Raw genomic sequence first — 144,179 nt, 5'->3', positions numbered from 1 at the left:
TTCCTCTTATAGTTGATGTGTTTCCATCGGTTTTAGTTTATAACCCGGATTTGTTTTCTCTTAATAGATGTATGACTTTTGAACAGCGGTATACTACTGTTGCCCTTAAGTATGATAGTAGTACATTAAATTCAGATTAAACTTTGATGGTAGTCATGCTGTTCTGAGTGAGTTTATCTATCATTATAACAAGTGGGTGATTGTTCATGCTTCACTATGTGACGTTTGTCGACCTTGGACTGTTTTTGTGTCAACACGATCTTTATCACACAAAAAAATAATTAAAGAAAATAAAATAAAATGCCTTTTTGTTAGAAAGACTGTTTACGGTATACGCCCAATATTAATAATAGTAATAATAATAATAATAATAAAAACATAACGAGAAAAATGAATTCAGGTGAGCTATTTCGAAAAAGTACTTTACTAAGAAAGATTAAAATGTAATCAAATGAAATTGAGATATATTAATCGTATAATATCTTTTTCAGCAGGGTACTTTATGACTATAATTATCATTAATTGTATTTTTTCAAATGAGATAACTTCATGTGACTGCGACGGTTAATGTGTTTCCTCTAAATAGCTTCTACCGAAGGTTATTTACCTGAATTAACGCACTAACTTTTACGAATTAAATACATATGTACTTATATTTATTATGTAAATACGGGTGGCACTAACGGTCACAAAAATCGGTAGAAAAAAAAACATTCCAGAATACGAATTAAATAAGTTCAAAACAAATTATAATGTAACAATGTTACAATATGTTACTTTTAAGTTCCTGTTCGTCAGGCAGTATTCTAATGTTTTGTTGCCCTCTGCCTGTTTGGATACTAGGTATGCAAATATTCAAATCAAGCAGTTCAATGAGAGGTTTATAGTTACGCTGAATTGTGTTCTTAGATTGTTAACCCAATGTTTACAGAGGGAACTTGATGGCTGAGTGGTCTAAGTAGTCGAACTTCATATATTACATGTGCCACATGTCTTGTTGTCTATGTAGTCGGGCTTCCTATTATACATGTGCCACATGTCTTGTTGTCTATGTAGTCGGGCTTCCTATTATACATGTGCCACATGTCTTGTTGTCTATGTAGTCGGGCTTTCTATCATACATGTGTCACATGTCTTGTTGTCTATGTAGTCGGGCTTTCTATCATACATGTGCCACATGTCTTGTTGTCTATGTAGTCGGGCTTCCTATATTACATATGCCACATTTATCTCTCATCAACTTTTTTTTTATCGAATACCTAAAGCATGGGTATAATTAGTCAACAGTAGTTCACAGTTCAACTAGTTAAATATAAAGTCTAAACTCCCTGATATCTTTTGTTATAACTATTGGGTCCTTTGTAAATTTCTTTGTTTTTCAATGGTTTCATTGACCCTTATTTAACTATGATTCTATTTGAGTCAAACAAACGTTTAACTCCGTTTAAAGCATAAGATATTAAAATAGGGATACATGGTATTCTAACATGACGTCCTTCAAACGCTTCGAGTACACACCCGCGGTAAAATATGAATATATTGTCAGACTGTTATAATAGTATTCCCACGTCATATGCTTTTTTTATGAATGAGATACCAGACGTCATAGAACGATGACGTAAGAATATGAGCATTTTACGGGAAAATACACGCTTGCCGAAACAAAAAATCATCACAACAAGGAAACGTAAACAAACGATGCTAAATGTGGTATAAGCCGATTCTTTTTAAACATATAAGACATTATAAGTAAATTATAATTTAAATTCACCCGAAACTATCTAAATACGTTATTGTAAAAACTTTAAGCATGTCACTATAATTCAGTTTGCTCCCTTCGTTTACGCCAATTTAATAGTGCGTTTATTTATTGGAACGGCAAATATTTGCCTCCACCTAGAGCGCTTCGATCCAAAACAATAGCCGTATTTGTCCTATTAGAATCGAAATAATCCATGGGGGCTTGAATATATCGTGATTTTACCACGGGTTGTCCCTTTATGCTGATATTTTACCCCTCGCTATCGCTCAGGGTAAAATATTTGTTATAAAGGGCCAACCCGTGGTAAAAGCACGATATATTCCATCCCCCATGAACTATTTCTTAATGAACGTTAAATATACATCCATGTATCCGTAAAGACTAAAGTTTAAAGATGTGAAACATAACAGCCTACCATACGCCCTTTAAGAATGAGCAGAACTACGCGGTTACGTAAGCTTAATAAGGGCCAGGAATTACAAGTTAATACAAAAAATATACAAAATCTACCACTCTGATGTAAACCACAGCAATGAACGACAAACAAGTTCTTGCACAGACACAAATCATTGACAACGTCTGGATTACAAGACATAATGATAGGCAACTGAATTATGAACCCGGGTGAAAGAGGTGTTTTATTATTCCACAGACATAACTACAACTATGCATTGGCTTGAGAGAAAAGGTGTGAGCAACAACAAATACTACTTTAACTAATATAACGTGTATGAGAATATTAACACATTAAACAGGTTAACTGCAGATAAAATTCTGATTTAGGAAGATGATGGATGTCATGGTGTCCTGAGTTTATTTATTATTAATATTAGTGCGTGTTTATTCATGGTTCAGTAGCTGACGTTTTATCGACCTTTGTAGGATCATTTTGTTTAAAAAAATAAAGAAAAGAATGTATCAAACCTGAATGACGAAGGCGGTTTCCTTATAAAGAGCTTCTGTTGAGGGTTGTTAACTTGATTTTACGCACAAAATTCTAAAAATTAGATACATATGTACTTATATTCCTTATGTAAATAAGGGTGGGACTGACGTTCACACTGACCGGTAGAAAAACAGTCCAGAATATGAATGAGATAAGTTCAAAACAAATTATAATATTACAATGTTACAATGTTCCTGTTCAGCAGGCAGTATTCAAATGGTTTGTTGTCATGGACGTATTTGAATAATAAGTATGCAAGTATTCAAGTCAAACAATTGAATAAGAGGTATACGCTGAGTTGTTTTCTTAGATTGTTAACCCAATGTTTACAGAGTGGCCTTGATGGCTGAGTGGTCTAAGTAGTCGAACTTCATATATTACATGTGCCACATGTCTTGTTGTCTATGTAGTCGAGCTTCCTATTATACATGTGCCACATTTTTACATTTATCTCTCATCAAATTGGCTTACCGAATACTTAAAGCTTGGATTGGATATCACTAGTGAACATTAGTACAAAGTTCAGAATGTTAAATATAAAGTTCAAACCCGCTAGTATTACTATTGGGTTCTTTGAAAATTGCTTTGCTTTAGTTAACAATCCCTGGTATCTTTCGTTATTACTATTGTGTCTTTTGCATTTTTTTTTGCTTTACGGCCTTCAAAAATGAGCAGATCTACGCGGTAACGTGAACTTAATAATGGCCCGGAATTTCAAAGTAATACAAAACAATCAAAAAATCTACCACCCTGATGTAAACTACAACGATTAACGAAAACAAATCATTGCACACTCAGCAATCATTGAATACGTCTGGACTACAAGCTCTTGTCTTTGGATAGACAACTGAATTATAAACCCGGGTGAAAGAGATGATTTTATATTTCCACAGACTAATTTTTCTTATATAACATTATACTAATAGTCACACATTAAAAACAGATAAAATTTTGATTCAGGAAGAGGATGGATGTCATTGTGTCCTGAGTATATTTATTATTAATATTAGTGCGTGTTTATTCATGGTTCAGTAGCTGACATGTTATCGACATTGGACATTTTTTGTCATTATTATTTTTTTCAGAAAAAAAAAATAAAATAAAATAATAAACCATAATGACGAAGGCAGTTTCCTTATAAAGAGCTCCTGTTGAGGGTCAATAACTTGATTTTACGCGCAAACTTATAATAATTAGATACATGTGTACTTATATTCCTTATGTAAATAAGGGTGAGACTGATGTTCACAGAGACCGGTAGAAAAACAGTCCAGAATATGAATGAGATAAGTTCAAATCAAATTATAATATTACAATGTTACTGTTCAGCAGGCAGTATTCAAATGGTTTGTTGTCATCGACGTATTTGAATAATAAGTAAGCAAATATTCAAGTCACTCAATTGAATAAGAGGTATATATATGTTCCTTACGTCGTAACTACAATCACCTTCACTCTCATAAATGCCTTACCGAATAAGACTATTTCCCGGATTTGTTATCACATAAGCAACACGACGGGTGCCACATGTGGAGCAGGACCTGCTTACCCTTCCGGAGCACCTGAGATCACCCCTAGTTTTTGGTGGGGTTCGTGTTGATTCATCTTTAGCTTTCTATGTAGTGTCATATGTACTATTGTTTGTCTGTTTGTCTTTTTCATTTTTAGCCATGACGTTGTTAGTTTATTTTCGATTTATGAGTTTGACTGTCCAACTGGTATCTTTCGTCCCTCTTTTACACAAAATGGCCATGTAGGATTATTTTTTGTCGTTTTCCCCATAGCTTCGTCAGATTTACCAACAAGTTTCTTGTCTTTATATAACGTGTGCTTCTTGTCAGTATATTATGTGTACTTCTTGCCAGTATATTACGTGTGCTTCTTTTCAGTATATGATTTGTGCTTGTTGTCGGTATATGAATTGTGCTTCTTGTCGGTATATGATTTGCGCTTCTTGTCAGTATATTATGTGTACTTCTTGCCAGTATACATCGTGTGCTTCTTGTCAGTTTATTACGTGTGCTTCTTTTCAGTATATTACGTGTGCTTCTTGTCGGTATATTATGGGTGCTTCTTGTCAGTATATTACGTGTGCTTCTTGTCAATATATTATGGGTGCTTCTTGTCAGTATATTACGTGTGCTTCTTTTCTGTATATGATTTGTACTTCTTGTTGGTATATAATGTGTGCTTCTTATCAGTATATTATGTGTGTCACCATAGGCCTTTCAAGAATGAGCAGAACTCATGTAAGTGATAACGAAAGCTTAATAAGGCCCCTAGGTTACAGGCTCCTGGTTTCAGACCGGCACTTAAAGAATAAGGCAGGATTAATCCGGTTTTTCGAGCGCTAAATAATGGCAACAGTAGTATACCCTGTTCAAAATTCATGAATCGATAGAGAAAAAACAAATCCGTGTTACAAACTAAAACTGAGGGAAACGTATCAAATATAAGAGAACTAAAACTCAACCTGTCTGAACCGGGTACACGGTACAACTCAACATCAATATAAACTGTAATTAGATACCTGTACATAACTTTACCCATCTGGGTTAACTCTTTAGTTTTATAATGTACATGAAAGCTTTTTAATTCTATTGTGTAATAAAGTTCAAAGTTAAAATTTTAATTGTCCTTACATTATATTAAAAAATGTTACAAGTTGTATACACGAAACAATTCAAACGTAAGCAAACTGTAATTCAAGATCATGCAGGACCCTTATTCTTGTTGACTTAGTACGGATAGAATAACTTGATAAGAGTTTACTGAAGAGCAAAACTCAAAGTTTGCATATATTAGTGATTACAATGTACTTATGATTATTGTTATAAATCGAACTGGCAAGTCTATCGAATTCCTTTTGATTATTTACTACAGTTAGTTATACCTTTTTAAAATAATCTTCCATCGATTTGTATTTTTAAGTTTTTAAATTCCTATATTAAAATATTAGATTTAATATCTATTTTTTAATCAAACTCCTTACATTTTATTTCTTTATGTATTGTGTATTTTCACCTTAAAGTTCCTCTTCTCGCATGCTTTATAATACTTATTAGATTAATATGATGTTATGGATCATGACTGACGAGGGCCAATAAGTAGTAAATAATAAGCAAAAACTATCAGGTGTTGCATACCTTTGAAGATACGAAGATCAATTATTAATACTTTTAAATTATTTTCGAACATTGAAAAAAGAGATCTAACTTGTTCAGAAATATGTGCGGAATTTGCAAATTTTTAAACCATGACGAAACATACTTAGTATTGTAAAACTAAAATAAAAAGAAGGGTGAAGAAAACAAAAATCGAAGACCGAAGTGTAATTTTATTAATTGACTCCTACATTTGTCATTAATTACTAACGGTGACTAATATGTGTTATGGGGATCTCATTTTTTGTAATACATGTATATCCCAATTCATGTATATCCCAAGTAATGTATATCCCAAGTCATGTATATCCCAAGTCCCGGTAGACTAAAACTACACCAATGTTTCCACATATCTAACAGACGTATAATTGATACAAGGGTAGAAATATGATGACAAATTAAGATAAACCAGTTTTCAGAGCGAAAAATATAAAGACAACGATTAAATGAATAGTAAGATACCGTTGGGGGTACTCTTTATAGTGCCTATGCTGAACAAGGTACTAGATGGAATGTCTTCCACGTAATAAACAAGACAATGGCGCTGAATTTCACTTCTTATTATCATGTAAATAATTTGAAGAAAACAGGAAACATTGCATGTTACATTATTATTCTAAAAATGAAAATATTTTTAAATACAAGCAGATTATGCCTTAAAAATCAAATAAGAAATGATTAAACTTTGAAAATTCATAAAGATTATCAACACATTCAGGTATATGTGCTCTTGCATTAAATTTACTTCCTATATTGTCCAGCGATTGTTTTGTTTTTCTGTCTTATTGCAAGTATGTTCATAAATGTCTTCTCTATACATACGGTATTGAGAATATAGAAAAATATACTGGTGCCCTTACTGTATGTATACATCTTAAGCTTTTCATTTACTCTGTTGTTAAAGATTTAAATTTAAAAAAAACCACTTCAAATGCATCAAATAAACGTTACTATTATTATTTTTCTTACCTAAATTTGTTTGCTGATTTTGTCCATGGTCCATTCTAAGAAAACTATTAACAGGAATAATAAAAATCCATACGAAAAATATAACACGGCATTTGCTCATCGTTACTAAGTCCATCACGAAATACGAATAAAAAAAAAATGAAAAAAAAATGAAAATTGACTGATAAGTGTCAAATTAGAATTTGGTCAAACGCTTGGCTAGTCGATTCGCTTGACCGATTTACTATTAAATTCTGTGTAGTGGAATCAAGGGATTAATTAAATTTATATTTACTAGAAAGAAATACTTATAATGACCATTGGATCATAAGGACTTTAAATATATACCCGGTATTTATAACCTGCGTGGGACTTTATAGAGTTATTTCTTTTGAACGCAGCTGGACTAAAAAATAAAATAAAATTTTGGATAAACACGTTCTTATTTGCATAAGAAAAGGATAATGAAATTACGGGTACAAACAGGACGTAAAGTGACCTATTGATGCTGCCAATCATTTACATGTAAATAATACCTCCATCTTTTTAAATGGGATATAAACAATATTCGATGGACTATAACATGAATGTTGAGCAACCATGCAATAAAGATATTATCTAGAACATGTATACTTTATTTATTGCAATGAGGTTGCATTTTGCCTTTTTAACATAATTGTCGTTCATGTTTGCCTCTTTGGTTGTTAGTTTGGAACATATGCAAATTTAAATGTAACTAATTTAATTCTTTTTTTTTAAGAGGACTGCCACAGACAGTGGCTATGTGTTGGTCTCTTCAAATATACTATGCTTTGTTCATTGTTGTAGGCCGAACGATGACCTACAGTTGTTAATTTCTGTGTCATTTGGTCTCTTGTGGAGATTTGTTTTATTGGTAATCATACTTTTTATATTTCAAATATAAAACTAAGACTAAAGAATATGCAAAGAAAGAAAAACATTGGTGGCCTTTCGCTGCTTTTGCTCTTTTGTCGGATTCCTGACTCTTTGACACATTCCCCATCTCCATACCAATTTTTTTAGTATCCTCTTTTTTCTATCTCGATCAACGTGGACAATGATTTGTTGGCCGGAGCAGCAATTAATCTCAATACAGGGAAGTTGTTATATAAACGTCTATGAATTTCGAGGATTTTCATTTGATGCTTATATATATGGGTCAGAATTTACTGTCATGGAATTTGTGTTACATCTGACAATTTCTTAAAATGTATGGCAAATTAAGATTCTAAATGAATAAAACATAGAATGGGAGAAAACTTGCATGATGATGATATAAATAACCCCAATAGAATTCCACTTTTTCTGATGCAAGTGTTTCTTATACTAAATTTCAATGTGACTTTTGGTGGACATTTTGTTGAATTTATCGTGTCCTTAAAAATCTTGTTGTTAAAAACATGTCTCAGTTGAATGTATCTTTCAAATACTCTTTGCTATGTGAATATTAATATCAACAAGAGATGTTAGATAACTATTTCATGGTGCTTAAAAGGGTATATATGTTATATTAAAACGAGAAAATAGGTTATATTTGCAGAAGTTGAAGATGTAACATTTGGTGTCATAAATGTTACATCCGAAAAATGTTACTTAAAACAGCTTTGAGATGTTCCCTGTCCAAAACATGCAGATTTACACGGAGATAAACTGTTCCAATATTTGGGTATAATGTTGTGCATGGACGGTTTTTCGTAGAAGAACTTCAAATACACAAGTGATTGACATTCATGAAAATGGTGTCAATTTGTTACATCTTATATACAACACTAATAAATTAAATAAAAGAGAACCAATTAACATAATAGCAAAGTTCAATTGAAGTTTTGAAATATTTATTACATTATGTCATACTATTGTACAACCATATTCAACACATGCAGTCTTTTCAAATTTCAATGAAGAAAACAAGGTTGCAAAATTGAAGGAAGTGCAAACCAGAGATTTGTTACATCATGTACATAAAATATTTCAGTTATATTTACCACATAAATATACATGTAATGAAGGATTACTGTGATTAGTTTAGTTATTTCTAAATCTGATATCATCTAGATTGTTAACCTGACAAATTTGGTACAGCTAAGTTTGATGTAAACAGACTTCTGATAGATAAAGAATGGCACAACCATTTCAATGCAATAATATTGTTACACCCTTGACTTTTTTGTCTAAATTTAGGCTAATGAAAAATTCATCAATAAAAGTAACCCAATTTACACATGAAAATTAGTTCACATTGCACCACAATATTAATACAGGAGAGGTTCATGAAGGGCTAAGCTAAAAGAGATACTGCAGAACATGATGTAACACTGAAACTAAATCAATTTTTGATGTAACAAAGACAACAAATTTGAAAAATAGTTTATAATAAAAAAAGTATGAGGACCCAATTGGATTTAGTCAACTTTTTTTTTTATTTGCACCATGCATTTCTTATATTCTGTAACCTTTCACCAAAAATTGATTGTGATATAATCAGGAACATGAAAAGAAAACCGAAATTGTGTCCTGTTACATCCATGAGTTTAAAAGTGAAATTTCTTGAATATGGGTCAAAATTAGACAGAATATTGCTAGTATTTAATCTGTAAAGAGATAATGAACAGACTTTACCCTACACAGATGTCTAATTGATCATAGAATTTCTGAAAACCTGTATGAAAAAGAAGTTTTGGAGTCTGTGTTACATCATTCAATGAAATGAAAAAATGCCAATAATATCATGTTTCATGAACAAGTTATCTTTTTGCATACAGAAATGGAAAGGCCTTGATCCCTAGGTTTAATTTTCAGTGGTCTTTTCATTTTCTGAGCAGTTTCAAATTTTCTGAAAAGACAGTTTTGGATGTAACAAAAATTTCATGACAGTAAATTCTCACCCATATGTGTTTACAAAAGCGTTTTGAAAACGTTTTTCAAGAGTCAGAGCGTATGCAGATATAACAATTTCATAATGTGTGACTGTAACTTTTTATCACACATTTTATTTTTAAATTCGGATTGACGTATTAGAGATCAACCATTTAACTTCAAGGGGGAGGACGGTGTTACGTTTTTTTTTCAAAAAAAAATTTTGATCCCTAATTTGATGAAGAAAAATAATATTCTGGTCATGCAGAGGACCAAAATATATATCATGATATGCTTAATGCAAATTCCCACTATACCTGACTATACCTGATAGTGTAAAAATAAAAATAAATATATGCTGATAGATCGTGTCGAAAAACTAAAGCAGTGTCTCATTGGCAATCATACATCATCTTCTTTCATATATATACATATATATATATATATATATATATATATATATATATATATATATACACATATTTACAGTGCTGAAATATAAAGAATAGAAAATTATAAGTAGCTGAAATATAAAGTCAAAGAATATACATGTTTATTGCTTGTTATGAACAAAAAAAAAAAAAAAAAAAAACAGTAAAAGGGCATGACAAATTTAAGAAAGAGCTTCCCCCTCTTTTTCCGAATCTACACCCTCTGGTTTAGTACACCCGGTTCACACTATGCTATTCTAATCCCTGTTCGAGACACTGTGACTCTCCACAAGAGACTAAATGACACAGAAATTAACAACTACAGATCCCCGTAAGGTCATTAACAATGAGCAAAGCCTATACCGCATAGTCAGCTTTAAAAGGTCCCAACATGTCAAATGTAAAACAATTCAAACGAGAAAACTAACGGCCTGATGTATTTAAAAAAAATATGTAACACATTATAACAAACGACAACCACTGAATTTCAGGCCCCTGACTTGGGACAGGCACATACATAAATAATGTGGCAGGGTTAAACCATGCTAGCGGGATCCCAACCCTCCCCCTAACATAGGACAGTGGTGTAACAGTACAACAAAAGAGTGAACTATAAAATTCAGTTGAAAATGGCTTAATCATCAGATGGATACAAATAGAAATACATATAACAGAAAACACAAAGTGGACATGGCCGGGTACAACAAAAAGACCCCAAGTACAGATCTGACAGCTAGTTCAAAGCCAATAACAACTAATAAAAAAAAAAAACTATGCATCTGAGAATAAATTATCAATCAGTACAGATACAACATTCATTGGATTTAGCGTAAAAGAAAAACATGACCTTGTGCAACCCAATCCAGACCTTCATTAACCGTTACACGTGTCTGATAAGAGTAGCATCGCACTCTTTTTAAAATTTGTAAACTGTTGACTGTCATGACAGGGGCGGATCGAACCATTTTCAAACGGGAAATGGTGGGGGGGGGGGGGGGTCAAACATATGTCCCCATTCAAAGGCATTGATCGTCCACCCCCCCCCCCATTTCCAGGCTCACGAAGGTATAACCTCATTGTTATATATAAATACATCAAAAACTATAAACGTGACGTCAATTTGTTTACAACAAACCATTTAATTTCTTTTCTGATTCTTGATACTTTTACGCATCAAATGTGAATTATAATTTCAATCTTTTAACTATAAGTACACAGAACTAATCTTAAACACAATCTGAAGGTCCGTTTACATTATACTTTTAAAATATTTAATAATTTCAGTGAAGTACATTTTTCTTCTGTATATTTTTTAATTGGTAACATTTTTAACAACATATATCAAAAAAATGTTGAGATTTTGTTAGGGTAGAAGTTATTTTAATTGCACCATAAAAATAAATGCGCCGTATCAAATGCATGGGTATTTTTAATGCATATTAAGAATGTAATTTTGTAAACTTCTGAAACTGTTACACTTCGCATACTCTGTTTTTTAGGGACACGATCATTGCATTGTCATCCTCTTAAAGAAAAAAAATACAGAAGAAATTTGTCTACGAGTTATTATTGAGACAAATTTTAAGATTAATGACATTGCAAAGTTTAAAGTACGTACATGTACATACAAAACAACCTATTTCTGTCAATATATATAGAACAGAATAGAAGAGTTTTATTTCCCAAATTACAGGGCCCATAAAGGGCATAAAGTCAGATACAATTGTTTTACATAATTGGTAACAACAACAATAGTAGCGGCATATACATATATATTTGGAATATAAGCATTGGTCAGAATCCGAGCCAAAAACCACATATATATTGTGAATAAAAGAATAATAAAATTACATTATATGGGGCATATATTCTCAAATTCTTTACTCGACTTAGTGTCAGTGTTCATAGATCTTTATACCTGATTTCCTTAATCCAAAACAGTCACAAATATAACAGCACAGTTTTTCCATAAGAGTTACATTTTCTTGGGTCAAGAGCCATACAAATTTAGAAGAACTATTTAAATTTATAAAATTATAACAATTGTTAGAAATGTCTAGAAAAAATCTTCCCTTTGAATATCATAAAGAGGGCATTCTAATAAAAAACGAAGCTCATCTTCAACTTTACCAAGTGAACAATTAGAACAAAGACGCTCAGATCTTTTTATATGTTTTTTTGAATATCTGTCTGTCTCAATTTTTAAAGAGTGAGCGCTTATTCATAATTTACAAATTGACTGTCTTTTTTGGAAGTCATGTAGTTCTAAATATTTTTCTTTTTTATTGATTTTCCTCTGAGTTCAGTATTTTTGTGATTTTACTTTTTACTACAACCAAGTCGATGTCAAGTTTCTTCACAGAAGAAACTTTACTGCTGGTGGATTATTCCCCGAGGGCATCATAAACTTGGTAGCTTTATGCATGATGAATACAAATAATACGAAGAACAAACCGGCTGGGACGTCGCCCGGGTTACCAAGGTCCTCTTTTGCTGCACTGAACACTGTAGCATTTGATTTGTGTGTTCCACGAAATATCCTCCGGGATACCCCTGATTTGACATATGTTCAGCCAGAAGGTAATTACTATTTCAAAAATTCAGATACCTTTCTTAAATTAAAGCCATGTTGTGTCAATATTTTTGACTGTTTAAAGACACCTGCTACAAGTGAATCAACACCTATTATTTCTTCTTGTAAACATAAAAAAGGAAAAAGGAGCACATGTAAGACATGTGATATGTTAATCACGGCTCCTGATTTCACTAGTAATTTAACACCTAAAACATATTATACTAAATCTTCCGAGCCTCTGGACTGTTCCACGGACAATGTCGTGTACGGAATCGAATGTACTTTGTGTGGACTACTTTATATTGGTGAAACTCGTCAAACTTTGCGTAAAAGAATGAATCAACACCGGTCTGATAATAAAGATCCTCAATTTAGAGTTCTTTATAACTATTTTAATCAACCGGACCATGATCCTTCTTTATCTATGAAAGTACGCATCATTGAGAAAATTTATCACCACACAAATAGCCCTGTACTAAGTACTCCGTTCCGCAAAGATAGAGAAAATTTCTGGATAAGGGAGTTAGGGACTGTAATGCCATATGGTTGCAATGACAATATTAAAGGAGTAGGAAATTTGTCAAGTCCTGCCTGCAGTGATATTAATGTAATGAGTTTATTTAATACTGCCTTACGACAACAACGTAGTCATGGGCAAAAACATTACCATCGGCCTAATGTAAAAAAGTCTTTCAAATCTAGATCACTCTCTGGGAGCTTTGATGACCTTCTTTCACATCTTCATCATCCACTAGGGTTACATTACATAAGAACTATTCTCTTTTCACTGCCAGTTAATTTTCTAAAACGTTTGAGAGATTATGCACTTGACAAAGGAGGCACCAATACATATTCTGCAATATACAGACTAGTCAGTATTATTTGTGATGTAGTTCTTTTCCGTCTTTTCAAACCAGTAAGATCGGAACCTTTACATGAGGAAAAGGGGAAATTCCTTCCTGTTGATTTTGCCAATAGAGGAATTGATGCAATCAATATCGGCAACGTTCTACAACACAAGGAGGTAACATCTAAAATTCCTATTTATTTTCAAAATCAATCTGTTCCTATTGTATCCTACAGTTACACCAAAACCATTGCACCTAAAATATTTTTACTATAAACAAGCATTGCAGGACCTTGACTTAGAACAATACTTAAAAAGCCCTCCGATGTGTGACTGTTCCCACTCGCCTTATAATTACAGCCCCTCTGGTCATGTTATAACTGGAGATCTAAACATAATTCAACATGAAAATCTCCGAAAGGTGATTTCTCATGGTCCTAAGTTTAGAGAACCCCAACACATCAATTGGAACCATAACTTCAAAATAATTATGGATTCCATTGAGGACTACGCCAGAGCATGGGCTAAGCTAGAAGAAGTTGAACTGGACACTTTGTCAGAATGGGTTAAAACTATCAGGTCTCTGATAAAACGTCGCATTCACAAGTTGAAAAACTGTGTGAACGATCGACCAAAGTCCATTTTCAGAGACAAAGAGGCCATGAAATGTCTATCATCTCTTTATGTTAAGTATGTTGTTTTTCCTGCGGACAAAGCTTCAAATAATATTGTCTTTGTATGTAAATCGTATTACTACGAATGTCTTGTAAAAGAATTGGGTATAAAGGAGCACTCAGGTAATCCCACATACAAAGACATATCATTTGACAAGGATGAGATTTTAGCAAATCATAAGTCCTAAATGGCTTCAATAAACATTACATTGAACACCAAATCGGAGGACTTACCTTGTTTGTATTGGATACCAAAGCTTCATAAAATTCCGTACAAACAACGGTATATTGCTGGCTCATCTTCATGTTCCACTAAACATGCTAAAGAATTGTCCATTTGATTGACTAAAATTTTATCAGCAGTGAAAGAGGGTCTTCAGAAATACTGTGAAACTGTTTACTCGCGTAGTGGTATTAACCATATGTGGATTCTTAAAAATTCTAAAGAACTTCTAGAAAATTTTAAATCTCGGTCTATTTCTGAAATTAGTTTTATCAAAACTTTTGATTTTTCAACCCTGTATACCACCATTCCCCATGTGAAATTGAAAAATCGCCTAAAAGAAATAATCCACAATGCCTTTCAACATAAAAATGGTAGCATACGCTATAAATTTATTACTTTGAGATTTCATAAGGCATATTTCGTTAATAGTGACAAACAAAAAGGTAAAACATGCTACACAAAAGAACAAGTGGTCAGTATGCTGGAGTTTCTTATCGACAACACATTTTCAACAAATTGTCGGCATTCCTATGGGAACGAACTGCGCGCCTCTTCTTGCTGACCTCTTCTTGTTTTCATATGAATCGGAGTTCCTTCAGACACTTGTCAAAAACAAGAAGATCAAAGAAGCCAGGTTATTTAATTTCACTTTCAGATATATTGATGATGTTCTTTCCATTAACAATTCGAACTTTTCTGATTGGGTTCCATTAATATATCCACCAGAACTAGAAATTAAATAGACAACAGACACGGCTTCATCTGCCTCATTTTTAGACTTATACCTCGAATTTGACATACATAGTCATCTTAGTACCAAAATCTATGACAAACGAGACGATTTTGATTTTGAAATTATCAATTTCCCCCACCTTAGTAGCAATATACCAACTTCACCTGCATATGGAATATACATTTCCCAACTTATTCGGTATTCAAGAGCTTGCAGCTCCTACTCAGACTTTGTAAAACGTCACCAGTGTCTGAGCAGAAAGTTGATGAACCAGGGGTATGTCAAAGAACGTCTCGTCCTTTTTCTTAAAAAGTTCATCGGAAGGTACCCAGAACTTGTTGATAAATATTCCGTATCAACTTCACAAATAATACACGATGGTTTTGAAGTATAGATTTTGCGTACTGACGTTGTTTATCATCTTAATAACGTGTTATATTATTCTTTTATTTGTCCTTATTTATATTACTTTTACTGTTAAGTCTGTTTTTTTAGATATCCTTTTGACGTAACTCTGTGATTATGTATCCCATCATACTTTGAACGACAAAATTATTTTATGATGTGACTCTGTACCAATGTATCTTGTCATACTTTGAATGACAAAATTATTTAATTTATTAATATTACTTTTACTGTTTTTAACTAATTTTTAGTTTTATCCTATTCTAACTCTGTTACTATTATTTTAAATTTTAACCAGTAGATAGAATTTTAAATAACGCAATTTTAAAAATAAACAAAATTTTTAAATGCGGTGACCCTGTAGATAGGGTGGACTTCCTGAAGAAGAAGAAGAAGAAGAAGAAGTTAACCCACCTTTTTTTTTGTGATATACATTTGACGTGCCTCTGTACGTATGTATCCCGTCATACTTTGAACCACACTATTATTTTATTTATTATTATTACTTTAACTGTTAAGTCAGTTTTTGTTATATCTATTTTGCGTGACTGTATTTATGCATCCCGTCATACTTTGAACGACAAAATTATTTCATGTCTACCTGTGCGAATTTCAAACGCGCAATTTTACACCAGTACTCAAAACCCTCCTTCCTTGATGGGTGCATTTGACATAGACAAGTAAAATCGTATAATATAATCAAAATGAGGATGTTAATTTGATGTATGCCTTTTTGTGCTTCTTCGTTACATTTGTTGTTTTTATAATGATTAAGATGATAACACAATGTTAACTGCTGTACCCCTATTTTTGACATTTTTACCTATTGTGTCTGTTTGTTTTGTTCACCCATCGGTGACAATATAATGGAATTTGATGCGACTGTCATACAAGTGAGAGGTTTAGCTAGCTATAAAACCAGGTTCAATCCACCATTTTCTACATTTGAAAATGCCTGTACCAAGTCAGGAATATGACAGTTCTTGTCCATTCGTTTTTGATGCGTTTTGTTATTTGATTTTGCCATGTGATTATGGACTTTCCGAATTGATTTTCTTCTGAGTTCAGTATTTTTGAGATTTTACTTTATAAGTACCAAGCTTCCCTTTTTCGGAGTTAATTGTTTGATACTTCAGTTTATTCCAAAATGTTAAATAACTTTTATAAAGTTTATTTTTAACATACTGACATAAAGAACCAATTGATTGGTCAACATTTGGTAATTCAATCTCTGAGACTGTCTGAATATAATCTATACCAGAATACCCTGAATGTATTTACAATAGAACTATGTAACTGTTTACAACATATAAATTCATCAAATAATAATCCTTCTTTCAAACGTTCCAGTCTATGACAATATTTTAACATAAAAGTGGCAATACTAGGGTTAGATGATGACAAGCATCTCTGTAGTTTAAAACATGCTTTTAAAGATTTGTTGTATAATTCATCTTTACACTGCTTGAATACTAGTATACCCGCACTAGTTGTAAATTCGATTCCAAGATATCTATATTATTTTGCACATTCAATCTCTTTACCTCCAAAATGTAAACAGCATTTAAAAAAGTTTCCTGGCTTGTTAAAAATTATACTTTTTGTCCTTTTGTCTTATATATATACTAGATTATTATGCAGTTAATCCTTTTTTGTCAGTATTTACTGAATATTTATGCAATTAATTCATTGCTGTCCGTATATTCTGAACAACTATGCAATTAACCCATTTTTGTCGGTATAATTGGTTAATTATTTAGTTAATCTATATTTTTACCAGACTCAAGCTGGCAGCCACTTTTATCGGCCAATCAAGATAACAGCCACTTTTTTTCCAGCAGCCAATTTTGATGATATGTCTAAAAACCAAAAAAACTGCATGAGACCCAAACGTTCCGAAATTCGTTCAATCTTAGTTAAATGCAATTTAATCGACAATTTCACGGCTTGTACTGGTTTTAAAAGCATTCCATTCCGTCTTAAATATGTATGTGAAGCTAGAAGTCTGTTCGTTATTTGATATTCGATAATTGATATTCAATATCCAACAGGCTGTTAGCAGTCGATTCAATATTCAAATTTAGTTGAAATCATTAAAAAGCATGAGGGAAAAGATACGTCGGAAATCGTTTTCTAACCCTTTCAAGCTGTCGTAAATTTTCGTTGTCCTCGAATATAAACCCTTATATAACGTGCATATTTGTCTTTATGTAATAAAGATGTTTATCAATAAAACGGCACGAAAGATTACCTGCTGCATTTATCTTTGCTTGAGTAGCAAAAGCACTAATTCATGGTCGCGCATGATAATATTTTGACTGCACTGACGTCTGAATCAAATATTGTGACAAATGGCTAAAAAAGAACATTTTTTCAATAATTTCATTACATTTGTTTTGATGAAGAACAATTACAATGTCGACATTTTTTTTTAGATAACTATGTTCCAAGTGAAAGTGAAGAAAGCGACGTTGAAGAAAATAACGGACGCAGAACACAGATTAAAAAAGGTATTACTTTTTACTAGCCTTGTGTCCATACAAACTATTGTTTACATGTGCTTCAGTGCTGATATGATTATTAACAGACCAAAGCTTCAACTTTCTAACTAAAGTCGTTCTCAAATCAGATGAATGTGATATATAAATCTTTGGTAATAAGACTCGTTGTCGTTTAATTTCTTTTCTTTTAAATGTTTTGGTATGGGTCTGTCTGATAAAAGTAAATCAAGCACTTTGAGTTAATGAAAGAAGTTAAATGTTTTGTTTACTTCTGTATATTTCTACATATGTCTTTTTCATATTTTACTTTACATGCTTGTTCTGTGTGCAATATTTCTATTGAAAACTCCAGCAAAAACAATCATGATTTACAAAAATCAACAAGCGAATTTAGCGCGTACCAAATATTCCAGAAATAAAACCTTGACTAATTAAATAGAGTTGCAAATATTAAATTGAAATATGCAACAAGAACGTGGGACCTTTTCCGATTTCCTTTGGAATGCTCTAATTGAATATTTGATACAAAACTATGCGTATTCTTAGGGTTCACCGACTGAGCTGGTAAATACCTCTGCTAAAAAAAGAAGTCTGCCAGTCGGTAATTTCAGGAAATAAAATACCATACATATAATCTTAAAAGCAGTTCGCAAATAAATAGTGAAAAAAACTGTTATAGTTTACTTATTTTATAAAATCATTAAAAAAAACTTAAATGCATTTTACCTATATAAAACGTTCATTGATATCTTCCGAGTATCTTAGTGGAGGATGTTATTACACCCTAATTATTTCTTTAAAACACGCGAATCATTATCAAAGATAACTGAAGCGCTGTTTAACGTGTTTAAATTGAATGCATGTAAATAAACTAAAATTAGTGTCGTTCATCAGTAAGGTTGAGTATAATTCAGGAAGTAAGTATATTTGATTTAAGAGTATGTCTAACATAATCCTGTGGGATAAGAAATCATTGTATGACATGTATATTTTTGTACATTTTCTGTGTATTTGGTGTTTGATTTTGTTGGAGTTCAGTTTTGTCTGTTGTTTCTTCTTTTTCGTCTTGTGGTTGATTTGATTCTGATGTATTTTGTTGGCAAGATGGATTAATTTTCTGTTAAACGAATCGTAACGATTGAATATGCCAATCAAACGTATAAGACCTTTTCTACATCCTACGCACATTTCACTTATATAAAACCCATCAATGAAGCTCGGATCAAATGAGTTGTATGACCAAATGAAATAGAAAGTGAAAGAGTATGTAAAACATAAAGGATAATTCGTAGTATTTCAACTAAATCAAAGTTCTTCACAATTGATTTAAATAAGACAATATCATTGATATCTTATGTTAACACATCAATTAAATCTATGGGTTCTCAACTGTTGTCTTTTTCATGCATTCATGAAATATCTTTTGTACTCTAGAGAAACAAAAACAGATCTCCTGCAATAGTTTCTATGATTATCATGTTATCTTTTTTGACATTGCAGGTGTTTTGAAAAGAGCTAAGAGAATGGAAACTAATGATGCAGGTAAAAGACGTAAAATATGTTACGAAAGAAAGGATATTTGTTCAATATATTAATAACGACAATAACAATAAAAACCAAGGAGTAAACAAGGACTCATCAAACTTACTGACATTACCTTCAACAATTAAATTGAATAAGTAACAATTCAAACTCTTTTAAAAACCGGGAGAGAAAACGTGTGCTCCAGACGGTAAAAATTTCATGCAACGTTTACGACATCTGTCTTGTTATTTCTGATGTGCAATCATACAGGAGGAAGATAATAAATATCAGATATGATTTCTGACACATTTTGTCGTAATTGTCCATGTAACTTTTGAGAAAGCAGTATTTCACTTTGAACAAAATCACCATACGTTGGTCTTGCTGTACAATAGATAGGTGAGAAATTTAAGTCTTGATTATTGATGAAAAGTGTCAAGCGATTATGCACATATATATTTTCGTAAATACGAAAGTACTTAACACAAAAAAAAAAAAAAAAACAGTAAAATTAACCATAACAAAATATTACATGCTACGAAAAGCAATTGTCTATTGTTTCCAAACTAGCAAGTATGATTTCATCCATTGAATGACTTCTAAAAAGTTGTTGTCTTTGAGTTATGCTTTTCCCGAATAGTATATGGTTGCTAGTATTCTTGTATACTATGATACTAAGCTTAAACATAAAATCATCAGCAAAACCACAAATTGCAAAACGTTGCCATACAAATGAATGACCTGTTTGTGTGTTTTTGCCTTATACAACATGCGGTAATTCATATTGTACAATTTCATTAACAATTATGAATTAATGTTTATTGTGCAATTCAAAATTTGCACGTATTTATCTTAAAACATGTCACAAGGATACTCAATCTTATGAGTCAAAAACTATATATTGTACATTCATATGTGAACAGGTTTCTAACTATCGTACAACATTATGCTCAAATAAATGCAAAAAATAGTTTGTACTGATTGATTATGGTTGGTGTCAAATTGGTATCTGTACTATTTTCACCACTTTTACCTTTAACTTTGCTGATGTAACAAAAGTAATAATTCATGGTCGTGCATAATAGAATGTTGACAGCACTAAAACAAATATTGTGACAAATGGCTTTTATTATAAAGGAACATATTTTTTCATTGATTCCATTACATTTTTTTGGTAAAGAACAATTACATTAAAGACATTTTTTTTAGAAAACTATGTTCCAAGTGAAAATGAAGAAAGCGACGTGGAAGAAGATAAGGCACGCAGAAAAAGGATTAAAAAAGGTATTACTATTTACTAGCTGTGTGTCCATACGAAATATTGTTAACATGTGTTTCTGTGCTGATATGAATATTAAGAAACATTTCAATTCTACAGTTGTCCTCAGAATAATTTGATTTTTGAAACTTAGTCATAAAACTCTTCTCATTAATTGTCATTTATTTTTTTTCTTTAAAATGTTAGAGTATGGGTGCATCTGATAAACGTAAATCAAGCACTGTGAAATCACGATAGAGGTTGAGTGTTGTTGTATTTTTTTTAAAACTTTTTTAGATCTATACATCTGTCTTTTTCATATCTTACTTTAGTGCTTGTTCTGTATAAAATATTTCTTCTGAAAATTTTACCAAGTCCTTGGTTTTTGTTATATCCATACCAAATTCATTTCAATATATTTCTAGAAATATTAATTTTGGCTCTTTTAGTCAAGATTTTAAAAATTGAGTATAATAAAAAAAAAGTGATTTTAAAATCATCTGCTATAGTGATCTAAGACGCTGACTCAACCAGTCAACTCTTTATTATAAAGGAGCTATATTGAATGTCATAGTTCAATTGTGTATTGTGCTACCGTTTTGAAAGAGAATCTAAAATGAAATGGCTAATACTCATAAAAACTATCTTCTAATGAGATATTTTTTTAAAAATCGAAGCAAATAAGTAACGAAATTATTTTAAGATTGAGAATTTTATTTGAATCACATCATGTTTTCCAACGCAAAAAATTATTGATGATATATCGCAGAATTTTCTAGGTTGAATACATTTTTTGTTTGTTTCTATGTTTAAACAACTATGCAATTTGTTTTCCAATCTCAATTTGCTAAGTATCCTTGGATCACATGCATGTCTATAGCGCATGGACATATCACAGTAAAAGTAGTTTCGGTATTTTGGTTGATTGAAGTGAACACCAAGTTAAAAACTTCCAATGAACCAAACCAATTCAAGTATTTGTAGATATACACATGATATAAGAATTATACAAGAATGAAGAATGCACATGCAATGCACTTTTGGTTATTTAAATAAAAACTCCTTACAAATAAGTTTTAAAAAAAATATAAAAACAAAGAACTGAGGTGAGGGCACTGTATAAGAACCGTGTCTCACAATAAAAAATCTAAAGCCACTATTATTGTGTTTTATTAACAACAAATAGCTCCACAAAAGATGTTAAAAGTTAAATAAGTAAATTATCCACATATCGATTTAGAAATCAAATATTGATATAGACATTATTACAGACAAAAAAACCCACATGGAATGGAATGGAAATTTTGAATGTGTCAAAGAGACAACAACCCGACCATAGAGAAGACAACAGCAGAAGGTCACCAACAGGTCTTCAATGCAGCGAGACATTCCCGCACCCGGAGGCGTCCTTCAGTTGACCCCTAAAAAATATATATACTAGTTCAGTGATAATGAACGCCATACTAAACTCCAAACTGTACACAAGAAACTAAAATTAAAAATAATACAAGACTAACAAAGGCCAGAGGCTCCTGACTTGGGACAGACGCAAAAATGCGGTGGGGTTAAACATATTTATGGGATCTCAACCCTCCCCCTATACCTCTAGCCAACGCAGAAAAGTAAACGCATAACAATACGCACATTAAAATTCAGTTAAAGAGAAGTCCGAGTGTGAAGCCAGAAGATGTACCCAAAGAAAATAAACAAAATGACGATAATACATAAATAACATCAGACTACTAGTAGTTAACTGACATGCCAGCTCCAGACTTCAATGTAACTAATTGAAAGATTATGTCTTCATCATTTGAATATCAGGCACAATCCTTCCCGTTAGGGGTTTAGTATCATACCATCATAACATATGTGAGAAGAACATAATCCGTGTCATGTCAACAACTGGTTTTTCAATAAATGTGTTTAATTCCGATGTAAAGACACTATAAGTGAAACAATATTAACGCCAAATTATGCAATCTTTAATGACCTGACAACAGTATCGTAACTATATCCCTTCTTAATAAGTCTATTCAAAGGTTTTGTTAGCTGCTGCTTGGTAAACTTTTTTCATTGTGGATGTTGTTTAAAACTATGTGGTTGTTTTGAGTTTGATGAAACACCAGTTTCCTTTTTATTATATACATGTACATTAATCAAACTTATCATGAAAATCTTTGATATTTATTATGAAAAGTTTGAAATTATAACACAGTTTAAGTTCAGATATCCTGTTTAAGTTTAATATTTTTTTACTTTTGTCATCAAATTTAAGGTAACTTTTGCCTTAATTTATACACAAAACTTTACAAATAATGCTAAAATCTTCAATTTCAGAACGACATTGGAGAAAATGGACGGAAGACGAGGAGAATGCGGTTGCAAGGCATTTAGGTGCAAACCTAAAGATGGGAAAAGTTCCTCAAAAACATGAGGTCATGACCGTTCTTCAGAAAGAACCTATCCTCCATTCAAGAAGCTGGACAGACATTAAAAACTATGTTTACAACAAAACAAAAAAGTTGAGAAAGTCCCTGAAATGAAAAGCAGTACAAAAATGTAAAAATTTGTCATATATTTTGTAAGAGTTTTGCAAGTAATTAAGAACTAAATATAAAACATATGTTATTTTAAGAAATAGTAAAAGTTAGAAATGTTTAAGTATATATCAAATTATTTACTCTGTTCAAAAGACGCAATCATCTATAACAAACCTTGGAATGTTTAGATCATTATTTAAAGTTTTGGGCTTTTCAAATGAAAATATAACAAATATACAAATACAGCAATTCAGTTTGCAAGAATGATATATTAATTTTGAGTAACATTATTTTTAAAAAGTTAAGGATAGGTTAAGGGTTGTTTGATTGTTAAGAGATCAAATGTTAATAGAGAATGTTGTTCGATACTTTATGGTTAGAGTGTAAATATGAAAAATCGTTTTTTAGTGTAATTAAATAATCATTCGGTTGTTTTTTTCAAATGCCAAATAAAACGTACTCCTTATTTTTGGTTGATATATTTAAGTGTACTCTAAGAACCTTAGATGATGTTAAGCCTTTTTCTGCATGTTAGTTCAAAAGCATATGTTTTATGTCATGTAGTTATATCTGTTTTTGTTTATACTTTTGAATAAACAACAGTAAATTAATCAAGTATGAATACTTGTCGGTGAGCTTTATTGTTATTTCGGATACACGATTTAAATAAACTTTTGTTGTTTATCTTCTTAATATCAATTTGAGATTTCTTTCACAGATTTTACTTCAATATATTATATTGTTCGGTTAGATTCAAGGTCGTAATGCCTCATTATTCCAACAATGAGGTTAAATTTAAAGGTAGTACGATTATAAAGTTTTGGGCTTTTCAAATGAAAATATAACAAATATACAAATACAACAATTCAGTTTGCAAGAATGATAATAATAACAAATATCATACTAATCAAATGATATATAAGATGTGTTGTATTTGAACATGTAATTATTTATCATATATAATTTTTTATACATCTAAATTTAATTGTAAAGGTATTAGTTAGAATAAGGATGCCTCAGAAGATGTCTGTTTGAATGAAGGTATATTTAATGGTTAAAAGTTAAGATTGTAACACAAAGGCTGTCATGGTTTCAGCTTTGGTATAGAATTGTATATTGTTCTGATATAAATGGCTTTATTGTAAATACAAAGGACATATAAAACAGTTAACATGTTATTAGACATAAAGAGACGCTAAACAAGAATGAACACAACGTATGCAATGCACTGTTGGTAATATGAAAAAAAAAAAACTCCTTTCAAAGAGACTAAAAAAAGGGTCCCAGAGGAGGGCACTGTATAAGAATCATGTCTCAACGTGAAAAAAATAAAGATACTATAATTATGTTTTATTAACAGGAAATATATCTATTATGACTGGTGTATTTAAAACCCAACAATAAAACTGTTTTTATTATATATTTATGTTCTTGTAATATTTGTGTTTGTTGTTCAATTTTTGTACATTTATTAGGCCGTTAGTTTTCTGGTTTCGATTGTTTATCATGTGTGACTTCGGAGCCTTTAATATTTGACTATAAGGTATGGGTTTTACTCATAGTTGAAGGACGTACGGTGACATTGATTTAAAAAAAAAGAGAAAACTTGATTTTTTGTAGAAACAAGATAAATATCTGATCGTGTCATAAAAAATGGAGAGTTCTAAACTGTTCTAATGTTTCGAGTTCAAGTATGAATCAGATAAAGCTCCAAATGATTTTAAGCGATATGAATGTCACATTGCCTTGCTGATTTCATAGACATTTCAGAGTAATTAATTTTGTTCTTCTGTGATTAGATTACGTGAAAAAAATCTGAGTATCTGATAATTTTAGAGTGAAAAAAAGAGTTGTTTGTTGTTCTGAAGATAATGGTATAAATGGTGGACTAGGATGGATCTTGGTATTGTTCTGATGTCAACGAGTATAGTGCACAGTGTAACTCGTTAGGTTATAACATTCTGATTTATTGTTCTTCGATTTCGTGATTGATTCAATTGAATATTGATGGCGGCAGTGTGATCATTCAGTCTTTAATTGTTCAAATTCAGATACTTTCTTTGTGAATAAAAAGATCATAAGTGTTAATACAGAGAATATTATAGGACTGATAATTGTAATCTCAGTATAAACAAACAGTGGCTTTTAAATTTTAGACAAACAAGATCCAATATTTTTGTAGATGGTTAAAATTACAAAACAAAGGGAGAAGTTAATTATGCAGGATTGATGTAATGTTGCTTCTTATTCATTTGTTAATGAGCGATTGTGAATATAGAGTAGCTGAAGTGTTTTATATTAATTTTGAGTAACATTATTCTAAAAAAAGTTAAGGATAGGTTAAGTGTTGTTTGATTGCTAAGAGATCAAATGTCAATAGAGAATGTTGTTCGATACTTTATGGTTAGAGTGTAAATATGAAAAATCGTTTTTTAGTGTAATTAAATAGTCATTCGGTTGGTTTTCTCAAATGCCAAAAAAAAAAAAAACGTACTCCTTAATTTTTGGTTGATATATTTAAGTGTACTCTAAGAACCTTAGATGATGTTAAGCCTTTTTTCTGCATGTTAGTTCAAAAGCATATGTTTTATGTCATGTAGTTATATCTGTTTTTGTTTATACTTTTGAATGAACAACAGTAAATTAATCAAGTATGAATACTTGTCAGTGAGCTTTTCTGTTATTTCGGATACACGATTTAAATAAACTTTTGTTGTTTATCTTCTTAATATCAATTTGAGATTTCTTTCACAGATTTTACTTCAATATATTATATTGTTCGGTTAGATTCAAGGTCGTAATGCCTCATTATTCCAACAATGAGGTTAAATTTAAAGGTAGTACGATTATAAAGTTTTGGTCTTTTCAAATGAAAATATAACAAATAAACAAATACAACAATTCAGTTTGCAAGAATGATAATAATAACAAATATCATACTAATCAAATGATATATAAGATGTGTTGTATTTGAACATGTTATTATTTATTATATATAATTTTTTATACATCTAAATTTAATTGTAAAGGTATTAGTTAGAATAAGGATACCTCAGAAGATGTCTGTTTGAATGAAGGTATATTTAATGGTTAAGAGTTAAGATTGTAAATAAAAACAGCAGATACAAAATAAATTGTACATGACACATCGCTTCAGGTTTTACAATTATGTAACAAATTTCAAATGTCGAAGTAAACGGATAAACAGTATGTTTTTGGACAAACAGCACAGACACACCAAGTTTTTATTAAAATAAGAACATTGGTTAACCCACAGATCATCGAGGAAACTCTTCGTCATATATCGTATATCATAAGACAGTAAAATAAAAGTGCGAACGAAATAAAAGAAAAACAAGTACCAGGTAGCAGATTATATAATACTTTACTTAATGTCTTTCGTTTAATAACGACAAATCAAGATCATATCAAAAGCCAATAAGACTTAAGTCAACCACAAACCAATAATGTTTGATGTAAGGTCGTTGTTCGTATGCCAAAGCGGAGCTAAAAGGGAGACGAAAGGTACAAAAGTGACAATTAAACTCGAATGGGGAAATACAAACAGACAAATCCATGATGAAAATTAACGCCGACTAAAATCCTTGTAATATGACCTCAAAATCAGCTGTCAGCTATTCAAGCCCGGTTCAAAGTATTAAAACCGTAATCGATTAACAAGCAACCTGAAAAGTCAAACTAGGAGAAAATCAACGGCCTTAATGATGACGTTTTAATGATAAAAAAAGCAGCAATAGACGACAATAACTGACGAAAGAGGGACCTAGCTTATGTCATCGCCATTTTTTTTTTCGGAAGGTGCGGGTCGATATTTGATTCCACTGATATGAGACAGTGGGTCAAATATAGGATGTGTCTTTGATCATTAGAATTAAAATCCATTATATGTCTGAGATCCTCATTACAGTACATGTAATACATGGCTAAATTCCTCATTAAAACATAAGTCATTCACATTGTCAGAAGTCCCCAATACAACATAATTAATGCATTCACATTGGCCGAAGTCCCCACTTCAAAAACTGGTGTTTCTTTTTTTATCAGTCCCGCAGTTGCAGACTTCCGGGTCCCCATTTAAAAAACACACACGTCCCAATATCAAACTTCCGGGTCCCCATTTGCTTATTTGAAGTCCCCAGTTGTACTTTAAATTCAATTCTTTAAAATTATACTTCTAAAGGAGTTTTTTAACAATATTTTTGCTGAGAAAGTTAAAATCATGCCAAATAAGTAAAAATCAATTAATTGTAAAATACTTATCATGATACTTTCTTGAAGTCCCCAGTTTCAATGTCAGATATCCGAGTACCCACTTGCAACAAACATACGAGTATGTGTGTGTTTGTGTGTATGTGTGTGTAGGTGGGAGAGTACACATGTTTGAACTAATTACTTGTATCACGTTAAATATTTCTTTATATTAACCAGTTGTCGACCAATTGTATCATCAACATCGGGATAGATGAATTTGTCGTATACAAGGATCGCCACTAGTACAAATGTATAATATTTTAAAGTATATTCCAGTGAAACTAAAGATTGTTGATCTATACATAGAAATAGATTGGTAGTGGATAGTCATTAGCAATCCCATCACATCTCATAACTTTTATATTGTAATATTTGTCTGCAGACACTGCAACTCAAATCTATACCTGTCAAAAGCAGTATTTTTGCTTGCAATTGTCATCGACTTCCTCTTTGGTTTGGCATTCTTACATTTGTATTCAATTGGCCCTAATAAGTCTTATCTGACGAATTACAAGACAAAAATATTATAGCGATGGTCGGAGGGTATAAATGCAGTTAGTATACAATGTCGACAAGGAGTTGTAAAAACTAACTTGTAACCATTTTTATGAAGGTTTCGGGGATTTCAAAAATACATATCAGTTTCTTGATGCACTATATAAAAACCATATAAAACACTACTTGATAGGTGTAATTTATAATATCGTGAAAAATATAAAGGACATACTTCTTTAACAATATACCGTACTTGAGCCAAACATTTATTTGGTATAATTAGAAAAATATTGTTATAGTATACAGTATAATAGGTCATACTGAAAAAGCTGAATGACAACCAGTTCAATCATTCGTCTCAACTCGGCCGATTCCGTACCCAAGGAGAGTAGCGGATTCTACCGAGGATTGCCGAATGCCAGTTCAATAAGTAGGAACTATTTCAACCCTTACCATATTTGGTCCAAAAAATTAGAACCTATATAAACAAAACAGACCTTGTTTTAACAGTCGAATTAATCTAAGGTCAAATTTGTCTGAGTAAGATAGAATCTTATTTTCTGAATAGTTTTTTTTTAATTACGAACGGGGAAATAAAGTAAAATAACCAAAAACCTGAACTCCAAGGAAAAAAGGAACGGAAAGTCCCTTACCAAATGGTAAAATCATAAGCTGAAACACATGAAACCAATGGAAAACAACTGTCATATTCCAGACTTGAGCAGACATTTCTTTGTGTCGAGAATTGGGGATTGACGCTCGTTTTATAGCTAGTTTAATCTTTAACTTGTACGACAGTCGCTACAATTTTCTTACATTGACAATAATATATGAACAAAACAAAGATAAAAGGTAAAAACGTCAAAAACTAGAGGTACATCAGTCAACATTGGGTTACTATCGTATTAACTAAAACAAAACCTTGAGAAGTGTGTTAAAATCAAGACAGTATCAAAGTACACACAACACCATTTTAATGAATAAATAAATTTGAAATAATAAATCCTTTTCACTGATTCAATTTTTTATAATATTAATATAATATAATATAATATAATTTAAAATAATATAAATTAGATTGCTGTCATATAAAATAAATTGTCTGTAAATCTTCAAAAACGACACAATTGAGGAAATCTTCATCAGCACCACTATTGAGCAAATCTTCATAAACGCCACTATTGAGTAAATCGTCAGCAATGCCAAAATTGAGCAAATCTTCAAATGTGAGATAAGCGACCATTGTAATTCTGTAAAAGAAGAAATTGTTGGTTTAATGGGGGAAAATTATGTAACAAAGCGATAATTGAATAATAATTCCTTAAGCATATTTGTATCATAGTTGTAATACTTCACGAAATTGAGTGGCTGTACTTTTACGCAAATGTTATGCAGTATAATGCAAATTACCACAAAACTTTAAAATATCATTTAACTTTATAAAAGAGATGTCAAGCAGGGGAAAAAAGTTGAGAAATAGTAAATTTATATGATTACATCAAATACTTGCTTTGTATATATATTGTTTTGAATACTATTACATTGTTCCGCCATGGAAAAAGCCAATTTATAAAAAAATACCCAATTGTATCATTGCGATTGTTTCAATTATGTTGAAGTGAATGCTAAGCATACCACTGTAGACACTAACTATCAATGGAAATAACACTAACACAACATTTGAAAAAAAACACTGTTTGATATGTACATTATTGAGCAGATCATGTTATCTATTGTTCCGTTGTATTCCTCCTTTAGCTGATGTATTTTCTTCGGTTTTAGTTTGTAATCCGAATTCGTTTTTGCTTAATCAATGTATTGGTGTTGAAAAGCGATATACTTTTATTGCCTTTATCAAATCTGTAGACCCGATAGGTAACGGGTATGTACAACTATGATCAGACGGCGTTCTGTCGTTAGTTTAAACATATTTATTTATAGTGGATTGGGAAACACGTTATATTAATCCCTTTCCACTTTGCGTTCTGTTGTTAGGCAGTATACCCAATGCTAATGAAGCTTCATTTCGACTTTTCAGATAAAAAATATTATTGCATTATACATGGTCAGATACGCTAAATACTATGCCTTATGTAGAGAGAATACATCTCTGTCTGCGACGAAGAACCCTAGAAACAATTATTTAAAGTATTTATATGTGTGTTTTACAAGGCAAAATATGTCCCTTTTAACATACTCTTTACATGTGTAATGGTTACTTTTATAAATTGTGACTTGGATGGAGAGTTGTCTCATTGGCACTCACACCACATCTTCATACATACATCTTTCCTTGGGACAGACCACATTTCCCGCCCCTAATTGCAATCGACTATATAACCTTACCTGTCCGTTTGAAGTATATGCATTTCTCAATCCTTTTTGTTTGTGACCATTTTTAGAATTTTTACTTTGACCAGAAACTACAAGTATAATAAAATAATTGAACATGTTGTGATATATCATTTTTCTTCTAAAAGCACACATTTACCATCATATTACTAAGAAATTGATAATGATATACACCAATTCAAACTACTAATGACACCTAAATGTTGTGAGGATGTCAATCATATGCTTTAATGGGTTAAACTGTGTAATTAAAATGAGTTATCGGACAAACATTGCCATATTCTTAAATTTTTGTTTAACCCGAAAGACCCGTTATCATGGTTGAGTCAGATTACGTTGACCCCGACTTCGCACCTTGTTTTAATACCTTTTCACATTGAGCATTTTTCGATAATTTGACCTTATCGGTTGTCTGTCTTTTTTTTAGAACTTGTGCACTTTGAGGTCGCGTTGATATTCTAGCGGCATAGTTAAGGTCAACACATATGATATAACGTCCTTCTTATGTTCATTCAACTTTTACTATGGTTTCTATTATGTATTGGTCAACATTTAATTATGACGTGGTTTTTCAAGCTTTCTTCTGAATAATATATTGTAACGTCACGAAATAACGTGATCGTGTCTAATAATGTAACAGAATTCAACACATCTTCTTATAGATCATTGAAGAAGTTTTACACATATTGTTTATTATATCTTAGCATAATAGCAGTAATATATTCTTTCAATCTTGTCGAATAAAAGATTTCTCATCTATCGATAGTTATTGATTTTAGAATTTAGATGCCCGGAAAATCTCAGGTTTTCATATATTTAAAATTTTTCGACATGGGACATATCGTATCAGAATCAATGCAGTGGTAGAATACATATGTATAGTTCAGACGAGAGATATTTTGAAGGTTGGCCACAATCATATGCATATCACGGATTGTAAGAAAGTCCCAATTTTTACGATGAAATTTCATTCCGTAATTTCTTATCAATGTTGCGCAATTAAGTTGGATAGATGGATTGAAGGCGTGATATCAAATGGTAATTATAACATTAATTGTGAGATGATATCATAGAGGTGTGATATGAATTTTTTATAATGTCATAACAGATAGATTACCAAATCCGCTTTTGGGAATTTTCGTTTTTGAATGATCTTTAAATAAGTATTTTATTTGGTTTTACAATAGATTTGATTCAAGTGCTACAAATGAAACTGATGCAGATGAAACGCACAACTGGCGTACTAAATTATAAGCCTTATATCTTTGGCGAGTTTTCATAATCCTCTACAAGGAAATATTATTCTGCCTCCGACCTGATAAGACAATGATCGTAACTCTCAATGTTCATAGTTCTATGCCAGGAAATATTTTTCTATCTCCGACCCAAACAGGCGATGATCTTACTTCTAAATTTTTAAGTCTTTGGTTTGACGCAGTAGACGATCACAACAATGACTACAACTACATATCCCTAGAGAGACCACAACGTCAGTGACATTTCGGTTTGTATAAAATCTTCTAAAACGTGATTAACTTACAATTTGACTTTTTGCCAAGATATGATGTTCTATCATTATCTTCGTGGGACTCAAAAGATCCATTATCCCAATATCCTCCGAAGGTTTGCAAATATTTTCTCCCAAAACTGTCGAAACGTGTAGCCACATTATTAGCGAAAAATCTTTCATCTATAGCAGTAGGTCTGAAAAATAAAACAATAGTACATTAACATGATACAAAAAAAACCATGGAAAATAAAATAACGAATTTATCAAATGGCAAAATCAAAAGCTCAAAAACATCAAACATGTCCAACAAATCGAAATAATTGTCATATTCCTGGTCTATGTACAGGCATTTTCCTTCTGTAGACAATGGTGGATTAAACCTTGTTTTATTGCTAGCTATTAAATACCTTACTGAATCACCGTATTGCACTTATTGTATTCAAAATGTTGTATACTTTGCAGCAATAATATCAAATGGTATAATATAAAAAAAGAAGATGTGTAATGATTGGCAATGAGACAACTGTCCACAAGAGAACAAAATGACACAGACATTAACAACTATAGGTCACCGTACGGCCGTCAACAATGAGCAAAGCTAATACCGCATAGTCAGCTATAAAAGGCCCCGATATGACAATGTAAAACAATTCAGACGAAAAAACTAACGGCCTTATTTATATAAAAAAAATGAAAGAAAAACAAAGATGTAACTTATAAACAAACGACAACCACTGAATCACAGGATTCTGACTTGGGACAGGCACTTACATAAATAATGTTGCGGGGTTAAACATGTTAGTGGGATCCAAACCCTCCACCTAACCTGGGAAGTGATGTAACAGTACAACATAAGAACTAACTATAACTAGAGGCTCTAAAGAGCCTGTGTCGCTCACCTTGGTCTATATGAATATTAAACAAAGGAAGCAGATGGATTCATGACAAAATTGTGTTTTGGTGATGGTGATGTGTTAGTACTTTACTGAACATTCTTGCTGCTTACAATTATCTCTATCTATAATGAACTTGACCCAGTAGTTTCAGTGGAAAATGTTAGTTCAAATTTACAAATTTTATGAAAATTGTTAAAAATTGACTATAAAGGACAATAACTCCTTAGGGGTCAATTGACCATTTCCGCCATGTTGACTTATTTGTAAATCTTACTTTGCTTAACATTATTGATATTTACTGTTTATCTCTATCTATAATAATATTCAAGATAATAACCAAAAACAGCAAAATTTCCTTAAAATAACCAATTCAGGGCAGCAACCCAACAACGGGTTGTCAGATTCATCTTAAACTAGATAGATCTTGACCTGATAAACAATTTTACTAAGTGAGATTTGCTCTAAAGGCTGCGGTTTCAGAGTTATAGACCAAAATCTACATTTAACCCCTATGTTCTATTTTTAGCCATGGCGGCCATCTTGGTTGGTTGGCCGGGTCACCGGACACAATTTTTAAACCAGATACCCCAATGATGATTGTAGCCAAGTTTGGTTTAATTTTGCCAAGTAGTTTCAGAGGAGAAGATTTTTGTAAAAGATGACTAAGATTTACGAAAAATGGTTAAAAATTGACTATAAAGGGCAATTACTCCTAAAGGGGTCAACAGACCATTTTGGTCCTGTTGACTTATTTGTAGATCTTACTTTACTGAACATTTTTGCTGTTTACAGTTCATCTCTATCTATGATAATATTCAAGATAATAACCAAAAACCGCAAAATTTCCTTAAAATTACCAATTCAGGGGCAGCAACCTATCAACGGGTTGTCTGATTCATCGCAAAATTTTAGAGCAGATAGATCTTGACCTGATAAACAATTTTACCCCCATGTCAGATTTGCTCTAAATACTTTGGTCTTTGAGTTATAAGCCAAAAACTGCATTTTACCCCTATGTTCTATTTTTAGCCATGGCGGCCATCTTAGTTGGTTGGCCGGGTCATCGGACACAATTTTTAAACTAGATACCCTAATAATGATTTTGGCCATGTTTGGTTAAATTTGGCCCAGCAGTTTCAGGGGAAAGGATTTTTGTAAAAGTTAACGATGACGGACGACGACGGACGACGGACGACGCCGGACGCCGGACGCCAAGTGATGAGAAAAGCTCTCTTGCCGGGCCAAGTGAGCTAAAAATCAGTTGAAAAAGGGTTAACTCATCAGATGGACAAAAATACAAGTGGACGTGACCGGGTTCTTGTACATCTCGACAACAAAAAGACACTATATATGTATTCATGAAAAACAAAAGTCTAATAAAAAAAACCCATTAATACAAGATGTAGTCTGATTGCCAAAGCTGAACTAAATGGTTGTGAGCAGTTAAAGGCAATCGTACGGCCTTCAATAATAACAAAAACCCGTATTGTATTTTCGACTATAAGGCCATGTCAATTATATAATTTAGAGAAAGCTTTGTTTGTGATACAATTTATCAAAAATCCAAATAACAAAATAACAAAAAAAATCAAACCGGAAGTCCCTTATCAAATGTCAAATTCAGAACGAATGTAAAACTACAGTAACTACAAATGACAGTTCGTTTAAAAGATATACCAATTGGGCAGAGTATGAAAGGCATCGCTTTGTGTACGCCAATACTTGGTCATGTTTATGAATATTAAGAGTCCGATGCATAAAATCACATTGTTAAAACAAATCATTACCGGTGTGATTTAAACAGTTTTCAAGGTCACATCCGAAGAGAAGACAGAAAATATTACTCTAAATGATACTGTAAGAGAATATAACTGTGGCGCCTGCTATCACTACCTTTTTTGTGGGGTTCTCGTTGCTCAGTCTGTAGTAGGTTTTATTGTGTATTTCTTTTGTCTGTTAATCCATTTCTTTTTTAGTCATGGCGTTGTCAGTTTATTTTCGACTTATGAGTTTAAATGTCCATTTGGTATACAAAGGCAACAGTAGTAAACCGCTGTTCGAAACTCACAAATCGATTGAAAAAAAGCAAATCCGGGTTACAAACTAAAACTGAAGAAAACACATGAAATATAAGCGGAGAACACTGACACAACAGAAACACAACATTAAAATGTAACACACAGAAACAAACTATAATATAACAATGGCCATTTGCCTGACTTGGTACAGGACATTTTAAGAAAAAATGAAGGGTTGATCCTGGTTTTGTGGCATGCCAAATCTCCCGCTTTTATGGCAATATAATTTGCCTTTCTTGAAAATTCACAAAATTTAAATTTTTCCATTTAAATGTACCCACCTGTCTATATCCTCTTCTGTATATTTTGTTTTTTGTTTTTGTTGTTTGTGTCTATTACAACAAATGCATAGAAGTATAGTAAACATGAGAAGTAAGAAAGCCATTGGTATGCCAACTGCTAATCCTAGTATCAAACTGTAGTTATCTACAAAATAAAAAAAAATGAATGATGTTATTATTATTTGAATATTGGATAAACTCCAGTTTTTAAAAGGGTTCGTGTCGCTCAGTCTTAAGGTTTTTTTTATATTATATTTTGTTTATTGTTTATTGTTGTTTGTGTGTTTGTCTTTTTCCATGGTGTTGTCATTTCATTTTTGAATCATGAGTATAGTCTTCAACATTGAGGAAAACCATAACCACATAGTAAGATTTTGCTCAACTTTCTTACTGCAGATTCATGGTTCTCTCTTTAAAAAAACGTACCTGTTTCTGTTATCAGTAGTCTAAAAAATAAAAGTAAAGTCTTGTTAAAAGGACTGGCGAAAAACTTTGTGATGTGATGTTTCTAAAAATTTCAAAAAGTTCTATTACAGGTCTTCCTGATAAAGGTTATTGTATAAACACGAACAGACCGCCATGAACGTATGTTTAAAATACTATTCCATGGTTGGTACCGCTTCTCACGGATTGATACTCGGGTTCAAAACCATTCTGATAGCCAATTTTTAAGTACCGTTAAGATTTAAATTGCAAATTTGATGTGTTTTCTCCTAGTTTAATAATTAAAGCGATTTTACCTCTACAAAGGTAACACATCTCCGTATAAAATTCACTTCAAAAATATTTTTTATGTAGATTATTTAGTTCAAGCATATCTAAAAATTACGGAAAATAAAGAACTACTATAAATAATGAAATATACATTGCAGATATCAGCCATAATACTTACGCACAGTATGGGGCATCAGTACTAGCATTAATACTACAACCATAGTCATCAGGACAGCTGTTAATTTGGTTGAATGCATCACACAAGTTATCGCCTGACGTTACAGTTGCTGAAATTGAAATTCAGAAATTAAATGATAATATGAAACCATATAAGAAAATAAATCTTCTACAACTTTGTCCATATATTGCTCTGTACGAAATAAATAAATTTTCAATTTCCAATATGCAATATGCAAGGCAAATGGTCGCTATTATATCACAACAATTTTGTCTAGAATTTGTTTTTATTGATTTTAAATATAACTTTATTTAAACTTCAGTAACGATGCTTACTTATACAACAGAGAATATGTACCGGATACAATAGTAAAGTCCAAGAAGTTACCATTAACTTATATGATATGATCATTTGACCTAACAAAAAGCAAAACTTAAATAACATGTAAAAGGGGTCCAATAAGGAATATGCAGTTGACATCAGATATTTGATATTATTTGTTAAATTCATGTCAATAAGAGATAGAGACGGTGTATATATGTATTGAGATTAATGAGTAAAATTTCCGATCTTTTCTTATTGCATTTAACGTATTATGAGTTTAAAAACAGTTTGTGAATAATTTCTTTAATTTCTTTATGTTTACTTTTCAGAAAACAACGTATCTTAACTGCATGTATGGGATATAATTCTTATCAAATGACAATTTTACCTGTTTGATTATCTAATGTAACAGACGATGTCTCTGCCTCAACTGTTTCATTTCCTATTGTTAAGTTTCCATTTCCAGTGGTTAAGTCATAACCAGCCGCAATGACATCACCAGGAGAAGGTTCATCTAGATAAACCTCGTACTCTGGTATCAAGCTACCAGCTCTAACGAAATAATGAACAAATAGATAATTTAGAATGTATCATAAAAAGTGAAAACAATAATAGTAATATCATAAGAACAAACACGATGATGCATGCGTTGTCGTTTTAATCATAACATTAATCCCTATTCAAAGTAACAGGAACAGTTTAACGAATCTGAATTGCGTCCATTTGTTACAACTCATCACTACCAATCATCGGGCACAATGTGAATTTATTTGTCGAATTTCATTTTTCAAAATGTTGAACAAAACAAAAATGTTTTGTTTGTATTTCATCAGAAACCATCAAATACATTCACATTAGTTTTTTTTCTGACGAAATGTAAACAAAGCATTTGTTTTATTCAAAATTTTGAAAAATTTATAGTATCGGCATACATGAAGTGAATAACTGACAAATCCGGAAGTTGTTCACACGTTACAATTCATCACTGTCATGATGCTTGAAGCTCAACATCCTTACAATTTATATTCGTGATATCTCTCCATTTGACTGTTTTGAAATTTTAAATAACCGCTAGAACCCCTTACTGATCTGTCTGAATACGCAGTCATGCCCGACTCCTAGAGTTTCCTTGGAAGTGTAAGTACGTATAAGTATTGAAATATTTTACTTGAAAACGTTGCTAAACTAGATTGATATGCATACGTCAATCTAATGTAATATATTCTTACCTTATTGAAATAAGAACTATTCTCCTAAAGGAACGCCTACATGATCTAGATCGTCTATAATAGTTCGTTAACTATAAAAATATAAAGAATAAATGTTAAGATAATGAAAAAGGTTATCTTTATGACTACATATTAGAATATTTTAGAATAGTTCTCTACCAACACATTAAATACAATAGTTGAAAAAAAGGAAGACAGGTTTACGTTCAATGCCGGATTCGTATAATCGTATAATACGTAAAAATCAACATTTTGTGAATCAAATGGTTGAAACGAAACAAATTTTACCCAGGAAATTGGTAGCAAGTTATATATAAGAAAAGAAGATATAGTGATTTGCCATGGCTTTGGCAGTTTAATTTCGACTTGTGAGTATGTTTAGAATTTATATCTTAAATTTCTTACCGCTATGAGAACCTGGTTGAAAAGACGTCGATATCCTTGAGTAGTTGTATCGGTAAGACTGATTGTAACTGTAATCCTAATCCGAAGTCTGCATCTGTATCTATACTCGATGGTGACAGCTAAAAGAGAGACCATACATGATGATACATCTTGCCGATTATCAGTTAATAAATAAAACAGGACTGTAATGCAATTGAATACTGTTAGCTAAGAAATTTTTACGATGTTTTTATTTACTTTTGTTTTATTTTTTTTAAATTCCTTTATTTCCATCAGTTGCTTGTTACATTGTCTTCAACAAGTCCAAGCTCCTTGTGAAGAATACATATAAGTTTCAATTCTATTATATTAATAAATAAAACATCAATCTAATACATGTTTCTTAACATTAACTAAAAATTTATCTTCTTCTAACTTCTTTGAATAATACATTCGTTTTGTAAATTCTCTAATGAATAGACAAAATGTCTTTATTTATTAACATTTATAATGGTATAGGTTTCGCAAACATTAAAACTCGCATTTAAATTTTCATAGCATTATTTGATTTCAGCATTTCTTAAAATTGCAATAAGCAATATCGCATTTTTGTTTTGTCTTACAATTGTAATAAGAAATGCAACAAAATATTTTTGAACTTTCAGTCATACTTTGGAGGTTTGACGTAAAAACAAGTTCCAGTCAATCTATCAATCAATATATCGATCAATCAGTGGATATATAAATCTAATTATCCACACTTTAATCGATAAGAAGTCAGAAATAATGTTTCTTTACAGGAAATTTTGACATTCTTTTAAAAAATATACTTAAGTGAAATTGTCCATGAAACTAATTATTTTCTTCGACATCTATCTTTAACACTCATCTTTACATTTTTATACTTACAAGGTTGAGATGTTGTAGTTGTGGGCTTAGTTGTTGTTGTGAGCGTTGTTGTCGTTGTTGTAGGCTGAACAGTTGTGGTATATTCTCCAGTGGTTGTTGGTTGAACTGTTGTTGTTTGTTCAGTTGTAATTTGCTGAAGTGTATTGGTAGTTTCGTCAGTTGTAGTAGGCTGAACTGTAGTGGTAGTTTCTTCAGTTGTTGTAGGTTGGTCTGTGGTGGTAGTTTGTTCTGTTGTCGAAAGCGGAACTGTTGTTGCCGTTTTTTCTGTTGTTGCTGGCTGAACTGATGTAGTTTGTTTAGATGTTGTAGACTGAACTGCAGTTGTCGTTTGTTCAGTTGTTGTTGGCTGAACCGTTGTCGTTTGTTCAGTTGTTGTAGGCTGAACTGAAGTTGTCGTTTGTTCAGTTGTTGTTGGCTGCACTGTTGTCGTTTGTTCAGTAGTTGACGCCTGAACTGTTGTAGTTTTGTCAGTTGTAGTAGGCTGAACTGTTGTTGTCATTTGTTCTGTTGATGTAGGAATGACTGTAGTTGTAGTTTCTTCAGTTATTATTGTCTGAACGGTGGTAGTCGTTTCTTTAGTTGTTGTTGGTTGAACTGTTATAGTCGTTTGTTCAGTTGTTGTTGGCTGAACGGTTTTCGTCGTTTGTTTAATTGTTGTAGGTTGAACTGTCGTTGAAGCTTCTTCAGATGTTGATGGCTGAACTGTTGTAGTTGTTTCTTCAGTTGTTGTAGGCTGAACTGTAATTGTATCTTCTGTTGTTGTGGGATTAACTGTAGTTGTTGTTGACTGAACTGTAGTGGTAGTTTCTTCAGTTGTTGTTGGCTGAACAGTTGTAGTTGTTTCTTCGGTTGTTGAAGGTTGAACTGTAGTTGTCGTTTGTTCCGTTGTTGTAGGCTGAACAGTTGTAGTTGTATCTTCAGTTGTTGTAGGCTGAACGGTAGTAGTCGTTTCTTCAGTTGTTGTAGGTTGAAAAGTAGTTGTTATTTCTTTAGTTGTTGTTAGCTGAACTGTTGTAGTCGTTTTATCAGTTGTTGTTGGCTGAACGGTTGTAATTGTTTCTTCAGTTGTTGAAGGTTGAACTGTGGTTGTCGTTTGTTCAGTTGTTGCAGACAGAACGGTTGTAGTCGTTTCATCAGTTGTTGTTGGCTGAACGGTTGTTGTCGTTTGTTGTGTTGATGTAGGATTTACTGTAGTTGCAGTTTTTTCAGTTGTTGGCTGAACGGTTGTAGTCGTTTGTTGTGTTGATGTAGGATTTACTGTAGTTGTAGTTGCTTCAGTTGTTGTTGGCTGAACGGTTGTAGTCGTTTGTTGTGTTGATGTAGGATTTACTGTAGTTGTAGTTTCTTCAGTTGTTGTTGGATGAACGGTTGTAGTCGTTTCTTTATTTGTTGTAGGTTGAACTGTAGTGGTAGTTTCTTCAGTTGTTTTTGGCTGAACGGTTGTAGTCGTTTCTTCAGTTGTTGTTGGCTGAACGGTTGTAGTCGTTTCTTCAGTTGTTGTTGGCTGAACGGTTGTAGTCGTTTCCTCAGTTGTTGTAGGTTGAACTGTAGTTGTTTTTTCCTCAGTTGTTGTTGGCTGAACTGTTGTAGTTGTTTCTTCAGTTGTTGTTGGTTGAACTGTAGTTGTTGTTTCTTCAGTTGTTGTTGGCTGATCTGTTGTAGTTGTTTCTTCAGTTGTTGTAGGTTGAACTGTAGTTGTTATTTCTTCAGTTGTTGTTGGTTGAACGCTTGTAGATGTTTCTTCAGTTGTTGTAGGTTGAACTGTTGTTGTTGGCTGAACGGTTGTAGTCGTTTCCTCAGTTGTTGTAGGTTGAACTGTAGTTGTTTTTTCCTCAGTTGTTGTTGGCTGAACTGTTGTAGTCGTTTCTTCAGTTGTTGTAGGTTGAGCTGTAGTTGTTATTTCTTCAGTTGTTGTTAGCTGAACTGTTGTTGTTGTTTCTTCAGTTGTTGTAGGTTGAACTGTAGTTGTTATTTCTTCAGTTGTTGTTGGTTGAACGGTTGTCGTCGTTTCTTCAGTTGTTGTTGGTTGAACGGTTGTCGTCGTTTCTTCAGATGTTGTTTGCTGAACGGTTGTAGTTGTTTCTTCAGTTGTTGTAGGTTGAACTGTAGTTGTTGTTTCTTCAGTTGTTGTAGGTTGAACGGTTGTAGTCGTTTCTTCAGTTGTTGTAGGTTGAACTGTAGTTGTTATAACTTCAGTTGTTGTTGGCTGAACTGTTGTAGTCGTTTCTTCAGTGGTTGTAGGTTGAACTGTAGTTGTTGTTTCTTCAGGTGTTGTAAGCTGAGCTGTTGTAGTTGTTACTAATGTTGTCGTCGTAGTAGGAGTAGTTGTTGATGTTGTTGTTGTAGGTGCACACGAGGCACAGCATTCCGTCGGTACACTTGCACAATTATTGGGTGCTTCCCTGACCATATCTTCACAAGTCCAACCATTGTTAAAAATTGCACCTTTGCGATCTCCATAGAGACAGGTCTCTAAAATTGCAAAAGAAATATCTGATAGAAATGATAAAGAAAAATCACGTTGCAAGAAAGTACTATGCAAACTTAACTTGTATCAATATGTGAGAACTACAGTTACATTTCTTGTTAAATATTTTCAATAATGTTTACCGAATGCGATGATAATGGCAAGGAAATTAAAGATTTTGACTTCTTTTTCAAAACAAAAGCATGATAAAATTATATATGATACCGATTTCTGATATCTTTGGTTTATTTTCCAGCAGCAAGACATCTAATATGAGATACGCTAGGAAAATAAAGAGTAGAAAATTCAAAAATAAACAATATGAGAGAGGCAAAAACATGAAAGGCTTAAACAGAGTCAAAATACTGGGCTCAGGTAAAGAGACATGTCTTCCCGATGAAGCCTTGTGAACAAGTACGACAAAATTCTGCTCAGTGTGTAGGTCTAGTACAAAAGAGAGGCGAAAGATACAAAAGAAATATTCAAACTAATAAATCGAAAACAAACTTACAATGCCATGGCAAAAGGCGACGAAAAGATAAACAATAGTACACAAAACTGAAACTTAGAAAACCAAAGTCTGAACAACAAGAACCCCAACAAAAAGTTGTGTCAGCTGCTTCGGAAGCCGAAGGTTAAGCAGCTCCTGCTCCACATGTTGCACCCTTTGTGTTGCTCATGTAAGTACAAACGCGGTGAAAGGACAAATTTGGTCGGTCTCATTCGAGGACGGTATAGTGATTACGACAATCGGAAAATATTTGTAGTTTACCGTACAACAGATATTCCATAACAGCCAGCCAACTCGTGATGGCGTCCGCAAAATATTCTTAGGGATGATTTCAACTTCACCACTTGTAAATCTTGGATCAATATCTACCATGGTTTGAAGATAACAAAATCATGTTTTCGTCCTTATATATATATATAACATATATATATATATCAAATATTAGCCAATGGACCTTCAAACCGATGCATCATCATAACCGTCGTCTATTTATTCAATACAACAAAAGATAGTCTGCACTTACCGTCTCCAACAGGGGCACTTGAATCAGACGTGCACACTCCAGATATACACCACTGTAATGAAATACTTAAAATGAATAATGATGTTGAGGATATTGATTAAAAGTTTTATTAGATACAGTCAAATCCAAATTTTTTTTTTTTTTTTTAATTCAGATCACATTAAAAAGAATTATCACTGTCTTAATTGGTAGATTTTGCATCATAAACCGTGCCTTCTAAGAAATATGTAAAATTGCATATGAATGTATTCGAAAACTACGTTTTAAGTGTAGTTGAAATCTAATCGTCATAATGCAATTAATTACATCTGAGCTATTATCCTAGGATAACTTTATTCCTAAGCCCTAAGTTCAGTAAACCATTTTCATTTTTTACTGACAATGATCTGAGGCCAAAAGTTAATTTCCCAATAAATCACATATAATATACCGTTGAAAGATTTACTGAGCTTTCCACAAATGTAAATGAACTTTTGTTCGTATTTTGTGGGCAAAATAGAATTAGAATATTGTTATTTGTTTAATTGAATTATCTTTCAAAAAAGATAATGATGCATACACTACCATATTGTGCTGTGCTTTTGTTACTATTCCCTATCTTGATAATTTCGATTGCGTCTGAAGTTAATTAACATGTGATTTGTACATAGTAGGAGACGCTTTCCCTATCCACGAAACATGTTACACTCAGTTTCCCCTCTTGTTTGTGTATGGATTTACGCGTTCTGAACATCGATCAACTACTGTTGGCACATCTCTACGGTAATGTTATATCTTTTAATGTTGCAAATGGAATTTTACACTGAACTCGTTGTCTTTTTGCAATTGGTATTCATGTGCTAATATATGTAACTGATTATTTAAATGTTTAATTCATTTTTTTGCAATAGTTCAAAGAAGAAAGACAATTGAAAAGTTACCTACTTGCAATTTGCGCCTATAACGTGTTAAGATATGATCATAATGACAAACCTTTTTGCCTATAACGTGCTAAGATATGATCATAATGACAAACCTTTTTGCCTATAACGTGCTAAGATATGATCATAATGACAAACCTTTTGATTTCCACAGAGTGTGAAGTCAGCACCACTATATTGGTAACACGTATTTGTATTTGGTTCAGCACAGTAAAGAGTTGTACATATTGAAGAATAATCTCCGTTGTAAAAAAACTGAAATAAAAATAATTATCATACACAGAACATTCGAAACATTAAGGTTTTTATACCACCAGGCTGTGTTTGGTGGTACATGGTACAACATTTCGTAGTTGTCGGTTGTTACTTGTCTTCAACTTTGTATTTTATTTACTCTTCCAACTGTTTTTGTTCGAGCGCCACGGATGAGATGTATTTAGACGGAACGCGCCTCTGTCGTACAGAGTAATTAGCCTGGTATATAATGAGTTTATACAATACAGAGCAATTCTTGCTAATATTAAGGTCTTAAATGTAATCGAGTTTTGAATTGTGTATTTTAACCAACTCAATTATAGCTGGAAGATGGGTTCTATCATTTTGAACGTGTAGTCAAATCTAAATTATATGTTCAACTAATGATATAAAATCAATTCCATAACACAGATATCCAAAATCAATCGTAATGTCTTGCCGTCTTTTTAAAATTCTACAAGATAAACGTTGACATTTTTGCTTCACCCCAATACAGATATTCAGAAAATTTCGTTGTTCAAATGTCCCAGATTAAGCCTTTAACTGCAGCGACGTATGTCTTGGAGAAGAGCATAGTTTCGGTTGGATATTTTCTTATTTGGGTTTTAACCTTTAAGTCTACGATACTCTATAGTCCAATATGTATAAAAGAGGACAAAAGTGCGGATTGCTACATTTACTATTGCTTTTATTCTTCACAATATAAGATTTTGCCGGAAATCGTATGCTCCCTTCTGATGATTTATGACAAAATCTCGAGAAAAAACGGACACATGAAAGGATTACTGCGCATACTCAAAAATAGAAAGTTAAGATTTATTAAAATGTGAACATCTAATATAATGTTTTCCTCCCGATGCAACGAACAATGTTCATGTGGTAGGTGTACACGAGACAAACATTCAAGAAAGATAAAGAGAAACATATATAATTAGACAAGACAAGACAAGACAAGTTTATTAAAACACTCAGGCACATATTGTGTGCAACAAGAGCAACATTATGTAGTATACAAAATAATAAATTTTAAATATAACTAATTAAAAGCTTACTGCTACAAATACAAAATCGCGTTTATATATTTATAAACTTATTTACAATATAGACTCACCCTACACATATGTGACCCTGTACCACGATGTTGTACACACTGCTGATCGGCATCATTGACCTGGCTTTGCGTTGTCGTGGTTGATAATGCAGTGGTAGTTGGTCCAGGGGTAGTGGTAGTTGTTGACATTGTTGGTCCGGGGGTTGTGGTTGTTGAAGACGTAGTTGGTCCGAGGGTAGTGGTAGTAGTTGTCGTTGTTGTTGACGTTGTTGTTGAGTCGGAGCAGGAATAACAACAAGATTGACCAACATATTGACAATAAAAAGCTTTATTTTCAGTAACCAAATCTACACATGTTCTTCCGTCGCTGTAGATTGCACCCTTTTTATCACCATATAGACAATTATCTAAATATTCAAATCATCGAAATTTTGACTGACAACCATGCTTGAATGCAATAAAGATACTTTTCAATTTCTATTTAAAAATGTTATTTTTTGAGTGTCTATCTGTAGATTTCTACATGTCGTTTATCTATCGCTCTTTTTGGAATTAGTTTTGTTTTTGTTTTTGTTTTCATTATTTGTATCTTCTTATCGATTTATGAGACTTGAACATCGATAAACTACCGTTGACTAAACTTAAAAAATATTTCTTTTGTTTGTATTAAAAGTTGTTCTATGAAGATTTAGTTCTATGATATATGTACTACCTATAGCGACATACAAATTCATTGTTCGATCAATAATTATTTGCAAGTGAATCTTGCAATCTGTGTGTGTGTGTGTGTGTGTGTGTTAACTTAATATGTGAGAAGTTGAATGATATTATTCTATAGAAATGGATGTTCAACATAATGTCGATCACGTATCTCGCCATTCGGAAAACCTTGACATTATACACTGAATGGTACCGGATCTACTGCGATTTGCCAATTGTCTTCTATCAAGTTACTATAACACATGGTGCGCGCATTACTAGTACGTTGTGAACGGATCGGACAAGCATGAATGTCCATTAACTCGAAGCAGACTGACAATATTTGAGCGATATTTATGACCGTTAGATTGTCAAAGAAGGCGTAAACATATAAAAAGTATGACAAAGATAAAAATTCATAGAAATAAAGCACACGTCAAGAAGCATAGGCTTTGTTTGTAAATCATGCCGGATGATATCAATAATATAAATGATTGCGACCAGAATTAAATTAAAAATTGCTTATTTGACATATATGGATGGCTATTTGAAATAAAAGAGGGACGAAAGATACCAAAGGGACAGTCAAACTCATAAATCTAAAACAAACTGACAACGCCATGGCTAAAAATGAAAAAGACAAACAGAAAAACAATAGTACACATGACACAACATAGAAAACTAAAGAATAAACAACACAAACCCCACCAAAAACTAGGGGTGATCTCAGGTGCTCCGGAAGGGTAAGCTAACTTGATTGTGTTTGATAACATATTGTATAATATGACACTATTATTTCAAAAGATTGTTCAAATTAGAACTTTGTAAAACAAAATAAACATGGATTTGACATAATTCAATGGGAAACAATTTTCAAGTATCAATTTAAAGTAACCTTTTAAATATCTTTTAAAAAAATAGAAAATTCGAGCTGATTTTTTGCATTTCTTTGTTTTTTTCTTGAGATGTCAAATCGTATGAATCATATTGCTATCGTTTAATATCAATATCGTGTAATATCAATAACTTACCATCTCCAGCCGGAGCGTTGACATCAGATACACATACTCCAGTTTTGCACCACTACATATAATAAATTAAATATATGTGTAACTATAGCATCATTTAACTTTTGCAAAAACCTGCTCTCAAGAATGAAATTTACATTTCTAGCAATCAGACTAATTCATTAAAAGTCGAACATGTTAATATACAATTACGGAATTAGAATGTTAATAACGATATCAATTTAACTGCACCAATTGAGCATTTCGACAATTCATACCTCTTCGCTGATGATTGAGGGCATGTTATTTGAAAATCCATAATCTAATACAAGGAGCTAATAAAACAAAAACAGACCTGCATGTAAAGCCAAACCCGGATACAAAATACAAACTTTGCATGAGGAAGATACTTTCCTCAATGTGAAATGATTTCCCAAGTTTCATAACAGCAAATGATAACACAATAATTTCTATTTTATTTTGCTAGGAGCTGATACATGTATAACCTAAAAGAACTACATATAAAGCCGAATCCGAATAAGAATCTAAAGTTTTATAACAACTAATTATGATTAAAAAAGTACGAAATACTGGCTACTGGGCTGGTGATTTCCTTGGGAATGGTGGATATCACTTGCAGAAGGTCGTACATTTACTTACGAGAAGTTTTGAATTACAGTTTTATGACAAAAAAGGGGTATGTTTTTTATGCAATATATTTGTAAACTTAAGTGTTCTTTTATTTTTTAACATTTTTGACAATTGATGAATAAAATTAACACGTATATGCAATTACTGATAATTGTTTGATTATGTTTATTTAATGAATAACATGCAACAATAGATTGTACAACAGGGAAGACCACGAAGGAACATTTTTTTTTCATGGCTATTTGATTTCGTGGTTTTGTAAAGTATGCATACAAGCTTATATAAAATTTACACTTCGTGGAACATATAAATTCATTTTTTTGACACGAAATCCACGAAAATTAGTATCCAACGAATAATAATGAATCCACAGTATGTTTTAAATGAATAATGATCACACAAATTTACAAATGAACAAAATTGTGTAATCTTATTCTGACAGGTGCTCTACAACATTTAGCAAAGCAACGAGTCCCTCACTCTCGCCAGCCCAATAGTCAGCACTTCTTCGTTGACATGAATTATAATTGATCTGGTCATAATTATAAATTAACTGTTTACAATACTTTGAATTTATCTACCCCAGGAACAGATATAATCTTAGCTGTATTTGGCAGAACTATTCAGCATTTTGGTTCTTCAATTCGGTTCTTTATTTTGCCTTGTTAACTTTATTTTATTCAAGCGTTACTGATAAGTCTTTTGTAGCAGAAATTTAACGTGTGATATTTTTTGTATAAATGAGTTTAATTTTGCATTGATCTTACTTAAAAAAAGTTATAGATGTTCTCTTTTGCAATGTTCACTTGAAAACACGCATTTATTTAAACGTTGTTTCCATAATATAAGGGTTTTAAATTTAACATGTGGTATTTCACATGAATATAGAAACAAAGGCTTGAGTGAATGGTGTTTAATCATAGGCGTTGTTCTATTTGCTTAGCACTTACTAGCCTTAAATTTTTATAACAAACAAATTAAAATAAAAATATTTTGAAATATAAACGTTAGTTTTATTTTCTTTTGATTTGTAAACTATAAAAGAACATTTTGATATAAACCTGAACCAAAGGTTATTCATGCTGTTGTTACAACATATTAAGTATATATTGTTGTTTAAGATTTCGAAAAATTTATAAGCAAATACAATATTAAAGGTCCTAGTTTTATCTTTATTCCGATATTTATGTAACAGTAGACGATTTTAAAAGATAGCATAAAAAGTGGATTATGTAAAACGTTTACTTTTGTCATTAGGATACCCACCTGGTACAATGTATGTAAAAACTATACATATTGATAAACGATTGATTATTTTGTAAAAATGGAAGGTCACAAATGAAGTAAAATGACGGGTCATCACATGGTCCCATTATAATATACGGTATCCCCCTCGTGCAGAACTCGGATTCATTATTCATTGACCGTGTCTTGTTAATATACTTTTGATTCTTTACGGTCATATCTGTATTAGGTTTTGGATTTTCAAATATTTTGTCGTAAGCATCATTAAATAGACAGATGCGAAAAAGATGGTATCGTTTAAAGTTAACAAAAGTCAAAATTAAAAAAAAATCAAAAAAATCTAATGTTTGCATAGGCTATTTTTAGCAATAACGGTAAATCGAGCGATATATAGTTGTTCAAAATAATTGGTGAATATCGAGTGGTCTTTTTCACATAAAATTATATTTAGGATAAAATCGTTAAGCTTTCACCTCGCGTAAGTGTGTTCGTTACGAATCAGGGACAAGTAAAACGTGAAATAAGACCCACGAAAAGTCGTAGTCATAGAAATCGCTTAATAGACCCTTTAACATTATCATAACATTAGTTAGGATAAATAAAATGGTCTATAAATATATAAATATAGCAATCCGGCACACCTAGGCAGATTTAAGTGCAAATGTAAGATATCGGAATCCTGAAAGATTATCAATTGTATATGTAAAATGCAATGTTTTCATGAAAGCGCCAAAATTCCGAAATGTAATTTCTACCATTTAATATATATATGATAAAAACATTGAAAAGGTAACAATTTGCATTTTCTTTACGAACTGTTGAGTGTTAGTATCTCGTTTATTTTTTACTAATATAGCAGAACTAATCATTAATAACACTATTGCGTGGATTGCGTGATACTTACCCTCCAGACATGGAATTCCCTACCAAAAGACATGCATATTTTCCATTGAGTTCAAATGTGGTAATTTTAAAACCATAAATTTACAACCCTCGAACCAACGGTGTATTTACAAATCAAGAAAATTGGTACTAACGTTTTAAGGTTACCTTGCATATTATTTAGCATATCTAAATTATAACTGTGCTGAGGTAACATTGCCTACTATACTTTTTTATGAACGTAACTTGGATATCAATGTATTTGACTCAGGTGCATGCCATACCTACGATTTAAGAGCAGGTCCTTCATACCTTTCATGTGGTCTGTACAGAGTAAAGGAATCAAGTGACTATTTAATTACTACATACCTTTTTATTACCACAAAGAGTTCCATCACCTCCTATATTAGTATTACAGTAACCGTTGCCAGATGGGTCTGCACACCATAACACCGTACACACAGTAGAAAAATCACCACTATAGCGATCCTGAAAATAGTTTGTGTAAGTAAAATTGAGAATGGAAATGGGGAATGTGTCAAAGAGACAACAACCCGACCATAGAGAAGACAACAACCGAAGGCCATCAATGGGTCTTCAATGCAGCGAGAAACTACCGCACCCGTACACGTCCTTCAGCTGGCCCCTAAACAAATATGTATACTAGTTCAGTGATAATGGAAGTCATACTAAACTCCGAATTATACACAAGAAACTAAAATAACAAATAATACAAGACTAACAAAGGCCAGAGGATCCTAACTTGGGACAGGCGCAAAATTGCGGCGGGGTTAAACATGTTTTTTTTAGATCTCAACCCTCCCCTTATAACTTTAGCCAGTGTAGAAAAACCAAACGCACAACAATACGCACAGTAAAACTCAGTTTAAGAAAAGTCCGAGTCCGATGTGTAACCTTGTTTTCATTCAACCTTTTTAAAATACAAATTACACAAATCAATTTTTAAAGTGAAAAATAACAGTTGAACTGAGGTGTTTTAGATAGAATGTAATTATATTACATCCCCTTGTCAAATTTATAGATTTCTCTTTTCAAATTCCTTATAAAAACGTATTAAGCTACAATTTAAAAGTTGTATTTTCTGGGGATATCAGATTATTTTTTTGGGAACCAGCATGGTAATTTTAAGGTAAAGGTTCTTGATCTCTTCTTTATATGACATAGTGTTGATGTAAGTCCTTTGATAGTTTATTTCATTTACAACTTTTCGAAAACTTTAAGAGTTTGAAGTTTGCTCGTCCGAGAACTAAACCCCTTGAGTCCGAAAAACATGTATGGTCGGAGCCTAATATAGGGTAGTGGCATATATCGATTCAACCTACACTGCAGAAAAATGATCCACTTCCACGTATCTGTACACATTGTTCATCTGCTGAAAATACTTGTCCTGCTAGCTGTTGGTCATAAGGTGTTAGTCCTGTAGGGTCAAATCCTGAACTTAATGTCTTCATACAATTATTTCCCACTCTGTAATATAGACTTATCTTTATTCATTGTCGACATTAAAATCATAAGAAATAGTCTCACGGTTTAATTTAAAGGGGACTAATATAATTCTTTATGGGTGTGCTTCAACAGATTCATTCATAAGAGAAAATTATATTCCTCCCAAACCAGCTTTTAAATTCCCATATTGAGCAAAAAGTCTTCTTTCGTATTCCAATTTTGGAGTGCTTGATGAGGCAATATATAATATATTTCCTTTAAAAGAGGGACGCAAGATACCAAAGGGACAGTCAAACTCATTAATCTAAAACAAACTGACAACGCCATGGCTAAAAATGAAAAAGACAAACAAACAACAGCACACACGACACAACATAGAAAACTAAAGAATAAACAATACGAACCCCACCAAAAAACTAGGGGTGATCTCAGGTGCTCCGGAAGGGTAAGCAGATCCTGCTCCGCAAGTTATTTTTATTATACGTTGCAGTTTAAATTGTTTTAATACAGTCCTAAAACTATTGTCAACTAAGTTCTTTATAGTGACCTGTGTTCTTGTTTGTTACGATTATTGGATCTTATTAGAACTAATGAATCAAAGAAAATCATTTATATACCACAAAAAAAATTGATATCAAAAATTGAAAATGAAAAGCGTATCTAGAAAAAACCCATAAAACTAATGTACAAAAAAGAAGAATGTTACCGAGGACACGAATGGCCCCGCTCAAGCTTTGTGATTAGCCAAGTTAAAAAGGGGCATAACTCTAAAAACGGTAAATGACTCACTGCCCAAATTCGAACACTGTCTGGAATTTTTGGTTCTTTGCATTGTGTACGAGTTTCATAAATCTGCATACATGCGGCAAACTAAAGTTAGAGTGCGGAAACAAAAATGAGACGGACGGAAGGACTGACGGTCAAGGGTAACACTTAGTTTTCCCGTCGCCTCCGACAAGGGCATTAAACTTGAGATAAGACAAATGCAATAAAAAGGTGAATTAGCTGTCAAAGACTACTTTACAACCCATGGCTTTCAATGGGGTTGGTATTACTCAATTTGTAGCCTTCTTGTCTTTCCGTCTGTCCTATTTTGGTAATGGTTGTTTTTGTAACACTTAGGAAGATATTTTACGTTGTTTTAAGTAGAAATTTAAACAAAGACCGAACTGTCAAAAAGCTGACATGCTGGTACAAAATGTAAGTACAATTTGAAATAATTTTTGTCTAAACGAAATGATAGACAAAAAATAATCGAAATACAAATAATTACTTACGAATCCAATGAATTTGTGATGTAAGTCGTAAAATAAGAAGTAGAACATGTTGAAAATATCCATGGGTGTGTAGCGGTAGCTGCGTCGGTTTGTGGACTGACCCCAGACGCCATGATATAGGCATCACTACCACTACAGGCATTTCCTTCGCCGTCATGTTCTGCACTTAAACTGTAATACACAAAAATACACGTAGAATTGTTTGGAGCTAAAGCGCTTCCATAAACACGAACTCAAAACAAAAGGAATTCACATCTAACAAAGAATCACTTTATTAAACATGTTAAATACCGAACAATTGTGGAGTAATGAAAAAATAATCATTTGCACATGTGTAGCAGGATTTTCTTACACTTTCGAAGCACCTGAAATCACGCCTGTTTTTGTCATTGAATGGTGTTCCTTGGTCTTTCGATTCTATATTGTGTTTTGTGTTCTGTTGTTTGTCTTTTAATGTTTTTCGGTCTTTTTGCCTTGGCATTGTAAGTTAATTTTCGACTCATGAGTCTGAATATCCCCTTGGTATCTTACGCCTCTCTTTTGTCTTGGTTTATAAAACAACATAAATTAACACACATAGACCTTTTCGAATCTTTCACCGTTCAATTCTGCATCGGGAACATTTTTCAACAAGGTCACATAGTTCCGATGTATGCAACGAGAAATGGAGACTACAAGGAAGAATTTCAGCCAATCAGAAGACGTGTTATATCCAAAATTAAATTATTATTATATTTTACCAATGTCCCAATTCGTGTGCTGCCACTGATATGATAACAAAGTTGAATCCATCTTCCACAATAGATTGACTACTGGTAGTACAGACTCGACCTACGTATGCAAGTCCTGTAAAATATAAAATGTAAAATGAATTCAGGTTCGTCTGATATAGGGAAGTTGGAACAGATATATCATGTTCAGGATATTTGCCAAAAATACCATTCGAGAGAAGTAAAATTTTCTGAGCTTTTCAATTTGAGGTGAATTTCTTCTCAAGACAGTATAATTCGTTAAACACCTCCTAGACATGTTGTAAGAAGTGTTGAACAAATACAGCAGCATTTAATATAGCGCATAGTAATCAAGCGTATCCGGGAAGGGATACGTTATATTTGTTTTAAAATACCACGACAGAGAGGGTTAAAGAGAGATATGACTTTGTATATACACAAGTGGTATTGAAATATGAACAGAATCCATATGACAAAAAAAAACATACATAGAAAATGAAACGGCGTTTAACCGACCAAAATCGGGGATACTTAAAAAGGTGAAATCAAACACAATAATTATGACTTCGTTTCGTTGGGTATAACAATGTTATTTAACACCAGAAACTTTATATTTGTTCTTATGTACTAAGTTATTTCGATTTTTTATTAAATATTCAATTTTTACCTGCATTGCCGTTTGATCCACTAGCTGTTAGATCATACCTGTAAATTAAATACAATAATGTATGATTTAATACATGATGGTCAGGAAAAGTGGTCCTTCATTTCATTATTCTTTAGCGTTTTATACATTTTTTTCTATTCCTTATTTATTTTGAACTTTGTTCTATCTTCTTTATATTTCAGCACCCTTATATTCTCTATTGTTTAGTAGAAATTTACTCAGACTTTGTAATACGTCATCAGTGTCTGAGTAGAAAGTTGATGAAACAGGGGTATGTCAAAGAACGTCTCGTTCTTTTTCTAAAAAATTTCATCGGAAGGTACCAAGACCTTGTTGATAAATATTCCGTATCAACTTCTCAAATAATACACGATGGTCTTGATGTATAGATTCTTCGTACTGATGTTGTTTATCATCTTAACAACGTGTTTTATAGTTCTTTCATTTGTCTTTGTTCTATTATTAATATTACTTTTACTGTTTAATGGTTTCATGTGATTTCCGTTTCACGTGGCTCGGTACTTATACATCTCGTCAATGTGTTTGTATCGGCTTTCATTTTTTTGTGGTTTGTTTTGTATTTGCGACTTTTTGTATTTCTTTTGTTCTTATAACGTGACTCTGTACTTTAAAAGATCCCGTCAGTATGATATTGTTCTATTTATATGTCATTATGATATATTTCTATTATGAATTACAATATACGTTGAACCACAAACGTCAAAATCATTCAATCGCGTAGTGGAATTAACTATTTTTGGATTCTTATAAATTCTATATATAACTTTTGGACTGGTTTAAATCTCGGTCTATTTCTTAAATTTATTCTTACATACTTTTGATTTTTTAACCCTGTATGCTAACATTCCCATGAAAATTTTAAAATTATTTGTACGTACATTGAACGACAAATTTATGTGACGTATAAAATTTTCTGACGTCAGACACTCAAATCAATAAATGTGTTCGTAGATAGTAGATGTTTTTGTGTTCTGTTAAATTGTTCCTTTTAAAATTGTTAAACGATGATGACTGATGTACCATATTTTGACTATTATATTTATTGTGTCTGTTTATTTAACGCATCAATGTAAAAATATCGGAAATTGATGAGACTGTCATTAAAGTGAGAGGGTTAGCGCTATAGAACCAGGTTTAATCCACCATTTTCTACATTTGAAAATGCCTGTACCAAGTCAGGAATATGACAGTTTTTGTCCATTCGTTTTTGATGCGTTTTGTTATTTAATTTTGCCATGTGATTATGGACTTTCCCAATTGATCTTCCTCTAAGTACAGTATTTTTGTGATTTTACTTTTTACATGTTTTTTCCTATTTTTCTCTATTCTGTTAACCACACCAAGACCTTCATATATTTTGACCCCACGATTCTTGGTCATTACTGATAATCTTGCTTCAACAGACACAAATATCTTTTTATTTAACACGACACAAACAAAAGGGTTCTGTATTACTTTATTCTTTTCGTTTTTGACTTATTTTGCCCATTATTCTAAATTCTTTATATATAAGCATGCACTTTTTAATTCTCTATTTTTGTGGGGTCCATTATTTTCTTTTCTGTAAACCCCATCCATACCTTCAGCCAAGATAACAGTGATTATACATCATTAATACAAATGTTGCTTCAATGGTTCGTTTGTTTTCTAAGGTAGGGGAAACAATATCAGATACTAGACCAACAGTTACAGAATATTCCGCAACTATCTGTAATGCAGGAAAAGGGGGAAGAATCGCTGCTCTGTCGGGTTGTCTCCCCTTTCCCTCCAAAACGTTAATAAACCGCTTCAAAGATACATTTTGAATTACCATGCTTTAAAATTAGATACATGAACCTACCAAAAATAAAACAGCATATAAAATATATGACAGGGAGGTGTATTTTCAATGTGACAGGAACCCAATATCACAAACAAATGTTAGTTAAAATGACTGACCTCGTAAACAACATTGCGTGATCATGGCCTGGTAGACTGAATGGTGGGTTACGATTCCATGTCTGAAAGTTCTGCAGAGCAGTAGATGAATCTACTCGGTTCGGTGTAAATGATGTGACTTTTACTGTTTCCGTCCATGTAGCATCTGATGGAGTCTGAAAATAGGTGTATAAATATATGTATAAATATGGATTGAGGGTATTTTACTGTTTCCGTCCATGTAGCATCTGATGGAGTCTGAAAGTAGGTGTATAAATATATGTATAAATATGGATTGAGGGTATTTTACTGTTTCCGTCCATGTAGCATCTGATGGAGTCTGAAAGTAGGTGTATAAATATATGTATAAATATGGATTGAGGGTATTTTACTGTTCATCATCATCATCATCATCATCATCATCATCATCATCATCATCATCATCATCATCATCATCATCATCATCATCATCATCATCATCATCATCATCATCATCATCATCATCATCATCATCATCATCATCATCATCATCATCATCATCTCCTTTTTATTTTTCAGTATAGTTTAGGAATATTTATGTTGTTTGCATTATATAATGCATGCTCACATCAATTTGTATTGTTATATATGTTGTATTGTGGAGAATACTTTATAAGTATGTTTTACGAGTGTCTGATCCTTTTTACTTTGAGCAATTTAAAATATGTTTACACTAATAGAAAAGCGAATAATAGGCCAATACGGCAGACAAAAATTAATGGGTCAAACAATCTAGAATACCGAAAAAAAGGCCAAAAAAATAAAGAATTGAGAACAATTGGGTGATGAAATATAAAGAACAGAGAAAAATTAACAAAATTTATAAAGAATAGAGAAAATGGAATAAAACCATTTTAGAATAAAGAAATGACGGGCCTCCCTACTATGTTTCTATAGATATCAAAATTTGACCCCTCCCCCAACTCTCAAATAAGTTAAACATACTTGTGCAATAACTATACCAGCATAAACAATATCGATGGTGTATGATGATGTCTGTATATTCTTGTACATTCCATCCATCTGTAATAACAAATACTATAGGATTAAACACATTGCCAGAAAATATAATTCATTGGTAAGAGTTTGCGAATATGAGTCGAGCTAATTTTTCCTGTTTCATATTTATTTTCTTTATTTTCCATAAAAATCGAAATTGTTTGCACGCAACACCACAAAAACTCACTTTTGAAAACATATATTGCCTGCAATTTATTGGGCAACCTATTCTTTTTCATCTTGTTTTGGGCAAGATTGTCTTTTTCAGTTATTACCAAGTCAGATCCAAATTTAACTTGCAATGGGCGTTCCCGTTGACCCAGGACGGGATCATGTGACGATATTTTTATGTGATTCATACTTTCTACTAAACCAGAGCCGGATTTTGAACGCATACTTTCTACTTTTCATTGGAATCAAGCTCACGACTATCATTACAGAGGATCATGCACCTTAATAAACTCATTCAGAAATGAAAAAACAAAATAGCAATAGAATGTAAGTATATTTTTTTTTGACAAATTCAATTATTCCAAACAGATGCGTAATGTTGGCTTTTCTTAATCCAACAACTCTACTGGTTAGTTCCGAGATAGTCAGCTTTTCAATGTCTGATTTCATTTTACAAAAGTCATATGAAAACGTGTCCCTGTCTCGTATAATTTCTTTCTTTTTGCAGTAAAATTCACATTCATTATGAGCCAATTCATACGTTATAGGTATGAACATCTTATAATATATCTATATAATACTCACGCCAGTAATGACAAATGCATAGTACTGCCTTACTGATGTCAGAGCTTCTGTTTCTTTTTGTGATGTAGATGTCTGTGTACTTTGGTCATACCAACTGTAATAAACAAATATGGAGATAAGGTACTCAGGCGCAGATTTAGTCATTTCGAAAAGGGGGATCCAACCACCGGAACAACATGAAACGTTCACATTATTACAAAAAAAATAATCGAAAAAACGGTGGGATTCCTACCCCAGGCCCCCTTCTGTCCGCCAATAGTACTATTGGCTTTATTACAACTTACCAACTAAAAGTACATTGTGTACATATTATTTAGACAAAGATATTTTCAAAAAAGACCACAAAAAAACTTGGTTTACGCCAAGTAGTTTCTTATACAGTTTCTGATTTAAGAAGCAAACACTTTCTTTCCAATGAAAAAAATATAGTAATAAAAAAAAACTCATAACATATAATTTGACAGTACCCAAATTGCACCTATGTAGCAAAAAAAGCACCTGAAATCTGAAGTTTTTTCTAGACTAAACAATTTGTACTACTATAGTAATATGATTTGACATTATGCACGTCTTCCAATATCGATAAAAAAATATGTAGATATGCACAAAACTTTCAAGTACATATCAACAGATGAAGTATTCGCTGGAAAAAGTAAAATCTATGGAAACGACAAAAAAATCATCTTTTAAAAATGAGCACATAAATTATGTTACAAGAATCCACAGTAAGCTTGGACTAATGTCAAATTGTTCTAAATATTTGAAGAAATAAAACAAGACATCTGTTATACGATTTTAAAGGATGTGAATTTAAGCATGGATGCAATTTGGGTACTCCTCCTTATTGAATCATGGATCGTCTGGAGGTCGGTTCAATCCAATTTTTTCTATGATTCAATATGGATTCAAATTAAATTGATGGAATAATATAGTAAATAAGGATACATCTACAAAATAAACCAGGAATGGAAACGTTTGTCTGGATCATAAATAAACGTAGGTGAAAAAACTATTAGAAAAGGTGCAGTTTTGGTACCATCGCGTTAGGGGAAGGCATAAAATGATACCTTATGTCAAAGTTCTCTAGTTTAATGATTAAACATTTTATATTTATGCATAATGCATGTTTTAGGATAACAAATAACATTGTGTAAAACATTCAATGAAAATTACAAACATGTAAGGATTTGGATCCTTGTAAATATATACAAACCAACTTACTACTTATAAACAGCATAATCTACCACTATCAGTAACTCTAACTGGTGTAGTCCAGTAGCCCTTTTATGTCTGTGATTTCTGTTAGTAAATGTAGCTTGCTTTATTGTATCCGCTGCAAATAAAATCATATAGTCATATCTGTTTTATAATGGGACCAACTGTTAATTGGGGTGAAAATTATTTAAAATGGATGGTGTGGTTCTCTTTTTTCCTTTGTTATATAGATTAAACCGTTGGTTTTCCTGTTTGAATTGTTTTACACTAGTCCTTTTGGGGGTCCTTTATAGCTTTCTGTTCGGTGTGAGCCAAGGCTCCGTGTTGAAGGCCGTACTTTGACCTTTTTTCACATTGTGACTTCTATGGAGAGTTGTCTCATTGGCACTCGTACCACATCTTCTTATTTATAGATACATAAGTTTAAATATAGTACTTATGTATTATTTTTCTTGAAATTGATCTAGTCATATCTATAGAACAAACTTTTGACCAGAAAAACTACATTTTTGACGTTCAATGCAAACACAATTAAACCCCAACAATTAATTGAAATATATATAGTATCATCATCTTCATATGCATTGTGGAAAATATTGTTCTTCTATGGTGGTTGTGTGCATTGCGTCCGCAGCAAGCCATTGCAAGTTGCCAGGTAGGAGTCATGATTTGTATTTTTTGGTTGTTGTTTGTATAGTGTATAGATTGAGTGTGTTTGAATTGTTAGTTTGTACACCTGTCTAGGTTTTCTTTCCTTCTTTTATGGTTTGGTTGGGAATAATCTCCTTAAATAGCATATATCTCACCTTTTCCTAGAAAGTCGTTGAAGTCAATTTCAGGGATTTTTTCCTTCCTAATTTCGAAATGATTGAACCCAGACTTGAGCTTTGTGTATGTTTTATTTTTGGGAGTTTGGACGATATATTCCTCGCTACCCACATTGAAGGTTCCAAACTGTACAAATAGAAAGATAAACTTGCTGAAAACATTTCAACACTAGTTTTAAAATAATTTACACCGCAGAATTGGTAATATTCTGCTTTATTAAGTTATGAGCTGCGTGGGATAGAAATCATTATGCAAATGAATATCAATACATCAGCATTATGTTAACGGGTTGAAAAAATCTGTCTGTGTGTATAACTGTTTGAAAATTGAACTGTTATAAGAAAATCTACAAAACAAGTGCACGTATACATGTACCAATATTCATCTTTTATTTTGTATTTGAATGTTCCAATGAATGTATAGTACATGTATACGTGCACTTGCATAAGGTTGATGATTTCTATCCGACGTAGCTGATATTTTACCGTTGTATCAAAGACTCGGAAGTATGGGTATTGATTATTATCAAGTTGTTTTTAAATTTGATTATAATTTGAATCAAAACAAAATAAATTATGAGATATTGCACATTCTTCAGAATTTAAATCTGATACGAATTCCGTTGTAGCCATCTCATTGGAATACAGTTTCTGTGTCCACGCTTTGCTATATTTAGTCTTTTTCTTGTTAAATAAATAGATTATTCGAATGAGTACAGTATGATACAAAACAAATCAGTTATTTGCAAAGGAGCAGGTATTAACATATAAGTACACAAAAGGAGCAAATAATACAATTGTTTGTGTAGATAAGTTTTCATGATGCATTATGGATAGACACTTTACCAGATAAACTTCACAAAAAGGATGAAAAGTACATGTTATCCTATGATATATTTAATGGTTGCACATCTTTAACATGCGTATAAGATTGTTGGTTTCTGCATGATAGATATTGATTTCTATAGTCATAAATAAAAAAAACAACCCATTCCTTACCATATGCGTTTCTTTGAATTTGTCATATTGATATACAAACACTGCACCATGCGCTACATCTTGGTAAAAAATGGATTCCTGCAATCAGTTTAAAAACAGAGTGAAAGATTTAAAATTAAAAAAAAATTGCTCGCCTCAGCACAAGAAACAAATTGGAGGATTTGCAGGCTACATCAAATGGAACATTTTTCAAAACTTAAAAACAAAGAGAGTTTCTTAACTATAAGATAAAAGGGCTTTTCAAACAATTTCTTGTATTTAATCAACCTCATTAATGACGACCATTTGTGAGGATTTCGTTTTTCCGATAATTTCCTAACACAGATAAAGGCGAATGCAAAAAGGAAAATGTAGCATCAAAGCTTAATTCACGTCTGATTAACTAGTGGTTTCTTATCCCACCTTAAACAATTTTCTTACTTTTTAACATTGCCTAATATGGAGGTAATCCACAATGAATTTACTGACCGAATCGAAGTTGAGAAAGTCCATATTGCACACTTGAATTTGATTTCCTTTCGAAAATTTACAAGTGTTTGTGATTTCTCACGTCCCCCCTTTTTTATTTATTACATCGTTGCATTTTTCTGTTTGTTTCTTTCAATACAATGTAAGAAAAGTACAAATGTACAACAAAACATCAAAGTTATTTTGGTTTATTTGAGGTCTATTCAATAATTTCTTGAACAAATCTTTAAAAACATATGAATTTTAATGTTAAATATCGTTTGCTTAAATCTATTATCAAATTGATTTAAATGTAATACTACAACAATACCTGTAAAAATGAAAAATGTGCTTTTCAAAATTGTTAATCAAGTGGGCGAAAAAAGGACAGAAACGGAACAATAAAAAAAGACCAAATCTTTACGTACAATTTTGTCTTCTAAGTTGGTATATGTCACCGAGTGGCCTTTAAGGCTAAGTGTCGGTACTGACGTTCTAATGTTGTCATTCCGGGTCAAATGTAAGTTAAGATGCGACCTTGACAATGGCACATCAAGGTCGTATGTTTCTGGATGGTATTTGTCGTCTGTAGATCGTTTAGTTCTTCCTCCCTCTGTTATGTATATGTTTATGTATTCTACAAAGACAAAAAAAAATGCAATTAGATACAATGAATATTTGACTGATTGGTATTTAACGTCACTTTCAGAATTTCTGATTATTTCATGGTGACTAATTTTTATTGGTGGAGGACACCAGAGTACCGGGGAGAACAATCAAAGCAATTCAAGAAAGAAGTCGAATGCACCTGCCTCGTGTAGGACCCTAACCCACAAGCAGTGGGGACATGCTAGTGGTATATTAAAACCACTCGTCTATTATTACCCCTCAAAGATACAGTTTGATACAGAAATAACTTTTTTCATATGAATATCTCCTCCCATTTCTTAGCTGTTCTTTTGTTTTCTATATAGTTCTGTAATTGCAAAATTGTTCCTTTAAGTTAAATAAAAAAAAAGAAATTGGTTTAAAACTACATGTGGTCGTAAAAGAGGGCTGTATAATTGTTACTATTCAAACCAATTTCTCTGAAATGGAATGTAACGTCAGACTTCAACCATGTGGTCACAGTGACTGGTTTGTTTCAAAATGAATAATGGAATTATCATATTGAAAACCATTATGGTTTGAGATGGAATGAGAATGAGCAAAGTCTTGAATGTCTTGTAATAAACTTCGGATGATAGTTTTATTAATAAAAACAGCAAGTCAATGCGTAGTTATAAAGATATGGATGTAGTGAAAAGTAAAATAACAAAAATGTCAAACTCAGAAGAAAAATTAAAATTCCCTAATCAAATGGCAAAATCAAAAGCTCTAACAGATCAAATTTATGGATAACAACAGTCATACTCCTGACTTGTAAAACGCATGTTCTCATGTAGAAAATGGTGGATTACACCTTGTTTTATACATGTAGCTAGCTAAACTCTCACTTGTATGACAGTCGCATAAAATATCATTGATTTTACATTTACACGCTTGTAATTTGTTATGTTTACTTCCTGGTATATGGTAATAAATGTGACGAATGATTTATGACAATATCCAAAATCAGATGAAAAACATCAATGCAATTTACAATAAAATATTCAATTATCATTGCAAATGGCCTATACAGTCAAACGCGAATGACTTTATAAACGAACTTGGGAAAAAAACTAATGAAGTTTTATCCGCTAATTTTGATCGCACAACAATTGCCCAATTTACAATCTGATCAAAATTCAGACCTATAACAACTTGAGTACTCGTACATATTCTACGAGTATAATGAAATCAGAAATCTTTATCTTTATTAGAAAATCAAATTTGATAGCTCTACCATTCCCAAACGTATATGTAAGTTGCTTACAATGAATTAAGAAGATACTATAAAAAGTAAAATCCAAAAAATGCTGAACTCCGAGGATAATTCAAAACGGAAAATCTCTAATCAAATGATGAAACACTTGTACCAGGTTCTTTTCTGTGTGTTTTGCATTGTTGATAGTTTTTTGTTTCACTTCAGTGTGTCTGTTGTTTCGTTGTTTTTCCCTTATAGTTGATGCGTTTCCTTGGGTTTTAGTTTGTAACCCGAATTTGTTTTCTCTTAACATATTTATGATTTAGAACAGCGGTCTACTACTGCTGCCTTTATGTATGATAATAGTACATCAAATTCATATTAAACTTTGATTCAAAAAGATGATGGCAGTCATGCTGTTCTGAGTTTATTTATCATTATATAAACAAGTACGTGATTACCCTTGCTTCACCATGTGACGTTTGTCGACCTTGGACTGTTTTTGTGACATGACGATCTTTTTCACAAAACAAATCAAAGAAAAGAAAATAAAGTGCCTTTTTGTTAAGAAGACTGTTTACGGTTTACGCCCAATAGTAATAATAATAAAAAAAATAACAAGGAAAATGAAATTCAGGTGAGCTATTTAGGAAAAAAGTACTTCACTAAGAATGATTAAAATGTAATCAAATCAAATTCGGGCTTTCTATTATACATGTGCCACATTTTTACATTTATCTCTCATCAACTTTCTTTTTTATCGAATACTTAAAGCATGGATATCACTAGTCAACATTAGTTCAAAGTTTAGTTTGTTAAATGTAAAGTTCAAACTCGCTAATATTACTACTAAGTTCTTTAAAAATTGCTTTGCTTTAGTTAAAGATCCCTGGTATCTTTTGTTATTACTATTGTGTCTTTTGCAAATTTCTATGCTTTACTGCCTTCAAGAATGAGCAGATCTACACGGTAACGTAATCGGAATTTCAAAGTACATGTAATACAAAACAATTAAAAAATCTACCATCCTGATGTCAACCACAGCAATTAACGATAACAAATTATTGAACACTCAGCAATCAATGAATACATCTGGATTATAACAAACTCTTATCTTTGGACAGGCAACTGAATTATAAACCCCAATGAATACATCTGGATTATAACAAGCTGTTGTATTTGGACAGGCAACTGAATTATAAACCCCAATGAATACATCTGGATTATAACAAGCTCTTGTCTTTGGACAGGCAACTGAATTATAAACCCGGGTGATATAACAAGCTCTTGTCTTTGGACAGGCAACTGAATTATAAACCCCAATGAATACATCTGGATTATAACAAGCTGTTGTATTTGGACAGGCAACTGAATTATAAACCCCAATGAATACATCTCGATTATAACAAGCTCTTGTCTTTGGACAGGCAACTGAATTATAAATCCGGGTGATATAACAAGCTCTTGTCTTTGGACAGGCAACTGAATTATAAACCCCAATGAATACATCTGGATTATAACAGGCTCTTGTCGTTGGACAGGCAACTGAATTATAAACCCGGGTGATATAACAAGCTCTTGTCTTTGGACAGGCAACTGAATTATAAACCCCAATGAATACATCTGGATTATAACAAGCTTTTGTCATTGGACAGGCAACTGAATTATAAACCCCAATGAATACATCTGGATTATAACAAGCTCTTGTCTTTGGACAGGCAACTGAATTATAAACCCCAATGAATACATCTGGATTATAACAAGCTTTTGTCATTGGACAGGCAACTGAATTATAAACCCCAATGAATACATCTGGATTATAACAAGCTGTTGTATTTGGACAGGCAACTGAATTATAAACCCCAATGAATACATCTGGATTATAACAAGCTCTCGTCTTTGGACAGGCAACTGAATTATAAACCCAGGTGAAAGAGATGTTTTTATTTTCCCACAGACTTCTACTAAAATAACATTATACTAATAGTCACACATTAAATACAGATAAAATATTGATTCAGGAAGAGGATGGATGTCATTGTGTCCTGCGTTCATTTATTATTAATATTAGTGCGTGTTTATTCATGGTTCAGTAGCTGACGTTTTATCGACCGTTTGGGGTCATTTTGTTTTAAAAAAATAATAAAGAACAAAATATATTAGACCTGAATGACGAAGGCGGTTTTCCTTATAAAGGGCTTCTGTTGAAGGTCATTAACTTGGTTTTACGCACAAAATTCTAAGATACATATGTACTTAAATTCCTTATGTAAATAAGGGTGGGACTGACGTTCACATAGACCGGTAGAAAAACAGTCCAGAATAAGAACCAGATAAGTTAAAAACAAATTATAATATTATAATATTACAATGTTACTGTTCAGCAGGCAGTATTCAAATGGTTTGTTGTCATCGACATAATAAGTAAGCAAATATTATATATTAAGTATATACGCTGAGTTGTTTTCTTAGATCGTTAACCCAATGTTTACAGAGGGGTTTCGATGGCTGAGTAGTTTAAGTAGTCAAGGTACGTTAACCCAATGTTTACAGAGGGGTTTAGATGGCTGAGTTGTTTAAGTAGTCAAGGTATTGTGTCATTAGCCTGTCAACACTGAAATTGTGAGTTCGAATTCGGCGCGTGACAGGTGTTTTCGACCACAATTGCAATTTTCATACAGCAGGTCCGTAATTTTCACCGGGCACTTCGGCTTTCTCAACCGACTAAAGCTTACCACCCGAAAAAGAACAATAGTGTTGAAAGTGGCGTTAAGCACCAATAAAAATTCAATCTATGTTTTTGATAAAATGAACAAATGATGAAGCAGATCAATAAAGAAAAAATCATAAACAAACAAAACTAATCAGTTAATACCCAACATGCCCAACAGTATCATGAGGGGCCCTCTGTCATGTATCTAATATCTGAGAATTAGATACTGACACATTTGAATAGAAAAAAAAACCCAGCTGTTTAAATTGAATCATAGATCCCTGCTCCAAAGGAAGACTATGTATACTAACTTACGCCTGTCGGTCCGGCACATGAAATGTTCGTCGTAATGAACTACAAATCAGATCTTCCTTGAATTTGGAAGCAAGTTCTGAGTGACACGTTTAAAAATTCGTCGCTCTTCATCTTCCTGTTGACCGAATATTTATATATTTTTAAAATAATGGCCATACAGGATTATTGTTGTCGTTTTCCCCATAGCTTCGTCAGATTTACCAGCAAGTTTCTTGTCATTATATAATGTGTGCTTCTTGTCAGTATATTACGTGTGCTTCTTGTCAGTATATTACTTGTGCTTCTTGTCAGTATATTACGTGTGCTTCTTGGCACTAAATTACGTATGCTTTTTGTCAGTAAATTGTGTGTGCTTCTTGTCAGTAAATTATGTGTGTGCTTCTTGTCGGTATACTATGTGTGTCACCATAGGGCCTTCAAGAATGAGCAGAACTCATGTAAGTGATAACGAAAGCTTAATAAGGCCCCTAGGTTACAGGCTCCTGGTTTCAGACCGGCACTCAAAGAATAAGGCAGGATTAATCCTGTTTTTCGAGCGCTAAATAATGGCAACAGTAGTATACTGCTGTTCAAAATTCATGAATCGATAGAAAAAAACAAATACGTGTTAAAAACTAAAACTGAGGGAAACGTATCAAATATAAGAGAACTAAAACTCATCCCGTTCGAACCGGGTACACGGTACAACTCAACATCAATATAAACTGTAATTATATACCTGTAATGAAGGTCTAACTCATCTAATTGATATAAAGCACACAAGAAGTTCTCCTCGAAATCTTGTTGTGTTGCTTTTCTTTTTTTGACGCTGTTGATTTTCAATATTTACCCATTTTTAATTAGTTTTTTAATGTAAAATTCTCACCAAATATAAAACATTTACCAATACATATATAACGTGATCGTTAAATACAGACAAAGGAAAAAGAAAAAAACAAGTTAAACAAATGAATTCAAACTATAAAATGTTCTGTCGGTGTTTTTTCTCTCGACAGAACACTACGTACTAAGGTTGAATAAATAACACTGTCAGTTTATAAATGACATATAAATAATAGAAATATAAAAAAAAGAAAGAGACCAAAAATTTCTTTTCATAACGTTGTTGTATAAATGTTGCGTTTAATTGAAATCTATTATTTGTCTTTGGGCTGGCTTTCTGTAAATATGGACATTTTAGAGAGGCGAAAGATACCAGAGGAACATTCAAACTCATAGCTAGAATATAAACTGACAACGCTATGGCTAAAAAGAAAAGACAAACCCACAAACAGACAAACAATAGTACACAAGACACAACATGGAAAACTAAAGACTAATAAACACGAACCCCATCAAAAACTGGGAAGATCTCAGGTGCTTCGGCAAGGTAGGCAGACGTATCTTATAGTTTTGCATGTACCTGCATTTTTGTTGTCTTAAGCTTAATGTTATTTTTCTGAATTGTTTTTTTTTTTCAACGATCGTCTACGTGTCATTGGTTATTGTGTCAATTTAGATTACAATGGGCGATTCTACAGGAGCGGCGGAACCAGGGTACGAGGGATTGATGAATAGTATAATTTTGTTCAAAAATTTCAATAATTGACGGAGCAGTGTGCACTCTCTATCCCCACTACTCCCCTGTCATGCCGCCGCTCACAGACTGATTGAAATATCAATAACTATAGTTTGACCTCGTCACATTTTCATATACCTGTGCAAACTGTTTAGTTTTAAGACCATTCATGCCAATAAATAGTCTGACACATATATTTTCTAATCTTTAAACTATTTCATTGAGAAGGATTTTAATTACGAAAGTACCACAATGACTACCTTAATCCGTACATGGTCACGATTTTTAAGACAGTCAGTAAATGACCTCAACTATTTTGTTAAATGTGTAGTCGATTCGTGATCCATTCAAGTTTTGTCATAATAGCAATATCAACATGTATTATCAATCCTTTTAATGTTATATTATACGTATCACTCTATTGCGTAAACATTATTTCATAGTTTGTATGTCATAGAAGTTTAAATCATGTACTACATTACAAATACTAATTTCTTATTTGTTGGAATACAAACATATCCTGCTACGCCAGCGTGACTAAACGGCTATGTATACATGTACTTGTCAATGGACATACATGTATATAGAATTAGACAATGTGTCAATAAACCTGGAATTTTATTGATTTTATCACATTTTTTTGTTAAAAAGATCGTTATCTGTATTGTGAAATTTTAAAATAATGTTTAGACTAAATAAAAAATATTCTGCCTCTTGGCATAGGAAGGTATGTTAAATATTTTAATGAAAACGTACACACTTAGATAGTAGCATTAATTTGTGATTTTTTTCTCAAGTAAATCACTACTAAACAAAAAGTATATGGACTTTGACGGTGATTAACCATTAATGTCCCTAAAATGTGTAAAGGCAGATAAGCACATTTACAGGAAAGAAGAGAAAAACAAATTTTTTTTTGGCTCGCTGGTATCAAAAACGTATCTATCTCCTGTACCAATCAGAGTGAAATGGGCCACCTCTTAAGTAAAATTTCCGCAAAAATGATTTTAGTAACGTAAACCTGAGATTAATATAACACACTAAGTGCTATAGAAGTCTCAGCGTAAACTATGTAACAGGTCTAAATTTAGAAAAATGCACAGGCAGTTAAATAAATCTTGGAATGCATGTTTGATGTAAATTAAATAAAAAGATGTGGTATGAGTCTAATGATACAGCTAACCACCAGAGTCCAAATAACATGTATATAAGAAGCTATAGCTATAAGTCACCGTATAGCCTTCGACGACCCCCCGAGTTCACTATAAAAAAACCCCGCTATATTAAAAAAAAAATAATTTCAAACAATAAACCTAACGGTCTGATTTATAAGAAAACGACCAAACAAATGGGGGGGGGGGGGGGGGGGGGGACATGAAAGGCATCTATCTACGTCAATCCTTGAGTTATAGGCTCTTGACATGGGACGTGCGCATAAAGAATGAAGCTTGGTAAACATGCTTGCGATCGCTCAATCCTCTTCTGACCTGGGTTTAACAGCATATTATAGGCATATCATAGGGCAATTTTGTAAGAAATCAGTTACTAAAGGCTAAAGTTGACTTATCAGATTGACACGAAGCATAAACACATCTAACAGAAAGACACATGATACAAAGGACCGGTCTAAGAGAACTCGTAGTTCCTAAACAATAGTACAAAATAATAGATTAAATAGACAACTTACCAAGACAATAACAATCAACACCAGGGAGTAAACAAACACGCATAAAACCAGAGGACATTTACATCAATAGTTATAAATAAGAAATAAGAAACAATACGAACTCCACTAAAAACCGGGAGTGAAATCAGGTGCTTCGGAAGGGTAAATGACATTGATGCAAACAACTATATGTCACTATAGGCCTTCAACAATGAGCAAAACTCATTTCGCCTGTTTTACTATAACAGGTACCGGTACGTCAAAATGTAATTACAATTCAGAGTAAATTTCAACTAATATATAAATCATGTTCTCTTCGACTAATGTATCAATCAGTCAAAATCCAACGGATTTAGTATGAAGAAGTCATAAACAGTCTGAGAAAAAAAAAAGTTTTCTATTTTCTTTTTAGACCTGTAATTGCTGAACGTAATATTTAATTCTTATTTTTGTAGAGAAGAAATCTCATTTTTCGGTGTGCCCCAAACAATTTATTCTGAACTAAGATTTATCAGTTATTTTGACTTCAGTGTAGTATAAAACTCATTTTGAAATTCTTTGGGAGAGTTAATAGATTTTTTTCTTGAAGCTGCATTTATTTGAATGAGGTTTCATTGGCATTTATTTTATGTTTAAATCATACATTATAGTTATATATACTATTGTTAGGGGGGAATTTATGTAAAAGCTATATAATATATAATTAACACCTTATAAATTTTGTATACATGTAAGTTTACGTAATCTGAATAATTTACTGATTACTAATTTTCTGTAAAACCTATATATATGTCTATAATTATATTACTTAAAAATTATCAAAACATAAATCTACTCCAATAAACCGTTTGCTTTGACACTAATGATAGTGGCGTGAACATACATGTATAATTTGTCAATGTTTTGTAAGAGGTGAGACTTAAATATCGTCTGTATACCCTACTACAAAATGTACATGTAGGTATCCCTATTAAAGAATATCTTGCGGGTTAACTCTTTAGTTTTACAATGTACATGAAAGCTTTCTAATTTTATTGTGTAATAAAGTTCAAAGTTAAAATTTTAATTGTCCTTACATTATATTAAAGAATGTTACAAGTTATATAAACAGAACAATTCAAACGTAAACCAACTGTAATTCAAGATCATTCAAGATCCTTATTCTTGTTGACTTAGTAGGGAAAGAATAACTTGATAAGACTTTACCATGTTTACTGAAGACCAAAACTCAAAGTTTGCATATATTAGTGATTACAATGTACTTATGCTAATTGTTTATAAATCGAACTGGCAAGTCTATCGAATTCCTTTGGATTATTTACTACAGTTAGTTATACGTTTTTAAAATAATCTTCCATCGATTTGTATTTTTAAGTTTTTAAATTCCTATATTATAATATTAGATTTTGTATCTATTGTTTTAATCGATCCCATTACACTGTATACTGTAATAATATCCGATCTTGCACATATTTTAATTCTTTCTGTATTGTGTATTTTTACCTTAAAGTTCGTTTTATCACATGTTTTATAATAATCAGAAGATTATGATTTCATGGATCATGACTTACATCGGTCATTGAGTGGTAAATAATAAACACAAAATATTTAAAAGCAATAATTCGGAGAAAACACATCAGGTGCGACATACCTTTGAATACGAATATCAATTAGTATTTTTAAATTACTTCTGAACATTGAAAAGAGAGAGAGCAAACTTGGTTAGAAATATGTGCGGAATTACATACTTAGTATTGTATAACCAAAATAATAATAAAAAAAGGATGAAGAAACACAAATTGAAGACCGAAGTGTATTTTATTATTAATTGACTCCTACATTTGTCATTAATTACTAACTGTGACTAATATGTGTTATAGGGATCTCATTTTTTGTAATACATGTATATCCCAAGTCCCGGTAGACAAAAACTACAAGTGTTTCCACATCTCTAACCGTATGATTCATCTTAAGCTTTTCATTTACTCTGTTGTATTTGACAAAGAAAAAAAAACCACTTCAAATGCATTAAATTAACGTTACTATCATTATTTTTCTTACCTAAATTTGTTTGCTGATTTTGTCCATGGTCCATTCTAAGAAAACAATTAACAGGAATAATAAAAATCCATACGAAAAATATAATACGGCATTTGCTCATCGTTACTAAGTCCATCACGAAATACGAATAAAAAAAAAAGTGAAGAAAAAATGAAAATTGACTGATAAGTGTCAAATTAAGTTTTGGACTAACGCTTGGATAGTCGATTTGCTTGACCAGTTTACTATTTAATTCTGTGTAGCGAAATCAAGGGATTATTTAAATATATTGAATAGAATGAAAATACTTATAATGACCATTGGATCATAAGGACTTTTAAATATATACCCGGTATTTATAACCTGCGTGGGATTTTAGAGTTATTTCTTTTGAACGCAGCTGGACGAATAAATAAATAAAATTTCGGATAAACACGTTTATATTTGCATACAAAAAGATAATAAAATTCCGGGTACAAACAGGACGTGAAGATGCTGCCAATCATAATTATCACACCTCAATATTTTTTAAATGGGATATAAACAATATTCGACAGACTATAAAATGAATGTTGAGCAACCATACAATAAAGATTGTTATCGTCTAGTACATGTATACTTTTTATTGCGATGAGGTTGCATTTTGACCTTTTAAATATAATTTGTCGTTATTAATTGCCTCTTTAGTTGTTATTTTGAACCATATGCAAATTTTAAAATGTAACTAAAAAAACGAAAACTTTTTTTCAAGAGTCAGAGCGTATGCAGATATAACAATTTCATAATGTGTGACTGTAACTTTTTATCACACATTTTTTTTTAAAATTCGGATTGACGTATTAGAGATCAACCATTTAACTACAAGGGGGGAGGACGGTGTTACGTTTTATTCTTCAAAAAATATATTCTGATCCCCAATTTGATGAAGAAAAATAATATTCTGGACATGCAAATTCCCACTATACCTGATAGTCAGTGTTAAATTAAAAAAAAAATATATTCTGATTGATCGTGTCGAAAAACTAAAACAGTGGTTTCATTGGCAATCATACATCATCTTCTTTTTTATATTTACAGTGCTGAAATATAAAGAATAGAAAACTATAGGGCGTTGAAATATAAAGAATATGCATGTTTATTGCGAATTATGAACCAAAAAAAAAAAAAAAAAAAAAACCAGAGAAAAAGGGCATGACATTTGAAGAAAGAACTTCTCCCTCTTTTTCCCAATCTACACCCTCTGGTTTAGTACACACGGTTCACACTTCGTATTCGAATCCTACGAGACACTGTGACTCTCCACAAGAGATTAAATGACACGGAGATTATCAACTACAGGTCACCGTAAGGTCATTAACAACGAGCAAAGCCCATACCGCATAGTCAGCTTAAAAAGGTCCCAAAATGTCAAATGTAAACAATTCGAACGAGAAAACCAACGGCCTTATGTATTCAAAAAAATTGAACGAAACACAAATATGTAACACATTAACAAACGATAACCACTGAATTACAGGCTCCTGACTTGGGACAGACACATACATACATAATGTTGCGAGGTTAACCATGTTAGCAGAATCCCAACCATTTCCCTAACCCAGGACAGTGGTGTAACATTACAACATACGAACGAACTATAAAATTCAGTTGAAAATGGCTTTATCATCAGATGGATACAAATAGAAATACATATAACAGAAAACACAAAGTGGACGTGGCCGGGTACTTGTATATCCCAACAACAAAAAGTATAGATCTGAGAGTACTCGCAGTTACTGACAGCTAGTGCAAAGCCACTAGTAACAACTAATGAAAAAAACATGCATCTGAGAATAAATTTTCAATCAGTACAGATACAACATTCATTGGATTAAGAGTAAAGACGTCATTAATAGTCAAAGAAAAATATGACCGTTCCGGTGCGGGAGTTTCTCGCTACATTGAAGACCCATTGATGGCCTTCGGCTGTTGTCTGCTCTATGGTCGGGTCGTTGTCGCTTTGACACATTCCCCATTTTCTTTCCCAATGAAAGAAAAACATGACCTTGTGCAACCCAATCCAAACCTTCATTAACCGTTGCACGTGTCTGATAAGAGTAGCTTTTTTCACTCTTTTTGTAAAATTTGTAAAATGTTGCCTGCCATGACAGGGGCGGATCCAGCCATTTTCAAACGGGAAATTGGGGGGGGGGGGGGGGGGGGGGGGCGCAAACATATGTCCCATTCAAAGGCATTGATCGTCCAACCCGTCGTGTTTTTATAAATGCATATTAAGAATGTAATTTTGTAAACTTCTGAAACTGTTACATTTCGCATACTCTGTTTTTAGGGACACAGCTCATTGCATTGGGGGGAGGGGGGGGCGCAAACATATGTCCCATTCAAAGGCATTGATCGTCCAACCCGTCGTGTTTTTTTAAATGCATATTAAGAATGTAATTTTGTAAACTTCTGAAACTGTTACACTTCGCATACTCTGTTTTTTAGGGACACAGCTCATTGCATTGTCATCCTCTTAAAGAAAAAAAATACAAAAGAAATTTTCTACGATTTTACATAATTTGAGACAAATTTTAAGATTAATGACATTGCAAAGTTTAAAGTACGTACGTACAAAACAACCTATTTATGTCAGTATATATATAGTCAAATGCGTTTTGTTTAAATATACTTTTTCACTTTTTATTTGTCTTTTGGAAAATGTTGTTTTTGCTGTATTTAGATCCTTCTACAACGAAATTTGTTTTACATGCACACGTATAAAAATTGCGGTTTTTATCCAACGCAATCATAGGTTTGAACGTAGTTTTCAATTTAGACTTGTTTATATTTTTTCGTTTGGGCTTGTATCATATTTTCCCTCCGGTTTATATGATCCGTTCATCCTATATTGACTCTTAAAATTCAACAGTCTATCTTAAATTGAGGGTAAATTATATGGCCTTTCAAATACCATTTCGATCCCTAACATCACTGAAGAGACATATATTGTCGAAATCTAGATCTGGTATACAAAAAAAAATATTGACACCTTGTATTTGTGGCATAACATATTGGCCACAAGTTTATTGTTTTCTGTTTAGTATTAAATTTATATTAAGATCCATTTTGTTACATCTCGTGATCAATTTTATTTGACAATCGCCAATGGCAGTCAGCAGGGTTAAAGAACATCAGTTGTTCGACCTGTTAGTCAAATGCGTTTTGTTTAAATATACTTTTTCACTTTTTTGGTCTTTTGGAAAATGTTGTTTGTGCTGTATTTAGACCCTTCTACAACGAAATTTGTTTTACATGCACACGTATAAAAATTGCGGTTTTTATCCAACGCAATTATAGGTTTGAACGTAGTTTTCAATTTAGACTTGTTTATATATATACATGTATATAAGTACGTCTGAGTCACTCAGTAACGAGGGAAGAACAAAAAAATTGCGAAAGCAAATTTACAGATCTAACATTGTTGGGTTGATGTTTAGACGAGTTATATATATATATATATATATATACAACTCGTCTAAACATCAACCCAACAATGTTAGATCTGTAAATTTGCTTTCGCAAATTTTTGGTTCTTCCCTCGCCGGGATTCGAACCCATGCTACTGTGATATCGTGACACCAAATCGCCTGCACTGCAGCCGTCCCGCTAGACCACACGACCACCTGGGCTCTCAATAAAAGAGCTTTCGGTGGGCATGTGTTACCTTTCCACGTCAGTTTTAATCTAGCGGCGTACTACAGTACATGATATATAAGGCATGAAGATGTTATTGTTACAGATCAGCTAAATTATCTATAGTAAAGGATCCTACAAATTAATGTAAGATACAGTCACAGAAAATAATTATATTCATAAGTACGTCTGAGTCAGTGACAACCCTACAACAGATGTATCCATCGGATCTATATACTAGATTACTATGCAGTTAATCCTATTTTTGTCAGTATTTACTGAATATTTATGCAATTAATTCATTTCTGTCCGTGCATTCTGAACAAATATGCAACGAACCCATTTTTTTGACAGTATAATTGGATAATTATTTAGTTAATCTATTTTGTAGTATTTTCTGAAAACTTGTCCATTTAATTCAGTATATTCTGAACAAAAATGCAACTAACCCATTTGTGTCAGTACTTACGGGATAATTATGCAATTTATCTATTTCTGATGGTATATACTAAATAATCTTAGCAGTTAACCCATACTTTTTAGTATATATACTGGATAGTATTGGATAGGTACTGGATAGTTATGCAATTAACAAATGTTTGTCAGTATATACGGGATAGTTATGCAGTAAGTTAAGCCCATTTATATGAGTATATATATACTAGATAATTATGCAATGAATCTAAATATGCACCAAACCTATTTTTGTCAGTATATACTAGATAGTTAACTCATTTTTGTCAGCATATACTAGATAGTTAACTTATTTTTGTCAGAATTTACTGAAAATTTTATGCAATTAATCTTTATGTCAGTATAATTTGGATAAGTATGCAATTAATCCATTTCTGCCAGCATATACTAGATAGTTAGTCTCTCATAACTCTTTATAGAGTGGCTCTTGTTGTTAATTTGTGTTTTAAAAAGCTGTATATTTTATATGTAACAAGTGGTGAGACTTTAATAAAGTATTTGTCTTGTCTTGTCTAGTTATGCACTTAACTCATTTTTTTCAGAATTTACTGAAAATTTATGCAATTAATCCATTTTTGTCAGTATATATTGGATAATTATGCAATTAACCCATTTCTGTCAGTGTAATATACTAGTTAATTATCTATTAAACTCAGTACTGTCAGTATTTACTGAATATTTAAATATGCAATTAATCCATTTTTGTCAGTATACTTTTCTGGATACTTATGCAATTAATCCATTTATATTAGTATATACTGGGTAAATATTTAATGAACTCCTTTTAGAAATGGTACCCTAAATAAGCTTGATAATCTCATTGCTAGTCACAGATGTCTATGCAGATCAAGTCGATGTATGTTTTATAAATTATCTAAACTAATCTCTTTTTCTATGTGTTACATATACCAGTATGATATTTCAAAAAGAACCTATTCATGTTTTAAAATGTCGCTGACAAAACAGAGTACCCGTTTCAACTTTTAATAAATATTATAACTTAATTGGTATAATACTGACGACACAAAACAGATGAACATCCAATATCCACATTCTATTGACCTTTTGTAATTCAAGGCCGCATTTCATATATGGTGTAATATGTCTTCAATAAGAAACGGAGAATTGCAAATATCATTTTCGATTAAGATATTAAAACAAAAATTTATACGAGACATTTTTATAGAATTTTTCTGTCTACCTGCGTCATTAAACACAAAGACTACATGAGATGCACGTTTATCTGTATAAATTCTGATTCGATTTTGAGCATCTAATTGTTCAAGCTAAATGCATACTGACAATACATGTAGCTTTTTTTCAGGCCAAACAAAAAGTTATTTTACCGTTGTCATCTGAAGCCTTTTGTAAAGAATTTAGTAGGGACAAAATCTGTTTTTCTCAGTATACTTTTGAGAACTTATCTACAACAGTCAAACTATCAAATTTCAAATTTCTTTTAAATTCTTTTTAGGCCAAACAGAGTGTCAGTTTTTCTTTGTCATCTGATGTTTTTCTCATATAATATTTTAGTTATGTTTTTTTAGGAGAATTAAGTAGGTTTAAAACTATTTATTTATAGTGGATTGGGAAACAAGTTTTGAAACTTAAATTTACCCATTTCCACTTTGCGGGTGCGAGTGCTGCCTCCAACGGTAGCGACATTATACTGCTCTTTTTCGAAATCTACAAGGTTGTCTTTTACGTGCAAGAGATATGGCTCTCTCTCTTAACAGGGGTCAGTCATTTATCGTCACCTTCCGACGGACTATCATCTTTTCCTCCAGATCATACTCGCAAATGGTTTCAAGGGATTTTCGAGCGACAACAACTGTTATTTTCTGTATCTATTGAGAACCGTATATACAACAGTAAGACTAGTAAATTTAAAATTTCTTGTTTGGAAGTGAAATTCTGAACAAATTTGACGACGAACGTTTACCACTACATGTACATGTACTTCTTGCTGCTTTGAAAATTCAAATCGAAGATATTTATTTGTAAGTAAAACATCCAACAACAGCTTTCGATCATAAAATCTCTATGGTGTTACCTATTTATCTTAATATTTCCGTGGCCAGCTTGTTTCAGCTCTTTAAGGTTGAACCACAGGGTACCAAAATAAGGTAAAACTTGTAGAGTTTTTTTTGGCAGGAGTCCCTTGCGCCAATTTCTGTTTTCAGGGGTACCATTTGCGCCAATTTTTTTTTCATATGTATCAACTGCGCCAATATTCGAAACTCATTTGCACCAATTTACCTTTACACATATTTATCGTTCATTTTGGTTAATGACTAATATGTATTTATTCTTATTTATGGCTCATAAAGTATCATATGTTCGGAGATATTTAACCCTGAAGATGGACACCGCGAGAGAAACGACTTAAAATGCATTAGACAGTCCGTGTTGAGAGAGAGAGAAAAAAAAATGATTGTTTCGCTGAAGATTTAATACAAGATATGCCAAAAGGCAAAAATATAGAAGCGTGTTTCTGATTATGATTTAGCAACATATGTTGAAGACAGTGATTTGTTCCCATAATCTGTATATGCTGAAACCCAATCCACCGCAAGACGTACCAATAATAGAGCAGTCGCATTCATCAAGAATTACAATTAACTGTTGTATGCATTCATTTCTCAATGTTTGTGTTTTTAGTAAAGCTACAAACTACTACAAACATTCAATTGCGGAGTACTCGTGCAGCAGTAGTAAGAAGTAGACATGATTCAGAAAAGGAATCATTTGCCGTGTAAACTGCAGGTCCCAAGCCCGGAGAAATAGGAAGGGAAGTACATTTTCTATCAATTGGCGCAAACGTATGTTTTATTTTTGGCGCAAATGATACTATGTAATTTCAAGATAGGTGGCGCAAACGTAGCATTTAAGTAAAGAAGTTGTGGCGCAAAAGGACGCATTTTTGGTGCAAACGGATTCCTCCCATTTTTTTAACAAGAGGTTATTTAAAGTTAATATAAAAACTAGAAGATGTGGTATGCTTGCCAATGAGATAATTCTTACCAAAGACCAAAATGACGTAGAAGTTAACATCTCAGCCTATTAATGATAGTATAGTATTACGATAAACAGATCTTATTACGAAAATTGAACATTAACCATTTAAGCATTAAAGTGAGTTCAGGGTCAGATGAACCTTGCCAGACGGACATGCATATACATATCACAATCATTTCTACACAAATGCTGACCTATGTCTCAAACATGTAGTATCCAATAAACAGACAGAACAGGTGAAACTCAGCATTGACCAATGAACTAAAAAGTCGAGATTTTTTTTACATCAATTACATAATGAAAAGTGACTGGAACATGCTCTTTTGCTTAAAACCACATGGTATTAATATAAACCCGGATGAAGTATCAAAGGAAGCAATCCCTTACAAGGCGTTATCAATTAGGTACAATGAGAGTTGCCTCCCATTGTATGCCATTTGTTGCTTTATATCATGATACAGGTATTCGTTTTTCGTTCATTATTTTCTACATAAATCAGGCCGTTAGTATTCTCGTTTGAATTGTTTTCAATTTGTCGTTTTGACCCTTTTATACACAGCTACTTTTGCATAGGTGCTATTTCTGTACTTGAAATCTGTAGTACTGGAAATTTGCTTTTAATATTTAGTACTATTTCTTTACTTTAGAATTATTGTAATATTAAGGTACTTGTATTTTCCAGTACTTGATTTGTACTTAAAATATTGGTACAAAAATAATACCAACAATCATCAGAGTAATCCATGTTTGACCATCATAACTTTTTGAGATTTGAAAGACAAACTTTAATCAAAGAGCAGAATGCTCTGAGGGATACGATTGCCATATAGTTTTCATTGACACATGTATCTCAGTTCTGCCAACTTTTCATTAAGCAAATTCGTGAGATTTGGCCAAAATAGAAAAGATCAAAGAGGAAAAAAAATGATCCAAGGATACTGCTGCAAAAAAACATGAACATGCACGAGTTTCACGCATTTTTGGCAGCCCTGGCCTTGATAGTCCAAATAATTATGACGTCTTGAAAGGCTATTATATTTTTTTTTCTTTGACGCCTTACTTCGACGTCAAAGTAAGGCCTCAAAGAAAAAAAATTATATAGCCTTCCAAGACGTCATAATTATTTGGACTATGGCCTTGAAGGCATAAAACTTTGCCCAGTGCTTGGAGCAAAAAAATCATGCTCGAAACAAGAAATCAAGCAATTTCATTGGTTGATTTTCGAGTATGAGTACAAAAAAACTGACTCGAAAGTTTTATGACCGCAAGGCCTGGTACAGCTGGATAGTATTATTTTCAAAACTAATTCAACTGCACATGCAAAGGTACTATAGATCTGAATAGTCACTCAACTTTAAAAATAGCCAATCCCGGATACAAGGGTACGGGCAATGTACTTATTGTGTTTTATGTGTGTACTATCAATTCCAAGTTTACTTTCCACAGCAGTCACTGAGAGAGAGAGAGAAGGTATTTCACTTCATAGTCCGAGATTACTCTGATGTCCGACGGCTGGTTTGCCAGTCAAGCTGGGACCGTGGGGGACTTTTACTAGTATATTAAATTACACACTTAAATAGTCCCAGTCCCATATATTATATCAAATATTAATGGATGCCGAATTGAATTTTAAATAGGTGCCGATTTGACTAGATGCCGATTTAACCAGATGCCGATTTGACTTTTTCTATGGGTGCCGATTTGACTTGTACCCAGTAATCTCGGACTATTCACTTCGTATCTTATAACCGTTAATTCTAGGAGGAACCCCATTTCCCAGTCCCATATATTATTTCAAATATTATTGGATGCCGAATTGACTTTTAAATAGGTGCCGATTTGACTAGATGCCGATTTAACCAGGTGCCGATTTGACTTGTACTCAGTAATCTCGGACTATTCACTTCGTATCTTATCACCGTTAATTCTAGGAGGAACCCGGCCCATTTCTAACTCTTTAATTATAAATATCCTTTGGGTCAGTGGGCATGAATCCGTCCGTACACCCTCCTCTGTTTAAATTGAGATCGTTCTTAATATAATACGACGTTTATCGACATCTAACGAGTTAAATTTTTCTTGACGATTTTGACGGGAAATACTTCTGAAAGGGAGATAACTCGAAACGATAATATGGAAGACTCCATTTCGGCTAAAGGGGTGTTATAGCTAAAACTTCATTGATTTTAATTTAAATGATGCATATGATTTTAAATTATGCAACAACAATATTAAACCCATAATAGCAGGCAGACATAGAAAGAATCCAATGAGTTTCAAATTAATTAATAAGCGGGGAATCCAGAACAACCACTCAATCTGATACCCCTTGAAATCAAGAAAACTATACGCATGCGCATTAATACATAAACAAACCCGCGACTTGTGATCAAAAACAACTTTGAATAAGAAATATTTTGTTAATTTTTATTTTGACAAAAATTATAAACATAAATTTATTAAAAAACATTTACCAGGCATGCGCCGGAAAGTAAACATCAGTACGTTGATGGTTTTCTGTAACAAAAAAAGAAGAAGAAAGAACTCTCGCATTTATCAAAACTGGGGAATTCCCTCTGACGTGTTTCTAAATTTATAAAAACACTAAATATAAATACTGCTAAATTCTGATTTTCCGTGTTGTTAAAAACACGCATATAACTCAAGGGAAAAATCAAACATGAAGATTTTGAGAAGAACATTACAGGAAAGTTGTTTATGTTCAATCTTTTTGCTTGTTTTTACCTTTTAAAGCAAGACAATCATAAGAATCTGAGATGTTGCTGAATGTTTAGAATAAAACGGTTGACGTGAGGGAATGAGCCCTGAGTCAACGGTAAAAGTCTACAGATTGCTTGAAAGCAATCGTATCCCAAAAATGCTGAAAATGTTACCTTGCTACCAAAAATCTGTAGTACTTAAATTTCAAGTACAAATCGAGTACTGTAAAATATAGGTACCTAAATATAACAATAATTTTGGTGAACAAAATAGTACTGAATATTTAATGTCCAATACTACAGTTTTTTTGTACAGACATAGTACCTATGCAAAAGTAGCTGTGTAGCTGACATGTGGGATGGGTTTTGCTCATTGGTGAACATTTCTCATCTTGTTAATTTCATGTGTACACATACTAATCATTCAATAGACTAAATAAAGTGACCTTATTGCTTATAAGACATGACATATCCCAAACAAGAAAAAAACCTTGTACAACAAACCATGAAAAAGGTCAAGATCATGGCCAGTTAAACCTACCAGTCTTACATGTAAATGTACATATTACATTTATTCTACACACCAAATATATTTACTTATATATCAGCGAAACAATTTTGACAACGAAAAAACTAAACCATGAATTGACCAAGGAAATAAGGTTGAGGTCATGTGGACCCTGTCTCACTGAAATATTGTACCTACAAGGATCATATTTACCAAATATAGTTATTTTTATAAGTAATAAAAGGTGGCATATTACAACAAGAGTGCACATGCTGAAATGTCTAGCCTTCTTTACTAATGATTGATATTATGGTGATAGTCCTAAATATAAAGCTTTATTACAACTGTCACATAGACTTAACAATAACCAAGTGACCAATGAATCATGAAAATGAGGTCATGGTCAGAGGAACCATGCCAGGCAGACATGTACAGCTAATAATGCGTCCATACAACACATATGGTTGACCTATTGCTTATAGTTTCAGAAAAACAGACCAAAACACAAAAACTTATCACTGAGCAATGAACCGTGAAAATGATGTCAAGGTCAAATAAAACCTGCATGACTTAACAAATAGATCATAAAATATTCCAATACATCAAATATAGTTGACCTATTGCATAAAGTATTAGAAAAAAGACCAAAACTCAAAAACTCAACTTTGACCACTGAACCATGACAATGAGGTCAAGGTCAGATGACACCTGCCACCTTGACATGTACACCTTACAATCCTTCCATAAACCACATATTGAAGACCTATTGCATAAAGTATAAGGAAAAAAGACCAAAACACAAAAACGTAACTATAAACACTGAACCATGACAATGAGGTCAAGGTCAGATGACACCTGCCATTTGGACATGTACACCTTACAGTCCTTTCATATACCGAATATACTAGACCTATTGCTTATAGTATCTGAGATATGAGCTTGACCACCGAAACTTAACCTTGTTCACTGATCCATGAAATGAGGTCGAGGTCAAGTGAAAACTGTCTGACGGGAATGAGCACCTTGCAATGTATGCACATAGTCATACCAAATATAACAAGCGAAACTGCGAGCTACTGCTCACTGATGATACCCCCGCCGCAAGTGGATAATATTAATAGTGTAAAAATATGCAAGTGTTCGGTAAACAGGAAGTTGTCGAGTGATGAATCTGAAAACGCATCACACGGTATAGCTGACTTATATAAATCCTGAAACCAAATTTCAGAAATCCTTGTATTGTATGTAGTTCCTGAGAAAAATGTGACGAAAATTTTCAACTTGGCTATCATGTGTAAAATCATACAAGTGTTTGGTAAACAGATAGGTTTAGAGTGATCAATCTGAAAACGACTCACACGGTATAGCTGACTTAGATAAACCCTGAAACCAATTTTCAGAAATACTTGTATTGTAGTTCCTGAGAAAAATGCAACGAAAAATATTCATGGGACGGACGGACTGACGGAAGGACAGACAGAGGTAAAACAGTATACCCCCCCTTTTTTAAAGCGGGGGTATAATTATCCTATTACTTATAATAAGAGAGAATTTAACATTACAAAAAATCTTAACTTTTTTTTCAAGTAGTCACTGAACCATTAAAATGAGGTCAAGGACTTGGGACATGTGACTGACGGAAACTTCGTAACATTATGCATCCATATACAAAGTATGAAGCATCCAGGTCTTTCACCTTCTTAAATATAAAGCTTTTAAGAAGTTAGCTAACGCCACCGCTGCCACTGATGCCGGATCCCTATCCCTACAATAGTTGCAGGCTCGACAAAAAATTATGCAAACCTAGTAAATCATGAAAGGCATGCTTTTACATCTCAAAACCTGAGGATTTTTGTGGGATTGTAAGAAAAATTTACTTATACAAATAAATTTTTGAGAAAATTAAGGGGAGATTATTCAAACATTATTTATTTACTTATATGTGTATATTTTTCTTTACTTCTTCAGGTAAATAAAATTAACTTGTACAAGTAGTACCCCTGACTGAACGTAAATGTAAACTTAGAAATGAGTATTTAGATATGTTGTATATAATTTATGTACATGTATATGGGGTTTCTAATTGAAGAAGAATGGCTTTTGCTCATACAAACAAATAAGTAAAATGTCAGATATTTCTCTTTTGAAACAAATCAAAAATATATAAACATCACAAAATTATGCACCAACAACCAACAAGATCATATGTCCATGGGCACCAGGCACCGATGTCAAGTTTCCAGGTTCAGTCAACTGTAAAATCAGGATCAAAATCCTAATTGGCATATATTTTTAAAAATTCACATAATAAACATGTAATTCTAACTATCAAATTGCTGTGACCTTCATGGTTAACTGTCCTAAATTAAAACTTTAACCCAATCAAAGATGGACAAACAGACATAATGACAACCACCCAGACTGAAAAACATAATGCCCTTTTAAATTGTTCCATAAAGCAGCAGAGGGGATAAATTATTTCTCTTTAGATGATGTTCTTCACAAGTAATGAATATTGTCCTCACACTAAATTTCTCCCAATGCTGTATGGAAAAACATACATAACACAAAGAGTTTTTCAGTTCATCACAAGCTACGAATATCGTCCTCGCACTAAATTCCTTCCAAAACTGTATGGAATAGCTCGAAGTGTTGTTCTGTATTTTCCCCACGCACCAAGGGGGATAACTATGGCAGTTGAATTATCCTCTGAACCAAAATGTAATGCTTGATCGGTGACGAATGATGCTGCTTCTTGAGGAGTTGAACAACAACATATAATATCAATAAGTTCCTGATCGTTCAATACAAAGTTTACACCATCAGTCGTCAGGACTAGAAAGGCATCCTTACCATGTTTCAGCTGAAATAAAAATCAACGTTTTTGTATTGCTATAGGTATATATTTTTTATCTTAAAATATTGAGATTTTTGGGAGATGAAAGTTTCAAAAGATGAGTCTAGATCTATTTCTCTAAAGAAATAAAATCAATGTTCATGTGTGGTTTTATGAAAAATTATTTTGAAAATAGAGGACAAAGTTCAGGATATATCTAATTTGTAATCATGGTAATGCTTCATTTTGTAAAATTGTCCCTTTCAATAAATTTAGAAATAATGTAGAAATTCAGCATCCAAAACCCTCTCAAAGAAAAGTAGACCAATGATGTATTTGGCTTTTCTTGTTAGGTCCCTTTTATCATGTTTATATAGCAACAGGCAATTGTCTCTTAATTTTTTTAACCTGATACTATACTATAATATAACATAGCAAGAGCTCCAAATTCCAAAAACAAATATATAATAATCCTATATATATATATATATTATATATACGTCTGAGTCAGTGACAACTCTACAACAGATGTATCCATCGGATCGCCATCAATGATGGTGATACATGGCTGTGTACATAATCATGATAATGTATATACAACTCGTCTAAACATCAACCCAACAATGTTAGATCTGTAAATTTGCCTTCGAAAATTTTTGGTTCTTCCCTCGCCGGGATTCGAACCCATGCTACTGTGATATCGTGACACCAAATCGCCTGCACTGCAGCCGTCCCGCTAGACCACACGACCACCTGGGCGATTTGGTGTCACGATATCACAGTAGCATGGGTTCGAATCCCAGCGAGGGAAGAACCAAAAATTTGCGAAAGCAAATTTACAGATCTAACATTGTTGGGTTGATGTTTAGACGAGTTGTATATATATTATATATATATATACTATGGTTTTGAACATGTTGAATGAGTATATGTATTTTTAAATAAATCAAACTGTTGATTTTCTCTTTTAACTTGTTTTACATTTGTCATATCCATGCCTTTTATATCTTACTACATAGTATGGATTTTGCTCATTGTTGAAGGATGTACAGTGACCTATAGTTGTTTTAATTTCTGTGTCATTTGGTCTCAGGTGAATAGTTGTCTCATTGGCAAATATAACCCATTTTCTTATTTTCATATACTGTAAATTCAATTTTATTCGTTGGATACCAATTTTCGTGGGTTTCCTTGGTACAGGAGAACCATGAATTCATATGTTCAACAAATATCATATTTCAAAAGGCTTTGATAGACAAAACCACGAAATCAAGTATCCCCGAATATGCAAGTTTTCAGCAATCCATGAAAATTGACACACAAAAAAATAAATAATTCCACAGTATATCTATAGACATACATGTAGGAAGATGTGGTGTGAGTGCCAATGAGACAACTTTCCATCCAAATAACAATTTAAAAAAGTAAACCATTATAGGTCAATGTACGGCCTTCAACACAGAGCCTTGACTCACATCGAACAACAAGCTATGCACATAAAATAATTACAGTTTTGGTTGTTAGGTAAGGGTGTGCAGTCACTCCATATTTCTTTAATTCAATGTCGCCCAGACTTCTCGTCATGGATAACCTCCCATTGACTTGCCACACTCCTTGACTATTGTGGCTGATGATGCCACCCCGTTGATGGACTCGGTCTTTCTCTCGATGATTTTCAGGAACATGGTCCTCACTCAGTCGAAGAGCTAGTCCTTCTCGACATAAAATGGCTCTACTATCACCGACATGTCCAATAGCTAGTTCAATGCCATCTCTAAGCAGACAGACTGTCGCTGTGGTTCCTGCCTGAAATTCTTTTGTATCTGTAAAGAAAAGAAAATTATATCAATTTTTTTCCAGAAACTTTGATACATTGAAGATATCATAAGAATGTTTAAGAAAAAAATATGCATGAATAGTTAGGATTCATCATGTTCATGTTATTCAGTCTTTAGCTTTTTTTGTAGTTTTTTGTATTTTCATCAATTCTTTTTAACAGTGATTTTGTAGGTCTCCCATTCACATCTATGAGTTTTGATTCTAATGTGGTGAAGGCCTGTTCTTTAATCTGTTACCGTAACTATGCATGAGAAATTCAAACTTAATTGAATTTTCATAAATATATCATGTATATGAAAACTGGAGATTTCTGCACTCACAAACAAGATAATATCGCTTATGCATTTTTTTTTTACTATGAATTCATTTTTTATTTGGATACCAATTTTTGAGCATTGAGAAATATTGTATTTTTGGGGATATTTGTCCCATGGTTTTCTGATATTTAATATTCATTTTCTAAAAAAATTGAAAACTGATTTTCTAAACCAATTAGACCCTAAAGTTTGAGAGGAACAGGTACATGTACTTATAAAACTGCAACCATTTTTGACCGTTAACAATGACAACAGGCCTCTACAATAACTTTTTTTCCAACTTGTCCTGTAGGACAAGTACATACCAAAATTTACTTGTCTGAATGAAATTGCTACTTGTCCAAAAAAATTCTATTAAAAATAACCTTTTTAGCTGATTAAAGGAGCAAAACGAATTTAAATGATATAACAGAATTTGATTTATTTCTTTTGAAATACTTTTCAAAAATATGAGTCAAGTACAACTGCGAAACTAGTCATATCACAGGAATTAGGTTCTAGTTATCATCAATGCCAGTCTCCTCAGACTCTAAACATGAGGCACCATCTGATCGGCCTGTACACTCATTGAATTTGTATCCTGTTTTTTTTAAGTTAAAAAAAGTTTTATTCAAATGCAATCAATAAAAAGAAGAAGATAAGCCATCATAAGGTCTGATTGCCGATGAGACAACTCTCTGCAAGAGACCAAATGACACAGAAATTAACAACTACAGGTCACCATATTGCAAGTATTGTTTTTTTCTACTTATGATCAAATATGATTTTGTGAATTTTATGGAAAATAAAAAAAATTACCAGTATGGTATTTATTATAAGGAATAAAATACGGTAGCAAAATGAGGTGCTGTTTTGTCTTGGTCCCAAAATGTCTCCTGCCTTGTCAAACTGTCTATCAATCATGTCTACTAAATATGTCTCCTAGGTGTCAAACTGTCTATTAAACTTGAAGCTCAGTTGAATCTTTCGAGGTGACGAACTGTCCTGTAAAGTTACCTTATCTACAAAGTGCATCATTGATTCGGATCAGTAAGATTGGTTTCCGAGAATAGTATACCTTTTTATACATGTTAAAAAGTACCTGACAAAGAACCAGTTAAAAATTATCGGTTGCAAGTAAACATGATGAAGAAAAAGGCTTTGCATTTGAATAAACAGAATACAGAAACATGTCAAATTAATATCTGTTTTCTTGTTGTTTGTTTATAATTACTTTGTTCATCAAAGTTGAATTAAATTTATTTTCTGCAGAATAATAATGTACTTGTCCTGACGGACAAGCTTGATACAGCTTTTACTTGTCCGACCTTTTTTCCCTCTGGTACCGGACAATCGGACAAGTATTATTGTGAGGCCTGGACAACTATCAATGTATGTATTACCAAGAGAGTAGAAATATGAGTGCCTGGCAAGCATGTTGTTGACATCAATAAAGGCTTGACTGAGAACTGTACATAAATCTGTCTCCCTTAGCAACCAAAACTTGATATGATCAGTTAACACCTTGGATACAAAGTCTGATACGACAGATCCTCCATGTCCATCAAACACAGCAAAACACAGCAATGTGGGGGATATCTTCTCCATAAAGTATCTGGCAAAATAAAAATAGAGATCGAATACGGCAAAAACACAACAATGTCGGAGATATCTTCTCCATAAAATATCTGGATAAATAAAAATAGAGATCAAATATGGCAAAACACAAATCTTCTCCATAAAATACATTTTATCGGTAATTCGTATATTTTCCCTTTGAGCTTACTGCCTAATATTTTCGAGTATCAACGTACTGGCTGTATCACTGAAAATATTAGGCAATATATTGTGTGACGTCATAATTACCAATAAACAAAATAATAGGTAGTTTCGTTTTCGTTACTTATTATTCTATATGTATCTAGCTAAATAAAAATAGAGATCAAATATGGCAAAACACAACAATGTGGGGGATATCTTCTCCATAAAATATCTGGCTAAATAAAAATAGAGATCAAATACGGCAAAACACAACAATGTGGGGGATATCTTCTCCATAAAATATCTGTCAAAATAAAAATAGAGATCAAATACGGCAAATCACAACAATGTCGGGGATATCTTCTCCATAAAATATCTGTCAAAATAAAAATAGAGATCAAATACTGCAAAACACAACAATGTGGGGGATATCTTCTCCATAAAATATCTGGCAAAATAAAAATAGAGATCGAATATGGCAAAACACAACAATGTCAGGGATATCTTCTCCATAAAATATCTGTCAAAATAAAAATAGAGATCAAATACGGTACCGTAAAACACAACAATGTGGGGGATATCTTCTCCATAAAATATCTGTCAAAATAAAAATAGAGATCGAATATGGCAAAACACAACAATGTGGGGGATATCTTCTCCATAAAATATCTGTCAAAATAAAAATAGAGATCGAATATGGCAAAACACAACAATGTCAGGGATATCTTCTCCATAAAATATCTGTCAAAATAAAAATAGAGATCGAATATGGCAAAACACAACAATGTCAGGGATATCTTCTCCATAAAATATCTGTCAAAATAAAAATAGAGATCGAATATGGCAAAACACAACAATGTCAGGGATATCTTCTCCATAAAATATCTGTCAAAATAAAAATAGAGATCAAATACTGCAAAACACAACAATGTGGGGGATATCTTCTCCATAAAATATCTGGCAAAATAAAAATAGAGATCGAATATGGCAAAACACAACAATGTCAGGGATATCTTTTCCATAAAATATCTGTCAAAATAAAAATAGCGATCAAATACTGCAAAACACAACAATGTGGGGGATATCTTTTCCATAAAATATCTGTCAAAATAAAAATAGAGATCAAATACTGCAAAACACAACAATGTCAGGGATATCTTTTCCATAAAATATCTGTCAAAATAAAAATAGAGATCGAATATGGCAAAACACAACAATGTGGGGGATATCTTCTCCATAAAATATCTGGCAAAATAAAAATAGAGATCGAATACGGCAAAACACAACAATGTCAGGGATATCTTCTCCATAAAATATCTGTCAAAATAAAAATAGAGATCGAATACTGCAAAACACAACAATGTCAGGGATATCTTCTCCATAAAATATCTGTCAAAATAAAAATAGAGATCGAATACTGCAAAACACAACAATGTGGGGGATATCTTCTCCATAAAATATCTGTCAAAATAAAAATAGAGATCGAATATGGCAAATCACAACAATGTCAGGGATATCTTCTCCATAAAATATCTGTCAAAATAAAAATAGAGATCAAATACTGCAAAACACAACAATGTGGGGGATATCTTCTCCATAAAATATCTGGCAAAATAAAAATAGAGATCGAATATGGCAAAACACAACAATGTCAGGGATATCTTCTCCATAAAATATCTGTCAAAATAAAAATAGAGATCGAATACGGCAAAACACAACAATGTCAGGGATATCTTCTCCATAAAATATCTGTCAAAATAAAAATAGAGATCGAATACTGCAAAACACAACAATGTCAGGGATATCTTCTCCATAAAATATCTGTCAAAATAAAAATAGAGATCGAATACTGCAAAACACAACAATGTGGGGGATATCTTCTCCATAAAATATCTGTCAAAATAAAAATAGAGATCGAATATGGCAAATCACAACAATGTCAGGGATATCTTTTCCATAAAATATCTGTCAAAATAAAAATAGAGATCAAATACTGCAAAACACAACAATGTGGGGGATATCTTCTCCATAAAATATCTGTCAAAATAAAAATAGAGATCAAATACTGCAAAACACAACAATGTGGGGGATATCTTCTCCATAAAATATCTGGCAAAATAAAAATAGAGATCGAATATGGCAAAACACAACAATGTCAGGGATATCTTTTCCATAAAATATCTGTCAAAATAAAAATAGCGATCAAATACTACAAAACACAACAATGTGGGGGATATCTTTTCCATAAAATATCTGTCAAAATAAAAATAGAGATCAAATACTGCAAAACACAACAATGTCAGGGATATCTTTTCCATAAAATATCTGTCAAAATAAAAATAGAGATCGAATATGGCAAAACACAACAATGTGGGGGATATCTTCTCCATAAAATATCTGGCAAAATAAAAATAGAGATCGAATATGGCAAAACACAACAATGTCAGGGATATCTTCTCCATAAAATATCTGTCAAAATAAAAATAGAGATCGAATACTGCAAAACACAACAATGTCAGGGATATCTTCTCCATAAAATATCTGTCAAAATAAAAATAGAGATCGAATACTGCAAAACACAACAATGTGGGGGATATCTTCTCCATAAAATATCTGTCAAAATAAAAATAGAGATCGAATATGGCAAATCACAACAATGTCAGGGATATCTTCTCCATAAAATATCTGTCAAAATAAAAATAGAGATCAAATACTGCAAAACACAACAATGTGGGGGATATCTTCTCCATAAAATATCTGGCAAAATAAAAATAGAGATCGAATATGGCAAAACACAACAATGTCAGGGATATCTTTTCCATAAAATATCTGTCAAAATAAAAATAGCGATCAAATACTGCAAAACACAACAATGTGGGGGATATCTTTTCCATAAAATATCTGTCAAAATAAAAATAGAGATCAAATACTGCAAAACACAACAATGTCAGGGATATCTTTTCCATAAAATATCTGTCAAAATAAAAATAGAGATCGAATATGGCAAAACACAACAATGTGGGGGATATCTTCTCCATAAAATATCTGGCAAAATAAAAATAGAGATCGAATATGGCAAAACACAACAATGTCAGGGATATCTTCTCCATAAAATATCTGTCAAAATAAAAATAGCGATCAAATACTGCAAAACACAACAATGTCAGGGATATCTTCTCCATAAAATATCTGTCAAAATAAAAATAGAGATCGAATACTGCAAAACACAACAATGTCAGGGATATCTTCTCCATAAAATATCTGTCAAAATAAAAATAGCGATCAAATACTGCAAAACACAACAATGTCAGGGATATCTTCTCCATAAAATATCTGTCAAAATAAAAATAGCGATCAAATACTGCAAAACACAACAATGTGGGGGATATCTTTTCCATAAAATATCTGTCAAAATAAAAATAGAGATCAAATACTGCAAAACACAACAATGTCAGGGATATCTTTTCCATAAAATATCTGTCAAAATAAAAATAGAGATCGAATATGGCAAAACACAACAATGTGGGGGATATCTTCTCCATAAAATATCTGGCAAAATAAAAATAGAGATCGAATATGGCAAAACACAACAATGTCAGGGATATCTTCTCCATAAAATATCTGTCAAAATAAAAATAGAGGTCAAATACGGTACCGTAAAACACAACAATGTGGGGGATATCTTTTCCATAAAATATCTGGCAAAATAATTTTAAGACTTCAGTTTATATCTTACATGTCTTAATCAGGATTCTCACTCATAAAACTTGGAATATTCTTAATATTTGAATACAAATTTTTATTGGATTTAGTGGGTATATAGATAATAAAGAAAATTAAGCGATCAATAAACTGCAAATTTACTATAAGTAGTTATTTTAGTTTGTCAATGTTTGTACAATGTATGCAGATCGACCTAAACTTTGGCAAAACCATAATGTAAAATAAACAAAGGATAAAATAAAATAAAATTCATTATGGCTGTTCCACAAATTTGATGTATGCAAATCTTAAGTAAAATAAGTACCTGTCTTCATTTACTTTTCTACGTCCAAGAAGTGAATCTATACCGACATGTTCAAATGGAATTTCTGGAATCAAATTTCCTCTTTTGATACTCTCATTCATCATTATTGGCATATCTAATCTATTATTCCATGATCCCAACGTGTCAAAGTTTACGCCTCGCTGTTGACCTCCTTTATTTTCTGGGTCAGTAAGCGGGGTTCCAAAGTGCCGCTTTGGCGTGTTTTGTAAGATAAGTTCATGATATTTTAAGAACCTGCTGTCTCTTTCACTAGACAAGATTTTAAAACTACAAATGGTTCTTGAGCACTGACAAATACTTGGGAAATATCTACAGCATGATGACAGCATTGTAGTTTTCAATATCTGCACCCTCTGTTAGATGTTATAGCTGTCTAATATGTTTGTTTAAACTGGCACCTATAGAATTATCCCCCTTAGTAGTTAAATATTACAGTTGAACCTGCTTAAGTTTCAATCTTGTCATCCCAACTTCTGATGTATAATTTACATAAAGAACCTGAAAAATATAATTTTTAAAATAAAAGAACAGTCATTGACAGTAGTCATGGTAATCAATTGCATCATACAGAATTATTTACCTTGCCAGAGCTTTAATACAATGGCATTTTCTATATTTTTTTAGATTTTCAAGCTAAGAGTCATAACTCTTGTTAATATAGTTTTTCTTCATTGATTTTTAAACACTTCAAAGACATTTGTGATCTAGTTAAACCTTTGTTATTGATTTTAGGTCAATATTATTTATTCTATACATGCATGGTAACAAAAAGTAAATAACTTTTTCAAATATTTCATACGTACATGTACATGTACGTATCTCACTGCCATGACTAGTACTGCTTTAACATGTCTAAAGTTGAGCATGTTGAGTGACTTCAAGTTCATTGAGTTGTGAATTTTTTTTAACCTTGTAAATTTATGATCATGATAATGATGATCATTATAAACTTGATGAAATACCACTATAATTCTTTTCACTTTGCTCTTACCATTATGAGAGCAAAGTGATTAGTTAAAATAAAGTCTTATGAGGGAATAGTCATTCAAATTTAATTATGACTACAAGACAAAATATACAAATCTAAAATTAATTTCAATAATAAACATGATTAAGTTGATCAAAACATGCAACATACATTAAGTAAGTACATGTACATGACATAATCATGTTTATCATGTTTGTACATTTATTATTTAAGCAGTTGAGAAACATCAGATAACAGAACTGCTTAAAATAAACATACATTGTGTTCTGGCAATTAAAACAAAACAGGATTTCATTTAAAATACAAACATTTCATATAATCAGGCCAGGATAATAACAAAAATATATATAATATTAAACAAGTTAATGGAGACAGCTGTCAGGTTTGTAAATATAAAAAAAGAAGATGTGGTATGATTGCCAATTAGACAACTTTCCACAAGAGACCAAATGACACAGAAATACATGTTAACAATTTTTGATCACTGTACAGCCTTCAACAATGAGCAAAGCCCATACCGCATAGTCAGCTATAAAAGGCCCTGAAATGAGAATGTCAAACAATTCAAACGAGAAAACTAACATCCTCATTTATGAAAGTCAGTTATTCAATACATTTGCAATAGTACATCTCTTTCTTCATTGTTATTTGGACAGTTGTTTTAAAAGTTTATGAATTATATAAATAATGTCTGAAAATTTCAGGGATGGGGGACCTTTTATAGCTGACTATGCGGTATGGGTTTTGTTCATTGTTAAAGGCTGTACAGTGACCTATTCATGATAGTTGTTAATTTCTGTGTCATTTGTTGTCTAATTAAGAGTTGTCTCATTGGCAGTCACACGACATCTTCTGGTAGTCTGTACGGATTTTGAAAGCATTCTTAGTCTTAGAGTATTAAAACAGGCTTAAACATTAACACATTGTCATCATGATATGGTCATTGTACATGAATTGAAATATAAATAGCTATATAGGAAGATGTGGTCACTAGTGGATCTAAAAATTCTCATAAGTGGGGGCCCACTGACTGGCTTAGAGGGTGCCTGCTTCAGTGATTCCCTATATAAGCAACCAAATTTTTTCCCAAAAAGGGGGGGCATGCCCCCCCCCCCCCTAAATCCGCCTCTGGTGGTGTGAGTGCCAATGAAACAACTCTCCATCACAATTTATAAAAGTAATCCATTATAGGTCAATGTACGGCCAAAGAATATCTATTAACTATTATCTTACCTCCTATACATTTCTAGGAATATGATTGGTTAAAAGCGTCCGCGTGGAGGCGGTGTATATTTCATATTAGGTTAGTAGGGAGGTGGGGCTTATTTCATATACAGTTAGTAGTGGAGTAACGTCCCTTTATATTCCATATTAGGTAAAAAAAGGAGGCAGGGCTTATTTCATACACGGTTAGTAGTGGTGTTGCATCCCTTTATCAAAACAAAACGGTACTGAGAAAAAATCTTAAAGGTTTCAACAGATGAAGAAATCGATGATTAAGCATGTTAAGATTGAAATAATTTCATTAAACAAATTTAGACCTAACAAGTTGTTATTGCTGGCATCTGTTTTTGTAGGATTAATAAAAGTAGTTTCTTAATGCTAACAGTATTGAAGACTTGCATATTTTTATAGTTCTAAATTTCACACGTTAAGATAGTCGGTAAGATAAATTCGTTACATAGTGTGCTAGTGATGTAACACGGTATATATGGGGTCAGTAAATTCCATATATGGGGATTCGACCTTCGCTCTCACCCTATATGAAATTTACTGACCACATATACTGTATTAGGTCACTAGCACACTATGTGACTAATATTACTAGTGCTTTGTAGATGAATAAGTAAACAGGTCATACATGTCATATATTTAATTGGAAAATGTAATTCGTGCAAATTGATAAATCTCCCCCTCTACTGTCATATTGGAATGAGATCTCCATCTTTGAAGGTTTCATATATAGGCAGGTACATGTATGTCATGTATGCATTAGCATGATTAGTGGCAAGGTTTTGGTGCAAAATATTTATACAGTTGACATACATTTTGTGTCCAATAATTTACGATACATTACAAATATTGAATATAGTAATTCAGCTTAAAGGCTTGATTTAATACAAATGATCAAATGACAAAAGGCAATTTCCATCAGATACAATTTTCTTAATCATGTTAATTATAAATTATACTGTAAATTCGTTTTTCATTGTGTATAGGCCTGGACGCATCGATCTATAACCATGATAACACCAATACTAATATTCAATATGGCAAATAATTCCGGGAAAATGATGTGCATTATTCAAGAAATAGAGTGATCGAAATTAATCGTCGATATAATACAATGTTATACCCATATATATACTGTATGAAGTATGTAATAGGACATATCTACATGTATGTACTGATGACTTTTGTTTTTGCAACACTGTACCCAAACATAACAGTCTTTTCCAGATACAAAACAGCAATAAGGTGTATCCTAATCCCTTTAAAATATAAATGGGGTTTATATATAATAGAGTAGCCAAATCAGGACACAAATTCCCAAACACCAAAACGGATTGTCAGAAAACCTTTGACTGTTTGACATGCCAGAAAATCTGGAATAAACTCAACTTCCTCCAGATCAGGAAAGGGAACACTGTACACTGGTTCACCAAACTACCAGATATTTAGCGAATTTAGCTGCTTGACTTATCTTTTTGGAGACCCGTTTTGACCGGTTGAGGGATCCATTTGGAAGTCTGAACTGAAGATGCAGCGAATGTTTGATAACATTACATTAGCTTTGAAATCAGCAAACATTTTCATTTGTTACCTTTTAAACAATGTTGTCTAATCTTCCCACTGTATTGATCCAAATAAACGACAAAACATTGCGCAAAAAGAATAAATTTTGATCCTGTTTACATTTATTGAAAACACTTGTTAGACTTTGATTCAAAATATTAAAATAATAAAAACAAAACAATGACGGAACAGATAATAAGTTTCGGAATATAAGACGGAATTAAAAGACAAATTAAACCAATAAAATCTTATCACTTGTACCTGGGACCAAATTTTTGTGCTAATGATCTATAACTCATGTTGTCACAAGTTATGATAACGTATCAGATTTTTTTTAAAATTTGGGATGCATTTTTAAGACACAATTTTACTCATCTATATATTAATTTTAGTGTATAATACTTTCTCTTATACTGGAAATTAAGTTTAAACATTATGAATTAAGAAAAATAAAACATTTCAATTACATTTTTCGATCATATTTTCTTTTCCACATTCGATACTATTCGGTTATATGATATCTGTTTCACCATCTATAAAAGCAATATAAAAAAGGAAATATTAGCTGTATGACAATCAGATGGAGATGGGGGTAGGGATGTGTGGGACTTCAAACTTACACATCTAATATTAACAAGCTCACGCTGTTTGACGGAGAGACAAATAGATTTGACAGATATCTGATGTTTTCATAAGTGTAGATTTCATTGCATTTTTAAAGAAACACAATATATGATTAATGATAAATTTAGAATGGAAATGGGATATATATCAAAAGACACTAACCCGACCAAACAGCACACATTTAGTTGTCTACTTCATGAGGAACATAGAGTAAAATATGAAAGCAATATATCTTATCAACAATTTCCGTTACTTCTATGTGAAGCGCAGATGATAACTTTCGTGAATGTTTCGCTCGGTTATCCCGGAAAACATTTCAAATCTACTCCCACTATATTAGATCACTGCAAACAAACATATACTGACCACCACATAGCCAAGGATAAATTTCAAACCATTCAAAGTGTTCTTGTGTGCGAGAGTCAACTTTCGATCAGTTTATTTGAATACAAATATGAAGGCTATATATATTAGTGATACAGAAATGTATGTCAAGTTTCAAATTCATGACTCCTTTCACCGAAAATAAAACACGGACTTCGAACATGTAAAATAGGCAATATACAAATTTGGATATACATTTCACAATTCTTTTTGTATAGTGCAATACGATTAGTTGCACTCTACGTGAAAGTGATGTCCCAGTTGGCCTGCTTTTATTTCAATTATAAGACATTGGTCTTTAAAAATCACAGTCTATATTGTAGTAGTTTAAGTCGGAATTGCTATAGAACGATGTACTAAATAGTAAGTGAATAAGTTCACGATAGAATAATAATCTGTCGACTAGGTCTATTGCCGAACACTTAACTTGACTCGAGTTCGTTTTTGTGTCGTTAAATTGCTGTCAAATAGACACATACCCTAGATGTGTTTTAAAAGAAGATATGGATATGCATGTCAATGCAACAACTCTACACAAGAGACCAAGTGACACAGAAAGTAACAACTTTAGGTCAACGTACGGCCTTCAATAATGAACAAAGCTAATATCACACAGTCAACTACAATTAAGAGAAGGCTAATGCCACTACAAGGCAGCACTCGCAACCGCAAAGTGGAAAGGGATTAAAATAAATTACAAAACTTGTTTCCCACTCCACTATAAATAAATATGTTTACAATTAAAAGGCCTATAAATGAAAAATATAAAACAATCCTAAACGAGAAAAGTAACTGCCTAAATTGTGTATAAAATAATAAACTAAACAAATATATAGCACAGTAACAAACGACAACCACCAAATTACAGGCTCCTTGGTGACCTGGGTCAGCCATATACAGAATATGGCGGGTTTAAAGATGTTAACATAAACCCAACCACCGCTTAACCTGGAACAATGGTGTTACAGTATATATACAATAAAAAAACCACACTATAAAATAAAGTTTAACAATGCTGTAATTCTGCATCAGGTTCAAACAAGTAGAAATACATCTAACAAAAACACAGTATTCAATCATAATTATGCTGGGCAACATTGATAATTTCAAACTATAGATTTTATTTCTCCCCTTCTAATTACAAAGTTATAATATTGAAGAGGAAATAACAGGAAATTAATGTTTATATTACTTTATAATAATCCCTCGTTCATATACTATTTCATTGGTGAAATGAGAAAATATGAGCATTTAAAGACCCCCATTTACTCAGTTTTCTTTGAAAATAGGGAGGTGGGAAATGCCAAAAAAATAAACTGACAACGCCATGACTAAACTAGAGGCTCTAAAGAGCCTATGTCGCTCCCCTTGACCTATGTGCATACATGTATCAAAACATTTACTAAATTTTATCATCGGTATAAGGACATCATTCGTAAATATAGCTCAACATACAGACTTATACGTTCAGGTATTTCACATCCAATTTTTTATGGAAATATTCTTTATAAAGCACAAAGGTGTCAGTATTCACCTCAAAAACTAACAAAACCTTTGAATAGACTTATTAAGAAGGGACATAGTTACGATACTGTTGTCAGGTCATTAAAGATTGCATATTGTGGCGTTAATATTGATTCACTGATAGGGTCTTTGCATCGGAACTAAACACATTTATTCAAAAACCAGTTATTGGCATGACACGGGTTATGTTCTTCTCATATATGTTATGATGGTATGATACTAAACCCCTAACGGGAAGGATTGTGCCTGATGTTCATATGATGAAATCACAATCTTTCAGTCAGTTTAATTGAAGTCTGGAGCTGGCATGTCAGTTAACTGCTAGTAGTCTGTTGTTATTTATGTATTATTGTCATTTTGTTTATTTTCTTTGGTTACATCTTCTGACATCAGACTCGGACTTCTCTTGAACTGAATTTTAATGTGCGTATTGTTATGCGTTTACTTTTCTACATTGGCTAGAGGTACAGGGGGAGGGTTGAGATCTCACAAACATGTTTAACCCCGCCGCATTTTTGCGCCTGTCCCAAGTCAGGAGCCTCTGGCCTTTGTTAGTCTTGTATTATTTTAATTTTAGTTTCTTGTGTACAATTTGGAAATTAGTATGGCGTTCATTCACTGAACTAGAATATATATGTGACCTTCTGCTGGTGTTTTTTTTCTATGGTCGGGTTGTTGTCTCTTTGGCACATTCCCCATTTCCATTCTCAATGTTATTAAACAAAGGACACAGATGGATTCATGACAAAATTGTGTTTTGATGATGGTGATGTGTTTGTAGATCTTACTTTACCGAACATTCTTGCTACTTACAATTTTCTCTATCTATAATAAACTTTGCCCTTTAGTTACAGAGGAAAATATTTTGTAAAAAAATTGACTTGATAAACAATTTTACCCCTCGTCAGATTTGCTCTAAATGCTTAGGTTTCAGAGTTATAAGCCAAACTCTACATTTTACCCCTATGTTCTATTTTTAGCCATTGCGACCATCTTGGTTGGTTGGACAGGTCAACGGAAACATGTTCTAACTAGACACTCCAATGATGATTGTTGCCAAGTTTGGTTAAATTTGGCCGAGTAGTTTCAGAGGAGAAGATTTTTGTAAAAGATTACAAAAAATTACAAAAATTGGTAAAAAATTACTATAAAGGGCAATAACTCCTTAAGGGGTTAACTGACTATTTTGGTCATTTGACTTATTTGTAGATCTTACTTTGCTGAACATTATTGCTGTTTACTGTTTATCTCTATCTATAATAGTATTTTAAGATAATAACCAAAATCGGCAAAATTTCATTATAATTACCAAACCAGGGGCAGCAACCCAACAACGGGTTGTCCGATTCATCTGAAAATTATAGGGCAGATAAATCTTTACTTGATGAACAATTTTATCGCGTTAGATTTGCTCTAAATGCTTTGGTTTCAGAGTTATAAGCCAATATCTATATTTTATACCTATGTTCTTTGCCGCTTTCAACCTTAGTATGAGCAACACTACGCACCAAAGTTGACGTAAATCCTGTTTCAATCAAAGTCAAATAACATAAGGGAATCACATGAAATCATAACGGAACGGCTGGCTAACTTTCATATCTTACTGGAATTAAGATATTTTTTTATGTATTGGAATAATACATATAAAAATTCCAAAATCATCTTGTGTTGTTGACTCCCATAATATTCATAATAATTATCTTTTTAATAAAATATTTTATTGATCTGTTAATAATTAAGTCATCTCCATAATCGTGTCAACACAAGCATTCATTAAACCGGTATTCATTAAGTATAATTCTAATAAAAGTGATTCGGTCTTGCAATATTGGAAACTTGGATAATTTTCATAGATAAACTGTTAGATATGACTTAGATAGTAACGTTAAGTAATTCTATTGGCGGAATAACCTGGAAAAAACGCCCTGAGCAAGTGCTTCGAAAATATTTGCAAATGTTGACCATAATATTTTTCTAACAAGAGAAAGGCAATGTGAATATGACAGTTGTTATCCATTGGTTTGATGTGATTGAGTTTTTGATTTTGACATTTGATTAGGGACTTTCCGTTTCAAATTTCTAGGAATTCAGTATTTTTGTGATTTTACTTTTTTTTGTCAAAATGGTAGCGGAGTCACTACCAAACATTTTGATTCTAAGCTTATATCTAGTTATAGGATGTATTGGCAATGGCATTGTTATAATCATTTACCGTTTTAAAATGAAAAATACCCTTGACAATAGAGTATATATACCGTGTCTAGCTGTTGCTGATCTCATTTCTGCAGTGTTGTGCTCAGTGTTTGCAATTTATGCTCTGGTGTTTCCTATATCTTATACCAATATTGTTGTCTGCAAGATCTCGTGGTATACTATGACATGGAGCACATTTGTCGCTGCATCTATATTGATGATGATTGCCACACAAAGATATATCAAAATATGCCGTCCACTAATGAATTCATTTTTTACAGGAAAAGAAATCATAACTGTTGGTTTATTTTATGTGTGCGCATTCATAATCGATTCACCTATCTTGTTTATGGCGGGAATTACAACTACAAGATTTGAAAACACAACTGAAGAGTTTTGTGATAGAGTCGGCGAACATTACAGAACCGGAAGTAAACATACTTTTGCGATTGCATACACCGTTTTTGAAGCATCTTCTTTTCCAATCATTGCATTTGGCATTATATTCTTTTACTACAAGGTCAGTTCTACGCTTTACGACCGAATGAATGGGAAAGCCAAGAAGACAAATACTCTTCCAAACGGTGCTGAAGAAACATCAGTCGTGGAAACTGACGTTAATATAACGGAATCGGAAGTTGTTGACAAGAAAATTAAAAACAAAAACAAGAAACTCATCACTTATAAATCAAAGGCACAAAGTTCAAACCGACATAATGATTCTGGGGTCGGTATCAGTGATGATTTTGAAGGAAAACCTACCTGTAGCCATGTTCAATTGTTTGAACCAGACCACGCACATTCGGATAACACGCACAATATGTATTCTGATAAAGTAGTGAAAACAGATATACCCTTAATATCAGCTCAGAAAACAGATATACCCTCAATATCAACTCAGAAAACAGATATACCCTCAATATCAACTCAGAAAACAGATATACCCTCAATATCAACTCAGAAAAATATTAAAGGTAATGATAAATCAAACGTGGATTTATATATTACAGCGGAGAACACAATCCAACAAACGAGAGTAACATGTGGGAAGACCACGAAAATTATTGGAACCAATCGGAAAGCAGCGCCAATTCGTTTATTTTTCAAACAGCATCGGTACACAGTAATATTCATAACTATAACAATTACGTTTTTCATCACATATTTACCACGTGTCGTCTTAATGCTTTTAGAAACGATTTACACGGACTTTTGGATAAAATTCCAAGGGAAACCTTCATTGCAGGTAATGATTTTCCTAAACAGACTTCATATTATCAACTGCATTATCAATCCATTGCTTTACGGAATTTTTGACGAGAAATTTAAATATCATTTCATTAAACTTTTTAAATTAAGATGTATGAAAAATAAAGTGTCAGCTAGCTGAAATGGACGAATAACTTGTTCAGATTGTATCGAACTCGCTTTGTAGACCGTAGTAAGCATAGGTATTTAAGGATTTATTATTCTTAGTTGAAATTTGTTGTGGTTACATTGCTTATCCCACATACATGTCATAGGGCAGCATAAAAGCAGTCAATAAAGGTCATTAACTACTATATTTATTGTTCAATAATTATATCAAAATTTCTATGCAATAGGTCAAATCTGAATATAGATATAGGACTTTATCGTACGTTTAAATTCTACGAATCTTAAAAAGAAATAATCTATCTTTGAGACGTCCAGATTGTGCTTCATTATATCAAGACTATATAGCGTTTCTTGATAGAAACATTAAATCGATAGTATTTGACATACACCAGCAAACGATAACTACTCCATTACATGATGTGGTATGAGTGCCAATAAGACAACTCTCCATCCAAGTCACAATTTATAAAAGTGAACCATTATAGGTCAAGGTACGTTCTTCAACAAGGAACATTGGCTCACACCGAACAGCAAGCTATAATGAACCCCAAGACATTTCTTCTGTAAAACCATTCAAACGGGTAAAGAAACGGTCTATATAAAAAACGACGAACGAGAATCACGTATGAACAACATCAACAAACGACAACTACTGAACAGGACACGTGCAAACAATTGCAACGGGATTAAACGTTTTAATGGTACCAATCATTCTCCTTATCTGAAACAATAGTGTAACATCACAACATAGAAAGACACACTATAAAATATCAATTGTAATGGCTTACCTCAATCAAAAATCGTAGTAACAGAAATTAACATACACTGAACGATTAAATTTGATATATGATACAATTTAAATACAAAGTTAATAACAATAAGGGATGAATAATTAGAGTAAAAGTATGATACCGCTGTAAAATACTTAACAATTTCAGAAAAAAAACAGTCAAAATTACGTCATATTATACACAGGTACCACATACAGTTATATGAATCAAACAAACCCTTTTACAAATTGAAACTCATTGGTCATAATGGAATAAAGTAAAAAAATGATGGAAGTTCTTGGACCCTACATCAGCAGGATGATTGAAAAGCATATCAGTTAACAATGGTTACATTTATATTTTGATGTAACAAGATAATAATGTAATTATCAATGTCCTTTAAACGGAAGGAATAAATTAACTACTAAACAGGTCGCAATTAAAGTCATACCATTCGATCGTATGTGATTCACAATGAAAAAAGTACTCACAAGAAATACTCATACTAAGTCAACAGAAGGTAGTTGTATGAAATAATCGTTTCACAGATAATATCGGATATGTTCCTTACAATAACTTTCATTTTAACGATTGTTACCTACCGAATTAGACTAGTTACCAGATTTGGAATAACATAAGTAAAACGATGGGTGCCACATGTGGAGGAGGATCTGCTTACCCTTCAGGAGCATCTTAGATCATCCCCGGTTTAGGTTGGGTTCGTGTTGCTTTGTCTTTAGTTTTCTTTGTTTTCTCTTGTGTACCTTTATTTATCTGTTTGTCTATATTTATTTTTCAGCCATGGTGCTGTCAGTTTATTTTAAATCTTTGAGCTTAACTGTCCATCTGGTATCTTTCTTCCCTCTTTAAATATTGATTCACATCTATCTTGGATTGCTAAATAGCAGAACACAATCGGTCTATATATTTGCTTTAATCTGCAAGTTTTAAGATACATTGACAATTAATTAGACTGTTAATTTAAATAAAGAAGCTAATAAAGCAATTTCTTACATTATTTAAATTGTTTTAATGAAAATCTAAATATTGGTTTTGTTCGATTAACTTTTCCCGTTTACCCACATAGGGAGGATAACTAGTACTAAAGAGGAAAAAAATGCAACCAAAAACTGATTAAAACTGTTAATGTGATCAAAGCGGGTCTTAGATCGAATGGTACGACTTTTATTGTGACATATGAACGAAAGTTGAATACATGAACAGCCTCAATTACTGTAACCTTAATTTTTCAGGTCTTGTAAAACATACTTTTCGAGTTTGCAGATTAATCGTTTTGAAATTGAGTGCTTTTAAAAAATTGCATCTGTAACAGATGCTTTATTTGAAGCAGGATATGCACATCCTTGGATATCACCTTAGTACAATCCCAATTTTCAGCGGTGATCTTGTTCAGTCTTTATTGTTTTGAAGTAGGAAGAAAGATAAGAAGTAAGCAAGATCCTTTAAATCTACTTTGCGCTATATAGATGACGTTCTTTCACTAAAGAATTCAAAATTTGGCGACTATGTTGAACTCATCTACCCCTTTGAACTAGAAATAAAGGAAACTACAGATACAGTTAAGTCGGCATCATATCTTGACTTACATCTAGAAATAGACAATGAAGGTTGATTTAGTCGAGGTAAAATGCTTCTTGCATTGGTTGACATAGCCTGTTTGCTAGCATTAAGTATCTGCGAGTTCTATTAAATCGGTTATTTATGTTGAAGAATTGTATCTCTCAGTTATTCTTTTCTGTCAATCGGATTAACGACGTCCTTTAAGTTCCAATTGATGATTTTTCGTGTTGTTCGACCAATGTCCCTTGATATTCGGATCTTTGCACGTTTAACTAAACATCTTTTATGCATGTCCCAAGTCACAAACTTCTTGTCTGTAATAATTTTGTTTCGTTCATTATCATGATAATTGTAATATTTATTTCATACATTTGTTTTCTCGTTAAATTGAATTTCGAGTACAAAACCACAAGAGTCCCATTCGGCTCCCCGAAGTATGGGATGATTCCAGGGCAACTCACGTAAGCTGGGGGAAAACGTATCACACGTATATGTAACAGTATATCACAATTCATATCGTATAGTACAGATTACAAATACTTCAAAAAGGTTTGATATGACAACAGAACTTTAACGAGAAAAGAGAAGAGTTCCAAATTGTGTAGTTGAAATCATGCGTTCGTAAATTTTACGAACGCCATCACGAGTTGGTTGACCGTTTTGAAGTAACCGTTTCAATAATGATATCGGGTATGCTCCTTACGTCGTAACTACGATCCCCTTCCCTTTCATGAATGTGACCTACCGAATTATACTATTTACTGGATTTGTTACAACATACGCAACACGACGGATGCCACATATGGAGCAGGATCTGCGTACCCTTCCGGAGCTCCAAAGATCACCCCTAGTTTTTTGGGGTTTGTGTTGCTTATTCTTTAGTTTTTTTAATATGTTATGTCATGTGTTCTATAATGATTGTTTGTCTATTTGTCTTCTTTCATTTTTAGCCAGGCTTTGTCAGTTTATTTTCGATTTATGAGTTTGACTGTCCCTCTGGTATCTTTCGTCCCTGTTTTATTGGGTTTAGCCTTTGTTCATAGATGTTTTATCAAAACAATCCAATACGGCGGTATACCATGAATATACCTTAAGTGAAATTAAATTAAAATTAATAAATATTGCATTTATTTAAATAAAGCGTTGGTTGTAGTTGATTATACAATTATCATAACAACTCTGGACAATGGGAGATAACTCTATTTTTTAAAGTTTGCTTTAACAATGACATCATTTATATTTTGAGAACATATGTTAGACTCCTGCACTTGCATAAGATACGTTATTTTATCTGATAATATCTGATTATAAATTTCATTGATACATTTCTGAAAATGTTCATGCATGGATAGGTTGTATTGAATCGTATGATCCATGCACTATGTTTTGTTTATCAAAAAAGATATCAAGTCAGTAACCTAGATTTGTGAATGCATTTCGTGCAATCTTTAGCCAAAAACAAAAAGAACATACAATGATCATTAAGAATAATTTACAAGAAAACTAATATTGAACTAAACATTTTTTTTAATGTTTCCTCCTCTTGAAAGACCGATAATATTGTTTTCAATCACATTCAGTCCTTTTGCTAATTTTCCGACTTTTCCAGTGCGTCACATACAGTACGATAAAGACAAAATGCCTGTTGTCATTCAAGATCCATTCGGTGTATATTTTTGAAGTTCACTAGCTGTTATCTACATGTTCAAAACGACAACATAGTGTTTTTTTCTGAAATATTTGAATATGTACTAGAATTTATAGAAGTGACTATAGACAAAGTGTTTAAACAGTACTGAATTAACGACAAAACAATATCGGAAAATTCAGTTAAAACTCTAAAAACAAGATAGTGATATTTCAGATTATGTAAAGATGAAATATAAAATGTGGACAAGATTTATGATTAAATTAATAAACGAAAACAATATAATGACCGTTTAGTTAAGGTTTCAGTTTATTATTCATGCTAGTTTTCAATATTTGTTGTCGTCTGACAATGTCTGTAGAGTAGGATATCGATATTCATTGCAAAAGAGAGGCGAAAGATACCAAAGAGACGTTCTAACTCAGAAGTTGTTAGTTTAGTGATCAACAAATCAACAAAGTGGAATTTTCAAGCTAGAAATATGGGAAAAACCCATGTCTATTTTTGAAGACAATATCTAGACCTCTCGATTTTTTTTGATTGTCTTTGTATTCTTCCAGGCGTTCTCATTATGAGTACAGAAAATGTTCCTTATTTACAATAATCGATATATTCTCTTCTACATTAAAAGTAAATTGCATTGTTGTAAAACCCATCTCAACATGCTTAACTAAACACACATATGCATATATCACATGTTTGTCTATACAACATATAATGAAATATGACGGGAATTTCCAATATTTTACTTCCTCATCTAAATTACATCCAACTGTTTAAGGGAAATAACTAATTTTCATATTAAAAAAAACTTTCATATGGCATCTTTATTGTCAAACTTTTAAAATGTTGATACGCAAATACAATTTTTACCTCTTTGTGATTTCCTGTATATAGATTTCAAACGTACACATATAAAATAAACAAATCCGTTGCAACAACAGTTTGAGACATATACCATCGCCCTTCAAAATAATCAAATATTGCAGTATATATATCTCTCGAAAGCAAATATAGTTGGGGACCTGATAGCAATGGATCGGGGCCCTACAGCTGAAAGCTGTCGCATATGCTTGAACATTATGAATCTATATGATCTTTTGTGCATGAGTTACCATTGCAACCACAAATTTCATAATCATTGTATGAAAGAGTGGTTAAAACGTAAGAAAAACTGTCCATTATGCAGGTCTGTATGGTCAAATATTGACTGTTGAGTTCTAGAAGTATATCGAAGTAGTAATTCAGATAACAAAATGTATACCAAAGTTGCATGTCATATTACACTGAACGTAGATAAATCAGTATCTCAAAGTTTCAGTATTCAGGACCACTGCAATGAGGTGTCGAAAACTATTCAAATGCATTTAATAACACGGAACCAATAACAATACTGGCAATCGCTAGTATTTTTGTTTTGATTTATTTAATAATAATGGTTCAATAAAGCCTTATTTTCCCTAAACTACTGGTTTCAAACTTCAATGAAAAAATATGATATTAGAATATGAAATACTTCAAATCAAATTGATGTTAACAACTGATATGTAATATTCCTTTAATTGTAGAAAGTATTCGTATTGTGATTCATTTATTCTAAATGATGTACAAAGAGACATTTTCAGTCGAGAGAACACGCTTTATGCATTGGTTGACATTAGTTGTTTTGCTGATTAACGACGTCCTTTAATTTTAAAATTGATTTTTTTTAATTCGTGGTGTTCAACCACTGTCCCTTGATAATCGGGTCTTTGCACATTGAAACATATATTGAACTCCCTAAATCTTTTATGCATGTCCCAAGCCACGAACTTGTTGTCTGTAATAATTTTGTTTCTTTCATTACTGTAATATTTATTTTAGTTTTCTCTTTAAAATTCTTTTATCATACCAAACTTTTTTGGGGTATTTGTAATTCGTACTATATGATATGAATTGTGATATTCTGTTACATATACGTGTTTTTCGATTTCCCCCACCTTAAATGATTTGCCCTGGAATTAATGCCATACTATCTGTTTTTGCTAGAATACATATTGTTTACCCTTTATTCCACAAGAAACACATTTTGTAATACTTTTTCCCGTAGGGTAAAAATACTACAGAATATCTCTTCTTTGGAACCTACAGGATAAAATTACTCGCATGAAATTACATGTTCAAATCTTTGTCTTTGAATTGATAGTTGTCTATCATCATTGATTTAAATGTGCCTCCTGTCAACGTATCTTTTTCTACCGATAATAACAACTGAACAACTTTTCGTTTAGTTCACAGTTAATGATTTATAGTTTAAGTATAATAATTATAACACATTCATTTAATTAGATTTCAATTTTGAACCGGAACAAATTTTGTCTCAGTATCTTTCTCGGCCTATATAAACATTTATTTTTGTAATTTAACTTTTGACTGTTCCAACTAAAATGATGCAAAACTATACCTTTCAAAAAAGTAATAATTTAAGTTACGAATATAATGAAAGACTATATTACAAGAATGTTAAGGTGAAGTATACGTAATTGCACGCATCTAGCGGAAATCGGGAAACAAAACGTGCGTCGTTAGTTACGCAAGTTATCTCCCTTACTCCAAGAACGGGAAATGGGAACATGAAAGAGAAATCCGTGGAAAAATCATCATTTCATTGACTTTGTGCGGTCTATCATGAACAAGTATTTCTGTGCTATTTTAAAATTTCAAAGACATTATCAGACTACAATTAGAAATTTTAGTATCACGGGCCTATTGTGTGTTAGTCTCAGCCTGCAACTGTTTTCATTTTAGCCTCATGCAGGAGCGGCCGGATACATAATAATAACTCGAATTTATTTCATCAGAAATTGAAAATAAACAAATAAACTCGTGACAATTCTGCCTCTAGTCGTATCATACTCGATAAAATCAAACCAAAATTGACACCACAATACATTATTTGAATGAAATCTTGTAGCGAAATCTCGAAGGTAACGAAAAATAACCGTATACATGTGTGTTGAACTAGAAAGGCGTGGTATGTCCCGTTTTTTATGCAATTGAAAATTTAAGGATAATTTATATATGTGTGAAAAGTATAAACGATAGTAAAGGGTAAACGACCTTAAGTGAAACAATTTTAACATGTATAAGTAGACAACGTTTACAGAGAAAAAAAGGGAACAAAATAGTCAGATTCCGTCTACAAAACATTACACAGAAAGTGAGGATTTAGCACTGTGACATTTATCTCATTTATCAGAATAAGTAAATCATCTATTTCATCCAAATCTCAGTTCTCACTGAGCAGAAAATAAACAGGTGTCTTCTATTCCGTCCGAAATTTTTTGGGAAAGTAAAATCTAAATTAAGAACCATTGTTGAAACTGAAACTACACATGTATGATAAAAATAATGTTTCATAAAAAAAATTTCTTGATCAAATTCGATAGCGTGTTGTTCTTTTGTGTATTATTCAGAAGTAGAGAATACAGTTTTGAACTATTTTTTTCTTCTCAAGTCTCAATATTGAAGATAAAGGTATAGGGAAGAAGCGAGAGGGTGAAGAAAATAATATTACTATGTCAGTTTTATAACCGACGACACATTAGGGATTTTCCTCATAGTTGATGGCCTCATGGTTGCCTATTATAATGGCTTATATCCACTTCATTCGATAAGGCAGCTTGGGTGTCAACATTTTCGACGATAAATGTCTCGTAAGCTTCAGAATCTGTTAATGACTTTTCGGTAAAAGTAATTTCAAATGTCAATATAAAAACTGGGTAGGTATTTTGTTATATATTGAATGATACTTGGTAAACAATTTTTAAAACAAATAGTATTTTAGTAACATGACTGGAAAGAACGTTCAGAAAAAAACACACCGGATAGATCTACCTTAATAAGTTATCAAAGGTACCAGGATTATAATTTAGTACGCCAGACGCGCGTTTCGTCTACATACGACTCATCAGTGACGCTCATATCGAAATATTTATAAAGCCAAACAAGAAAAAGGTTGAAGAGCATTGAGGATCCAAAATTTCAAAAAGTTGTGCCAAATACGGCTAAGATATCCTATGCCTGGAATACGAAAATCCTTAGTTTTTCGAAAATTTCAAAGTTTAGTAATCTGGAAATTTATAAAAATGACCCCATTATTGATATTCATGTCAACACCGAAATGTTGACTACTGGGCTGGTGATACCCCCGGGGACGAAACGTCCACCAGCAGTGGCATCGACCCATTGGTTTAAATAGTTATAAAGGTACCAGGATTATAATTTAGTACACCAGACGCGCGTTTCGTCTCCATACGACTCATCAGTGACGCTCATATTAAACTGTGGCAAATAGTTGTCCAATTTACAATGATACCACATCTCCTTATTTTTATGTTACATAAACAAAACCAATTATGTTTGCATTAGACACAATGCGCAAAATTAACTCGTAGATCATTACATAATGAACAGCATCCTTGCCAACTTCCGAAGCAAGTTTGTCGCTTTTTCGAACTTCTAGAGGTCCTGATTTTATTGCCGAGTTTATAAGCTACGATCCTTGCTTAGAAGTGGTCTCCTTGCATTATACTGGTCCGTGGATACATTCAAATGAATTTACTCTAGAAACATTTTTAGCATCATACTGGATGAATATATTCTCATTAAATCGCTCTTGGTACACTCGTATATAAGTATACCATTACATACGTACATTCGTATAGCATTACATACGTACATTCGTATAGCATTACATAGTACGTACATTTATTAAATGACACCAGTACATTTATATCATGACACCAGTACATCTATATCATGACGCCGTATATAACTATAACAGTAATTGCACAAAGCTTTAGAATTATACTTAAAACAATACGCATATATACAAAATGCTAAGGCATAACACAGGCAGTGATTTATGCAACGGGAAGTTATATAAAAAAAACTCCGATCTGTTTTTTTTGCTGAAATTCATGTACGGGTTCTTCTTATGAGCTTATTATAGCCATTTTCAAGATGATATGCATTTGCAGATTTCTTTTTTTTTATGAGTCTTATATGTGGAAATTTAAGAAATAATGGATCAAGAAATGTTTTCCTTTGTTAATGAATCTCCAACAAACATTGATACCATGATAAGTTCAAGAAAAGGGAAAGCTTTCGAGAGAGGAAATTTTAAAGTAAAATCGTAGAATCACGTGCACGTGTGTGAACTTGACAAATATAATGGGTTGTGTGCGCAATATCTCTAATAGCACCGGAAATGGTGAGAATGAAAGGAAGCGATCCCAATATTATTTCCGAATTTTTCAAATATATATAGAAGTATTCTGTACTAATCTGGACAACTCTATATTTGATTTAAAATTATTAGAACAATACAAATATTTCAAAAAAGATGTGGAACCCTATCTTATCAAGAAAAGATGAAGTTAAAGTCGATACAGTAACTTTCTTTCACTTGCAGTATATTTATGTACCAATTTGCATTATTTTGGCATCAGAAATATTCTTCAACATTTTTCAGTTTGTATCATTATCAACTATGATGTCAACCGATTATGCTTTTATCTGTTTAGCATTTTCAGTACTTAGGAAAATGTATAAACCACTATCACAATTAGTATGACAAAACTGTACGGTACAATGGACATAATAAGTTTAAACAAAGTTTTTCTAGTAACAGTAGTATATCCCTGCTCAATATATATACATACATCGATTAATTTAAAGCAAATTCTGGTACCCTTTAATGGTAAACTAATATCGTCATAAAACCAAAAGTATTTATAATACAATTCAAAGAAAATTTTGTTCATAGAACAAGGTATATCATAAACCACTCATAAATATCTAAATACAATGAAAAAATATCTTTGAATAATTTCACTAATGACCTTATTCTTGGTTGTATTTTTAAAAGTTCTTATATTGCAATTTTTAGCAGCTGATTAAATAACAACAAGCCAGTTGAAATATATTAAAACAACAAGCATATTCTAAAAAAAGAATAAATTACCGGACAAATTAAATTCATGGAGGAATAACATACATAAAAAGTAAAATCACAAAAATACTGAACTCAGAGGAATATCAATTTGGGAAGTCCATAATCACATGGCAAAATCAAATAACAAAATACATCAAAAACGAATGGACAAGAACTGTCATATTCCTGACTTGGTACAGGCATTTTCAAATGTAGAAAATGGTGGATTTAATCTGGTTTTATAGCGCCACCCCTCTCACTTTGATAACAGTCTCATCAAATTCCGTTATATTTACAATGATGCGTTAACTAAACAGACACAATAAATAAAATAGTCAAAATATGGGTACAGCAGTCATCATCGTGTAGCAATTTTAAAAGGAACAATTTAACAGAAAACAAAAACATCTATCTACAAAAACATTCATTGACGTGTCTGACGTCAGAAAATTGTATACGTCACATATATTTGTCGCATACAATAGTTATCAAAGGTACCAGGATTATAATTTAGTACGCCAGACGCGCGTTTCGTCTACATAAGACTCATCAGTGACGCTCATATCAAAATATTCATAAAGCCAAACAAGTACAAAGCTGAAGAGCATTGAGGATCCAAAATTCCAAAAAGTTGTGCCAAATACGGCTAAGGTAATCTATGCCTGGGATAAGAAAATCCTTAGTTTTTCGAAAATTCAAAGTTTTGTAACTGGAAATTTATTAAAATGACCACATTATTTATATTCATGTCAACACCGAAGTGTTGACTACTGGGCTGGTGATACCCTCGGGGACGAAACGTCCACCAGCAGTGGCATCGACCCAGTGGTGTAAATAGTTATCAAAGGTACCAGGATTATAATTTAGTACGCCAGACGCGCGTTTCGTCTACATAAGACTCATCAGTGACGCTCATATCAAAATATTCATAAAGCCAAACAAGTACAAAGTTGAAGAGCATTGAGGATCCAAAATTCCAAAAAGTTGTGCCAAATACGGCTAAGGTAATCTATGCCTGGGATAAGATACAAACAATTTTAAAATTTCACATAGGCAATGTTACCATGGTTAAAAAATCAAAAGCATATAAGAATAAATTTCAGAAATAGACCGAGATTTAAATTAGTCCAAAAGTTATATTAAATTTATAAGAGTCCACAAATAGTTATTTCCACTACGCGATTGAATGAAATTGACGTTTGTGGTTAAACGGTTTCTGTAATTCATAATAGAAATATATCATACTGACGGGATCTTTTGAAGTACAGAGTCACAGTATAAGAACCAAAGAAATACAAAAAATCGTATATAAAAAAACACCAGCAAAAAATGAAAGACAATACAAACACATTGACGGGATGTATAAGTACCGAGCCACGCCAAATGGATATCACATAAAAAAATACAACAGTAAAAGTAATATTAATAACTGTTGTTTTCAGTTTGTATGTAATTATCATGCATACCGACATTTCCAAATAAAAAGTTAAAGAAACGAAATTGAACGATAACAGAAATATTTTTGTAAATGAAATAAGCGATTTAGATTTTTTTTAAAATATTTAAATGAATAACTAATAAAAACAATGATTATAAAAACATGTAATGGTTTCAGATGTATGTGTTGGATGTTTATCATTGAAATGATATGTCCTAAATAAATGCAGTTCGAACAAAAAACAAAGCAATACCGAATTTAAAGCGGAGACTAATCCCTAGTTTTATTCGTTTTTTATCGAAGTAACACTGTTCATTCTCTGAATTGTACACTCATTATTAGGCGAGTGATATGAGAGCCAAATTTACATTTTTAATGCACCTACCTAACACACGGCTAAATTATATATCACTAGAAAGCTAAGAATGTGTACTTTCTAAATATCTCGGTCGTCAAAAGAAATTATGGTGCATTTTTTTTAAATCGAGGTCAAAGGTCATGGGTGCAATTTCAATTCACGGATACTTTCAGTTATAAAATCGAGTCAAAACAAATGCAAAAACGAAACAATTTTATAGGAATGCTGTATTACTGTTGGGAAAATATATTTCTATCATAATATTAATTAATTTTGGTTGATTTTAACGGTAACGCATGTTACATAACGTTTTCTCTCGGAGTCTTTGAAAATCAACATTTAAGTCACACAAATGTATCTGTAGTCGCCCTTGTATTATCTAAATCATATAATACCCCCATATCATTTGATTGCACGTATTTACAAACATATATATCTGCAAATTTGATATAAATAATCTGAAACAAAATATTTGAAGCAAGGGGAAAATATAACATATGACGTATTTTTAATTGTTTAGAAAAGTCCCATGATGAGCTGTTTATTAAAATTGAGGAAGTGTATGGTCTCCTGTTAGTTTGAAAGCCTGACAACCATAGAACAGATTTTCTTTTATATATGTTGCAATATGTTGATATATAAAAAAGAAGATGTGGTATGATTGCAAATGAGACAACTATCCACAAAAGACCAAAATGACACAGACATTAACAACTCATACATCACTAAATCAGATATGATAAGAGTACTAACAAACATAACTAAAATGAGTAAAGTGCTACTGATATATTTATATCAACTAATTGACAATTTTAATATAAAACATCACAAGGAAAATATGATCACTCATTGTACGTCAAAATGTGTTTGATTTTACTTCAGTCGGCCGCCGTGTATCTTGAGATATATTATTAATCAAACAACACTTGACAAAGTAGTTTGTACTCTTTTTAAATATTACACTTGTGATGACGTTCGGCTACTTTGGCACTAAGTATTACGTTTTTTTATCTTGTTTCACCGCTTCAAACGGATAACAAGGCTATCCTAATATTGAACCTTTTATTTGGCTTTCTAATGTTAAAATCCCGTGATCGAAACGTCGGACCAATGGGATGTTGGACCATTTAGGTGTCGGAATATTGCGATATCGGAATATTATAGCTTCATTTTAACTTGTAATCTCATCATTCTTATCGGTCAACATATCTAAACAAAGACAACTTCCTTGGCATGGGCATATATCAGTACAGCAGAGGTTTTGCTCAAAGCGGACTCAAGATCTACTATATACAGATTGAATTAAAAATTTGGAATAGACATGAGGGATTTGTCAAAGAGACACCAACCCGCTAAAAAGCAGGCAACGGCCAAAAACCACCAATGGGTCGTCAATGCAGCAAGAAACTCCCAAACCCGGAGGCGTTCTTCAGCTGGCCCCTAAACAAAAATGTACTACTTTGAAATGATAATGGACGTCATACTAAGCTTCGAAATATACTCAAGAAGTTAAAATAAAAAATCATACAAAACTAAGAAAGGCACGATGCTCCTGACTTGGGACAGGCGCAAAATTGCGGCGGTGTTAAACATGTTTTTGGAAATCTCAACCCTCCCCCTATACCTATACCAATGCGTGAACAGATCAAATCTTGTAGAAAGTTGGATGACATCATACCGGACCGATGTTGCCTTTTAGCCAACCAAAGTCATACGGAAATCTTTTATTGTTTCTGTAGTTGGGTCGACATTGTCTTGGATAAAATTTTAACCCCCAGAAGAAAAATAATGCCATGTAGAATGTATGCCCCATTTTCATTGTTTCTAATCTCCTGATCAGTCAAACTTGTTAATAGTTATCAAAGGTGTGTCCATAAATACGGTGCATTGGTAGTGATAAACCTAAATGAAAAAGAGTAAAAAAAATATTTATAGATAATATACATTCTACTACAGCCATACATCTAAGAACTTTGTCAATAGGAATATTGTACGCTTTATTAACTGCCGCAGATGTGCCACCATCCAAAAGACAACACAGAAATGTTTTTAAAGCAGGTGGCATAATTTCAATTGAACAATCCAGTGAAATGTTTTAAGATAATGGATATTCATCTGATTGGATTACAACTTTACCCTATATCTGCTTCCGTAAAGTAGCTGCACTAAGTGCTTGCAACCAGTTTCGCAGTCACTGCTCAGATCTTTAAATTTTACAGACCGAATATCACAGTCATTTTAAACGGGTAATTTTCCGTCATTACGGCATAAGACAAAATTATAGATATACTGTATACAATATTGGATGTACCTTGGCCTTGTTGAAGCTGTATACATGTAACTATAAATTGACCATGGTTTTTTTAGTTTTTGTTGAAGCTGATAATATGTTGTGTAGTTTTCTCGGCGGCGATCCTCGGGCAGAAATTAAGCCCGGTTAACTGATCAAGTAATTAAAGTTGTTAACCAGAATACTTCCTTGTGTACAGGCACGTCATCTTTAATCGTCGAAGAGTAAGTAAAAGCTGTTTTATGTTAAGAACTAAATAGCTCTTTAATTTCTGATTTCAAATTTTGTAGCAAATATTTAGCGATGCAAGCTCGATGGTATAAAGTTTTAATAGTAAAATTATCATGAGTTATTTTGTAAATCAGATCATTGTAGGAGATATATGTAGTAACACCCAATACAGCTTGAGTTTGCTCCTCAGAGGATACCTTATGAAGTTGTGTAACTTGCTTATAGGCTTTATACATTTTCAAAATATACAAACAGACAAATCACAATGAGTTGTAGATCTACTGAGAAGATATACTGGTCGGTAGAATTGGTACATGTAGTACAAAGTCTTTGTACAGACAAAACAGAAGTTGATAGGTTGTGCTTCTTTTGAAATATTTAAAGCAACTCTTATGATATTTTGTATTTTCAAATGGGATGTTTTCATTTTTTTCATATTCATCAACCAGTCTTCTGTAAACTTCATCTTTTCGTTTTCCCACTGCGGCAATACAACTGTATCTTCACTTAAGTGTTAACTACATAGTTTCTATGTAGTAAATATATGACAGACTATGCATCTGTGTCAATAAATGGATAGTTTTTTTGCTTTTTAGCAAAGGAAGGGTTTCATTGTGAACTGGACTGTGAAAATTTGACACGACTCGGAAGATTTTCTACAATTTTCCGATACGATTCCTTATTTAGAAAGGGGTGAATTCTACAGAACTCAAAAACTATGTTTTACTTTGATTTGATCTTTATTTTGGACGATTTTATATCTATTTAAGCTACACTGAAGTTAAAGATAAAAATAGAACCGTTTAAATATGATTTATCGTACTCTAATAGCACTATTAAGTACACGGAAATCGACTAATATATTCAGTAAAAAACGATAACGAAATAGATAAGGGAATCCGGAAATTATAGTGATTTTACTCAACATCATAAAATTACAGAAATTCGTGATTTTAAGAATTGTTGAGATAAAGTCTTGATCTTGAATGAAAAAACGATAACTGATGAGTAATTTGGTGTGATCTAAAACGGATAGATTGCAAAAACATTTAATAAAAAATTAATTGTAGATCCAAAAAGCTCGGGATTATGAAAATTTTCGTACAAAATGTCAAATATTTAGAAGGAATGCAAAAGCATGCGGACTTACAGTTGTAAATATTGTTTTTCATTATTTTAAGAATCTAATTCACTTAATTATTCTGTCTAAAAGAAGAGATACGACTAATTTCCTTTGCTTGAAAAACATGTCATAATTGTATAATGTTCAACTTATTTCTGAAATAAACGTCAATTTTACAAAAACTGCACCGTACGATTTTGTGACGACCGGGCAAAAATCAAAGTTTAATCATTATTCTTTCATTTAAAAAAAAATTAGCCGTGTGTTAGGTGGGTGCATTAAAGTCCTTAACTAGACGTCTTTTTCAAATATTACGCTCGCCTATATACGACTCACAACTACAATAAAATTGAAAATGGAAATAGGGAATGTGTCAAAGCGACAAAAACCCGACCATAGAGCAGACAACAGCCGAAGGCCACTATGCCTTCTCATATAAACTTTCATATACTAAATATAAGAATGAGCAACACGAATCCCACCGGAAACCTAGCATTATCAATCAATAAAAAATTGCCATCAATCAACCGTAGGAATTATAATGTCTTACAATGAACATGCGTACCCGTTTTTCGTATTTGGGTATAAGCAAGAGAACTACACTATATATAAAGAACTTGTAATAAACTGAAAGGATCAACAAGATGAGATTTTCAAATAGGTGAAACAAATGAGATTTTGGATAACTACTCCAAAAAAACAATTTTGTTTTAAAGTTAGTCATATATCGAATCGATTTATTAATACACCAATTGATTATTTATATATAACAGTCATTCACATATGACAGATAGTTCTAATATTTAAACTTCCTTATTTCAAAATGTATATGTGTTGTTCAAGGACCCTACAGCTGAGAGCTGTCGAATATGCTTAAACACTATGAGTCTCTATGATCTAGTGTGCATGAATTACCATTGCAGCCACAAATTTCATAATCTATGTTTGAAAGAGTGGTTAAAACGCAACAAAACCTGTCCATTATGCAGGACAACATGGCAAAATATAGACTGCTGAGTGCAGTAATAATACTCATTAAATGTAACCGAGTTATTCGGAGAATAAACTTACCTAAGAAGGACGATAAACTAAGCAAGACAATAAACTAAATTAAATACTGGCAATAGCTAGTATTTTTATACTTTTACTTTGCATAATAACGTTGTATGATTATTTTAACACAATTATGTGAATACTGAAAAATCCACGATATATTTAATTGCTTGCAATCTTATATAGATATCAGACAATAGGTATGATTGACAATGAGACAACTATATACCAAAGTTCAAATAAAGTAGATCTAAACCATTATAGGCAGCCGTACAGTCTTTCACATTGGGAAAACCCCATATCATATAATCAACTATAAAGGGCCCAAACAAATGAACTGAATCGAACGTGAAATATGGGATACAACAGATACATAAAAATCAGCTTCATACCTTGAAATAGATCTAGAAATTGAACACGAGGGTCAGTTAAATACATCACTTTATGACAAAAGAGATGATTTAAGCTAAGCAACATTCATGCAGCGCCTTTAAATGGAGTATATACATGTACCCCAAGGATGATACTATTTTCCAGAGCTTGTATTTCTCATCATAGTTTCCTTGATAGAGTGTTACAGCTTACAATGACAAATTTAAAACTTTTGACGTCATCACCAATTGATTGACTGTTTGTGGGTAACTCCTACTATATGAGTTATTTTATATGTAACGCATGCTATATGAATGTCTCAACAATACATTATTAAAAATGAGAGACAAAAGAAACCAAAGGGACATTGAAACACAAGTAAAAATTTAACTGACAACGCCTTGACAAAAAAACTTGAAAAAGGTAAGCAGATGCTGTTTCTCATTTGGCACCCTTCGTTCTAATGATGTTATTATAAATCCAGTCATACGTTTCATTCGGTAGATATCATTTGAGAAAAGAGGGCTATATTACGGTAACAACAATTTGAACATATACGTCGTTATCTGTGAAACAGAAATACCACTACGGTCAACAGATTCGTAAAATTAACGAAAGGGTCATTGCAATTTCACTACTTGGAAATTTTGTTTTAATAGCTTTCTTGTAAGTACAAATTGTGCATTTTTTATTTTTCTCTGTAAAACAAATACTTTAGATTCTTAATTCTTAAGACATTTACTGTTTATTTGGTATTATGTGTACAAGGTGTCTAAGACAATTAGATTATACGCTTATAGATAAAAGTAGTTCCTACAGAATTCTTTAAAAATGAAGTTTAGATAATCTACAATTCGTTAGAATAAGGTCTACTTAATCATTTTGAAACCCACATACTAACATTATATTGTATGGTCTTTTCTAGGACACATAAATTACTGCATTCAAACATCATTTTTTTTAATCTTGTTTTTCATATGTAAAGATTAATTCGTAGGTTTTCAAATACTACTAGATACTCAATGACATGCATAGCATACCTTTGTCGTTCCGTTGAGTAATATTCTTTATACTATTTGATTTTGTTAGTTTTATGGATTTCTCCTTTTCAAATTACCTAGGAATTCGGTATATTTTTGTCTTTTTTTTAAACTTTTTTAAATACCGAATAGCCAAAAATACGATGACCATTTTAAGTTGAATTAAAAAATTTATTATTCATTTTCCACTTGTTCTGCCGCCGATGTTTTAATCTTAATAAATTACTTATTTTTTGTTTTATGCTGTGCTTAAAACAGAAGTGTAGAAGATTTTATATACTTTTTTCTCCGGAAGGTAGTTTCAAATGGTGAACGATTTACAGTTCAGTAAATCATATCCTGCGTTACTAATATTTTCATCAAACGCATGCTCCGTATTGAAGACCGTACTTTGACCTATATTGGTTTTTCTTCTACAAATTGTGACTTTGATGGAGGGTTGTCTCATTGGCACTCATACCACATCATCTTAAATCTAAATACAATACATGTCTAAGAGAAAAAAAATGGACAAAGTAACCTCTTTTCAGTTAATTGAAAAGATTGATTGTTTGTGTTAATCGCCATGTTCAGCATTATTTGCTATATCGTGACTGTCAGAATGAAAGAGAGGCGAAATATACCAATGAACTGTCTTACTAAACATCCTTACTTCAATGGTTTCGGTACTTATACATCCTCGGATTTTAAATGTTTGGCTTTGAGCGTTCCTGATGAAGGTAAATCCAGAAAAGCGCTTCGGACGCATTTAAATTATTAAACGTGTTGTTTTCAATTTTTTGTATTACAAAAGTTCTAAATAGATTTTTATGGCTTTTTTGACTAACATTTTTCATGACTTTTTTACCCTCTAACATGTAATGATGTGTTTGCACAGTAAACTTTTTTCCTTATTCATACAGCAAAGGGAGGCTTTTCTTAGCAGCGTATCGGTTGTGTTAATATATAATCTTTACGCTTTTACCTGAAACTTGAAGATAAACCCAGTACTGTTGAATTCTCTATACGTAGTCAGCACTACTTCCGCATATAAATAACTTTTCAATTACCCAAAGACCTAATAAGGAATAACAGCAGTGTTATGTCGTTGAGTTTTTACATCTTAGACTCTTATATGTCAACATATTGGTTATAAGTATGACCAGTTCAGTGATTACAAAATGTGCAGTATTCTGAGATAGTTTAGATGATTGTAAATTACATTTGTAATGACGTTTTAATTAAATACTATTATGTATAAAAAAGAAGATGTGGTATGATTGCAAATGAGACAACTCTCGTGTTGCTTATGTGATAACAAATCCGGTAAACAGTCTAATTCGGTAGGTCATATTCATGAAAGGGAAGGTAATTGGAGTTAAGACGTAAGGAACATATCCGATATCATTTGTGAAACGGTTATTCCATAACAGACAACCAACTCGTGATGGCGTCCGTAAAATCTACGAAGGGATGATTTCAACTTCACCATTTGGAACTCTTGGTTTAACAGCTTCATTGTGAGCAACAACCCTTTATCAAGAACATCATGATAGGACATACAAGCACGGGAATATCGTATTATTTGGGAGATGTATACCTCGTATGTAGGTGCTGATGGAATGTTGCTACTTAAAAATGGAAAGTTCACAATTGGAAACTTAAGCATTAAACTTGTCAATGATAAAGCTATGGAAAATCAAGAAAGAACATTTCCCGTCGAAATTTCAATAGCTAAATTGCACTTAGACCTATATATTTTGTTCTCTATTTTTGTTCCTTTATTAATCCCCTATCAATATATATTAATCTTTTGAAAAGCTTGTTATTTTAAAACTGAGTAGTGAATTTCCTTAAGTTCAATTTTTTTTTGCCAACGGAAATCATAATGATTTTTAATGTCCCTACCAACCAAGAAATCTTAAAAGAATTATTTGATTTTATGTGTCTCTCTTATTATCTGAGTAAAAAACCCACTTTCAGTGTTCATTTTTAATAAGTTGCTGTCAGCTTCATCATGTTAATTGAATTGTCGGTATTTGCTTCATTTTCAGAATTTTTCATTTTTTGGGGAAAAAAAAGGGGGTACCTTTGATTGCAAAAAAATTTGTAAATATTCAATGCAAATCAAAAGGTATTATACTATAAGTAGCAAGACTTATATAAGTGTAAAAAGGCAATACAAAAGAAATAAAAGTGTAAATTTAGTATATACAACCATGTGAACTTAGGCATTTTTGAGAAAATAGGAAATTTGGAAAATTGCCAAATTTTCAGAGTTATCTGTCCGTGGTTAACTTCATTTTTTTTATGGCAGATATGGCTATGGAAAGGTCCTAGCATAACAGTTTACATATGCTGCCACTTTTGTTGATAATATGTGTATTATCACATTAAATAATGTTTCAAAATATGCTTATTTCGTGTATTGTCTATTGGTTTTCATCTGAAAATCGATATATTCATGGTGGCGTCCCCTACAGCCAAGATATATAATTCAGACTAAAAGTTATTATTTATTTACAATATATATGTTGAGGTTAACCTACAAACAAGATTTCATAAAGATAGGCAAATGTTGCTTCCGGACTGTTTTCCATGGTTTTCTAATAGACAGGCTCTTTAGTGCAGTTAATTGGATTTTGCTGTTGTATCCATTTCTATATAAAAATAGTGCCATTTTTATTTATAAAATGTAAGAATATACTATGGTGAAATAAGAAAAAAACTTTAATTTACTACTGATATTATAAGTCAGGTGATCAACAGTTGATAAACAAAATAAGGTTTGTAGCTTATTTTCGAAATATTCTACTTATAATTGGCGGAAAAGGCTGACTCGGACTTTTACCCTATATAGCATTAAAATTATTTTGTTCTCAAATCGAAAGAAAAGAAATGTCGAATCGACTTAATGTTAGGTTGATATCATTAGATAAGATATTTAAGTCTTGTATAAAAAGACAAACAATTGGTGTAATGGGAAAAACTAAAAGCAACAGCAGTATATCGCTGTTCTAAAGTCATTCATCGATAGAGAGAAAAAAATCTGGGTTACAAACGAAAACCGAGGAAACCATATCAACTATAAGAGAAAAACAACGATGCAACAAGAATAAAAGCGAAAAACCTAAATAGTTTACCCTGTATCGTCCGAACATCTGACCAATATTCCTAAACCTAATCTAAGAACATACTAAAAGGTAGAAATATGGGAAAACCCCTGTCATTTTGTTAAGATAACATTTGAAAATCATGATGTTTTTTGTTTTATCATTTGTGTATAACAAATATTTATTTATATCACAGGTTATCTGTAATACATTTGATTTAATATATAGGGTATTTCCTCATTTCAAACTTATAATTTCTCTTGAAGGGACCCCAGGTAGCACAAAACATTTTCAAAACATTTTTATAAGGTTGTATAAATGTCTTATCAAAACGTTGTCAAACAAATATTTTCGTGATGTTATGTGAATATTTTTTCTTTGATTTTTAAAACATTTATTTAAAACATTTTTTGAAAATATTTTTACAATGATGTAAGAATATTCATAAAAATGTTTTCGATAATATTTTTTAAGATATTTTGTATGAATGTTTTATAAATGTTCAGAAGATATGTAGGTTCTACCTCTGAAAAACATTTTAAAAGTATATAAGTAGAACATTCTTAACAATATCACTCCGATGTTTTAAAAATATTTTCTAAAAATGTTTCATGAAATGTTTAAATAACATGCCTTTGAGATATTTTAACAACATTTCTTCCTAATATTTGATGAAAACATTTTGAAAACGTTACGCTTTTAATGTTGAGAAAATGAATTTATAAAACATTTTGTTGCTAATATTTTGACAACATTTTAAAATAATATTATGAACACATTTACCCCAAAACATTTTAAAAACGTTTCGCATTTAATATTGAGAAAATGACTTTATAAAACATTTTGTTGCTTATATTTTAACAACATTCTAAAATAATATTATGAATACATTTACAAAAAAATATTTAATAGAAAATGTTTTAACAATATTTTTCAAACATTGACTTAGGTTATGTAAAATACTTTATTTTATTTAATAAATGACAGAGATTGGAGCTGTACCTCGATCCCATATATATATAGCATTATATAGTGCACGCACTGCTATTTTCCGGATTTTATATTCCACTACCGACATCAAACGTTTACACATTTAAAATCTAACTGTTCCCGATGATCAACGGACATGATCCAAAGGAATTTTGAAACCAGTAACCGGAAGTTTTAATTATTGCCATGCTGTAAACAAAGACAAAGGAAACGTACAAAATAAAGAATAACCTTATCATGCGTTAAAACTGGTAAGATATGACACTAGTTCACATTTATAAATCATTGTTATGCTTCTAAAAATATCTTGGTTAATTTGTTTAATATATTCAAACAATAAATACGAGTGTAAGCAAGTATAATACAAAAAGGGGGATGATGATAATTTAGTCTGCCTTGATGTTGTGATGTGTATGTCCAGTGAACATTAGAATTATACAAACAGGGTTAAACTTAAGGTTTTTTTTATATTATTTTAAATTCTATAAATGCAATCACTTGTAACCACTGAGCATGTCTGAAAAGTTCTGTTATAAGCATTACAAGTCAGCCCATTATTTGCTTTAACAGACAGGGCAATACTTTATTTGCTCCATCGCTGGCTACACATCTACTTATCAAGGGAATCTCAAATACGCAATGATTATCAAAGCTTTTGCTATTTGACAAAGCGAGTGTTGTTGCCTCTATAATATATTGTTTTATGTTTTTGTAACTTGTACTTTTGTGTTGAGCCCTACAAGTAACAACCTATCACCCAGCCAGATAATTATTTATGTGCCGATCCCAAGACAGGAGTTTGATTCAGTAGTTGCCGGTTCATTTCTGACAAATTTGTTTTTTCGTTAAACTTTATAAATTATGCCATTCCTTTCATTGTTAATATTGTTTAAATTATACGACTTTACAGGACGTATTATGGTAATGTTTACTGTGTCCGTCTGTCGGTCGGCCTGTTCGTTCCTCTATCTGTTGCGTCAACATGTCCGACACTAACTCAAAAAGCTTTAACCAATTTGAATAACACTGGATTGTTTATATACATGGAGCAGCTGTTCACTTTTAAATGTTGTGGCCTTTGTAGCTGACTATTACACTGTGACTTTTTCTAACTTATATTTTATTCATTTGTTTATTTTAACTTTTGTAGGATCAATTAGACGTTCCAAAATTTATGATAAATTTTCTGAAATGCAGATTAAAATGGAGAATGGAAATGGGGATTTTAAAGAAGAATATAAGCTTAGAAATGACTACAAATATCCTGGAAGAGCAAATTTTTTGAAGGTATTTATTATTTTAAATCCTCAATCTACATTACATGTATTTGCACAAAAATATACAATAACCATTACAAAATATTTTTTTTTATGGAAGACCAAGAAAATGTTACAGGTTCTTCATGGCTGGCTACTCTTTATAGTTGAGAAAACTATAGTGTCTTATTTTAAAAACTGGTGAAATCTACCGTTACACTTGTTTAATAATAAAAAAAACCTCTAGATGTTTAAAATAGCTACAATTGTTGCTTCACAATCAATTAACACTGATAAGTTGACACTTTTCAATATATTTTTGTAAAACCGCTGGATTTAATGAAGAGAAATAGTTTATAGTGTAATTTTGATTAAATTAACTGAAATTTCAGCCACTTGTTTAATCACTAAACTGAAGGACTAATTTGCTTACACTTTATTTTACAGAAGCCAGCAGATGTCAAAGGAAATAAAAAGAATGGAACAAAGGAAACTTTGAAAAAGAACAGTGATATGAAAATATTGAATAAATGTTTTGCATTTATAATTGTAGTTCTATCTTGTATAGTGTTGACTAATTACTTATAAGGTAGCAGAGAAAACAGTTAAAAAACTATGCAGAAGCAGAAAAATGTCTGAGGGTACCTGTGATCAAACATGAGATCAAGAAATACTTTTAAAAAAAATGCGCAAAGATATTTAAAATCAGAAAAAAAGAATACCTTTCTGTAAGTAAAACCATGACAAACTATATAATATTACGTGTTCAATAAATACAAAAAATAGGGTTATGTCAATGAGATATCAATCTAAATCTGACAAAAGTAAATAAAATATATGCTGATTCAACTGTAATCAACAAACAATTGTAAAATGAGATGTTGGGTAAAGATCAGTATGACAGCAGTTGTTTTTCAGATGCAGATCTAGGATTATGAGAAAAGTGGCCACATGCTCTAAACTAGACAAAGTTGAAGTGAAATAGTTGGAATTAGATAAACCATAATTATAGCTCCATGCGGGGACCCAGGATCTCCCCATATTCAAGCACGATCAACTGTTTTATAATATTTTATAAAACGTTTGAATAATGATGTTAGAAAACATTTTTCTAATGATATTCATATAACATTTAAATGATGTTTTGAGAATATGAACATTATTAAAACATTTTGTAAAATGTTTTTTGAACATTTTCACAACATTACTTCCTGCAAAACATTTTTGTTTTATGTTTTAAAAATGTTTCAAGGATATTTTAATATAAAACAAACATTTATAAAACATTTTACAAACATTGTCAACAAAATTTAGAAACGTTTTAATGATGTCTTAAAAATATTCTGGAAATGTTATAGAAAATGTTTTGAAAATATTTGTGAAACCATACAATGGCACGTTGTTTTAATATTTTCTACGATATTTTCACAACATTTTTCAAAATGTTTTAAAAACATAAACAAAATATTTTTGTGTTAACTGGGACATTACTGAAATCGAGTATTTTACAAAAAGACGTGAAACGTTTACTAATTGTCACACTTTAACAATTTTTAATATGAAATGAAAAATACAATGGACTTGTGATTCGGTTATGCAATTTTTAAACGTAAGAAGCCAAATTCAACAACACTTTGCAATTATTATTAATATGCAAATACCTTTGTTGTTCAATACTATCAAAAATGTCAAGTATATATATCAGTGATACTTTAATGATGTTGGGGACCTGATAGCAATGGATCGGGACCCTACAGCTAGCTGTCGAATATGCTTGACCATTATGAATCTCTATGATCTAATGTGCTTGAGTTACCATTGCAACCACACATTTCATAATCATTGTATGAAAGAGTGGTTAAAACGCAACAAAACGTGTCCACTATGCCGTAAAACATGGCAAAATATAGACTGCTGATAGCAGCAATAATTAATATATATTAAAGAGAATCATGAAAGAAAAACTCTCATTACATGACTCTTACTATTATAATTATATACATGTCCTACAAGATAGGATAATCATATAAATTAATATAAAATAATTAATACTGGCAATCGCTAGTATTTTTGCAAGAAGACATACAGGCTACTTAAATTTATGAATAAATTAGGAATACTGACAGAGACGGACAACTTCAAACTTTGCATGATTGTTTTCATTGTTATTTATTTTTTGGCCATTTTGGTACCCTCTTATAGCTTGCAATTTGGGGTGAGCCGCGGCTCCGTGTTGAAGGATGTACTTAGGCCCTTAACTTTTTATGCATTGTCACATGGATAGAGAGTTGTATCCGTGACACTCATACCACATCTTCTCATTTCTACAGAATGCAAACTTTCTATTCCTCCACAAGAAAATAAAGTTATAAAATGAAACAGATATAAATATAGTATCGATTCGATGCTTTGCGATCACGAAATTTAGGTAGATAAAATATGTCATGGTCTCTTAAGTGACAAGTTGATAGTGTCTTGTATCTTTAAGATACCAATGAAGTCGCCTGTTATATCATTTGAACGATTGTATACCTCTCTAGATTCCAACATTTAAACCGGATATGGATCCCACTATCAGGTTTGTTTGTTACCCTCATTTGGATTTTAACACCCGTAAACTATTTTGGGATTTCTTTATCATGTACTTTTTTTCCTGTGTCCATTTTATCGCAAGTTATCTCTTACATTTTATCTGCTACGTAGCTTCGTACGAAAAGCTGATAGAATATGACATGAAACACGTTATATAATTGAAAATTATTGTATCAATCAGTGACAGTCATCTATACATTGAGAAAATGAACTCCCAGGTGTTTATGTCTGTTTTCCACGAGAAAAAAAGTCTGGTTATAAATTCACAAGACAAGGAACCACTGGCTATATGAGTTGAGTTAGGTGAAAGATAGTTCCTCGGAATCATCATTGAATGATTACATACTTGTGTTTACTGAGAGTCCATTTGATGCATTGATAATACTAGCCTGTGTAAATCCAAAGAGAAGACATTGTTTTACATAGTCATTTCGGGGCTTTTTATAGCTAACTATGCGGTATCGGCTTTTCTCATTCTTGAAGGTCGTACGGTGACCTATAGATGTTAATTGCTGTGTTATTTTGGTCTCTTGTGGAGAGTTGTCTCATTGTCAATCATACCACATCTTCTTTTTTTATTTTTTATTTCTTTTTTGGTAGATTTGTAGAGTGTTAAAATTATTATATTTTGTCTGTATTTTATGTTAATGCAGAACTTGATATGAAAAAAGTAAAATAACAAAAATACCCGATTCCAAGGAGAATGCAAAACGAAATGTCACTTTACAAATGGCAAAATCAAACGCGCAGAGAGATTTTTCATGCAAGGTTTTGTAAGGGCATCATATATAAGAAACAGAAAACTGGTACAAGAAGACTATATGTTCTTTGGTATTCCATGATATAGCACGTTCACAAATTCAACTTGTTTGCGACTTCTCAGTGAAGTTTCAGGAACTTGGGTTGAAAAATGTTGGAAAAATATATTACACAAGTTATGTGCCCACTGTTTCCGTCTGCTCTTCAGACATCAAATACTGACAAAAACATGACACATTAAATTTATAAAAAAAATAAAATCCATTTTCAAGTTAAAATGTTTATTTTGCAGAGACATAATTACATGTATAAAAGGGTATACAAATCATGTAAAACAGCAATGAGAAACTATTTTTAAAAAACTAACAAAAAAAATATTAAAAAATTATAAAAAAGAAAGGTGGTTTAGTAACAAATGTAATCAAAGATTTAAAATAATTATGCTGGCAGGTGAAAGTATCCAATAACTTTTTTGTTGCTCTAAGAAAATTATTGACAAGTCACGACTTGCATAGCTTTTTATATGACCTTTTACGGGATGATGTATTATGGTATACCTCTGTCTGTCTTTCTGTCAATTTGTCAGCCTGTCCATCATCAAAATCTCAGACAATAACTCAAACATGTCAAAAGTACTTTTATTTACATTAAACTTGGTGAATTGTTAATACCAATTAAAATAAGTTCCCGTTTTGATTTTCATCAGCTTCAGATTTTAATTTTAGAGTTTTATGGATTCATTTATAAAAAAGGGGACTTTTCAGTTTTTGGATGAAAAATCGAAAAGGCTTTAAATAGATATCATTTTTGGTGAATTGTTTATATCTATTAAAGGGAGTTCCCTTTAAATTTTAATTAATTTTAGATTTTAAGTTCCCAAGTTATGAGGATCATGTATTGAAGGGGATTTTCCTATTTTTGGATAATTCATATTGTACATGTTTTGAAATGTCTGTCATATTTTCATAATCCTCTAGTTTTCTTCATTTGAATGCTTTAAAACATTTAAACCACTAACCCCAATTTTTCTTTTTAAATTTTGTACTTGCACAATAAGAAGCCATCTGCAAAAGTCTTGTAATATCTTTGTTATTTTTTAATAGTTTTTGAGAACTTAAAAGAGGGACGAAAGATACCAAAGGGACAGTCAAACTCATAAATCGAAAATAAACTGACAACACCATGGCTAAAAATGGAAAAGACAAACAGACAAACAATTGTACACATGACACAACATAGAACACTAAAGAATAAACAACTAGAACCCCACTAAAACTAGGGGTGATCTCAGGTGCTCCGGAAGGGTAAGCAGGTACTGCTACACCTGTGGCACCCGTCGTGTTGCTTATGTGATAACAAATCCGGTAAATAGTCTAATTGAGTAGGTCACATTCATGAAAGGGAAGGTAATTGTAGTTACGACGTAATGAACATATCCGATATCATTTGTGAAACGGTTATTCCATAACAGACAACCAACTCGTGATGGCGTCCGTAAAATTTACGAAAAGATGATTTCAACTTCACCATTTGGAACTCTTGGTTTAACAGCTTCATTGTGAGCAACAACCCTGTATCAAGAACATCATGATAGGAAATACAAGCACGGGAATATCGTATGATTTGGGAGATGTATACCTCGTATGCAGGTGCTGATGGAATGTTGCTACTTAAAAATGGAAAGTTCACAATTGGAATCTTAAACATTAAACTTGTCAATGATAAAGCTATGGAAAATCAAGAAAGAACATTTCCCGTCGAAATTTCAATAGCTAAATTGCACTTAGACCTATATATTTTGTTCTCTATTTTTGTTCCTTTATTAATCCCCTATCAATATATATTAATCTTTTGAAAAGCTTGTTATTTTAAAACTTTTAAAAATTTTTAAACCCACTTTCAGTGTTCATTTTTAATATGTTGCTGTCAGCTTCATCATGTTAATTGAATTGTCGGTATTTGCTTCATTTTCAGAATTTTTCATTTTTTTGGGAAAAAAAAAGGGGGTACCTTTGATTGCAAAAAAATTATAAATATTCAATGCAAATCAAAAGGTATTATACTATAAGTAGCAAGACTTATATAAGTGTAAAAAGGCAATACAAAAGAAATAAAAGTGTAAATTTAGTATATACAACCATGTGAACTTAGGCATTTTTGAGAAAATAGGAAATTTGGAAAATTGCCAAATTTTCAGAGTTATCTGTCCATGGTTAACTTCATTTTTTTATGGCAGATATGGCTATGGAAAGGTCCTAGCATAACAGTTTACATATGCTGCCACTTTTGTTGATAATATGTGTATTATCACATTAAAAAATGTTTCAAAATATGCTTATTTCGTGTATTGTCTATTGGTTTTCATCTGAAAATCGACATATTCATGGTGGCGTCCCCTACAGCCAAGATATATAATTCAGACTAAAAGTTATTATTTATTTACAAAATATATGTTAAGGTTAACCTACAAACAAGATTTCATAAAGATAGGCAAATGTTGCTTCCGGACTGTTTTGCATGGTTTTCTCATGGACAGGCTTTTTAGTGCAGTTAATTGGATTTTGCTGTTGTATCCATTTCTATATAAAAAAAGTGCCATTTTTATTTATAAAATGTAAAAATATACTATGGTGAAATTAGAAAAAGACTTTAATTTACTACTGATATTATAAGTCAGGTGATCAACAATTGATAAACAAAATAAGGTTTGTAGCTTATTTTCGAAATATTCTACTTATAATTGGCGGAAAAGGCTGACTCGGACTTTTACCCTATATAGCATTAAAACTATTTTGTTCTCAAATCGAAAGAAAAGAAATGTCGAATCGACTTTATGTTAGGTTGATGACATTAGATAAGATATTTAAGTCTTGTATGAAAAGACAAAGCATTGGTGTAATGGGAAAAACTAAAGGCAACAGCAGTATATTGCTGTTCTAAAGTCATTCATCGATAGAGAGAAAAAAATCTGGGATACAAACGAAAACCGAGGAAACCATATCAACTATAAGAGAAAAACAACGATGCAACAAGAACAAAAGCGAAAAAGCTAAATATTCTACCCTGTATCATCCGAACATCTGACTAATATTCCTAAACCTAATCTAAGAACATACTAAAAGGTAGAAATATGGGAAAACCCCTGTCATTTTGTTAAGATAACATTTGAAAATCATGGTGTTTTTTGTTTTATCATTTGTGTATAACAAATATTTATTTATATCACAGGTTATCTGTAATACATTTGATTTAATATATAGGGTATTTCCTCATTTCAAACTTATAATTTCTCTTGAAGGGACATAACTGAAATCGAGTATTTTACAAAAAGACGTGAAACGTTTACTAATTGTCACACTTTAACAATTTTTGATATGAAATGAAAAATACAATGGACTTGTGATTCGGTTATGCAATTTTTAAACGTAAAAAGCCAAATTCAACAACACCGTTGCAATCATTATTAATATGCAAATACCTTTGTTGTTTAATACTATCAAAAATGTCAAGTATATATATCAGTGATACTTTAATGATGTTGGGGACCTGATAGCAATGGATCGGGACCCTACAGCTAGCTGTCGAATATGCTTGACCATTATGAATCTCTATGATCTAATGTGCTTGAGTTACCATTGCAACCACAAATTTCATAATCATTGTATGAAAGAGTGGTTAAAACGCAACAAAACGTGTCCACTATGCCGTAAAACATGGCAAAATATAGACTGCTGATAGCAGCAATAATTAATATATATTAAAGAGAATCATGAAAGAAAAACTCTCATTACATGACTCTTACTATAATAAGTATATACATGTCCTACAAGATAGGATAATAATAATAAAATAATTAATACTGGCAATCGCTAGTATTTTTGCAAGAAGACATACAGGCTTCTTAAATTGATAAATAAATTAGGAATACTGACAGAGACGCCCAACTTCAAACTTAGCATGATTGTTTTCATTGTTATTTATTTTTTTGGCCATTTTGGTACCCTCTTATAGCTTGCAATTTGGGGTGAGCCGCGGCTCCGTGTTGAAGGATGTACTTAGGTCCTTAACTTTTTATGCATTGTCACATGGATAGAGAGTCGTATCAATGACACTCATACCACATCTTCTCATTCCTACATAATGCAAACTTTCTATTCCTCCACAAGAAAATAAAGTTATAAAACGATAAAGATATAAATATAGTATCGATTCGATGCTTTGCGATCACGAAATTTCGGTAGATAAAATATGTCATGGTCTCTAAAGTGACAAGTTGGTAGTGTCTTGTATCTTTAAGATACCAATGAAGTCGCCTGTTATATCATTTGAACGATTGTATACCTCTCTAGATTCCAAAATTTTAACCGGATATGGATCCCACTATCAGGTTTGTTTGTTACCCTCATTTGGATTTTAACACCCGTAAACTATTTTGGGATTTCTTTATCATGTACTTTTTTTCCTGTGTCCATTTTATCGCAAGTTATCTCTTACATTTTATCTGCTACGTAGCTTCGTACGAAAAGCTGATAGAATATGACATGAAACACGTTATATAATTGAAAATTATTGTATCAATCAGTGACAGTCATCTATACATTTTTGTGCCTGTCCCAAGTCAGGAGCCTCTGGCCTTTGTTAGTCTTGTATTATTTTAATTTTAGTTTCTTGTGTACAATTTGGAAATTAGTATGGCGTTCATTATCACTGGACTAGTATATATTTGTTTAGGGGCCTGCTGAGGGACGCCTCCGGGTGCGGGAATTTCTCGCTACATTGAAGACCTGTTGGTGACCCTCTGCTGTTGTTTTTTATTTGGTCGGGTTGTTGTCTCTTTGACACATTCCCCATTTCCATTCTCAATTGTATTGAGAAAATGAACTCCCAGGTGTTTATGTCTGTTTTCCACGAGAAAAAAAGTCTGGTTATAAATTCACAAGACAAGGAACCACTGGCTATATGAGTTGAGTTAGGTGAAAGATAGTTCCTCGGAATCATCATTGACTGATTACATACTTGTATTTACTGAGAGTCCATTTGATGCACTGATAATACTAGCCTGTGTAAATCCAAAGAGAAGACATTGTTTTACAGTAATTTCGGGGCTTTCGAACTATGCGGTATCGGCTTTTCTCATTCTTGAAGGTCGGACGGTGACCTATAGTTGTTAATTGCGGTGTCATTTTAGTCTCTTGTGGAGAGTTGTCTCATTGTCAATCATACCACATCTTCTTTTTTTATTTTGTATTTCTTTTTAGGTAGATTTGTAGAGTGTTAAAATTATTATATTTTGTCTGTATTTTATGTTAATGCAGAACTTGATAGGAAAAAAGTAAAATAACAAAAATACCCGATTTCAAGGAGGATGCAAAACGAAATGTCACTTTACAAATGGCAAAATCAAACGCGCAGAGAGATTTTTCATGAAAGGTTTTGTAAGGGCCTCATATATAAGAAACAGAAAAATGTTGGAAAAATATATTACACAAGTTATGTGCCCACTGTTTCCGTCTGCTCTTCAGACATCAAATACTTACAAAAACATGACACATTAAATTTATTAAAAAATAAAATCCATTTTCAAGTTAAAATGTTTATTGTGCAGAGACATAATTACATGTATAAAAGAGTATAAAGTTCATGTAAAACAGCAATGAGAAACTATTTTTAAAAAACTAACAAAAAAAATATTAAAAAATTATAAAAAAGAAAGGTGGTTTAGTAACAAATGTAATCAAAGATTTAAAATAATTATGCTGGCAGGTGAAAGTATCCAAAAACTTTTTTGTTGCTCTAAGAAAATTATTGACAAGATCACGACTTGCATAGCTTTGTATATGACCTTTTACGGGATGATGTATTATGGTATACCTCTGTCTGTCTTTCTGTCAATTTGTCAGCCTGTCCATCATCAAAATCTCAGACAATAACTCAAACATGTCAAAAGTGCTTTTATTTACATTAAACTTGGTGAATTGTTGATACCAATTAAAATAAGCTCCCGTTTTGATTTTCATCAGCTTCAGATTTTAATTTTAGAGTTTTATGGATTCATTTATAAAAAAGGGGACTTTTCAGTTTTTGGATGAAAAATCGAAAAGGCTTTTAATAGATATCATTTTTGGTGAATTGTTTATATCTATTGATGGGAGTTCCCTTTAAATTTTAATGAATTTTATATTTTAAGTTTCCAAGTTATGAGGATCATTTATTGAAGGGGATTTTCCTATTTTTGGACAATTCTTTTTTTTTTTTTTCCCAACTTCAGATACTTTATTTCGCTATAATAGTTGTTAACAAATCCCCTTAATGTTACAACAATGGCACTAAGGTTCTGCCCTGTATGGTTAATTACCAATAAAACCAGGGGATTTCATTGGCAAACTTTTTATAATTCTACATAGTATTGCGTGTTAGTTACAATTTACAGAGTAATAGCTGTCTACAACATGTGTGCATTACTTTACTTAACAATGAAAAAGAAAACGGAACTTTGAACGTTTTTTGTTTAGCTTTTAGTTTCTGATTAATCGACAGTGAGAGCATGGTTTCGATTAGATCGATCAAGAGGTCAGTATAATCGAATTATGATATAGTAATTTAGCATTCAAATACACTTAACATTGAATAAATATAGAATAAAGGACTTTTTGTTTTTGATACTGATTTTATCACAGTAAAATATCAGGTGAGCCCGAAGGGCGAGCCTGATATTTTCTGTGATAAAGTCAGTATCAAAAACAAAAAGTCCTTTATTCTGTTTATCGGTAATTTAAAAAAAAATAAAAATCACTACAATAATAGAGAAAATAACAAACGAACTTCTTTTTCGCGGCGAATCACACTTGACGTCACAGGCTGCATTACGTCATTTGAAATTTTGTCACAGTGCAGTAAGCATGGCGTTCTTTTGCACAAAGTATTGAAAAGTATTGACACTAGACAAATATGTAATTATTTAAGTCAAGCTTTTGAACTTCGTAATAAAAATCTAATGTCAGTTGGTCTACCATAAGTATAATACTGTGTAATACTGTGATATTATATATATAATTAGTACTTGAAATGCTTTCTTTATGTTGTATTTGCATAAATTGTCATGTTTAATGTGTTTGTATCTTTGATTACGCATTGTATCATATGTGCTTTGTCCAATAAAATATTTGAATTTGAAAAGGAGTTATTGCATGCGTTTCATTAACATTCTGCTTTGGACATGACACTAACAATGGCAAATATAATGGTAAGTCAAATTTTTTTATTTTTTCACAAAGCATCAGCATAGTGATAGAATGAATAAGAATGATACGATATGAATCAGCAGATTTTTCATCGATCACCATTTTGAGTTCAACGACAAGTTATAACTATATTTTACTTAGTTTAGAGGATAAAATTGATTTAATTACATTTATTTTGTCATATATATATATTTTCGCTCAGTGTTCATCATGAAAACGATCACATTGATTTCAAATAATTTCAAGGAAAGCACTGTGAGGAGACATTTATGCAGGATGCAATGTAAGCTGACTAAATTATCTGAACAAGCTCATTTCCTGTCGACTTCGTAATTATTTCAAACATTTTAATAGACGTCACTAAACTTTTAGCTTATAATTTTTGCTTTTTCAAAGTCATGTTCATTAATTTTCAACACGGACCAGAAATATGAAACTTGGAGTTTAAAGGCCCTGCGGTTACCTTTAATTTTAGAAGCGAATTTAGGGGTAGGCGATATTCAGTCACTCCTTATAAAGGCTACAATTCTGGTCAAAGCAGACTTTTATAGTTTGGTGCCCCCGGTTACCCCCCTTTTTAAAAGTTATCCTACGGATCCGCATATGAATATCACGGTTCACTTGTTTGTTCTTTGTTATATGAATATCTGTCATCTGACAATGAAACCACATCTTTTAAAATTGTTTATGATGGTCCCACAAACATGTCGAAAATGCATAAATTTCTATTTTTTTCTAGCTTCTATCATCACGCGATAGCGGCACCTTTTTGGTAACTATTTATGTGTTGCGTTTAAATATGAATTGTAACACTTTATAGTGACTGAACAGGTAAAACAAATACTTCTCAAGAAACAGAAAAAGAAAACTACTTGGAACAGTACCCATGCTATGTATTGGTATTGTTAGCTGCGGAACCGTAGCTCTTAGCTACGGTTTCGCAGCTATGGTATTGTATGAATATGTTGTACTTCATAAACGCATTTTTTTAAAAGTCTATCGGATTTTTCATGCATTTTCTGTTCACATTTCACAAAAAATCGTTCAAAAAGACTAAACATTAACTGACTTTGTGAAAGTTTCAAACAAGGTCAAGTGTTTCATTCCATCACAAATCTCGTGCGTTTCTGCGAGAAAAAAAATAATGCGCAATTTTGTGAATGAAAGGGGAAAGTAGATCCTTACGCGTTGCATTCGCGCATGTCATTTGCGTATTAACCCAATAATTTTTATATCACGGCAAGTCCACTGATACTGACATTATCAGCGAGTACACATCAAAGGAAAAATGTACAAATTACCGATAATATAATATATCTGATATTCAAACAAAAAATTAAAGAGCAATTTTGTTTAGAAATGTTTCTTCTTTTTATTTCAATGAAATTTTTGTGATTCTCAAAAATCTAGGTCAATCAAATGTAAACAAGACAGACAGAGAATCAAATTTCTAAAATTTTTCTTTGAAGTTTTCTCAAAAAGGAATTTTCCGGATGATATAAAATTTGTGTATCAATTTCGTTTTTTAGGACTGACATCATATTAACATATTTGGTTCTCTTTTCTGATAAATAAAAGCATTTATAAATCACAAAGCAAACAATTGTTATAATATGATTAAGTACATAATATTCCACATCTTCAATTTTGTACCCTGTTACAAGATTTTTTCAGACAAAAAACATGTTGACCAATATTAAGATCCATAAATATTTGGTTTAATAATTTCCAATAATTTTTTACCCATGTGCATTCAAAGAAAAAATGATTATAGCTATCAGATTTGAAACATAGCTCACAGTTTTCACTATTAATTACCTTCCAGCGATACAGATTATGGTTAATAGCTAAAATATTATGCAGTAGTTTCCATCTAAACATTTTTAATCTATTATCTTTTAAAAAAAGAAAGGTAAAAGATAGATTTTTCTTAATGAAATATATGACATTTTCGCCTGAAAGTTGTTTTTTCCATGAGCAGAAACCTACTGGGAGCTCTTTATTTGACCTGATTATAATATTATAAATTTCTTTAAACTTAATTTTATCTAAATTGTAATACAATCCATTACAAAACATTTTAATGTCTTGTGTTATGTTGATTTTAGTATGTTTTGATATATTGCTCTTTAATTTTTGGATCCAATTTATGGGTAAAGCTTTTCGAAGAGAAATTAATTCAGCGATCCAATTTTGTTTCTTTTTAAGTTTATCTAGTATTTTATGAGAAATTTCTCCTTTATCATCAATTACATCATTAACAAAAATAAGGTTTTCCTTTACCCAATGACTATAATATAAACTTTTACCACATGTTTTTATATATTGGTTTCCCCAGATAACTTGCTTTCTTATTTCCCTATAATTATCAGGTACTTTTGTCTTCCCTCCTCCATTTTTAATCCAACATTTCAAAATTTCAAAGTAAAATGTAGGTAAGTTTTTAAGGTATTCTAGTGACTTATGAGAAATAAGATTCATTTTAAATATTAAATTATTTTCTCCAAACGATAAAAAGTAGGTATGATTTTCCAGTTAGCGCAAGTTTCATCAGTTAATCTTTTAACCCAATTTATTTTAATAGCTTCAATGTATGCATCAATATATGTCATTTTTAATCCCCTTTCAATATAATCTTTTCTTAACACTGAGCGTTTAACTTTCTCGCTACCACCCTCCCAGAAAAAAATAAATAAGATTTTTTTAAATTGACTTATAATTTCACTGCTTAGATTTATCAATGAAGCAACGTATGTTATATTGGGAATAACTAGTGTTTTAATTATAGTTATTGTTCCTATCATACTCAGTTTTCTTTTCTTCCAATCATTTAGTATCCTTTCTGATTTTTCAAACTGTCTATCTATATTTAGTGTTTCACATTCTTTTTTGTTAAGGCCAAAATAAATGCCAAGACTTTTCACCTTATCTTTCCAATTTATACTTTCAAAGGAGTAGGTCCGGTAAGGGCCGATTTTGGCCCCAAATTTCAGATTCATCTAACGAGATATTTAGGACACTTTTTAAACACTTAAGTGTCTATTTCAATTGATTCGATTAGTTTATGTAAAAGATTTTAACTGATTCAGTCATTAAAAACGCTCCGATTGAAGCTTAAATATGAAAAATCTATCAAATATGCCAAAAAACGTCACTTTTCAGATGGTTTTCGTCAAAAATGAAAGTGGCCGCATGCGTGTTCATCCTCAACCTTTATATATGTTATGTATTATCATCAAATACAACTTACATTTCAATATTATGAATGAACACGATTGCGGCCACTTTCATTTAAGACGGAACCCGTCTAAAATTTAACTAAAATGCTATAATTGTGAAGATTTCAGTAATTAAGCATGACTTTATGATGCTAGTACACGATATATGTACATTGTATTGTCAAAAACAGCACATATTTATGTAGCAGAAGCATTCTACTTTCCAAAAAATAGCTAAAAGATTACATTTTAACAATTTTGTAAAACTGCTTAATTGTGGGCCAAAAAGGGGTCTTACTGAACCTACTCCTTTGTCTTTGCAGTGTTTTAGTTTGCCTAACCATATACCTTCTGTTTTGTTTCTATTGAGTTTAAGTCCTGAAAAAGATCCAAAAGTTTCTATTAAATTAAGTGCATGTTTTATTTCATTTTTAGATCTTAAAAAGAGAGTTGTATCATCTGCTAGCTGTGAGATTTTTAGGCTATGAGTTTTTTTATCAATTTTTATTTGTATCCCTTTCAGATCATTATTATCTCTTATTCTACAAGCCAGTATTTCAACAGATAAAACAAACAGTAACGCGCTTAAAGGGCATCCTTGTCGAATTTCCCGTTGAATCCCGAAGGTTTCAGAAATCCACCCGTTATTCAAAATACATCCTTTTATATCACAATAAAGTGTTTTGACCCACTTTTGAAAAGACTTGTTAAATCCAATTTTTTTTAATGTTTCCAGCATGAAGTCCCATTCGAGTGAATCGAATGCTTTAGAAAAATCAATAAATAGTATAGCTCCATCAATATTAAAGTTTTCAGCATAATCTATAATATCTTGAATTTGGCGTACGTTGAATCCTATATATCGATTTTTAACGTAACCATTTTGATCTCTATGTATAATTAGGGGTAAGATTTTTTTTAGTCTTTGTGCTAAGGTATATGTAATAAGTTTTACATCAGTATTCAACAAAGTAATTGGACGGTAATTATCTAAAGACAAAGGGTCATTTTTTTTGAAAATCAATGATATTATCCCAATCTTTTGGGTCTCAGATAAAGTTTCGTTATCATAACATGTGTTAGAAACATTCAATACAATATGCTTTAAATTTGGCCAAAATTGTCGATAAAACTCAACTGTTAAGCCATCTTTGCCTGGAGTCTTATTTAGTTTCATATTATAAATAGAAGATGTTAGCTCTTCTAAGGTTAATTTACCATCCACTTGTTTGCTTTCACAAGGATTTAAAGAATGATCAATGGGGGTATTTTCTATGTATGTCTTTAGAATTTCAGTTTCGGGACATGTACTTTTGTACAGAGATTTATAATACTCTTTACTTACATCTAATATTTCACTTTGATCAACAGTAACCTCACCGGTTTTGGTCATTAATTTATTAATAGATTTTTTTGCCTGTCTATTCTTTTCTAGGGATAAAAAGTACTTAGTATTTTTTTCCCCTTCCTCTATCCATTTTATTCTTGATCTAACTTGTGCTCCTTTGGCTTTAAAAGAATAAATCTCTTCTAAATCTTTTTCCAAATTTTTTATTTGATTAAAAAGTTCATTATTTTTCCTATCAGGTAATTTGTCTACTCTTTCATTTAAAAGATTTAGTTTGTTTTCCATTATTAAAATATTATTTTTACTTTCTTTGGCTTTTGATTTACAGTATTGGATAGTAGATTCTCTTATGTCAGTTTTTAGCAGGTCCCACTGATTTAGGACATTTGTAAGATTAAAATTTTCCTCATACTTTTCAATTAACCTATTTATTAGTTTATTATACTGAGTATCAGTCAATATACTATTATTCATTTTAAAATATCCTTTACCCCGATTGTTTGCATAAATGTCTAATTTAATTGAAATAGCCAGGTGATCTGTGAATGAAATTTGTGCAGGCCTGATATCAGCAGATACAGTGTTTATGCGTACTTGTGTGCATATTATAAAAAAGTCTATTCTACTAGCTTCATTTGTAGAATTTTTCCTTTTCCATGTGTATTGTTTTTTATCTTTATTTAATTGTCTCCAAATGTCTATCAATTTATGTGTTTTAATTGATTGTTTCAAACCATTGACTGGCTTTTTAAACTTTTTATGTAGTTTATTATTCTTTGTATCTATAGTTGAGAGAAGATCATTCATATCTCTCCCTACTATTAAAGCACCAAGAGTGTGTTCTTCAATTAATTTACTTACTTTTTTTATAAAATTGGTTTCTTGCATGAAGTTCATTAGGTGCATACAAGTTTACTAAGGTGAAAATCTTATCTTGAATTTCTATATTGATTATAATAATTCTCCCTTCTCTATCACAAAATTCATTAATTAATTTAAAGTCAAGTGATTTATTAATAAAGTAAGACACTCCACTTGAATTTGTTGTGCCTAGGCTATGAAGATGTTTGCCGTGGAATTCGTCGTTAATTTGCTTTATCATATCTTTTGACAAGTTAGTTTCTTGTGCCATTAAAATGTCGCATTTTTGTTGTTGAAACCAAGAGAATAATCTTAAACGTTTTTCCTTTCTAGCTAAACTTGACAATTAAGTGAGCAAATGTGAAAGTTTTTTGTTTTCATTATAGTATTAAAGAAGTTTAATTGTTAATCTCTTAAACGATTTATTTAAATCTATCAATTTATATAAACTTGTTCTATGTATCGTGACCCAGATAAACACCAAGTTATTTTAGACCTATAAATAACACAGGTAAAGTTAATTTCTATCTTTAGTTTCATTACTGACTTTCCGAAAACGTCTGGTATTTTGTAAACATAAACGTTACGTATCACATACTGTAATTTTGATAGCGCGAGTGGTTCTTGTGTATTTACAACTTTTATTATCTTTTACAGATATGGAATTAATCGTACCACTGAATGTTGTTAGCCAAATGACTTTACTTGAAGTGCTAAATTCTTGAAATATGTGCACACCGAAAAAGTGTGTGATATTTAAGTTCAAGAACAGGAGGATATTTTTATCTGTTTCTCTGATGTTTAGCAAAATTAACTGTGTAGAAATATGTTCGTATCTTGAAGAAAGGAACATCTGAAGATTGTCATTTACCGAAACTGTAATCTTATAATTAAAGAAGACTGGCTGTTTTTTACTTGTTTTGAAGAATATCTTTTGACAAGGGATTAATGTGTGCCTATGAACAAATTCTAGATGACTATGTGAAGTAAATGTGATTTTTTTCCCATGGTGATCCTGCATTTCATTAATTTAGTGCTCCAACCAATGAAGCAATTTTCCTTTGTTTTAGATGTGCTTGGGACGATTTTGTTTTATCCAAGCTAATTTACCTACTTTAAATTTATAGTCTATACATATTTCATTTACAAATAATTTCATATGTGCTGTATTTACTACATTTTTAAATAAACAACTATTCTGATATTTCTCTTTTGAATGTATGCTATCTACAATATCACATTCACAAATTACAATTTTGTTCACTTGATAAACACAGTCTATGTTTATGATACAAAGTAAACAAAGATATATATACAATATATACAATATTAAAAACATGAAGATTTGTAATTGATAGTTTTAATTAAGATGAGCTTAGGATTTTGTTTTTTTCACAGGTCTTCTCTCTTGTGAAGCTCATCAGTAGGAGTACTTGCTGTTTGTTTAGTACGTGTTTTTTTCTCTTCGTTGGTTTTGTTTGACGGAGTTCTAAAGGCTTCTTCTAGGAAACGTTCCATGCTCGGCTGATCTTTATTTGTATTTTGTTTGTTCTTTTTATTTTTTGCTCGTTTAGCTTTTTTGACTTGTCGGTTTGCCTTTTTTCACTTAGGTTTCATTGATCATCAAGATTGTTGCTTGCCTGCTTGTTGAAAGTAAAGTTAGGCGATTTATGTTCTGCATCAGCTGCTTGGGTTGTTTGTGACACATCATTTTGACAGCTTTCTGGATGTGTGGGAATGTCTGAATCTGATTCTGATTCATATTGGCTACCTTCACTAGAGGAATCAGAGTCTGCATTGCAATATTTTGCTGTGTGACCAGATTTCCCACATGTCTGACATACCCAATCATCTGGGCAAGTAGTGCAATAGCTTGCTTTATGACCGCTGCCACCACATGTTCGACACACCCAATCGTTTGGGCATTCATAAGATTTATGTCCCTCTTGTAGACATTTATTGCATGTAATGTTTGTACGGGTATCAACTTGACCTCGATGGAGTGTTACTGCTTTGTATTTACCTATGAATAAAGATTTTGGCAAAGGATTTGGTATTGGGTCACATATCGCAATGCGATCGCCAGTCTGACAATTTGTTACACGTCCATCAACTCGTAGCCTTTCACGAAATAATGTATGTACCACACAGTTCTTAACTTCAAGGGCTCTTTGAATTTGACCGTCATCTGCTGAGCAAGTTATATTTTTTATTCTTACTCGAACATTGTTAGGATTTTCATTTTCAGCAGTTTTTGGATTTCTAGCATATTTATGAATTAGCTTTTTACGAATAACAATACCATTTGTAAGTGTTTTATCCCGGTCTTCATGATTGTCAAAATATAATCTCCATAATCCCCTAACCCTTTGTAAAGCTTTCAAATGGCTGGGGTCTACAAGATGTTCAACAGCTCTGTATAGCTCGAGATGAGTGAGGTACTGATCTTGTGAGGGCTTACTAGAACCAAATAAGTCTTGTTCCAAGATGAAGATTGGTTTAACTTCACTTACTGACTGGTCGTCTGACGATTGGTCCTTAGGAGAAACTGCTTCAGCATAAGACTTGGACGAACTCTTTGGATCTACATTTGCTTCCGCCATTTTGAAAATTGAGACGACTTCTAGACTTTGAATCTCTCAATTATTAACATCAATGTACATTATATCGTCACTAAAACTTAGCTACGAAAGGAATATTGTATATTCTGTTCAAGATACGCTCAAAAACTTTTAAGAATCACTTCATTAAATATCAAAATCTGATTTTTTTCGAGGAGCTCTGCCTACCGTAGTTATGGCATGGGCGCGTTCAATTTTTTGTTTACAATTCATATTGTACATGTTTTGAAATGTCTGTCATATTTTCATAATCCTCTGGTTTTCTTCATTTGAATGCTTTAAAACATTTAAACCACTAACTCCAATTTTTCTTTTTAAATTTTGTACTTGTACAATAAGAAGCAATCTGTAAAAGTCTTGTAATATCTTTGTTATTTTTTAATAGTTTTTGAGAACCTAAAAGAGGGACGAAAGATACCAAAGGGACAGCCAAACTCATAAATCGAAAATAAACTGACAGCACCATGGCTAAAAATGGAAAAGACAAACAGACAAACAATTGTACACATGACACA

At 32.1% G+C, this 144,179-nt stretch overlaps 2 protein-coding genes and 1 long non-coding RNA gene across 3 annotated transcripts; 1 reads left to right on the top strand and 2 right to left on the bottom strand.

The window, feature by feature from the left end:
* Window positions 1-29,181: 29,181 nt before the first annotated feature.
* Window positions 29,182-70,954, bottom strand: LOC143059484 (uncharacterized). The gene is made up of 28 exons (XM_076232988.1): window positions 70,766-70,954; window positions 61,035-61,243; window positions 60,160-60,237; window positions 59,140-59,287; window positions 58,340-58,451; window positions 57,119-57,212; window positions 56,309-56,386; window positions 55,346-55,500; window positions 53,387-53,424; window positions 52,729-52,834; window positions 51,989-52,159; window positions 50,588-50,732; window positions 49,614-49,733; window positions 46,491-46,542; window positions 44,821-45,167; window positions 43,593-43,709; window positions 42,535-42,586; window positions 39,514-41,505; window positions 39,034-39,237; window positions 38,146-38,264; window positions 37,741-37,811; window positions 36,900-37,063; window positions 36,188-36,296; window positions 35,722-35,741; window positions 35,296-35,440; window positions 32,071-32,234; window positions 30,525-30,601; window positions 29,182-29,428 (listed from the first exon to the last, which is right to left on the bottom strand). Exons 1-28 carry the CDS (start codon window positions 70,878-70,880, stop codon window positions 29,399-29,401), a joined length of 5,232 nt encoding a protein of 1,743 aa, XP_076089103.1. The 5' UTR covers window positions 70,881-70,954; the 3' UTR covers window positions 29,182-29,398.
* A 12,306-nt stretch (window positions 70,955-83,260) lies between these two features.
* Window positions 83,261-95,849, bottom strand: LOC143057997 (protein phosphatase 1K, mitochondrial-like). The gene is made up of 5 exons (XM_076231459.1): window positions 95,732-95,849; window positions 91,899-92,417; window positions 87,514-87,725; window positions 85,485-85,798; window positions 83,261-84,002 (listed from the first exon to the last, which is right to left on the bottom strand). The coding sequence occupies exons 2-5, from the start codon at window positions 92,246-92,248 to the stop codon at window positions 83,733-83,735; spliced, it is 1,146 nt and encodes a 381-aa protein (XP_076087574.1). The 5' UTR covers window positions 92,249-92,417; window positions 95,732-95,849; the 3' UTR covers window positions 83,261-83,732.
* Window positions 95,850-123,884: 28,035 nt separating this feature from the next.
* Window positions 123,885-125,571, top strand: LOC143058924 (uncharacterized). The gene is made up of 3 exons (XR_012973295.1): window positions 123,885-124,019; window positions 124,919-125,055; window positions 125,472-125,571. It is a non-coding gene; the product is annotated as an uncharacterized LOC143058924 (long non-coding RNA).
* Window positions 125,572-144,179: the final 18,608 nt, after the last annotated feature.

This window comes from Mytilus galloprovincialis, chromosome 14 (genome assembly GCF_965363235.1).
Source record: "Mytilus galloprovincialis chromosome 14, xbMytGall1.hap1.1, whole genome shotgun sequence".
NCBI lineage: Eukaryota > Metazoa > Mollusca > Bivalvia > Mytilida > Mytilidae > Mytilus > Mytilus galloprovincialis.
Note: the sequence above shows the minus strand (reverse complement) of the source record. Positions and strands in the feature narration are given on the sequence as shown.

Bases quoted from the DNA above. Each gene is read 5' to 3' on its own strand.
- LOC143059484 (XM_076232988.1), bottom strand. From the start codon at position 70,880: ATGGACTTAGTAACGATGAGCAAATGCCGTATTATATTTTTCGTATGG. The intron at 41,506-42,534 runs GTAAGTGCAGAC...TTGCAATTTTAG, and splicing joins AAGTGCCCCTGTTGGAGACG to AGACCTGTCTCTATGGAGAT. The intron at 37,064-37,740 runs GTAAGAATATAT...TTATTTCGTTAG, and splicing joins ATAGTTCTTATTTCAATAAG to AGCTGGTAGCTTGATACCAG.
- LOC143057997 (XM_076231459.1), bottom strand. From the start codon at position 92,248: ATGCTGTCATCATGCTGTAGATATTTCCCAAGTATTTGTCAGTGCTCA. The intron at 87,726-91,898 runs GTACTTATTTTA...TTATTTTGCCAG, and splicing joins AGAAAAGTAAATGAAGACAG to ATACTTTATGGAGAAGATAT. The intron at 84,003-85,484 runs GTAATTATTTTA...TTTTTATTTCAG, and splicing joins CTTACCTAACAACCAAAACT to CTGAAACATGGTAAGGATGC.